Source organism: Nyctereutes procyonoides, unplaced genomic scaffold, assembly GCF_905146905.1.
Source record: "Nyctereutes procyonoides isolate TBG_1078 unplaced genomic scaffold, NYPRO_anot_genome, whole genome shotgun sequence".
Classification (NCBI taxonomy): Eukaryota; Metazoa; Chordata; class Mammalia; order Carnivora; family Canidae; genus Nyctereutes; species Nyctereutes procyonoides.
The window spans coordinates 51137999-51253769 of NW_026575131.1; the positions used below are offsets into that span (position 1 = coordinate 51137999).

The window sequence follows — 115771 nt, forward strand, 5'->3', positions numbered from 1 at the left end:
CCATAGGTCCCTCCCTGCAGAAGCTGCCTCAGATCCCACAAGTCTGTGCTTGTTCAATTGCAAAGACAGCTCCATGTGACCCCCTGGCGGGAAGGAAGATTCACAGTGGGGGGTCCCGGTAGGGTGAGGGGCGGCTATACCTCGCCCCAGGAATGGCAGATATCCACCTCTCCCTAAGGCACTGCCCTGCTTTGAAGTAGGGCCAGACTCCCTCATTTAATGGGGGCATATGCAAACATTTGGAATTGGGGCTAGGGCACCCATCTGGGGACCTGAGTCAGAAGAGTGCTGGGGGTGGAGATGGGACTTTTTTGTTGTTGTTGTTTTTTAGATTAAGAGTTTGGGGGAAATTGAGAACTGTGTTTTGGAATCTGTGTCAAGGGTTTGGGGATGAGGCCAGGACATCCAATTCTGGAATTTGGGTGGAGAAATGAGGGTTTGGGATAAGGCTGGGAACCCCACTTTGTAATCTGGTGTGAAGTTGGAGGTGGGAAGAGGATTCTTTATTTAGAGACCTGAAGGGAAGGCCTAGGATGAAGCTGGTACCTTCCATTGTGTGGCTAAGCCACCAGGGTAAAGTAAGTGGGTGAAAATTTGGCGTCCTGCTGGGACCCCATTTGGAGGTCTGGGTGAGATAGAAAAGATTCGGCATAAAGCTGAAGGTTTTAATTCCAGGGCCTAGATAGAGGTTGAAGGTTTGAACGAGGCTAAGATCCCCTTTGAGGGAGCCTGTTAGGAGGAAAGGGTTTGGGGTAATTCTGGGACCTCGAATTCTAAGGCTGGGAGGGAGTGACCCTCTTCCTCCACGGTGGGGTGAGGCAAGAAGGGCCCCGCTCGCGGCCCAGGGCTCCAGCCCTAGCCGGCCAATCAGCACTCAGCACAAACTTTCCCAACTCCCTCACCAGCTGTCAGCCCCCCCCACCCCCCAGCGAGCCCCGCCCGGCCGGGCGCTGGAGCGCAGGGCGAGGCCAGGGCGGGGTCTCTTGCAGTCTCCAGCCGATCGCGGAGCGGGCCGCGGCGAGGGAGCGCACGGAGCCTGAGGAGTCGCCGCGCCCCGTAGACGCCCCGGCTGGTCCCCGCCTTGCGTGCGGGCCCCGCCGGGATGGGGAGTCGCCGAGGCCTGGGCCAGCCGCGGGCCGGCCTCTGCTTCGTCCTGGCTTCGCTGCAGCTTCTGCTCCGGACGCAGGCCGGTGAGCCCGAGAGGAGGAGATAGGAATAGAACCCGAAGCGCAGGACCTAGCGAGGTCCCCAAAGATGGGGTGGAGCCAGGAATGGGGGGCGTGCAAGGGGGGCGTGCGTGTCGCGCGTGGCTGGGGTGCTGTGTTCGGGCGCGCAGAGCGGACTCTGGGCGATTTGTGGGTGTGACAGCTTGGGGGGGGTACGGGGGAAACGTGTGACCTCGTTTTACTGGTGCGTGCGTCGGAATGAATGCAATTTATAGGTGTGTGCGCGTAGCAACGCGTGTAAGGCCGTTTGAAGTGAAATTGTGCGTAGGAAATTGTGTGTGGGAGTTGACGCTTATTGTATGCATCTGTGTGATGGGTGATCCCTGGCCAAGTGTGTGATTGTGAGTTGTGGGTGTGTCTGTGTGGGGCCGATTTAGAGAGTAATCGTGCGTTCCGCGTGTGATTGCCTTTGGGTGAGCCGATGAGGGGCTCGGTTGTGACTTGAGGGTGTAAATGGTGGCCCATGAGGACGTGAGGGGGTGTTGCTGCGGGTGACGGTGTGTGGGACGAGTGTGGGAGGGGGCTGGTCAGGGATTCAGAGTTTCCTTTGCATCCCCTCCCTAATGGCTTCATCCTCTTCTTCCTCTCCCTCCTCTGCCTCCAACTGGCGCTCCCGCAGCTCCCCGGCCCCCACCCCCTCCCCCTCCCCTCCCCCACCCCGCGCTCCCCAGAGCCGCGATCAGCACCATGGACAGGGCTCGGGAGGGCCGCGGTGAGGGGCGAGGTGGGGCGGGGCGCGGGGCGGGGCGGGGCGGAGCGCGGGCGGGGGCGGAAGTGGAACTGGCTCCCCCGCCCCCCCCCCGCTGAGCGCGCCGCGGGTGTTTTTCCTGAGGAATTTCTCAGGGGCCTCAAGGGGTCCCGGGGGCCGCCGGACGAGTGAGTCAGCGCTGACGCACGCCCAGCTGCGCGCTTCTGGCTGGACGCCGCGCTCCGCCCCACGAGGCTCGGGGTTGGGGGCGCCCAGGGGTTTGGGAAGGTCGTGGTCCCTCAAGTGGCATCCCTGGGCTGAGAGAGGCTGGGCTAGGCCCTTCTGGAAATCCTGCCTAATGTGAACTCGGCCCCCACCCCCCAGCACACACACGCACGCACACATCCCATCCTGCACTTTCTCACTTTCTCTGGAGTCCAGGGAGGTGCTGCTCACGTGGATTATCCCAAATTGGCCCTTGTCCCATTCCCATGCTCACACATCCACACAGTCGTGCAATCTCAGGCATCCATTCAGAATATAAGGCCTCTGGGACACCAGGAATGTTAAACACCGGTGCCCACGCCCCGGGCAACCCCAGCAGCCACCCGCCACAGGGTCACAGCCTTTGTCACCCTCCTACGCCTTCTAGCTCTTGCGCCTGCTTCCACTGGTATTCACACAACAGGGCCAGCATTCACAACCAATCACCTACCGGCGGACTTGGCCATACTCCCAGGTATAGCCACACACACACCCCCATCTGGAGTCTGACCTATTACAGTCACAGACTCACCTGCATCCCCTGCAGGACCCTGAGCTCATAGGCAGGCCCCCGACTCAGGTGGACACCCAGCCACACATCAAACAACGCACCTAGTCTCACCATCGGAGGCCACAAACTTGGCACACACTGACATATCCACAAATCACATGCTCAGCCATTCCCTGGTCCATATAGAGTCACGCACATGCTTGCACCATCTCATGCATGCGTACAATAGCACACACACTCACACCTAGACTCTCCTGTATTTCTGGGGAGATCCCAACCATGTTGCAGCCTAGTCCCTGCCTGCCTCCCTCCATGTTCTAGACCTCATCCAACATCTCCCTGGGGCCCTGACCAGCACAGGGGAGAGTGTGGGGGAAGGTCAGCCTGGGTCTCTGACAGACCCCCACCCTCTGGCCCTGCAGGCAAGACTCAATGCCTCTTGTGTGTCTCCTTGTCACAAAGCCAGCCAAGAAAAGAAAGGGCAGTCAGTTACTGAAAGGTCATTACAGAAGAGATGCAAGACTGAAGCAGGAGACATTGGGGTTAGGTGCTGGGAAGGACTTTTTCAATGTGAATTGAAAATTGAGCAGCTGGTCAAGAGGACACCCTTCCCACAGCATGGAGACAGGGGTCTGGATGAAGGGAGAGCCAAACTGTATGGGGTCATGGATCTCAGCCCTCTACCGGGCCCCAGCCTGCAGGGGCAGGGGGGCAGCTGGGATGATCATTCCATGGAGGAGTGACCCTTGTGGTTGACAGAGCCTGGGAGTCCAGATCTTAGTCCCAAGGGACTGTAACCCAAATACCTCTTAATGACAGCCCAGCCAGAGAACAGGCAATTAGAGATGGGGCTGGTGGTGGCCGCAGAATTGGGGGGCGTGGATGAGGAGAGAGAGGGATGGGGCAAGTGATGCACACAGATATATACATGTGAAATACCAATAGAGAGAGAGAGAGAGAAAGAGAGAGAAAAAGAGAGCTAGGAAGTAAGAGAGTAAGAGAGAGAGAGAGAGAGACTGATTCAGAGTTGGATGCCGAGAGAGACCTGGAAAGACCAGCCGAGAAAGTGGGACAGAGATGAGGCAGGGAGGGGAAGAGAGGAAAGAACAGGCAGTTGGGAGTAAGAGTGAGCTGAGGCTGGAATAGGGGTCTGTAAGGTCTGGAGAATGAAGGGTCTGACCCAAGAGGTGCTGGGATGGGGGTCCCTCATCCAGACCCCTCTCTCCCCCAAGTCTGGCCCCCCAACCTGACTCCCAATGGTGAGGTCAGCAGAACCGCCCCAAGGGTGAGGTCATGGGCAGATTCTACAGAACTGGCTCCTGCCAAGTGCCTGGGTCAGGGGGTCAGTGGGACAGTCTGCTGGGGGGAAGGGAAGCAGGCAGGGGCTTTGAGCCCAGGGGAAGCCCCCGCCCTCCCCTGCCCAAGCCATGTGGTTCCACTTAGCATTGGCCTGCTGTATGGGGTGCGGCTGGTAGGATGGCCTGGATTAGGTTCTGGTTGGGCCAGACCAGTGCCTTCCTTTGCTGAGATGAGAGGGATAGGGTCCGAGGGAGGAGGTCAAGAGGTTATTAGAGAGAGGTGGTCATAAGGAGGGGGTCAGAAAGGGTGATAAAATGAGGGAGGTCACAGATCAGATGGAGGAGATTGGGACAGGCAGAGGAAGGAGGTCATGGGTGATGGTGATCAGGGAAGAGGTCAGAAGGAAGAAGTCAGGAGAGGTAGTGGTAAAAAGGAGCAGATCATGGGTGATAATGGTCAGGGAGGAGGAGTTCAGAGGAAGTGGTGGTCAGAAGAGGAGGTTAGAGGGAGGAGGTGGGGGGAAACACACACACACACACACACACACACACACACACACACAAGGAACCCCTCCTCTCCAAGGGGATTTCCCCTGGCAGGGGGCTTCAGGCTGGGGAAGCAGCCCTAGTGAGTCCGTGCGGGGGAGAGTGCCGAGAAGGGGACAGTCTGGCTCTGGGGCTCAGGCCAGGAAGCCTTGATTCATCCCAAAAGTAGGTCAGCTTTTTTTTTCCTCACCAAAAAGCCAAGGAGAAAAAAAAATAAAACAGGAGTCAACAGGCTGATGAGGCTGGAACAGCTGTGAGGTGGTGAGGTGGGTGCGGGTCCCAGGCCTGCTCCTTCTCCCTGACCCACAAACACAGTGGGGGGCTGAATTCCCCAAATCTGAGCTATTCATTTGGAGTCCTAGGTTTTTTTTTTTAATGCCCTGCATCCCGGCCTCTCTCTACAGAAGACCCTGTGGATGTGCTAAAGGCCCTGGGCGTGCGAGGGGGCCAGGCTGGGGTCCTTGACGGGCCTGGCCTCTGTCCCCAGAGGGCCCCAGAGGGTGACCGGGCATTCAGGGTTGGCAAGGCGACCATACTTGGCATCCCCACATGGGAGCTCTTTCCAGGTAAGTCAGGGCAGGAGGGGTTGGAGGGGGTCATTCAGGGGGCATGGGTTACTGCTAGGCTATCTAAGCTGCTCCTTTCTCTTTGCCCCTTCAGATGGGCACTTTCCTGAGAACTTTTCTGTGCTGATCACCCTGCGGGGCCAGCCAGTCAACCAGTCTGTCCTTCTATCCATCTATGACGAGAGTGGTATTCGGCAGCTGGGCCTGGCTCTGGGGCCAGCCCTGGGTCTCCTAGGTGACTCCTTCAGCCCCCTCCCCCAGCAAGTCAACCTCATGGATGGCAGGTGAGTATAGGGAAAGTTGGGGTCCAGAGAGAAGTGGAGTGAGAAGCACCCCCCACTGAGACTGTCCCCTTGCAGGTGGCACCGTGTGGCAGTCAGTGTGGATGGCAGGATGGTGACTCTGGTAGCTGACTGTGAACCTCAGCCCCCCATATTGGGCCAGGGGCCACGATTCATTAGCGCAGCTGGACTCACTGTGTTGGGGACCCAGGACCTTGGGGAGGAGACTTTTGAGGTAGGGGTTCAGTGATAGTGGAAACTGAGGCAGGCGAGGGGAGGGAGTTTTGTCCACAGCCCTAATGTGGAGAAGAGATAGGAAAAGGGAGATGTCCAGCTTCAAATCTCGTGTCATGAAGCTGAGAAGACAGAGCGGCCTGCATCACTGTGCATCTTTGTGGTGTGTGAGATTGTAGAGCAACAAAACCATAATGCATGATGGCACATACTTGACTTGTGATGGGAGAATAAGTTGGGGACTCAGGACTTCACTGGTTGTTTCAATGGTGTGTGACTGTGTGTAGGTGGTTGTGATATTGGGTGCTGGCAAGGCATGGTGTTGTGTGGCTGGTGACAGATGTGTTTTTGGTGTGATAACTTTTACTCGTGAACGTGCTGTGTGTTGTTGTGATATGTGACCCCTCCAGTGGGCCAGGGCTCACATCCGTCTTATTCCCCTCCTTGTCCCCAAAGCTTTGGAGAGCACCTGGCACATATTAGGTGTCACCATGTATCTGAGAGGAAAGGAATCAATGTGCCTCTGATGGGCCAGATGTTGCGGGGTATGGTTTGTGATTGTGATTTGGTGTTGACAATGATAGAATCTCCTCCTCTCAATTTTCAGGGGCAGAGGGATTGCTGGGGCTGTGGTGGGGCCACTGCCTCCTTATACTTAGGGTGCTCTGGGTAGAGAAATACCAAGCCTTGGTGCTTGGAATGGGGTGTCAGAGTCAGCCTGTGGCTCCCTTCCCTGACCCCCATCCTCTCCCCAGGGAGATGTTCAGGAGTTGCTGATAAGCCCAGATCCTCAGGCTGCCTTCCAGGCCTGTGAGAGGTACCTTCCTGGCTGTGACAACCTGGATCCTATAGCCACAGGGGTGAGTGAGGGGCTTGTCCTGAAGTCACAGGCTGGCTGAGTCATTGCTGGCTCCAGGTCTCAGGAATGAGTGAATTCTGACCCCTATTCATGATACCAAGTGACTCTTGCCCTCAAAAATATCTTAGGCATGGGACACCTGGGTAGCTCAGTGGTTGAGCATCTGCCTTGGGCTCAGGGCGTGGCCCTGGGGTCCTGGGATGGAGTCTGATATTGGGCTTCCCTCAGGGACCCTGCTTCTCCCTCTGCCTGTGTCTCTGCTTCTCTCTCTGGGTCTCTAATGAATAAATAAATAAAATCTTAAAAAAAAAAAAGACTCATCCTAGGCATGAGTGACCTTGACTTAGGTCACATAACTGAGTGACTCCTAGATCCAGATCATATAATTGACCTTGGGTCACAGGGCTGAGTGAGCCCTGGCTTCAAAACATAGGACTGATAGGCATTGTGCCAGCAAGGTCCCAGATGACTGAGCAATGAGGCCTTCATCATGGGGCTCTGGACCTGATGGGGATCCTCTTCCCAGGTCCCCCAAAGTGAGCCAGAAACTCCTCCCCCTCGACGGAAGGGGAAGGGAAAAGGAAAGAAAAAAGGGCGAGGCCGTAAGGGGAAGGGCAGGAAGAAGAAGAATAAGGAAAGTTTGACACCAAGTCCACCTCCTGGGTCCCTGGAGAACCAGGTAAGGGATCTGCAGCCACTCACCTCTGCTCTTTGCCTGACCTCTGGTCTCTGATTCCCACTGACTGCTGGTGCCTTATCCAAGTTTTCTGCCCTTGGTCTCCAATCCCTGACCTTTGACTTCTCTCAGCTGACTGATAACTATGTGTGTGTAGGGGGGTGGAGGCTGGTTGTGTCTTATGAGTTTTCCCATCTCTGCTCCCCAAACATCCAGTTTTGGGAGCTGGAAGAAGGGGGTACACCCAGAAGAGTACCTTATTATTAGGGGGCTCTTGATTAGGGCTACTGTTTAAGAGCAGCCATGAGCTTCGATGAATAATGGGTTCATTAGTTAGAGTGTCATTGCTTGGGGTTGACTCATTGGGGTCATTGATGAGGATTATTCATTGGGAGAGTCTAATTAGGGGGCAGTATTTGGGTTCCATGACAGAGATTGCTGGTTGGGAGGTCATTTTAGGGAGATATTGATTGAAGTCAATGTTTGGGAGGTTCCTAGGTGGAAGTCATTGTCGGAAGTCATTGATAGAGACCTGTGTTGGTGTTACTGGTGTCACTGGTCTAGGTTTAATGGTGGGAGGTCATTGCTGGGGATCATTACTTGGGAAGGCATATCATCAGTGGGGGACCACTGATTAGAAGGTATTAGTGGCATCACCAACGGAATCACCTGTTGAAGGAATGACTTTCAGGGAGTCATGGATGAGATCATTGGTTTGGTAGTCCCTGATGGGTTAAAAGTTGGAAAGTCATTGATGGGTCATTGATTAGTGAAATTACAACTTGGTAGGGGGGTCACTAGTTGGGCTCACTCACAGGTGTTCATTGTTGGAGGATCACAGATTCGGGGAATGATTGATTAAGGGGTCACTGGTGGGGCTTATTAGTTGAGAGGCCACTAGCTAGTGCTTATTGTGGAGGAGATCGCTAGTTGGGGTCATTGGTTGGGGAGGTCACTGGATGGGAAAATAACTGGTTCGAATCATTGACTAGGGGGCCACTGATGGGTCACTGATTATGGGAATGACTGCTGGGATGTCAGTGAAGGTCTGCAGCAGGGACAGGAACATCAGGTCTAGGATCAGTCCAATAAAGATAAAAGGAGGAGGCAGATTCTGCTCCCCGCACCCAGGAATGCCTAGTCTGGAGGGGAACAAAGGAGGATTCCCAAAAACATCAAAGGGGTGTAAAGTAGGGGGCTGGCCAGTGGAGGCAAATGTGTGCTGACTGGACCAGAACAGCCAGCAGGGGGAGGCCTCTTGTGTGGAAGAAGAGCAAGGCTGGGCCAGGTCTGGGAGTCCTCCAAGGCAATGATGTGAGTTATTAGTTGGGGAGGTTATTGTTTAAGTCCCTTAGTGGGGATCATTAGTGAGGGGTTATTGATGGGCGTCATTAATTGGAGTTACTGGAGTTACTAATGGGTCACTGGTTGTAGGAATAATAGGAGGTCATTAATAGGGATCATTAGCCTGTGGGTCACTGGGTAGGCATCCTTGGTACGGGCCATTGGCTGAGGTCCCTGGTTGGAGGAGAGTCACTGGCTGCACTACATCTGTTCTCAGCATTAGTGGAAAGAAAGAAATGATCACTCAGGCCCAGAAAAAGAATCCCTCCCCAACTCCTTCCTCAGCCCCAGCTCCTCACCTGGGCCTCTACCACCCTCTTTGTGCCCTTGACCAAATTCTTCTGCAGCTGTCCAAGCCTCTCTGATTATAGCCTGGCTGGCTGAGCACTGAGCTCTGCCTTGGGAGAAGACACATGGGATAGGCTTCCAGGAGTCTGGCCCTGAGTACTGGATCTTGACTGTAATCACTGGGCTCTGGAGCCAGCCCCCCTTTGCCTTCCAGGTATCCCAGACCTGGCCCAGCCTTGCTCTTCTTCCACACAAGAGGCCTCCCCCTGCTGGCTGTTCTGGTCCAGTCAGCACACATTTGCCTCCACTGGCCAGCCCCCTACTTCACACCCCTTTGATGTTTTTGGGAATCCTCCTTTGTTCCCTTCCCCAGACTAGGCATTCCTGGGTGAGGGGGTGCAGAGCCTGCCTCTTCCTTTTATCTTTATTGGACTGATCCTAGACCTGATGTTCCTGTCCCTGCTGCAGACCTTCACTGACATCCCTAATACAGAGACACCAGCTTCAACTCTGCCTCCGACTTCTACACCTTTGGTCATCACCACCACTGTGACCATTGGCCTCAATGCCACCATGCTAGAGGTCAGTGGGAAGTGAACGGGTCTGGAAGAGAAAGTCCTGGGGCAATGGTGGTGGCAGACAATGAGGAGTCCAGGTGCAAACTTTGGTCTGTCCCAATGTCCTCAGGGGGGCCTGGATCCTGACAATGGAACCAAACTAAGGACCCTGAAGACTAAGTTAGCCAAAGAGGACCAAGAAGGAGATGGCCCCACCATGGGCCCCGACTTCCGGGCAGCAGAACAGCCATCACAGACACAGTTCCAAATCTTTCCTGTAAGCCTCAGGGTTTGGGTTGTGTGTGTGTGTGGGGGGTGGTGGTGGTGGATAGGGGATGGCAGAGACTCCTGCCTGGAGCCACATACTGCATTTTCTCTTTTGCCTTCTCTTTAATCTTGCCTAGAATGACTTCCCACCACCACACTGCAGTCGACAAATATTAGCATGATGCTAATGTGACAGGAACTGTGTTAATGGATGGCTCTGTGGGTAGGATGGTGCCTTTGGCTTTTAGTCCAAGCATGATAAGAAGTCACCTGAAGCAGAGCATGATCTGACTTGGAGCTTTAAAAGCTCCTTCTGGCTGCTGAACAGCATATAGACTGTAGGGGGAGCCAGAGGGGCAGCAGGGAAACCAGTAGTCTCTGCAGCAATGGCCTGGTGACCTGGATGAGGGTGGTGGTGGTGGGGATTGGGAGAAGTGGACAGATTTGGACCATACTCTATTTTGGTTTTGCTACTGGAGATGGAGAAAGATGCAAGGATGACTTGGTAGATGCATGGTGGCAACTGTGAGTAAAATGGAGAAGCCTAAAGGAAGACCACGTGGAAAGTCTTAGGATCTCATTTTGGATGTGCTAAATTAGCAACCCCTGCTTGGCATCCAAGTGGAGATGTCAAGTGGGGGATTGGTTGGATGCTTCTGGAGTTCAAGGGACATGGTCTAGGCTGGAGATAAAGACTTGGAAATCATCAGCAGAGTGATGCTGCCCTGAGCCAAGGGATTGGATAAGATTTCTTAGGAAAACAGTGCAGACAGGGAAGGGGCTCAGGTTCTAGCCTTGGTGTTGGGCAGGGGAGGAGGGGAATAATCATAGCCAACTTAGCCTGAATGCTTGTTATGTGCTGACCATTGTTTTAATTTATTCTTCCTCCTGTGGGATATATATAATTCATCTACTGACTCTGCCAATGAGGCCATGGGGGTTGAATAAGTTGCTCTCCATCACTCAGCTAGTGAGAGACAACTCTGGGAGTAGGAAACCATAGCATTCTCCAAAGTCCACACTCTTCTCCTTGATCATGGCCAGGACTCATTTCTCTTTTCTCTTCATTTCCCGGCCCCCAGGGTGGTGGAGAGAAAGGAGCAAAAGGAGAGCCGGCAGTGATTGAACAGGTGAGAGGTCTGGGGCTAGGAGAAGGTAGAGGGGTTTGGGCCAGGACGAGGGTCACACTCATTTCTCTCTCAGGGACAGAAGTTTGAGGGACCTCCAGGAGCTCCAGGACCCCGAGTAAGTCATGGCTGCATTCCCCTCTTTCCTTCTCTTCTACTTGGAGTGTTTGAGCCCCTGGGGTGGAGGGTTGGGGTATAATGTTGCCATATCATTAAAAGATTATTGCATGCTTGAAGCTCAAAGGATGAATCAAAATAAGAGTTGGGGTGTAAAGTGTGTGTGTGTGGGGGATCCCTGGGTGGCGCAGCGGTTTAGCGCCTGCCTTTGGCCCGGGGCGCGATCCTGGAGACCCGGGATCGAATCCCACATCGGGCTCCTGGTGCATGGAGCCTGCTTCTCCCTCTCCCTGTGTCTCTGCCTCTCTCTCTCTCTGTGTGTGTGTGTGACTATCATAAAAAAAAAAGTGTGGGGGGGGTCGATGTGGGTAAGTATAGTATTGAGGGGCCAGGTATGGCTCAGTGATGGATAAGGAGGTCTGCATGGGGTCAGGGTCAGTGGTGGATTAAAAGTCAACTTGGATCAAGCTTTGCACTTCTTATGACCTCTATTCCTCTGTCCCCAACAGGGGGTGGTTGGCCCCTCAGGCCCTCCTGGCCCCCCAGGATTCCCTGGAGACCCTGGTCTGCCGGTAAGAAACTCCCTCTGGGTTATATCCTTCTGGGGAAGTGAGGTTTCAGGCTATGAAGCTGAAGTTGGGAACTTGTATGCCTGAACATGGATCTGAGAGGCAGGGACTGAGGACATCATGCTGAAGCTGACATTGACCTCATCCGTTCACCTGTCTCCCCTCTTCTTTCTCTGGGGGCCTTCCCTTGCTTTTCTCTTTCATCTGTCTCCTATCCCTGAGTACCTTTCATCTCTATCTTCCTCCCTATGTCTCCGTATCTTTCCCCTCCATTTCTCTCATCTCTGTCTCTGTCCACCTCTCTACCTCCATCCCTGTCTGTGTCTCTCCTTCTCTCAGGGTCCTGCTGGCCTCCCAGGAATGCCTGGCATCGATGGGATCCGGGGTCTACCAGGGACTGTGATCATGATGCCGGTAAGAGGGAGATAGGGTGGCACATCCTTGGGGGGTGTACTCCCGACCCAGGAGGGGGCCTCTACTTGGGCTCCCCTCATGATTAGCTGTTCCCTAGTTCCAGTTTGCAAGCAGCTCCCTCAAAGGACCTCCAGTCTCCTTCCAGCAAGCCCAGGCTCAGGCAGTACTGCAACAGGCTCAGGTGAGTGGAGGATAATCAGGGACCAACAAGGGATAATGGGAGGTCATTGAGAGAGTAACAGAGGGGCAGCCCCGGTGGCACAGTGGTTTAGCACTGCCTGCAGCCCAGGGTGTGATCCTGGAGACCTGGGATCAAGTCCCATGTTGGGCTCCCTGCGTGGAGCCTGCTTCTCCCTCTGCCTCTCTCTCTCTCTCTGCCTCTCATGAATAAATAAATAAAATCTTAAAAAAAAAAAGAGAGAGAGAGAGAGTACAGGGGTGGAGGATAATGAAGGCTGGTCAGGAGGCAGGTGGATGTTTGTCTCCTGAAGATGCCTTTTGGGAGCGTGTTGGGGTTTTGTGCAAGACCTGAAGTTCTGTTCCCCTCCATCTTTCCAGCTGTCTATGAAAGGTCCCCCTGGTCCAGTAGGGCTCACTGGGCGCCCAGGCCCTGTGGTGAGTAAGGAGTCTGTATGGGGGAGGGGGATGCATCAGTGGAGGAAGGAACCTTCTTCTAACTACAGTACCTTATCTCTCTTCCCCAAGGGTCTCCCTGGGTATCCGGGTCAGAAAGGAGAGATGGGAGACATAGGGCCACAGGTGAGATTGGTGGCAATGGGGAGAGGACTGGATGGGAAGGGTCTTTTCCCAGAGCCACGGAATAAAGTGCTATTTGAGGACAATGACAAAGAGGCTGAGAAGACCTTTGCAATTACTGCCCTCCTGAGAGAATGATTTAAAATAGGACCTTCCTGGGCGCCTGGGTGGGTCAGTCTCTTAAGCATCTGCCTTTGGCTCAGGTCAAGATCCCTGGGTCCTGGGATTGAGTTCTGGATCGGGGCTTTCTGCTCAGCGGGGAGTCTGCTTCTCCTTCTGCCCCTCCCTCCCCTGCTGATGCTCACGCTCTCTCTCTCTCAAATAAATAAATAAATAAATAAATAAATAAATAAATAAATAAATATCTTTAAAATAAAATATGACAAGTCCTTCTTCTTTCTTATTCTTCATTTCTTCCTCCTTTTTTTTCTTTTCTAGGGTCCCCGAGGCCTTCAGGGACCTCTTGGGCCTCCTGGCCGGGAGGGAAAGATGGTGAGTAACTTGTAGGTATTTAGATCATCCCTCCTCCATCCCTCAGCCCCCAATAGGAGCCTCAGCTCCATGCCCCCAGGTCTGCTGGTGTCATTAGTGGGATAAGGGCATGGAGGATGAAGAATGGCAGCTCTACTGAGTGTGTCACAAAGGTATCTGGCCAGGTCACAGAGTCAAGGAGGACTTTCTAGATGGAATGATGCTAGAACTGAGATCTGAGGTATAACCGGGTAAACAGGAAAGGAAGGGTATTCCAAGTAGAGGAAACAGTATGTGAAGAAGAAAAGACAGAGGCAGCTCAGGTGGCTCAGCAGTTTAGCGCCGCCTTCAGCCCCGGGCATGATCCTGGAGACCCAGGATCGAGTCCCACATAGGGCTCCCTGCATGGAGCCTGCTTCTCCCTCTGCCTGTGTCTCTGCCTCTCTCTCTCTCTCTTTCTGTGTCTCTCATGAATAAATAAAATCTTAAAAAAAAAAAAAAGACTGGATCACTGAGGGAGGTGATGAACCAGATAACTCCAGATGGTTTTAAATGCAATGAGGAACACAGAACTGGACATTTAATGGAGACTGAAGATTTTAATTTTTGTGATGGTGGTGACATGGACTAGAGCAGAAAGCCTGGAGATAAAAAATAATGGACAGGTTTGAGATATATTGGAGAGGTTAAACTGGTACACAGAGAATCCCCCAGTATTCTTCATGAGGAAAGTACTCAACAAATAGTAACAGGTGGGGATCCCTGGGTGGCTCAGCAGTTTAGTGTCTGCCTTTGGCCCGGGGTGTGATCCTGGAGTCCCAGGGTCGAGTTCCACATGGGGCTCCCTGTATGGAGCCTGCTTCTCCCTCTGCCTATGTCTCTGCCTGTGTCTCTGCCCCCGCCCCCCGTGTCTCTCAGGAATGAATAAAATAAAATCTGAAAAACAAAAAACAAACAGTAACAGATTATCCTGATAATCTCCCTGATAGGGCCGCTCTGGAGCAGATGGGGCTCGGGGCCTTCCAGGGGACACAGGACCTAAGGTAGGTGATAAGATCAGGGTTGGGACTTGGAGAAATTATCAGGTCCAGGATTCGGGGTTCAGGTGGTGTCTCTTTGTGCAGGGTGATCGGGGCTTTGATGGCCTGCCAGGGCTGCCTGGTGAGAAGGGCCAAAGGGTGAGTGTGTGAGGGCCCCCCCACTTATCAAGCCCCCTGATATTCACGGCTCCCTCTCCACCCCCCAGTATCAGAGCCTCCATACCTGTGTGTGAGCTCTCATCCCTTATGTCTCATTTCCTTTCCTGGGGGGCTAGTTTCTATCCCCCACATTTCTGCTCTGAACTCCCCTCTATTCCTAACTCCAGGGTGACTTTGGCCATGTGGGACAACCTGGCCCCCCAGGAGAGGATGGTAAGAAGGTAAGTTTGAGGAAAGAGAATGGTCTAGAAGCTAGAAAGTCAGAATGAGAGTCAGAGAGGAATAGAGTATTCAAGGGACAGGATGAGAGGCGAGGGTCTGTGCTGGAGGGTCAGGAGCCTCCGTGGGGTTCTAAAAGATAGATTGAGGGCTGGGAGCTAGTACCAGAGTTAGTAGGTGAGACTCAGGATTGCAGGTCCAGGATCAGGATCAGGGGCCTGGACTGAATCACGTGTGCTCAGTCTATTGGTTACTGCCTCAAGCACTGACTCTGGGATCCCTTGGAAGTGCCTGGCTAGATGAGCAAAGTTGGTTTTCTGAGTGTTTTCTCTCCCTACTCACCAAGTGATGAACGCTTTCCCACAGGGAGCAGAAGGACCTCCGGGGCCCACTGGCCAAGCTGGGGAGCCAGTGAGTATCAGGGACCTCTGGCCCCCTTGCTTGGCACAAGGGAAGGAGTCACGATTGAGGGGGCCTCAGAGGAGTGATGCTGGAATAATGCTCCTACCTCCTTGCAGGGCCCCCGAGGACTGATCGGCCCTAGAGGCTCCCCTGGTCCCCTGGGACGCCCGGTGAGAATGTCACTATCTGTCCACATCCCTGCTTGTCCTCTTCTCACCACTGTCCCCTCTGCGTGTCCATTCCTGTTACCTGGTTTCTCTGCCCACTCATCTTTCCACCTGTGCCTCTCAGTGTCTCAGACTTAGGCTCCTGTGTGGTATCTGCCCGGGTCTCACACCCTCTCCTCCCCCAGGGTGTAGTTGGAATTGATGGTGCTCCAGGAGCCAAAGGAAATGTGGTATGTGTTCTGCCTTTTGACCTTAAACACTTTCTGATGCCCTGACCCCATGATCATCCATCCATATCCCTGTCCACTCCTATGACCGTCATTTCAGCTTCACTGACACTTCAACACTGTAATCCCTTCTAGCTTCACAGCACCCCCACTTTCTCCCCAGGGTCCTCCAGGAGAACCAGGCCCTCCAGGACAGCAGGGAAATCCTGGGTCCCAGGTTTGAGCCACCATTTTCAATAATTGGGGGGTGGCAGTTGTCAGCCGAGGTCATAGGCCACCACTGAGCTTCCCACTTCCCAGCTCACTACCAATTTCTCATGCCTTCCTCCCCCTCCCCCACCTTTTTTTAAAAGAGAGAGAGAGAGAGCAAGCAGGCTAGGGGCAGAAGGAGAGAGAGAGAGAATCTTAAATAGGCTCCATGCTCAACGCAGAGTCCAATGCAGGACTCAATCTCATGACCTGAGATCATGACCTGCTGAAATCAAGAGTCAGATGCTTAACCAACTGAGCCACCCAGGCGTTCCACCTTCACCGTCTCTTTTTTTATATCCCCAGGGACTCCCTGGCCCTCAGGGACCTATTGGCACTCCTGGGGAGAAGGTAAGTGACAGCCCTACCTCCCACCATCCTCTCCCGTCTTCTTCCTTCAACTCTGTCTGCAGGAAAAGCCTCCCACCAGGGCCCTTTTATTAGATCTGGATAATGATAAATTGCAGCATTCTTTAAACAAGCCCAGAATCTTAAAAAAGTATCATTGTTGGGGAAGGGTTGGTTGGGAGAAACAGAAATCCATAAAAGCTAGATCACAGAAGGGGATATCCTCAGGATTTAGGGGAACTCACAGCTGCTAGTCATCAGAAATATTGGCAAGACCTATGGGCCAGGAAAGCCCTTTCTTTGGGGCCCTGTGGTGTCATCTTTGTTCCATCTCCCCCAGTATACAGGCTTCTTTTTGCATATGTCTTAGTCTGGTCTCACCCCGAAGTTCTATTTCTACATGATTTTGTGCTGCTTTAATCAGAATTTCAGCTCCCAGCCCTTCTTGACTTTATAGTTTCTTTACCCAAATCCATCTGAACATAGTTTCTATAAAGTGAGATGTTACCCCCAAATTTCAGAAGAAAATCTGATTGGCTTAGTTGGAACAAGGTACCCACTTCTGGACCTGTCAACTATTCGTAGAACATAGGGCGTCACCCCATGCCTGCCTTCGCCCACCTCTCTTCAGATGAAGACAGAGCCGCTTCTAAAGAAAGGATGTGGCTGGGGAGTCCCCCACACACTGTTTTTTACCTCCCTTGTCTCAACTCTCCCAGAGATGGAGGATTTCTGAGGTTCAGAGAGGGAAGGGGGCTTGCCCAGGGTCACACAGCAAGCCTGGGCAGAGCTAGGAAATTTCCTAGCCTGTGGGGTTTGCTGACTCTGTGACCCCAGTAGCTGCGTGTCTGAGTAAGGCTGTTCCTGCTGGTTTGCCAGACTCTGAGACCCTCATCTCCCCCTGCTGTTCATCTTCTTTCAGGGTCCCCCTGGAAACCCAGGAATTCCAGGCGTCCCAGGATCTGATGGCCCTCCGGTGAGAACTGGGTGCCAGGCAGAAGGGAGAGGCTTGGGAATTTGGATGGCAAATCTTGGTCTCTGACAACTTCTTTCTCCAGGGTCACCCAGGCCATGAGGGCCCCACAGGAGAGAAAGGGGCCCAGGTGAGTGGCCTGGGAAGAGGCTGGATTGGGGTTGAGGGTTGGTGGGCAGGGCTCATGGGGAGAGAGATGAGAGCACTGGAAACATTAAGGGGGAAAGAACAGGATGGCACTGATCTTATCTCCATCTCAGGGTCCAACAGGGTCAGCAGGACCCCGGGCTATCCTGGACCTCGGGGTGTGAAGGTACGTGATACCTGGGACCTGCAGGTAGGGATGAGTCATTGGCATTGACTCCAAGGAACCAGCTTTGTGAGATATGTGTGCATGTGTGGTGAGAGGTATTAATCTGCCAGGAGAGGTGTGGTGGGTGTGGGGTTTCAATCTGAGTGACAATATATAGAGGTGTGTGCATTACCTGGAGCTCAACAGCCAGAGGGAAGAAATATTGCAGTGTAGTTGTCACCTTGTGGTTGAGAATGGTTAGGCGGCCTATCAGAAGGCTGGACCTATTTCACTGTAAATAGGTCAACACACCATAGTGAAACAAACAGCTGGATTTTTTTTTTTTAAGATTTTATTTATTTATTCATGAGAGTCAGACACACACACACACAGAGAGAGAGAGAGAGAGAGAGAGAGAAAGGCAGAGACACAGGAGAGGGAGAAGCAGGCTCCATGCAAGGAGCCTGATGTGGGACTCAATCCCAGGACCCCAGGATCACGCCTTGGGCTGAAGGCGGCACTAAACCATTGAGTCACCCGGGCTGGCCAAGCAGCTGGATTTTAACTCAAGCGCAGAGCCTTGGGGTCCTCAAGCATAGAATTGCTGGGCTAGGTCAAGGGCTATACTGTTGACCACGGTCGGGGACATTGGAGTTCACGTGTATATGAGTCCAGTTACACCGAAGCCAAGTATGGTACCTGTGGTCTAAGAGTTTGGTGGTAGCCAAGAGGCAGCTCATCACATTTTTGCATTGTAGGCAAGCTCAGTTACACTGTGACTGAGGAGGTGGCTCTATTGTAGTTGGCCACAGAGCCCTATGGGTGGCCAGTCTCGGAGTTAACGTTGTAACCGGGCAAAGTTACCTATAGTTAAAGTCTACGTTGTAACTGAGTCTGGGTTAGCCAGGGTCAGAGAATCCCGGTAGCCTAAGCTTGGTTACACTGTGGTCAAGTGAATCCCCCTGTGGTTGCAGACAGTCATGCTGTTCTCAAAACACAGTTGTGTTGTATCCAAGTGCAGTTTCATTATAGTCTCTGAGCTCAGTCACATTGTGTCTCTCTGTGGCTAGAGACAATCATGCTATTGTCAAAACACGGTGGTGTTGCTTCCAAGTGCAATTTCATTATAGTCCCTGAGCTCACATTGTAGCCGTGCAGTTTTCACTGCAACCCAAGCCCAGGGTTTGGGCACCTGGGCTTGAACTGAGCAGCCTCGCTGTAGCTAAGCACAGACTCGCCTTGTTGCCAGGCACAGAGTCGCATTGTAGCCAGCACAATGGGGAACATTCCTTTGCCTTTAGAATGAGACTGGGGCCTGGAATGTTCATCCTCTCTCCCCTGCCAGAAGAAACTGTGGACACAGTGTCCCCGGGAGATTGGAATCAATTACTCGGAAATTTGGCCTTCCTTGCACACCCCCACACAGATGACCTTGGGAGGTTGCCAGTGGGAAGAGGGGTGGAGAGGAGCAGCCTCTTGCACACCACACTAGCAGGCTTTGGGGAAAGGTCATTTCCTCTGAGGCTGCCCCCTTCCACTCCTGTCCAGTATCCTTTGGGGACTGTCCTGACTGTTCTGGGGGAGAGGACTGAGGTGGAGGGCCCTTCTTAAGGAGGGGAGAGACTTGAGATATTTTTTTTCAGGGAACCTCTGGCAACCGGGGCCTCCAGGGGGAGAAAGGAGAGCAGGTGAGAAGGGAGGTTCTTGGGTGGGAGGAACCCTAATAATGGGACTCTCAGTTGTGTCCCTTCCCTGAAACCCTGACCTCTGACCTCTACACTCTCTCTTACCCAGGGAGAGGATGGCTTTCCTGGCTTCAAGGGCGATGGGGGGCCTAAAGGAGATCGGGTAAGATGACTTCCAGATGAGGGATCTAGTGGTTCTGGGGAGCTTGGGAAGACAGTGAGGGTGGTGGTGCCAGGGCTAAGACAGGGGGCTGGAGGGAGCAGGAGTGACACAGGATCTGACTCCTCCTTTCTATTCCAGGGGCACCCCGGACCCCCCGGACCCCGGGGAGAGGATGGTCCAGAAGGGCTGAAGGGACAGGAGGGGCTGGCTGGCGAGGAGGGGCCCCCAGGCTCAGCTGGGGAGAAGGTGAATGGACCTTGGTCACCCTCTCCAGTCTCCTCTCCAGCTTTCTGTCCTGCAGCCAAGATGTTCCCTGGCCCTTTGCCTTTTGCCCTTGGCTCTTTTATCTCCAACCTCAGGAGGCTGCTACCACACTTCCCATCTCCAGTTCCTTAACTCAGCATTACAGAGTAATTTCATGCATGGTATCCCCATAACCACCACAGGCAACAGGCATTTTTATCCACATTTTATAGACAAGGAAACTGAAATTTGGAAGAGAGTAGAATAAAATGAATTGCCCAAAGACATGCCCCTAGCAGGCGGGAGCCAAGACTTGAACTCATGTTTCTCTGAATCTCGCCCTGTTGCACCGTCACCATGCCTCAGCCATCCTGCCCTTTTCTGACCTTCATATTGCAATCTCCGACCTTTGTCCCATAATTTCTCTGCAGGGCAAGCTTGGGGTGCCAGGTCTCCCGGGTTACCCAGGACGTCCAGGCCCTAAGGTAAGAAGCCAGGGGTTGAGGGTGGGCAAAGAAGCATTCAGAGATTGATTAACATCTAGAGGGCCGGCCTGTGGTCTAGGGGAGTGAGCTGTCCACCGCCTGGGTCACTAAGAGACAGCATAAGACGTGAGCTTTGGTACCAGACTTGAGTTCAAATACCCATTCCTTATCTTTTGAGTGACCTCTAGCAAGTCTCTTGAGCCCACTTGCTTCACTGTAAAATGGTGATACCAGTTGTCTTTACCTTATCATTTTGATTATAATAATATATATAATATATATATAATATATATAATTAATGTCGATAATTTTGATAATAAAACTATAGGATCCTTCTTATTTGATGTGATGGAGGCTGGTTCAAAGCAAGCCAGTAAGGAAGAGAATCACACACACACAAAATACATATCTGACATATCTTGAATTATAACCTACAATAAAATGTGCTTATATAAAAATGTACATTGGTTTGCCAATTTTTTTGATGGATGAGGCTGCTGATTAGACATATCTTTCTGCCTAAACCACACCCACATTACATCACTGAAGATTTATAGTTTGGGTTTATATAAAGTGGAACAGAAACTTAGGCACTTTGGAAGAAATCTGAGTGCAGAATGCTTCCAGAGTTCCACACTTTTGTCATCTCCATCTGGCATCTTGTGCATGCCTCATTTGACAGCAACTTTTTTTAGTGATTTCCCTTTTTATTGAGCCTTTTCCATTTAACTTAGATTTGATAGACGTCTCTCCTTTTCCCTTCTGCGTTCCGTCGGTTGTTGTAAACTTTCATGAAGTCACGTGACTCCAATAGCAAGGGCAACTGACATAAACAGATTTGGGAATAAACTCAAGGCACCATACCTAAGAATAGAAGGCAACGGATCGGAGCAGGAGTTCACGAGAGTTAGAGCAAAGCCTCTTAGCCAAGACCAGTCCGTGTCTTTTGGGCGTCGTGTAATACATAACAGAAGGCATGGTGTGTTGGTTAAGTTGACGTTGGTATCTTAGCCAGCGTCAGTCAGTATCTTAGCTCAGTTATAACAAAAATACTCTAGACAGGGTGGCTTAGACAACAGAAATTTATTTTCTCACAGTTTTGGATGCTGGAAGTCTGAGATCAGAGCATTAGCATGGTTGGATTCTGGTGAGGATTCTCTGGTTTGCAGACAGCTGTATTCTCTCTGTGTCCTCACATGGCGGGGTGTGGGGGGGAGAGGGGGACAGAGAGAGGGAGAGGGGGAGAGAGAGAGACAGGAATAGGGAGACAGGAACAGGGAGGGAGGGAGGGAAGGAGAGAGAGAGACTAGATCTCTCTCTTTTTTTAAAGATTGTATTTATTTATTCACGAGAGACACACAGAGAGAGGCAGAGACACAGTCGGAGGGAGAAGCAGGCTCCCCACAGGGACCCTGATGTGGGACTCAATCCCAGGACCCTGGGATCATGACCTGAGCCAAAGGCAAACCACTGAGCCACCCAGGCCCCCCCCTCCCCCAGTCTTCTCTTCTTATAAAGGCACTGCTCTCCTTCATGAGGGCTCTGCTATTATGACCTACTTACCTCCCAAATGTCCCATCTCAAATACTGTTCTTCCACATAGGGCTTCAACATATGAAAAATTTAAAAAAAATTTTAAATTTATTCCTGAGAGACACAGAGAGAGGCAGAGACACAGGCAGAGGGAGAAGCAGGCTCCGTTCAGGTAGCCCGATGTGGGACTTGATCCCAGGACCCCGGGATCACACCCTGAGCCAAAGGCAGATGCTCGATCACTGAGCCACTCAGGTGCCCCGACATAGGAATTTGAGAGAACTCAGACATTCAGTCCATAGCAGTCAGTAATAATCAGCCTGAACAATGATGGCTAGCATGTCATAAACACTTACTATGTGCCACACACCACGTAAAATACTTTCTATACATTATCCCATCTGATCCCAGGCCCAAGACCTTGTGAGGGAGGTATTGTTGGTATTCCCAGGCTACAAATAAGGCAAGCGATGCTCAGAGAGGGTAAGCCGTTTCTCTAGGGCCACATAGCTGGTGTAGTGGTAGGTCTGGGATTCAAAATATGAGGGGTGGGAGAGGACGGCAGAGCCTGTGATGTCTTCCACTCGGTGGAGGGAGGATGCCTCCAAGATGAGCAGGATAGCATGGACTGGAGTTAGTTAACAAAATATCAAGTAAGCACCAACTATGTACCGGGTTGAGGGGAATAAGACCAGAGCACCGGGATGCCTGGGTGGCTCAGAGGTTTAGCGCCTGCCTTTGGCCCAGGGCGTGATCCAGGAGTCCCGGGATCGAGTCCCACATCGGGTTCCCTGCATGGAGCCTGCTTCTCCCTCTGCCTCTCTCTATCTCTGTGTCTCTCATGAATAAATAAATAAAATATTAAAAAAGAAAAAAGAAAAAAAGACCAGAGCACCATAGCCTAGCAGAGAAAACAGACTTGGATAAGTAAGCAAATGAACACAGTCATTTCAATATAAATATTTTGGGAAAAAATAAATAAATATTTTGGGAAAACAAAGCAGGTCAATGTGATAGACAGAGGGTGACTTGAAGGATACGATAGTCAGGGTGATATCAGACCTCCCTAAGGAGTTGACATCTAAGTGAGCACTGGGTGTTATGCTATATGTTGGCAAATCGAACTCCAGTAAAAAATATACAAAAAAATATAAATGAGATCCAAATGATGAGGAATAGCTGCCTCTGTGGGGTCCTGAGAGAAGAGCAGTTTAGGCAAAGGAAGCACCAGTGCAAAGGTCCTGAGGCAGGAGTGGACCAGGGTGCCCAAGTAGCATTGAGGGGCCCGTGTGGCTGGAGTGGAGTGAGCAAGGGCTGAAGGTGGGGAAAGAGGAAGGCAGAGGGCTGTCTTGGAGGAGGAAGGAGCTGGAGGAATCAAAGAGGCTTCTTCTGGAAAAGACAGAGTGGCTGAAGGGTGGGGGTCAATTTTGCTTACCACGCACTCCTCACCCCTGTTTTTTCTCTCTGATTCTCTCAACTCAGGGCTCTACTGGCTTTCCCGGGCCCCTGGGACCATTAGGAGAAAAAGGGAAACGGGTGAGTTGTGATCCAGGGGTCAGGGGAGAGGGTAGGGCTTGTGTGTGGGGAATGATTTGTGGATCTCTACAGGACGGTGGGGAGGCCCTGGGGTGGCTGTATCTAAGCCTGGAAACACTTGTCTGCATGCATATTCCCACATGTGGGTGACCCCAGCTGGCTTGATTCCGTGTGTGTCTGTGTGTACAAGTGTGCGTGTGCCTCAGTGTTGGTCAGATGGGGTCTGGCTGTGGCCACCTGTGGGCCTGTGGCAAACAGGGACATAAGCCTGTGTGTGTGTGTGTGTGTGTGTGTGTGTGTGTGTGTGTGTGTGTAACTACGGACGTAAAATGTGTGTGAGGGGTGTGTCTGCATGTGTGAAAGCGTATGGATATACACACGTGCATGCATGACTACACTGAGTGTGTTCGCGTGCGTGCTGTGTGTGCACGGTAGCTGTGTAAATGGACACTGTGTATAGGCAAGGAGTCTCTGTATACTGCTGTGTTTATAAGGACCGTGGCCTCCTATGCATCCACGCGTGTCTGTTTACATTGAGCATGCACGTGTGCAAGGGACAGATTGCACGATGAGCTCTGGCTGTCTACTGAGTCTGCAGGTCACCCAACGTATTTTGGGTCTGTGCCTGGATGCATTTGTGTGTGTCATGTCTTTGCATTGTCACTTTCTTCTGCTTGCCCCTCACCTGATTTATTTTCCAGGGGAAGGCAGGGCAGCCAGGCCTGGAAGGAGAGCGGGGACCACCAGTAAGGAGATGGCTTCCCGGTTCTGCTGGGCCTGGGGGGGTGGCAGGGCTGGAAGGAGGGACTGCAGGAGGAGAGGCCGTGGGGAGGTCGTGAGTGAGCAGGGCAGAGGGTTTGGGTTATGTCGGTGTCTCTGGTTGGGCAAGGAGGACTCACAGAGGGAGGGGCCCGGAGGACTCAGGCTCATCTCTTAGGTTCCCCCACCCTCTTGATTCTAATCTTTGCTTCTTTTCTACTCAGGGCTCCCGTGGAGAGAGGGGGCAGCCGGGTGCCACCGGGCAGCCAGGCCCCAAGGTATGGGCTGGGTGAGTGGTCAGGCCCCTGGCCCAGGCTCCCCAAGGGCCTTTGGAAGCCCTCCCAGTGGGGTTCGTCCTGCAGCCTGAATCTCCTCTGCTATGTCCTAGGGCGATGTGGGCCAGGATGGGGCCGCTGGGATCCCTGGAGAAAAGGTGAGTGTGTGGGTTTCTGGATGGGAGACAAACTAAGGACGTAGGGAGGAGGCCTTATGATGAGGTGGAAGGAATGCAGCCTCTAAAGTCAGGAGCTGTGAGTTCCAGTCCCAGCGCGGCTACTTGCCTGCTGTGTGACCTCTCTGGGCCTCGGCTTCCCTCTCTGTAAAATGGAATAACCACAGTCCCCACTGTGAAGGGCTGCAGTGACACATGAAATGATGACTGTGTGTGGTGTGTCTGGCCCCCTGCCTGGTGTGCAGAAAGCACTCAATATGCTCAGTATGTTTGTCCTTATGTGGGGCTCAGGGGGCCAGGCAGGACGGGTGAGGCCATGGCTTCTGGTTCCATTTCAGGGCCTCCCAGGTCTGCAAGGCCCTCCTGGATTTCCTGGGCCAAAGGGTCCCCCTGTAAGTGAGCACACCCTGGTTGGGGCTGGCCTGGGGGGAAGCCGGGGAGTGAGGAGACTCCTGGGTCATGCTTCGTCTCTCTCCTACCTTGTTCCCCAGGGCCCCCAGGGGAAGGATGGGCGTCCTGGGCACCCTGGCCAGAGAGGAGAATTGGTGAGTGGCCTCTTGACTTCTGACCCCTGACCCCATTAGGCTCTCTTGTTCTTCCTTCTGTGTGACACCCCTTTCAATTTTTCTCCCCAGGGCTTCCAAGGCCAGACAGGCCCCCCTGGACCAGCTGGCGTCGTGGGTCCTCAGGTCAGAATGGGCCCCACAGGTCTTCCCAGTTTTGTACCAGTTGGGAGATATTCAGGGGAAGTGCATATCAGACAATCCCCCACGCCCCTGACCATTCAAGATAAGCTTCTGTCCTCTTCAGGGAAAGACAGGAGAAGCAGGACCTCTGGGTGAGAGAGGCCCCCCGGGCCCTCCTGGACCTCCTGGTGAACAAGGTCTTCCGGGCCTGGAAGGCAGAGAGGGCATCAAGGTGAGACCCTGCCCCCTAGGAAATCTCAGCTGAGTGGACCCAAAGGTTCCTCAATGGCCTCAAGCCACCCCAAGGCTCAGAATCAGCCTCATGGTGGAGGGGGCCCAGAGTCACAGACTAGGGGGCAGCACCCTCTCTCTGGAGCCTGACCTTCCTCCTCTGCACCCCTGCAGGGGGACCTGGGACCACCGGGACCCCTTGGGAAGGAAGGACCACCTGGACCCAGGGGCTTCCCCGGCCCCCAAGGAGCCCCTGGGGACCCAGTGAGTATCCTTTGGAGCCCTTCCCAACTATACCTGGCTGGGCTGCGAGGCAGAGAAGGAGGAGGAGGGACATGGTGGTGGCAACCTGGGTGGGGGAAGCCATGAAAGTAAAGGAATGACAGTCAGAGGGACCTGGAGGAGATAGACTCTTGACCCTCAGTGCCCAGGAAGAAGGGGGCAACTGTGACCCCCCCAGAAGGAAGACAGTACCTGGGCACAGCCTTGGATATCTCTTGACTGAATCATCTCTTCCCTCAGGGGCCTATTGGTTTAAAGGGTGACAAAGGCCCCCTGGGCCCTGTTGGAGCCAATGTAAGTATAACCCCATCTACTGGGAAGGGAGGTGCCTTGGGCCATCTGGGATGCAGGGCATTGCCATGATTAAGTCCACTATTTTGAGTGTCAAACAGGCCTGGGTCACACCCATGACCTGTTTTCTCATCTGTGACATGGCCCCATCCATGAGATGATCCATTTGATACTTCCCTGCATGTCAGACATCAACATATAAAAGCCTCCTTGCTCCTGGAGCTTATGTTTTAGTTTGGGAAATAAGAAATCAGTGGTGATGAATAGCACAGAAAAGGGGAGAGTAGGGAGAGAGAGCAGCTGAAATGAGCTGATCAAGGAAGGCCTCCTGAGAAGGTGAGACCTCAGGGAGGTGAGGAGGAGCCATGTGGGTATATAGGGGGAGAGTGTTCCAGGCAGAGGGAATAGCATGTGCAAAGGTCCTGGGGCTGGAGTATGCATGGCATGTTGGAGGAAACAGGAGGCCTATGTGGCTGGAAGGAAGTGAGTGAGAGGGTGAGTGGGAGGCAGAGAGGGCAGGAGGTAATGGGGCAGGTCATGCAGGGCCCGTGGGCTACCAGGAGGATTGCCCATTTCCATGGAGGGCTGTGAGCAGAGGGACATGTGTGCCCTCTCAGGTGTCCCCCTGGCCACTGTGGAGAAGGGAAGAAAGTGGATATGACACCAGTAACTCCCTAACTCAGTGCCTGGAGGCTTGAAAACCCTCCATCAATGAGAACTATTTTTTTTTTGCTGTTTTTCCTGACCTTTCACCCCTGTTTTCAGGGCTCCCCAGGGGAGCGGGGTCCAGTGGGCCCAGCAGGAGGCATCGGGCTTCCTGGCCAAAGTGGAGGCCAAGGCCCTGTTGGCCCTGCAGGCGAGAAGGGGTCCCCGGTAAGTGCCTGCCCATGACATACATTCCTCAAGCATCCTCAGGACCCCACATACCAGGACCTCACCTCTGCCCTGGCCCCTGACATCCCCTCTTCCCATCAGGGTGAACGTGGCCCCCTGGCCCCACAGGGAAAGATGGGATCCCAGGGCCCCTGGGGCTTCGGGGACCCCCTGGAGCTGTTGGGCCTTCTGGCGAGGATGGGGACAAGGTGAGTGTTCGTGGAGAGGGAGGGGCTCTGGGGCTCAGGGTAGGGAGAGGCTGAGTTGGTCCTCCCTCATCCTGTCTCTTCTGCAGGGGGAGGTGGGTGCCCCTGGTAACAAAGGGAGCAAAGGTGATAAAGGGGATGCGGTGAGTGTGGGGCCCCAGTGAGGGAGGTGGTCCTGGGGGGAAGGCAGAGGGATGTGAAGGACGGTGGGGGGCAGGGTAGCCGGGGCCCCAAGAGAATGGGGAGGGTGCTGAGGTGGTTCCCCTCATCTCCCTTTCCTTGGTGGCCATCATTCTCCCTGTGACTCTGCATGGCTCTGGGGCATCACATCCCCCGCTTCCCTCAAGGACTTCAGCCACAGTGTCTAGCCATCCGGGAGCCAGCTCTACCCCTGGGTCCTGGGGGGACTCCTGGGGGAAAGTTCTGATGAGCCAAGCTTAGGATGATGTCTGTGTCTGATCCCATTGGTTGGTGGCTAGGAAGACAGAACAGCAACAGCTGCTTCCCGGTGGGAGGCGTGGGAGGCAGTGATTGTCATCTTGAGTGCCCTCCAAATCTTGAATTTAAGGTGTTTTTTGGCTATGCTCCCTCCCCCAGGGCCCACCTGGACCGACTGGTGTACGGGGTCCTGTGGGACACCCAGGCTCCCCGGTGAGTGCTCCTGGCTTTGCGACCATCCCCTGGATCCCAGATGGGAAGGGACAGTATCCTCCACCATGACCCAGACCCAACTCAACCCCAACCCCGATCTACCCCTCCATGCTGACATCTGACAGGAACTCACCTCAGAATCTGAGTCAATCCCAATCTCAGCCTGAATCCTGAAGGCCCTCACCGTCCCAGTCTTAACCCTACTCATGACCTTAACCTCAATCCCAACTCAAACTTTGTATTCAAAACTGAACCTTGACCCTGTCCTACCCCAACTCTGACCCCCCCTCCAATGCTAACCCCAGACCTGAACTCAAACTTGAATCTGACCTTGGTCCCAACCTCAAATTCAATCCTAAATTCTATCTCAACCCCATCTGAACCCTGCTCATGACCTTGACCTCAACTCACCACCCAATGCCCATCTCACCATCCAATGCCCATATGACAACTTTGACTCAACCTTTGACTTAATTCCTGAACTCTGACCCTTAACCCGTACCCCCGATGCCAAGTCAAACCCTGACCCTTTCTAAACTTAACCCCAACACTGACTGTAATCATTAACCTCCAAACCTTGACCCAGACCCTAACTGTGTCCTGCTTCTGTCCTTCTTCCAGGGAGCAGATGGGGCTCAGGGGCGCAGGGGACCACCAGGCCTCTTTGGGCAGAAAGGAGATGATGGAGTGAGAGGCTTTGTTGGGGTGATTGGCCCCCCTGGCCTACAGGTGAGTGTCTGAGTTTGGGGGTGTGGCCTCTTCCCCTGTACACTGTGCTCCAATCTTTCATCTTTGTTCCATAGGGGCTGCCAGGCCCTCCTGGAGAGAAAGGGGAGGTCGGAGATGTAGGGTCCATGGTATGCACAATGTGGGGAAGGTGGGAGGGGGAAGGGGATAGCAGGTGGTGGCCATTAAATCAATTTGGGGGGGCGGTGTCACAGGACACATTGTCATTTTAAGATGATGCTGGTCACTAGCATTAAGGATGGTAATGGTGGTTAGTGGTGACTTGGGGAGTCATGAGGTCACTGGATGCTATTCTGACTGTCCCTGCAGGGTCCCCATGGAGCTCCAGGGCCTAGGGGTCCCCATGGCCCCAGTGGACCAGAGGTGAGGACTCAGTGGGCAGTAGGGCAGGATGCTGAGAGGTGGGCACCTCCATTTCCCAAAAAGGGGCTGTTGGGATCTCATGGTCCCACATCTACCCCTTACTTCTCTCCAGGGCCCTCCAGGGCTGCCTGGGGGAGTTGGTCAGCCGGGTGCTGTAGGCGAGAAGGTGAGAGATAAAGGGCAGGGGGCTGCCAGTCCTGCTTGGGGGTGGCTGTTCTGGGGAGCTCCTCCCTGCCTTTCACAATCTGACCTCTCCTGTCCTTACTTTGCCTCCTACAGGGTGAGCCAGGGGAGGCTGGAGACCCAGGACCCCCAGGAACCCCAGGCATCCCTGTGAGTGACTGTCCTGTGCCTATGTACCCATCTCAGGGAACCCCTGACCCTTGGGCATCTCGGGGTGCTTTGACCTCTGGGCAGGCCTGAGTCAGTCGCTGACCCAGGACCTATGGGTATCCCCAGTTATCTTGATGACAGCCCTGGAAGGTCTCAGATAGGGGCTGCTACATAGAGTTCCTCAGGTGGTACATACAGGAGGGTGTGGGGCTGAGGGTACAGGTTGGGGGATGGGGGCTCAGGCCCAAACCATGAACCTGAGTTGGGGATTAAACTTCCCAGAGGGATCCTCTTTTCTACTTCACTCCAGTGTGGCATGTGGGCTAGACCAACCTTGGTCATGATCTCTAAGCAACTGGACCATCCTGGCCCCTGACTCCGATAAGTCCTAGATCCCTTTGACCTCTGAACCCTTGGACAGTCTAGGCTATTCTGATCCCAGGATTCCTGAGTCCAGGGATGCTAACCCTTGACCTTTGAAGAGTCCAGGCTGTTCTGACCTCTGTCCTCTGTTTCTGCAAAGGGGCCCAAGGGAGAAATTGGTGAAAAGGGAGACTCAGGCCCATCTGGGGCTGCTGGACCCCCAGGCAAGAAAGGTCCCCCTGGAGAGGATGGAGCCAAAGGGAATGTGGTGAGTCTCAGGAGAAGTGAAGGTAGAGATCGTGGAGGGGCACTTGTGTTCACTTGAACCTGCTCCCCAACTTCTAGCCGGGGGTTCCTCCTCCAATGTGGTGACTCCCTGAGCAACTCAGAACATGGCTGAATAATGAATATATGAATGGTTGTATGTCACTCTATGGGGTGAAACTTGCTTCCACATGGAATCATTCTGAAAATGTTGGAACAGTTGAGATTGATGCCCAGAGTTGGGGCTGATGTGGGATTTGGCATTAGGGTGGAGGTTGAGACCTCCCACCATCGCCGTGGGGCTTGGGGTCGGGTGAGAGAGCAGTGGGGAGCTTCAGGGTCTGTGGGACCTCAGTTTGGATCTGACCTCTTTTCTGAGGGTCAGTCCTCTTTGTGAGTCCTGAGCTGGGGGTGGTGGTGGCTGGAGGACAAAGTGAGGTGATGTGTGTAATGTTCTCAGCTCAGCACCTACACACATTAGACTCTAGAATGTTCACTCTACCAGGGCAGGGATTTTGTGTTTTGTTCACTAGCATATCCTCAGCAGCCCAAGCTGTGCCCGGGTTCAGTTTATCTGTCAAATAAATGAATGAATGTCCAATAATTAAGAAAGGGGATTATTCCTCATTGTGTCTTCTAGGGCCCCACTGGGCTCCCAGGAGATCTAGGACCCCCTGGAGACCCTGGAGTTTCGGTGAGTGTGAGCCCCTTCTTCCCCCACTCATGAGTCCCACATATTCCTAATTCTGTCCCCATCTCCCCACCTCCACAGACTTGGGCAAGGTCAGTGAGGCAAATAATTTTCATGTTTCCCCACGTTTCACCCTCAAATTCTTAAGTGCCTCCATGACTCCTCTACAGGGTATCGACGGCTCCCCAGGAGAGAAGGGAGACCCTGGTGATGTTGGGGGACCGGTGAGTGGGGGAGCAGAGGACGTGGTGCTGGCAGAGGGGGTTGGGGTGGGTGAGTGGGTGAACTGGGGTGAACTGGGGAGCCAGAGAAGTAGGTTGATGAGGTGCCCAGGGCCCCGAGTTAGATGCACTTCCTTTGCCTTTCTGGGGCTTCGCCATGAACGTGGGCAGCTTCAGGGAAGAGGGAGGAGAAGGCCGGTGTTGGGGTGGTGTCTGGGGAAGGCTGTCTTTGGATCAGAGGCATCCTGAAACACAGTCATGCTCGACCAATGTGAGCTAATACTATCCTGGTGCTGTCACATATCCCTAGGGTCCACCTGGGGCTTCTGGGGAACCTGGCCCCCCTGGGCCTCCTGGCAAGAGGGTAAGTGAGACCTGCCTCCTGGCTGTCCTGGCTCCATCCTTTCCCCACCCATCTCCACAGGCCCCCATTTACCCCCATAGGCCCTCCTCACTCCCACAAGCCCCCCAACCCCCATAGGCCCTCCTAACTCCCACAAGTCCCCCTTGCCTTAATAGCCCCCTACCAACACATACTCTTTCCTTCCTCAGGGTCCTTCAGGTCGTGTGGGTCGAGAAGGCAGAGAAGGGGAGAAAGGAGCCAAGGTGAGTATCCCCTGCCTGGGGAGGGGGTCCCTACACTAACCCTCAGCCAGCAGTTGGGCCATCAGAATGGCTGCCCCAATTCCCTCCCCTTCCCTGCTGGTTCTTGACTTGGAGGTCAGGAGGAAGGTACCTTCTGACTCCTTCTGTTCTTCCCTTGCCTTGGTCTGTCAGGGGGAGCCAGGTCCTGACGGACCCCCAGGGATGACAGGCCCAGTGGGGGCTCGAGGGCCCCCTGGACGTGTGGGGCCTGAGGGTCTTCGAGGGATCCCCGGACCTGTGGTGAGTGGGGTGGGGACAGGGATGGGGTGGGGTGGGATCAGGCCCTCCCTGTGTGCTCCTACCTCGTGTTTTCTCATCACAATCTGGAACGGCTGACCCTGGGGTCGGGGGTGGTGTGGGGCCATCCATACTGAGTTCTGGCCCAGGGCAGCACCCTCATGCTCTGCATCATCCTAGGGTGAACCAGGCCTCCTGGGTCCTCCTGGACAGATGGGCCCTCCTGGACCCCTGGTAAGAGACCTCTTTGTCCCTGATGTCCTGGTACTGAGAACCACGCTGGGCATCCAGCGATCCTTTAGTGACCCTTCACTGACTATCCATCTGACTGTCCACCCTGACCATCTATACTAACCATCTCTTCTGACCACTTACCTTGATGGTCTACATTGATCACCCACACTGACCCTCCATCTTGGTGGTCTACATTGACCAACCACACTGACCCTCCATCATGGTGGTTTATACTCACTACAATGATCTTCCATCTTGACAGGCCAAACTGACCATCTATCTTGCTAGTCTACACTGACCCCCCACACTGATCCTGACCACTGACCATTCATATTGACCATGCTCCAATGCCTTCATTATCCCTTGTCACCCCTCCTCTCTCCTGACCATCCCCATGAACACATCCCTGGTAGTCCCCCTTTGAAATCTGGATAATTTCTCATCTGACCATCCCCCAATCACCCACATGAACCTTGAGATGTCATTTTTGAGGCTCACTAACTGAGCCTCCCCCTCCTTCCAGGGGCCCTCTGGCCTTCCAGGATTGAAGGGAGATGCTGGCCTCAAGGGGGAAAAGGTAAGGATACATCTTTCCACTCTTCTCCCCTAATTACTTCCATTTTCTCCACCTTTACCTCCCTCCCTGGCCAGAGGGCTGGGGCTGGGAGGTTGGGTGCCCTCTGCTCCCACACTCATTCCCCCAAGACTCTAGAAGAAAAGTCCCCAGCATCTCTCCCTCCTCCCACCATATTTCTTTCCCCATATGTGCCTCTCTTGTCCTCCAGGGCCACATTGGATTAATTGGCCTCATCGGTCCCCCTGGGGAAGCTGGTGAGAAAGGGGATCAGGGGTTGCCAGGTGTGCAGGGCCCCCCTGGCCCCAAGGGAGAACCCGTGAGTTCTATCCCAAGTGGGAAGAATGTGTTCAGAGGGAGGGGTGGGAAGGGAGGCAGAATTGGGGCTTATTTAGAGACTATGTGAGTTTGGTTCTAGAAGCCTGGGTCTAGGATGGTAAGGGCTGTGTCTGGGGATAATGGGGGGCTCTATCTGGGGATTTGCAGGTTGGAGGCTAGGTCTGTGGCTTGTTCTTTTGAGGAGACTAGAGGCTTGTCTGGGGGATGTGCCTGGATTATAGGGGTGAACACTATGAGTGATGACCTTGGTGTCCTTTCTTCAGGGTCCTCCTGGTCCCATTGGCTCTCTGGGCCACCCTGGGCCCCCAGGCGTCGCGGTGAGTAAGAGTGGTTTGTGGGGTGGGGTCACCGTGGTGGACCAGCTGGGACTCCAGCCCTCCCTGTCTGTACCCCACAGGGTCCTCTAGGACAGAAAGGCTCCAAGGGGTCCCCGGTGAGTATACGCTATCCCTTGGGCTCCCACATCCCGGGTTCCTGCCCCCTTCTACTCACCCTCAATACCTTTGCATTCTGTTCATTGACTCATTCAATCACGTATTCAGCGGATATTTATTCAACACCTACTGTTGTATTTTATCAAATCGAAGATGCCATCAATTGTTAAGATGCGCCATTATTTTAGAAACTACTATGAAAGAAAGCAGTTTTGACAAGGAAACTATAATATGCCAAAGATGTTAAGATGTTGATTTCGGAGATGTTAAAATATGGAAAGGAAATGTGCGTTTTATACTTGGTGCTTAACGTGGCGTGTCCCTCCCCCAGCGCTGTGCGTGTGAGTGTGTGTGGGTGGGTGTGAATGTGCTGTGAGGGTGTGAGGGTGTGTGTATGTGTGGGCAGGAAGGGGTCTCCATGGACAGTGTTCACTCCCAAGTGACTTCTCCCTACAGGGATCCTTTGGTCCCCGTGGTGACACTGGCCCCCCTGGTCCCCCTGGCCCTCCGGTAAGTTCCCCCAGAGAGTATGTTGGGGTGTCCCATTGGGTCCCCCAGTGCCCAGAACTGGGTGGGGCAGACAGGAGGTGTTCAGGGCATGCAGGTGGGGAGGGAGGTGCCTTGAAAGCTGAAGGAGGATCTGGGTTGGGGGTTTAGGGGGACATCCATCGAGGCTCTGACTGGGTCTCATCTTGCTTGGCTCTGTCTCCCCCACCATCTCTCTCTATGTCTTCCATCACTCTTGGCCTTTCCCCGTCTCTATTTCAAATACTTGTTCCACTGTTTTGTCTTTGTTTCTCTCTCTCTCTCTCTCTCTCTCTCTCTCTCTCTCTCTCTCTGCTTTCTTTGCCTCACCTTGTGGATCTCTCATCATGTTACTACTTGGACTTTTCCCCATCTCCGGCTCTTTCTGTCTCTCCTCCTGTGTGTGTCTCTCTGTCTGCCTCTCTATGTCCCCCGCCCCTTCGCATACCTCTCTCTCCCCTTTCTTATCCCTCCGCACCCCGGTGTCTCTCTCACCTCTGCTTGTCTCTCTTCCTGTCTCTTCCTCCCGCATCTCTGCTCTCCTCTCCTCCATCCCCACCCCTGCTCAGGGTCCCCCAGCTGAGCTGCATGGGCTGCGCAGGCGCCGGCGCTCTCTCCCAGGCCCAGGGGCGCTCGAGGCCCTGGAGGGCGGCATGGAGGAGGTGTTGGCCTCACTCACATCGCTGAGCTTTGAGCTGGAGCAGATGCGGCGCCCTCCGGGCACCGCTGAGCGCCCAGGCCTCGTGTGCAGTGAGCTGTACCGCAATCACCCACACTTGCCTGATGGTGAGGTCCCTCTCTGGTGGGGGCGGGCAGGAAGCCCTGGGGTCCCATCCTCGCTCACTCACCCACACCTGGCTCTGTGGCAGGGGAGTACTGGATTGACCCCAACCAGGGCTGTGCGAGGGATGCGCTCAGGGTTTTCTGCAACTTCACCGCAGGAGGAGAGACCTGTCTCTACCCGGACAAGAAGTTTGAGACAGTGAGTGCCTGGAGGAGTGGGGGAGAAATTGGGCTCCGGAAACCATCCCAAACCCCCCACCCCACCCCCTGCCTCCCCTGCCTGCCCAGTGCACACACCAGGCTCTGTCTGGGGCCTTACCCTTCCTTCAACCAAGCACCTGCTATATGCCAAGTCCTGTAAAGGGCTGGGACTACAGCAGAGAATCAAAAAATAAGACAAAACAAACCTCTGCTTTTATGAAGCTCACTTTCTATGAGGAAAGATTGACACACACACACAAAATCTAGTAAAGAAAGCAGAAATGATGTCAAACCTTTAAACAGGGCGTATGTGTGCCAAGCTGTTCCCAGCGCTTAGCTGCATTAACGCTCAGTCCCAGGCACCTGGTGCAGCGGTTCTGCCATTTTCCACCAGCAAGGGAAACTGAGGCACAGAGATGTGATGGGACTATCCAAGGCGGGTTGGCTCCAGAAGCCCAGCCATTAACCTCCCATCTGCCTGCTTCCTGACCTGCTGTCCCATAGGCCCTCAGACACACTGCCCTCTAAGCTGTGGCATGCGGAGGGGAGGGGTGAGACCACCTAGTACCCCAGGAACACTGGGGTTCTCCAACAGGGAGCCCCAAGCCTAGCAGCCTCCCACACCAAGCACCAGGCTCAACAGTGGAGGGCATGGGATGAGCCGCACCCACTCTAGAAGCCTGGGTTGGGGTACAGATGTCTCCTCAGTGTTTTTCATCTGTAAAATGGGGCTCAGGAAAGCATCTGCCCCAGGATGGTTGTACATTTGAGGTGCCGATGCACTTGTCAGGAGCACTGATAAAACACGATGCGTGGTGCTGTGTTGAGGCCTCTGCCGCCTGTAAGATCTGTAGCCAGCACGGAGCCTGAGGAAATGCATGGTGATGTCCTTGTTGCTTATTGCTATTTTTGACTGGTCAGAGCTCTGGCTTAGTGGGAGCTCAACATCCCCCACCTCCGACGGGAATTTAGACTCACCCAGACCCCCCAGTCATGTAGGACTTGCCCTCTGAGCAGTTGCTTGTGGTACCTGAGGCCTGAGCTTCTCTCACCAGCTCACCTTCCTCCTGCTCAGAGGTGCTGGAGAGGGGGAGGGAGGAATGATCCAGGTTTGGGTTCCTCAGACACAGACCCTGAGACAAGCATCTGAGGGCAAGTCATTTATTTAGGTGGAGATCTCAGGTGGCATCAAGTGAGAAGGGTTGGAGGGGGCAGCCAATAAAGATGAAAATGTCACTATTGTGCACTAGGGGCTCAGTCCCCCCGCCAGGGACTTCCGGGAGACAGTGGGAGACAGTGGTTGGCCCACCCAGAGGGAGAGGGAGCCGGGCCAACTCTTGTCGGTCATTGGTTGAGGGCTGCCCTACGGACCAGCCAAGCTCACTTCCCTGGCCACGGAACAGTCTTTCTTGGGTAAACAGTCGTGTGGGGAGGTAAATGTAGGAAAGACCTAGCTGGCACCGAGGGCATCGTCTACACTGACAACCCCCTCCCATCCCCAGGTAAAAATGGCCTCCTGGTCCAGGGAAAAGCCAGGAAACTGGTATAGCACATTCCGAAGAGGGAAGAAGGTGAGTTGCTAGAGACCAAGGTGGGGGGTGGGGGGTAGTATGAAAACTGGTAGGAAACTGGTGCAGGGGGAGTTGGAGGAGGGGCTCTGAAGGGTGAAAGGAACAAGAGACTCACCTCTGCCTTCATGGTGATTGCAGGCTAGGAGGAGGGGGTGGCAGGTTGGGGGTGGGCAGCCTCAGATGTGTGATGGAGGCACAGGGTATGGTGGAAATCCAGAGGCAGTGCTGAAAGTACCAGCTGAAGCCAAAAAAAAAAAAAAAAAGTTGAGTTAGTAAGTTAGGGAGGACAGGGAAAAGTGTTCAGGCAGAGGGAAGAGCATACACGGAGGCCAAGAGTTAAAAGAGGGTCTGGTGAATTTAAAGAAAAAGCCACTTGCTCTGCTCTAGAAAAAGTGAAGGAGAATGTGCTAAGAAAGGACGCCAGGGGGTGGGTGTGCCTGGGTGGCTCAGTGGTTGAGCATCTGCCTTCGGCTCAGGTGATCCTGGGTTCCTGGGATCGAGTCTTACATCGGGATCCCTGCAGGGATCCTGGAGACCTGGGATCGAGTCCCACGTCGGGCTCCCGGTGCATGGAGCCTGCTTCTCCCTCTGCCTGTGTCTCTGCCTTGCCTCTCTCTATCTCTGTGTGTGACTATCATAAATAAATAAATAAATAATTTTAAAAAATTTAAAAAAAAAGGATCCCTGCAGGGAGCCTGCTTCTCCCTCTGCCTGTGTCTCTGCCTCTTGCTCTGTGTCTCTGAATAAATAAATAAAATCTTTTTTAAAAAAGAAAGGAGGCGGGATCCCTGGGATGCGCAGCGGTTTGGCGCCTGCCTTTGGCCCGGGGCGCGATCCTGGAGACCCGGGATCGAATCCCACGTCGGGCTCCCGGTGCATGGAGCCTGCTTCTCCCTCTGCCTGTGTCTCTGCCCCCCTCTCTCTCTCTCTCTCTCTCTCTCTCTCTCTCTCTGTGACTATCATAAATAAAAAAAAAATTAAAAAAAAAGAAAGGAGGCTGGGGAGGTGGGTTCAGTTGGGATTTATTTATGAAACTTGTATGTATATGCTAAGCACTGGGAATGTAGCAGCTGGTAAAACACAGCGCCTGACTTCGTGAAGTTGATATTCTACTAGGAACAAAACCAAGGAAACAGGAAGACAAAAACCAAAGAAACAAAGCTGTAATATAGTGTGGGGGTATCTTGGTTTGGGTTCCCCCAAAACAGACCCTTCGACAAAGACTCAGTTGCGATTTCTTTATCTGGGAGGTGATTCCAGAAAACGTCATTTGGGGAACGTGGAAATGACGCAGAGAAGAGAAGGAAGCCAGAAGGGGTGTATTACCCAGCCAGTTATCTCAAGCCCAGGATATGTTAATAATATATTTTATTTGACCCAGTACATCTAAAATAGTGTCATATCAAAATAAGGATTACTGAGGCATTTTAAATTTCTTCGCTACGAGTTCTGCAGAGTCTGAAGCATATTTTACATTTATAGCACATCGTAATTTAGATACTAAATTTCATTGGAAGTTCTCAATCCATACTTAGCTTTCATAAAATTGCAGTGGAAAAAAGAAGATTCACGTACTCCAGTTGTTTCACACCTGAGTTTTCTGATACCTGGATTAAGGCTCAATGATTCGTTAGGAGTTAAATAAAGTAGAAAAAAAATAATAATTAGGTAAAAATCTTAAACAATTAATTAAGAATTTAAGAAGGTTCCATCTCATTGGCTGCATTTCAAGTGCTCAGGGGCCACGTGGGCCTAGGGGCTCGCAAAGGGAACCGTGGATGCTGGATGGCTGGTGGGGCCAGGGGTTGGAGATCCTGGGACGTGGGCTCCTCAGAGAGATTCAGGGTGAATGGGGCACCCTCACTTCCTGCTTTGTCTCCCCCCACCCCACCCCCAGTTCTCCTATGTGGACGCCGATGGGTCCCCAGTGAGTGTGGTACAGATGACCTTCCTGAAGTTGCTGAGTGCCACAGCCCACCAGAGCTTCACCTACACCTGCCAGAACTCTGCCGCCTGGCTGGACGAAGCTGCGGGTGACCACGGCCGTTCTGTGCGCTTCCTTGGGGCCAACGGGGAGGAGCTGTCTTTCAACCAGATGACAGCGGCCACCATCACCGTCCCCTATGATGGCTGCCGGGTAAGGGCAAGGGCAGGGGCTGGCCAGAGTGGGGAGAGGCCTCGGCTGCCCTCCTAACACCCCACTCTGTCTTCCCACATCAGCTCCGGAAGGGACAGACGAAGACCCTCTTGGAGGTCAGCTCTTCCCGAGTGGGGTTTCTGCCTCTGTGGGACATGGCGGCTGCCGACTTTGGCCAGACGAACCAGAAGTTTGGGTTTGAACTGGGCCCTGTCTGCTTTAGCAGCTGAGAGTCTCGGGGTGGGAGGGACAATGAGGGAGCCCCAGACGGGGCACTTTTGGTGCTGAGGCTTTGAAGCCATCATATTTATCGTCTCCTGTGACTGTGGAGCCAGGGGAGAATCTGCTCCTCATGGTCAAGCAATATTCCTTCTCCATTCCAGGGGGCTGGGGGCGGCCCTCCCCTGGCCCAAGAGTCTGGCCTCCCCTTCACTGCACCGCAGCTGACATACTGTAGTCTGGCTCTTTGTCCCCTCCATGCCCAGCCAACCCTCAACTCACCACCACTGGTGCCCCATGCAATGAACTTCTAACTCAGCTGACGAGTGCCCCCCACACCTGCCCACCCCCCATGCCCCAGGCAGTGCTCTCAACACCCTGTGGTGCTACCCTTTTCAATAGTTAAGCACTGGATGTCTCCTGATCCCAGGCTGGGACCCCTTCACTCATTCCTGTTTTCAGGTGGGTTCACAGTGAAGAAACTGAAGTCAGACTACAGAGGGAAGTAGGACTTCCCTGGACTGAGCTGTGTGCTCCTTCAGCTGCCTCAGCCCAGCTCTGAATACTGCCCCCCACCCATATCTCCCCAAATGCACCTTGCCATGCCAGGTGGGATGGGGAGTCAAGGTAGTGGGGGTGAATCAGGATCCTAATGGTGCTGCCCTATTTATACCTGGGTCTGGATTAAAAGGGAAAATCCCCTCTGTTGTATATTTAATCTGCTTCCTCCTTAGGGAAGTCTGGGATATGATGAGAGAGATTCTAGCATGATCCCCACCGCTCCAGGGCCATAGGGCATATTTGGCATCTCAAGTCTGAGAATAAACCAGTGAACTGTGTCCCTGTGTCTTTCATCTAGTGCTGGCTATATCTTTCATAAGGTCAGGCTCTTATCTCACCTGAGGTATCTGCCGTGACCTGTCTTATTGTACCTTTTGGTAGAGGTGACTTTGGGAGGTAGGGGCATCCAATTATGATACTCTCTGGAGACGTTGGGTCTGTTTACCAGTTCAGGCCCTTAGAAGAAAAGTCAAAAATCACCAGATCTCTAAGAGAGATCTTAAATGCTTACACCACGAAAAAAGAAATGGTAACTATGTGATGTGATGCAAGTGTTAGCTAATGCTATGGTGGTAATCATTTTACGATATATAAGTGTATCAAGTCAACAGGTTGTATGTCTTAGACTTACACAATATCATATGTCAATTCTATGTCAATAAAGCTGAAAAAAATTATGAACCTATTAGGAAGACCTCAAACTTTAAAAAGAAAGAGGGAGGGAGAGAGGGAGGGAAAAGAAGAGGGAGAGACAATAGCTAGATCTTCACGTTGACCTTGATTTGTCCTAGAGTTATTGGCTGAGCTGAGGGTGAGGGAATAGATCAAGAGGTGACATGGGATGTGATTTGGGTTTGCGATAACATGACTAGAGGTCAGACTTCTGAGTGGCAGGTCAAGGGATGAGTTGGAGATAGAGAGAATTGTGTTAGAAGGGGAGCCTTGAGGTAAGCTGGATGTTGGGGGGTAGGGGCAGGGTGAGTTATGTTGAGAATGGATTGAAGATGAGTCAAATTGGAGGTTGGTTTGGAGTGAGTTGAGTTTGAGGTTGTGTATTAATGATGGGATCCACTGAGTTGGAGATTGGGCAATCAGTGGATTGAGGTCAGAGTTTGGACTTAGATGTTGGATTGACATGAATGAGGGTTGATTTGGGAAGGAGGATGAATGGAGTAGAGGTAAGTAGGGGTTGCTGTGAATGGGGATTGGGGATTGGCAGTTTGGTAAGTCAAGATAGCATCAGTTAGGAGAGTTGGGTTTGAGGTAGCTTGAATTGGGGGTTAGATATTGGGTTGAGGGTTTTTAAAAATAGATTTATTGAGATGTAATTCACTTACCATATAATTCACCCATTTAAAGTATGCAATTAAATGGTTTTCACAGACTTGTGGCACCATCACCACAATCAATTTCAGAACATTTTCATCACCTCAAAGAGAAATCCCATATCCATTAGCAGTCACTTTCCATTTCCCCCAAACCTCTCAGTGGTAGGCAACCACTAATCTTGCTGTCTCTATGTATTTGCCTATTCTGGACATTTTGTATAAGTGGAATCATATAATGTGTGGCCGTTTGGATCTGGATGCTCTCACTTAGCATAATGGTTCAAGGTTCATGTTGCAGCATGCATCAGTACTTCATTCCTGTTTATTGTTGAATAATATTCCTTTGGATATATCACTTTTGTTTATCCATTCGTCTGTTGATGGACATTGCAGAATTGAGTTAAGGATTGACAGAGGGCTGGTATGAGTTGAGTTGGGTCAGGTTGGGATTGAGTAGTTATAGGTTTCAGGTTGGGGTAAATTGTCTCCCCAAAAGCCAGGGCTTACCTTACTACCTCTGCCACCAGGTCCCATAAGGCCATCTGAGTGCTTGTCCTGGATTCCCTCATGCATTCAATCAACATTACTCATGAAGGAGGCAGAGAATAGATAAACATATAGCTATGTAGTGTGATTTTAGGAAAAAAAATCAAACAAGTTGCAGAGTGATGGAGTGGTGGATATTTGAAATAAGATCATCAGGAGAGATCTCACTGAAGAGTTAATATTTGAGCAGAGAGAGCCAAAGGATGAAAGGAAAAGCCATGTGAAATTTGAGGAGGTATTACCCACACAGTGAAGAATCCAGAAACTCTAAAATACCAATGATGACTCTTGAGGGGATGGTGTTTCCCTTGGTTACCTCTTCTCCTGAATTGTTGCTTTTGCTGATTTTTTTCACACTGTTCTATCAATCCAAATGTACACCCAGGCCTGCTTCCTATTTTGTTCCTCTCCCAAACATCCTTTACTCAACACATATGGTAACACCAATGCTATGTGTTGTTTTCCTCTTCCAGAGCACTCCTAATTGAGAACACATTTCCCAGCTTCCCTTGCAGTTAGGTTGGGGCACGCGCCTGGGTCTTGGCCAGTGGGATGTGGGTAACCATAAGATCTTCTGCTTGATCCTCTGAGCTCTTTCAGTCTGTAATGACTTTGGAGATCACGTCTGTAAGATGGGAGTGTCTTACATGGAACTAGAAAGAGGCCAACTTCTCTGAGCTACTGCTTGGAGGAATGCTGCAAGGAGACTTCCATCAAACAAATAACTTTATTGTGTTAAGCCCTTGAGATGTTGAAGGGTTGCTTGTTACTGCAGCTATTATTAATTATCCTGACTAATACAGTGAATGAGTCCAATTTTTACTGAAGGTCAGCATATAAGCATGTGTGCAAACCAGGAGGTCCCATTGCAGCAACGTCAACAAATTAGAATTTAATATTGACTATCCTTGTCCTTAAAAGTCCCCACCACTGTAAATTTGTCCCTGGTGGCGTGTGCTCCCCAAATCTGGATTTCACACAGTTCTGCTGTCCTCTGCCATATTTCCCTCCCTGGTACCTCTTTTTGCCTGCCCTCCTCACTCCCTTCCTCTAAGACTGTCTACACTTGGATCACATTTATCTCACTTTCTGTCAAAGAACCACTCACAACACAACATTTCTTGCAGACCAGATCATCATACCCACACAACCCATGATTAGTTCAACTAACACTGTTAATAACAATGACCACTGACTGAGCATCTATGTGCCAGGCTCTGTTCATCAAATTTTTCCCTGGATGAATTAATTTATTCTTCATCACAACCTTTGAGGAGGGTTCTGTTATTACCCTCATTTTGCAGGTAAGGGAACTGAAGAACAGAGGTAAAGTAACTTGCGCAGAGTCTAGAGCTAGAGATTTTGCTAAATAAGAAGCCATCTCCTTTAGGGGAATTTCTTCCATCATTAAAAAAAAATTTAGATCTTAGGGGTGCCTGGGTGCCTCAGTTGGTTAAGCATCTGACTCTTGATTTTGACTCAGGGTCATGAGATCGAGCCCCATGTTGGGCTCCACATTGGGCATGGAACCTGCTTAGGATCCTTTCTCTCCTTCTCCCTCTGCCCCTCCCCACCTGCTCTCTTTCTCTCTCTCTCCTAAATAAATAAATAAATAAATAAATAAATAAATAAATAAATAAAATTAGGGGCTCCTGGATAGCTCAGTCTTTTAAGCATCCTGAGCTCAGCTCATGATCCCAGGGTCCTGGGATCAAGCCCCACATTGGACTTCTCTGCCTCCCCACCACCATGCTCTCTCTCTCTCTCTTGCTCTCTCTCTCTGTTTCTATGTCTGAAATAAACAAAGAACATCTCAATTAATTAATTAGTTATATCTCATACACAGCTCACAGTTTCTTTTTTTTTTTTAAAGATTTTATTTACTCATGACACACACACACACACACACACACACACACACACACACAGAGGCAGAGACACAGGCATAGGGAGAAGGAGGCTCCTTACAGGGAGCCCAATGTGGGACTCAATCCCAGGACTCCAGGAACACACCCTGGGCCAAAGGGACACCCAGGCGTCCCAGCCCATGCTTTCTGAATGCAGGTCAGCTGGCTTCTGCTTTTGCAACTCCAGTCCTATCCTGGTGCAGGTATTTGGGAGGGGAGGATCAATTAATAGTGTAATGAATACTCTTTAAGTAGCTAAAAGCTGGTTAAAGCATTAGAATCTCAGCCTTGCTAAATTAAGGCAATTGACAAAGGTATAAGGAGGGAATTCTGGGCGTCACGCTCAGCTCCTTGTATTTACCCAGCATCTTCACCAGCACCCAGGCGGCTGCTGGGAAACCCCCCAGCTGATTTGCATATTCAGCGACCATAATTAATCACACCACTTGTGCTTCCTGAGCAATTACACCCTCTGTGTTCTGAACTGGGGCCGGGGCTGGGCAGCCAGTGTGGGAGCTGCCTATGGCTTCATACGTGTTTGTAGGAGGTGGGTGGAGTAGAGAATTTTACAAATACACACAACACCATTGGAGATACATCGACCAAGTGCCCACGGAATCAGACCCTCATCTTGTCACATCCCAGATCCATAGGCAGATTCAGAGAGGTAGGCCCATGTTACACACACCCATTTGTCTCCAGCCAGATCCAAACATGCTGACATTTATAGGAGGCCACACACACAGTTGCACACACCCAATTGTGCCTGGACACACACCCAAAGCCCCCCCACACACACACAGAATCATGTCCATAAACCCACACTCAGATGCATAGCCACACCTGAGACCTCTGTTGTCACACCCTGAACTACTGCATCTGGGGGTCTGGCACATGCTAGGCAGGCAGAGGGACACACAGCCCCACACAGAGAGACATGCCACCAACACATAAAGTACATGCACACGGTCAACTAAACTGACGTCATAGACATTTCTGAGATCCCTTCGCCCACACCACACATTCATCCATTCATTCAATCAACAAATATTTTTTTTAATTTATAATTATTTATTTGAGAGAGCGAGCAAGCAAGAGAGAGAGGAGCAGGAGGAGGGGCAGAAGGAGAGGGTGAAGCAGACTCCCCACTGAGCAGTGAGCCTGCATGGGGCTGGATCCTGGGACTCTGGGATCATGACCTGAGCCAAAGGCAGACACTCAAACGACAGAGCCCCCCAGGTGCCCCTCAACAAATATTTATTAAGCACCTACTTGTGCCAGGTACTGTTACAGTGTCTGGGGATCCAGCACTGAATAAAACAAGGATCCCTGCTCTCGTGGAGTTAACTCTCAAGTGGGGCTGACAGGCAGTAAGCAAATACATATGTGACATGTCAAATGGTGCTATGAAGAAAAATAAGGCAGAGAGGAAGACAAGAAGAGGTGTTCTTTGAGACAGGGTGGTCAGGGAAGGCTGTCTGGAGGAGGCATCCTTGAAGCAGAGGCTCATTCAAAGAGAGGGAGGGTACCACATGACTTTTCACGCAGCCAGACCTAGAGACACCGACAGCGAGGTACAGGTTCACAAACGGGCACAGGCCAGGCAAGCTTACAAGGGCCTGTCCCCATGAAAGCACATCTGTGCTCTGTGTCTAGAGAGCCCTGGACGCCAGAGTTTCCTTTTTAGAGGGCAGGTCTGTATCCTAAAGGGTCATTGGGCATACTGGGAAGATGAGGGAAGCTGAGCATAGAACCAGATTGATCTTGAGAGGCCATCCTGTCTCTTCCTTTATTTGAGAGAGCGAGCAAGCTCATCTTCCTTGATGCTGGCCTCATCTTTATACATGCTTCCCCCCCCCCAGTATATCTCTTATTTTATTTTATCTTATTATTTTTGTGGTAAAAAACATATAACAAAATTTACCATATTTATCACTTTTAAGTGTGCACTTCACTAGTATTAACTATATTCACATTGTTGTACAACAAATCTCTAAAACTATTTTTTGAGATTTATTTATTCATTTGAGAGAGAGAGAGAGAGCAGGTGCAGGGGCAGAGGGAGAGGGAGAGAGAATCTTAAGCAGACTCCCCATTGAGCAAGGAGCCTAACACGGGGCTTAACCTCATGACCTGAGCTGAAATCAAGCGTTCCATGCTCAACTGACTGAGCCACCCAGGCGCCCCCTCTAGAACTTTTGTATCTTGCAAAACTGTATCTCTGTCCTCAGTAAACCATTCCCCATTCCCCCTCTCCCAGTGCCTGGCACTGATCATCTGCTTTCTGTCTCTGTGAATTCAATTATTCTAGGCATCTCGTATAAGTAGAATTATACAGGGTTGTCTTTTGTGATTGGCTTATTTCACTGAGTATAATGTCCTCAAGCGTCATCCACTTCATAGTATGTGTCAGAGTTTCCCTCCCTTTATTTTTATTTTTTAATTTTAATTTATTTATGATAGTCACAGAGAGAGAGAGAGAGAGAGGCAGAGACACAGGCAGAGGGAGAAGCAGGCTCCATGCACCGGGAGCCCGACGTGGGATTCGATCCCGGGTCTCCAGGATCGCGCCCTGGGCCAAAGGCAGGCGTTAAACCGCTGCACCACCCAGGGATCCCAGTTTCCCTCCCTTTAAAGGCTGAATGCTATTCTTTTGTCTGGACATACCACATCTTATTTATCCATTCATCCATCAATAGACACTTGGATTGCTTCCAATTCTTGGCTACTGTAAATAATGCTGCTCTGAACACGGGTGTGCAAATATCTCTTATAGACCCTGCTTTCAATTCTTTTGGACCAATACTCAGAAGTGGGATTGCTGAATCGGGTATATTTCTCTTTAATAATTTGTGTGCACGGAGACATGCCATATAGGATAAAATGCACGGACCTTGAGTATTCTGTTTGAGTGTTGAGTTGTGACAAATGCCTACATGCCTGAAGTGAGATGTAGACTGCTTCCAGCACCCCAGAAGGTTCCTCATGTCCCTTCCCATGGCCCCTCCAAGACAGCACCTCTTCTTGGATATGTTTCTGGAGTTACAAAGCCGATGAACGAAATGTGGAAAGTGTGTGGAGGCCCTGTGGTAACATGGTTAGAGCCAAACCATGGTTAGGTCCAGCTTCTGCTCCTCCACTAGGGCAAGGGTGACTTTCACTGCTGTGAGCCACAGTCTCCATGGCTGTGATGGTGTGGTGAATAATGCACCTAAGCATCATGTTGTGTGAGGGCTAAATTACTTAAAATAGGTCACTTAGAACAATATCTGCCATGTGGGAAATGCTATAAAAGTGTTGCTGTTATAAGAAAATACACGTAGTGTGTGGGGGGTGCCTGGGTGGCTCAGTTGGCTAAGTATCTCTCTTGATTTCAGCTTAGGTCATGATCTCAGGGTGGTAAGATCGAGCCCCGTGTTGGGCTCTGCACTGGGCATGGAGCCTGCTTAAGATTTTCTCTTTTTCTCTCCCTCTGCCCCTCCCCCTGCTGCCTGTGTTTGTATGTGTGTGTGTACTTGCACATGCACATGTGCTCTCTCTCAAAAAAAAAAAGAAAGAAAAAATACATATAGTGAGAACTTTATAATAAACACGTGCCCACCGCCCAGCCTAAAAATGTCAATAAAATAAAATAAAATAAAATAAAATAAAATAAAAATAAAATGTTGTACACAGGGATCCCTGGGTGGCGCAGCGGTTTGGCGCCTGCCTTTGACCCAGGGCGTGATCCTGGAGACCCGGGATCGAATCCCACGTCGGGCTCCCGGTGCATGGAGCCTGCTTCTCCCTCTGCCTGTGTCTATGCCTCTCTCTCTCTCTGTGTGACTATCATAAATAAAATAAAAAAAATTAAAAAAAATGTTGTACACACATTTGATGCCCCTGTACACATTTCTGCTATTGTTTGTCTTTCATTTTCCTGCTATCGGTAAATAAATTAAAAAAAAAATTGGGACACCTGGGTGGCTCAGCAGTTGGGTGCCTGCCTTCGGCTCGGGTTGTGATCCTGGGATCCGGGATCGGGTCCTGCGTCGGGCTCCCTGTGAGGAGCCTGCTTCTCCCTCTGCCTGTATCTCTGCCTCTCTCAGTCTGTGTCTCTCATGAATAAATAAATAAATCTTAAAAAATTTTTTTTTAAATTTAAAATTGTGATAAAACATACCTCACATAAAATTTATTAGTTAGCCGTTTTTTAAAAGATTTTTATTTTTTTATTTGAGAGAGAGCGCAAGTGGGTGAAGGGGCAGAGGAAGAAGGAGAGCAGGGAGCCCAATGTGGGGCTCGATCCCAGGACCCTGAGATCACAATCTGAGTTGAAAGCAGATGCTTAGCCAACTGAGCCACCCAGGCGCCACCTCACCCCCACCCCAGTTAGCCATTTTTAAGTGTTGGGTTTGGTGGCATTGAATTCGTTCACACTGTTGCACAACCACGACCACCATCCATCTCTAGGGGCTTTGTCATTTTCCCAAACTGAGAGTCCATACCCATTACACACGATTCCCGATTGCTCTCTTCCCTGGAGTGTGGCAACTTCTGTCCTCGGAGTATTTCTCCGTGTTTACTGCATCCAGGGGGGCTGTATCCATGGATGATGCACAGACTTTGGCACGTTTTAAAACTATCTCTAACTGGTACAATATTGAACATGTTCTTTTGTAACTTGCTTTGCTAGCTCAGCCAGAGACTTCTGCGTCTTCTCCATGCAGACACAAGTATTTCTAGTCGTGTCTTTTTAAGTGCTTACCTCAGCATAGTTATCTGTTGTACTCATGAACTTTTAGGTGTTTTCCATTTTGTTCCATTCACACATCCTGGCATGGGCCTTTGTGCACATGGATAAACGTCTCTGGGGTGTATGAATAAATATGAGTGGAAATTCAGGGTTATGGGGAAGACACATCTTCAGCTGTCCTGGGTACAGTCTTCACGCTAGTTGGCCAAACTACACCATATCCCTTTCCACTCACCACTCTTCCAAGCCTCCAGGACTCCCTGTCAGGCCCCAAGTATTTCTGTCTGGCAGCTCTGGCCTCACTTGTCACCAGCCCTCAACAGAAGAGCTAGCTAGCCTCCTGTACTCTGCAGCCTCAGGGCCTTTGCATCTGCTCTTCTCTCTGCCAGCTGAGCCCTGCCAACTCTTACTCAGCTTTTTGGCTCCGACCTGCCCTACCCCCAGGCTAGATCAGGGCTCTCCAAACATGCTCCGAGAACTCTGCCCATCTGTGCATGCACTGAACTCTCAATTACTTGAGGGCAAAGGCTTTCTTGTTCATAGTCACAGATCCAGGGCAGGCTGAGCCTGGAGCGATTGCCTTGTCTCTACTTGTGGATGAATGGAGGAGTCTTGCATCTACTTTCAGGCAGGAGCCAGTGCTGCACAGAGACCTGAACTCCAATCCCAGCTCCACCACTTCCTAGCTGTGTGACCTCAGGCGAGTGGCTTAACCTCTCTGAGCCCTTCACTTTCCTCTCCTATGAAACCCCTCCCGGGGCTGCTGCAGGGGTTGAAGTGAGCCCCAGCCAGGTCTGGCTCAGGGTAGACCCTGCTTGGTAGGAGCTGCTGTGATTCTGAGCCAAGTTCCGGGCCTGTAACCTCGATTAGGGCCTTACTCCTTCCTGGCTTGGCAGGGCTGGAAGCGATGCTGGGTCTCCTTGTCCCGCCAACTCATCCCTCAATTCCCAGGCCGGTAATGGGAACCACATGTGCTGGATGCAGGCCCACCCGCCCTCCTCCCCCCGCCCCCCGCCCCCTCTTCCCCCCAGAGAGGCCTCCTTAGTCATCCTGTCCACCTCCCCCTTCCCACAACCTCATTCCCACGCTGCCCAGGCCTGGGCTTTGCGTGTCAGAGGGTGTCTGTGTCGTGCTGTGGGTCCCTGTGGGTCTCTGTGTGTGTGAGAACTGTGTGCCTGTACTGTGCAACTGTGTGTGTGACTGGGTCTGAACTGTAGGTCTCTGAGGGTTTCTTGTACAAACCCTGAGCCCCTTTTCGTGTCCATGTGTGCTTGTGTATGAACTGCTTGCCTCTTTTGGGTGACTGTCTTGTAGGTTTGTGATGCGTTCCTATAGGAACTATGTGCAGGTTTACAAATGTCCGCGTGGAACTGTGTGTTTGCGTTATGTTCATCTTTATGCCACTAAATTGTGGATTTATGGCAGTGCTGACATTGAACAATATGCCCATACTGGGGATCTGTGTGTGTGAACTGTGTGCCTGAATTGCGGGGTTTGTGTATTTTTTTGTGTTCGGAGTCTCTGCGTGTGTGAGGTCAAATGTATTCACGCGTGCCAGTTCTTGGATGATTATGGCTGGTTCACCTCTTACATCTTTCAACCATCTGTGTTTCTGTGAGCCCTTGAGCCTGGGTTGTGTGTATCTGGCTACATGTTGCATGTGGTTTTGTGTGCTGGTTCTGAGTAACACCATTCTGTCTGGGCCCGATGTTGTGCCAGAACCTGGTATGGTGTATGTGCCAGAACCTGGTATGACTGCGTGCCCATGTTGTGTGTGGGTGTGTGTCATTTTGCTCAAGGCCAGACAAATTCCTGTCCCCACAGCTGGGTCATTCAATGTGTATATATGTGTGTGCATGTGTGTGTGTGTGAAGCCTGGAAGGGAGGGAGTCCCAGTGGTGGCAGCAGTTCCACAGTGAGAAATGGCCAAGAGAAGGAAAGAATGCAGCTCAACAATGGAGATGGTCTGTGGGGAGGCCCCAGGACTGAGAGCTGAGCTCAGAAACCTCATCTGGGACATGGAAGGAGGGCTGAGCTCCACTCTGTGTGAGCACTCGGAGGTGCAGGATTGGGAGTCCGGGACCTGGAGGGCACTGGCATGATCCCCAAGAAGATGCATGGGCTTGAGAAGAGTAGAGGTGATGCTCGGCTCACCTGGGTGGGGCCAGGCCTTCTCGATGTGAACACCACAGGGTCTGGCCCAGGTACTCCTCTGCAACCACAGCATAAAGAACCTCATGTCTGGAGTCAGACATGAACCAAATTGTGCTCGTAGCTCTACTGTACATCCTGTCTGTGGCCTTTGTCCAGTGTTGTAAGCTCTCTGGACCTCAATTTCTCCATCGGAAAAATGGGACAAAAGCAGATGATGTCAGCGGCTTGGCCCATATCCCCTTGGCCCTGAGATGTTCCCATTCACACTTCTTCCAGCCTCAGGATTGTCTCAGTTCACCAACTGGCCAGGCCAGAAATGCCAAAGAGTGGGCATCCCTGGGAATGGCCCTCCCCCAGTGACATGCAGGACCTGGAGAACAAACATCCACCTCCCTCGGCCTCAGGTGGGCTAACTGTGAGGAGCAGGTTCTATCCTTTCTCCCAAGGGTCCCCAGCGGGACTGACTCTCAGTTGCCAATGTGGACTTGACGGGAAAGGGAAGATGCACAACGAATAGCCCAGTGTAACGCTTTGGAGATGAGAAACAGAGAAAGAGAATCCTGATGATATAACAGGACCCCTGGATCCAGCCATTCCTGAATTCAATTACCTTTGGATTTTTTTTTCCAGTTATGTGAGCTGATATTCTTTTGTTGTTGTTGTTGTTGTTGTTAAGACAGTTCTAATTGCCTTTCTGCCACTTGCTACCAAAAGACTTCTGAATGATATATAGAAGGATCTGCAAGAGCAAAGGCATGTGTAGACATGCGTGGCATAGATTCATTCACTCATTAAACTCCTTTTGGTCATCTCTGTGTTGGGCTCTATGCAGAATACGGGAAAACAAAGGCCTGGATGTTTCTTCCTCTGGCTAGATCCAGGAAGGGATCACAGGGGCCTAAAGCCAATGGCTGCCCAAGCACCAATTAGGAAAAGCCAATGGTGAGCTGGTGAGAGTTGGCAGGGACCCAGTGCTCCTCTGCCCTGCCTCCATACATTGTGGAGAGCAGGCTTTGCCCAGTGCTAGCCCCTGAGTCACCTGGTCCATCAGATTTGTTGCATGAGGTCCTTGGGAGGCTGATCTCTCTTCAGTTCTGATCACTACAGTAACCACGGAGGAAGGGAGACACCGTGCTCACCATAGCATTGATGATGGTGCTGACCTAGAAGCTGACAACAGTACAACCGAGACACTGAGTATGACCCTGATCACAGTGTGACCTAATCATAATTTTGACCATAGCACGGCCAGGTTACTGTCCAAACCAAGGTCAGAACAATGACCACAGATGACAGGACAGTGATCATGAATCTGAGCACATTAGAGCCAGGAAACTGACCATCACGCTGACCATAATACATCCAGGAATGGCCCACGGAGACCACAATACTGACCACTCTGCTGACCCCAGTAGAACCAGGGTGCTGAGGGCAGCACGGAGCCCACTTCAGTAGGATACTGACCACAGTGTGATCAGGACACAGACTGCTACTGACCACAGCTGTGGTTGTGACCACAGCATAGAACGTATTGGCCAGGGTCCAGTCAGAAAAACAAAGCTCACACCAGGTAGTTCAATCGCAAAATTTCAGACGAGGATTTAGCCACAGAGCTAAATCCACAGAGATGTTAGTTAAGCTTTAAGAGTAAAAGGAGGGATCCCTGGGTGGCGCAGCGGTTTGGCGCCTGCCTTTGGCCCAGGGCGCGATCCTGGAGACCACGGATCGAATCCCACATCGGGCTCCCGGTGCATGGAGCCTGCTTCTCCCTCTGCCTGTGTCTCTGCCTCTCTCTCTCTCTCTCTCTCTCTCTCTGTCTATCATGAATAAATAAAATTTAAAAAAAAAAAGAAAAAAAGAAGAGTAAAAGGAGATGAATGGACTCTACAGTGAGTAGCAAGCCACCATCTTTCCAAGAGCTGATGTAGCTGAAGGGCGGAAGCAGTTACCAGAGTCCAGAACCTGCCACCACCACCTGGTAGGAGCTGAACCACAGCGGGGACTCCCATCCCAGTGGGGCTGAGACCACAGAGACAGAACACAGAGATACCCAAAGTGGAGAGAGAGGGAGAAATACTCTGGCTTCTTCCCATTCTCTACTCCCCGCTCCCCACCCCAACCTCTCCTCAGGCCTCCTATTGGTTGAGCCTCGCTAGATGCAAGGGAGCCTGGGAAATGTAGTTTACAGGGGCCCCACCCCTGAAACAGAGCAGAGCTGAGGAAGGATGGGGAGTGTACCTAGCAGCGCACGACCAGTGTCGACCACATAACACAGGCCATGCTTGACCATCATAATGACCATCTCAGAGCACAGAGGATATTGTTCAGGGTCCTGAAATACAGCTCTCATAAAGGCATGACTCTGTGATAAATGGGCCTGGTGAGAGTTGGCAGGGACCCCCTGCCCTCAGAGTTGACCACAGCCCACACTCGAGCAAAAGCTTCTGGTTCACACCAACCAACATCCCTTTCCTAGTCTACACCTACCACAGGCTTGGTCTGAGGAGTCAGCAAAGGACCACATCCCATCTACCTGGGAAGAGGAGGTAGAGGGATGGATGAGATGCCCTCGCTGGCTCAGATTCGGTGTGTCCCACACCCCATGGCCAGTCTGCCCAACTCCATGCTTCACTGTGGTACTGCTCTCTGGGGATTGAGCACTGGCTGGGTGCTCTATTTGCTCAAGAGCCACAGATGTCTTCAGACACCACCATGAGGAAACAGGTCTCCCAAGAGAAGGAAAGCTCTTTGCCCAAGGTTGCATGGCCAAGAAATGACAGATCCAGGGTCAAACCCAGTTCTACTGGAAAATAAGCTCTTTTCTTGCTTTGACAAAACCTTCCATAACCTGTTACCTGCGTGGCATGCAGCAGGGTCAGAAAAATGCCAGGCCAACCCCCTATGCCCCCCAAGGATGGCTGATTCCTCTGTAACCTGATTTGCTTGCTCCCCCCACCCAAAAAGCCATTGAGGGGCTAAGGGCGGGAAGAGGACTGCAGAGACAGGGAGAAGCAGAGGAAGGCTGGAGACAGGGCAAGGACTTCTTAGGCAGAGGGCTTCTCGGTGGAGGCAGCGCTGTTAAGATTTTGATCTGGTCCCTCATCTTGGGCCTTTGAAACGGGAGTGGGAAACTCTCAGGTGTGGCGGGGAAGGGGAGATTGAGGAAGAAGGGCCTGGGGAATGGGGTGGGAGGGGAGAGCCAAAGCGAGACATCCCGTTTGGGAGCCAGGCCCACGCAACTGGTCGCTGGTCCATCCGCCTCCCGCCCCCATTTATGTCCCTCTTTGTTCCAACTCTGTCCCACCCCCGTGTCCCGGCGGGGACCCCCCCTTTCCTCGACGTCCCATTTCACAAGCTCTGCCTCAGTTTCTCTGTCGATTCTTGAGTTCCTTAAGGAGGGGGCCTCTCGATCTCTCTCCCTCGTTACCAGGCCTTCCTCCTACCCCCCTGGCCCCTCGATCCCCATCCCACCCCCATCTGCAACGTGGGAAAGGTCCTGCGAGGGGGAAATTTACCACCACGTGACGAACCCCTCCCCCATCTCCGTGAGCCACCCCCACGGGGCCTGGTCCCCAGCCCCCCATCCCCGGGCCGGCTCCTCCCCCTTCCCCGCCCCCAGACCCACGCGGGGTGGGCGCCCGCAGACGAGCTGGGGGCGGGGCGGGGGGCGGAGCCCGCAACAAAGACTCGGAGCGCGCGAGGGGGGCGGGGGCGGGGCGGAATCCCGGCCGCCGGCGAGGCGGGGGAGGCGGCGGCGAGGGTCGCCCCGGCCGGGCGGGGTCGCGCAAGGTGGCGGTCCCCGCGCCCAGGCGCCGCTCGGGCGGGCGGGGGGCCGGGACGCCGGGCGGGGGGCGCGTCATGTGGCCGCTCACGGTCCCGCCGCTGCTGCTGCTGCTGCTGCTGTGCTCAGGCCTCGCCGGACAGGTAGGGGCCCGGCGGGCAGGTGCAGGCGCCAAGGGCTCCAGGAGGGGCGAGGGTCCTAGAGGGTCCCTACAGAAACGCGATTGGGGGCTCCGCAAGCCCCCCCGGGGCTGAGAGGGGCGGGGGTCGCAGCGGGGGAGGGGCTGGGATGGCCACCCCGGCTTTGGGGAAAGGAAGGGGGGCTTCACATCCAGCCTCGAGCTGAGATGGCTGGGGGGCACAGTCCAGCCCCAGCTTCAGGGTTCTCAACCTGTCGGTGACCCGGAGCCCACCCCTGCCATCTCCCCGAAGCTGAGTGGGGTTGTGGGGGCAACTTCACGGGGCCTTGGGCTGTTGCTTACCCTTCGCTCCCCCATTCTGGCAGGAGGTGCCCCCATTCTGCAGCCCCTCTCTCCTCACCTGCACCCCGGGTGTGGGGAAGGGGGCGGGACTCACGTGTGAGTGACTCGTGGGGACGTGTGTGAGGTGCTGGAGGGGTGCTGGGTAAATGTGTGTGTCTGTGTCACGGCTGGGTGTGACAGAGTTTGTGCGCTTGGCTGTGCCTGAGTTGGGATGTGATGGGAGAGGGTGTCTGTCTGTACGTGAGGGACAGAGTCCGTGTGTGACAGTGGGAGGCTGTGGCTGGAGGGTTGATGTGACAGTGCGAGGCTTGTGAGCCTGCCACCTGGAGTTGTGTGTCTGTGTGACTGGTGGTGTGACAGCGAGCGAGGATTGTGTTAATCCTGGCGGTATTTGGGCAACTGAAGCTGGGTGTAGAAGTCTGTGCATAAAGAGCTGTGTGTGTCCCCGCGATTCTGTCCATCTGCCCCGGTGCTGCACACAATGTGTGTGACCAGGTGTGTGGCTGTGGGAGAGTTTGGGGTGACCGTGTGCTATTCTGTGCCTTTGAGCAAATCACTCCAAGAGGGAGGGTTGAAGAGCAGGAGCTGTGTGTGCAAACGTGTACATCCATGCATCTGTGTGTGTGTGTGAGTGTGTGTGTGTGTGTGTGTTGGTGCCTTGTACTCTCCATTCATGCTTTCACAGAAACACGTCTTCCTTCTCCTAGTAGCCCCATCTCTTGGGCAGGCTTAGGGGGCCTTGCAAAATGGGAATGGGTGTCCCAGTTTTCTTCAGCTGTTGGGAAACCTCTTTTCTCCTCCATCTTGGACGTCAGCGCCTCCTCAAGTTCTCAGATCCGTAGGAGCTCGGAGAGAAAGCTGGAATCTAAAATAATAATTATAATACAGCTAACATTTATTAAGTGCTTATTATGTGCTGGGCGCCGCTTCAAGCACGTGGTATGAAAGAAGGCATTTAACCCTGCTGGCACCTACTGGTGGGCGTTCTTGTTACCTTCATTTTACAGACAGAGAAACTGAGGCACGGAAAAGTTAAGTGGCTTGTCAGGCTCAGATAGCTCAGGAGTGGCAGAGCTGGGATTGAACAAAAGGCAGTCTAGTTCCTAAACCCACACACGTGTACCTTCTTGTTAAATAATCCACTTCACAGGTGTGGATCGTGCCTGTGTAGAAACTAGAAGAGTTTTTTTTTTTTTTTTTTTTTTTTTAGGTAAAAGCTCAGAGGAAAAACAGTCCTGGCACCTTCTCTTGCCCGGTCCAGAGAAGAAAGGAATCAGACCCTTCTAGGCACCCCAGGGGGCGTTGGGAGCCCTGGAGGTCACTTCTAAATAGGACCTCCAAGCCGTAGGGAGAGGTTGTGGGGTCCCATCCCTCCGTTCTCGTTTCCCCATCTCAGGACCCACATTCTGGCTGGGATGGGAAGTGTGCTCAGTACCTGGCATCAGAGCGCACACAGTAGATGCTCCATTGATCTATCAGCCAGAGAGAAGAGAGACCAAAAGTGCCTTAAGGTAGAGAGAATGCTGGCAAAAAAATGGACCGGGAGTGAAGGTAAATTTGGTTTCCCTGGGAATCACCACCTCGGGATTCTCCTCCCCCCTTGCTGGAACCTGGGGAACTCTAGATTTTTTGACCTGTTGCCACGATTGGCCGGTGGTGCAGAAGGCAGTGGAAGGTGCTGTTGGGGGTTGAGTTTAGAGACCCCTGGATGGAGAGGGAGCCGTGTGCGGGCGGCGCCAAGAGGGACTGCTTGGGGGCGGGGCTAAGCTGGGTTCGGAAGGCGGGGCTAAACGCTGGATGGGGCGGGGCTAAACTGGGGTAAATCAGTTGGGGCAGGTGGGGGCCTGCAACTGGCTGCAGTGCCTCCAGGGGGCCACCCTGGGTACTGCAGCGTCACAAACTGGTCTCTGCCCCTAGCGGCCCACCCAGCCTGGCGCCCCAGAGGAGGAAAGGCTCTGAAGAATGAATGCGTGTCCCCTCTCTACCCCCCCATCTCTTCCCAGAGCCCCCTTCTCAGACCCTGATGGGCCCTGGGCTCCACCAGGGGTCCCTGCTAGAAATCCTCCATTTGTCCTTTCCATCAATAGATGCGATTAAGCATTGGGATGATAGCCATGAACCAAGTTGTCAAATCCCTGCCCTCCTGGAACTGATCGTCTGACGGGAGAAACAGGCAGGAACTGAATAAATATATAATACAGTGTCAACAACGGAATGAATATATAATACAATGCAAGTGGTGTGAAGAATAAAAACACAGGATAAAGGGGATTAAAGAGTGATTGTGGTGGTGTGGGTGGCTATTTTAACAGGTGCGGTAAGAGACTTTGTCTCAAAGGAGGTGGTATTTGAGATGACCCCTGAAGGAGGTCAGAGAGGATGCCTTCTGAATATCCAGGGGAAGGGCATTCAAGGCAGAGGGAATAACAAGTGCAAAGGCCCCGAGGTGAGAAGATCTTGGTATATTTGAGGAGCAGCAAGGAGGCTGGTGTGTCTGGAGAGGAGTGAGGGGAGGGGAGGTTGGGGGGGAAATGAGGCCAGGTAAGCCAGGAGGGGCCAGACCAAGTGGGAACTTGTGGGCTATAGACAGGAGTTTGGATTTGACCCTGAGAACAGGAAGTGGCACTGGTCAGAGGAGTCATCCATCCATCCATCTACCTAAGGTCTGTGTCAGATGTTCTGGGTCTGGCCTGTGTGTGCCTTGGAGACCACCAGGTAGCTTTCCCTGTGGGAAATATGCCCACTTCCTGACTACTGAGAAGCCCTCCCTAAGATCTAGCTATAGATCTGGCTTAGCCACTCTCTGGATTGGAAGTCATCTCTTCCCTGGGGTCCCCTCAGGATGCGAGAGGAGGAGGAGTTCAGTTTGTACTGCATACCTCAGGGCCTTTGCACTTGCCATTCCCTCTTCCTGGCACACTGTTCCCTTCCTCTCCTTTTATTTAAATGACACCTCCTCCAAGAGACCCACCTTGACCAACCATCTAAAATAACCTCCCCACAGCCACTCTCTGAGTTCTTATTCTATTATTTTTCTTCATAGCCTGTCAGTACCTCTCCACAATTTGTTTATTCATTCATTGTCTGTCTCCCCCTAGAGTGGTAACTCATCGGGATCTAATGGGCTTTGTTGTATCTCTGGTGCCTACCAGATAGGCACACACAGAGCCTGGCACACAGTAGGTTCTTAACAAACATCTGTTAAAATAAAAACTTGACGGATCCCTGGGTGGCGCAGTGGTTTAGCACCTGCCTTTGGCCCAGGGCGCAATCCTGGAGACCCGGGATCGAATCCCACGTTGGGCTCCCGGTGCATGGAGCCTGCTTCTCCCTCTGCCTGTGTCTCTGCCTCTCTCTCTCTCTCTCTCTCTCTCTCTCTCTCTCTCTCGCTGTGTGCCTATCATTTAAAAAAAAAAAAACTTGAGGGGCACGTGGGTGGCTCAGTCAGTTAAGCTTCTGCCTTTGGCTCAGGTCATGATCCTGGGGTCCTGGGACAGAGCCCTGCATCTTGCTCCCTGCTCAGCGGGGAGTCTGCTTCTCCCTCTGCCCCTCACCCCATTCTCGCTCTCTCTCAAATAAAGACAATCTTAAAAATAAATAAATAAATAAATAAATAAATAAATAAATAAATAAATAAATAAATAAAAACTTGAATGAATGGCTGAATCTCCCTCCTCCTCCTACAGAGTCTCTTTGTTTATCAAACACTGAGACTCTTGTACTAAAGGGGGAGGGCGGTGAGGGACCAACTGTCCCCTTGGGCCATCCCCTACCCATTTCAAATCAACCACTGCTCTTGGATCAGAAGCATCAAGAAAACCCATCGTCTTCTTTTTTTTTTCTTTTATGATTTAAATTATTTATTCATGAGGGATAGAGGAGGGTGGGCAGAGACACAGGCAGAGGGAGAAGCAGGCACAACCTGAGCCAAAGGCAGACATTCAACCTCTGAGCCACCCAGGCTTCCCAATCCATCTTCTTCATCTGTGCCTCAAATTCCACCATTACAGGGCACCACAATTTGGGGTTAACACCCTGTTCTCCTGGGTTCCTTTAGAAAATGTTAATGTCCCAGGTGGAGGGAAGTAAAAGGAAGTCTTGAGGACTCTCTGGATAAGTGAATTGGACATTTTCTTCCTAGGGAAGGGGGGTTGGGGGGGTGGAATGTCAAGCCCCGGCTCCAGATGAAAGAGCTGGGGTGACACCTAGTGGTAAAATGAGGTTTGTGCAGAGATTGTGTGTGTCCCTGTGGCTCCGGTGAAGGTGCGGTCGCCAAAGGCGTGTCTGTGCCAGGGTAGGGCAACTGAGTCACTAGCCACAGGTGCAAAATTGAAGGGGATGCCAAAGAAAAAAGTCAGAAATCAAAATAAGTAATATTTTTAAAAAATCAAAATGAATGCAAAAATATCTGTGCTACGGGGGTGCCTGGGTGGTGCAGTCGGTTAAGCAGCTAAGCGTCTGCCTTTGGCTCAGGTCATGATGTTGGGGTCCTGGGAGGGAGCCCTGCATCAGACTCTGTGCTCAGTGGGAGTCTGCATCTCCCTCTCCCTCTGTCCGTCTCCTCCCCATCCCTACTTGTCCTCTCTGCTCTCTCTCTTAAATAAGTAAATAAAATCTTTAAAAAGTCTGTGATACAAAATATCAAAATTTTGATATTTTAAACAAACACAGGAACTCACCCTGCACTTGAATGACTCACATCACTTGCCTCACTACCCCTGGGCCTACAGGAGTTCATCTGTGGCATCGATGGGTGTGTGTGTGTGTGTATGTTTTAGAACCACAGACTTGGCATTGACCACGCTGGGCACAGGGACACGTTTGTGCCATAATCATGTTTGTGGGTATGTGTACACGGTGACTCTTGTCATATGGGTTGACCATGTGCCTGTGGATGGGTTTCTCATGAGCCTGGCATCTGGGATGGGCAATGACTTTTGTCCCCAGAGTTCAGCGTCAGTGCCCAGGAGGCAGTAAGTTGCTGTTTTCACTTATTCTTGCACTCGTGTGTTCATTTGGAAAGCTCTCATTGGGAGTCTTCTGTATTTTGAGCCTCACGCCAGACAGCAATGTCTGGGTGACGACGTGAGCTCTTCAGGGGTGGGATGGAAGATTTAACTTCTCGGAAGCTGAGTCTGGCTGTGCAGGAAGAAGGGAGTTGTGACAGAGCGAGAGAGTTGTTCCCACTTTTTGAGACCTCTTGTCTGAGAACACCGATGTCTTCCTGCCCAGCGGAGGGCTGGTGCATCTCACAGCTTCATCTATCCAGAGCTCAGCCACGCACCAAGGAGAAATCAGGAAGAGCTGAGAGGAGTCAGAGTAGAGTCTGTGAAGTCTACGTGCAGAAGCTTATTTGCCTTGCTTCTGGGAGCCCCTGGAGGCTCCCTCGGTGCCTTACTTTACACATAGTTCTAGCCACATGGGCAGCTAGCATCTCAGCCCTGTTTAGCAGATGAGTCAATAGGAAGTCACAGCGTGAAAAGAAAGAAACCAAAGGCAAAGTCAGTTGAAGCCACTGAATGAAATGGCAAATAGCTCCTCACCTTTGAGGCTCATGATAGGCACATGATAAACCAGATTCTTTCTTTTCCTAACGTCTCAAGTCATTTCTACATGAAAGACACCAAGCAAGCCACTGGGCACATGGAAGCGTGTGGCGCAGCCCACCATGGAGTAGTTCTCAGGACTAAGTGAGGGTGTGTGGGTCTGTGTGTGTTTAAATGAAGGTTTTTTTTTTTTTTAATGTGGCAAAATACACATAACAAAATTCACCATCTTAGCTATTTTTATTTTTTTTATAAATTTTATAAATAAGATTTTATTTATTTATTCATGAGAGACACAGAGAGAAAGGCAGAGACACAGGCAGAGGGAGAAGCAGGCTCCATGCAGGGAACCGGGTGCGGGACTCGATCCCAGGACCCCAGGATCGAGCCCTGAGCCGAAGGCAGACGTTCAACCACTGAGCCACCCGGGCACCCCCCATCTTAGCCATTTTTAAATGTACGATTCTCTAGTGTTAACTCCATTCACATTGTTCTGCAACCAAATCCATCCCCAAAACTCTGTTCATCTTGCAAAACTGATCTTCTATCTATTAAACAACCCCTCATTCCCTTCTTCTCCAGCCCCCGCGAACCCCTTCTGCTTTCTGTGTCTTTGATTTTGACTACTCTAGGTACCTCCTATAAGTGGAATCATGCAGTATTTGTCTTTTTGTGGCTCTTATTTCCCTCCACATTGTGCCCTCAACGCTCATCCCACGTTGTGGCAGGTGTTAGCATTTGCTTCCTCTTGAAGGCTGGATAGGATTCCATTGCATGGATGCACCACATTTTGTTTCTCCATCCTTCAGTAGACATTTGGGTTGCTTCCACCTTTTGGCTATTGTGAATGGTGCCGCTGTGAACAGGAGGTGTGGATATCTCTTTGGGACCTCACTTCTGACTCTTTCGGGTGTACACCCATAAGTGGGATTGCCGCCATACTACACCACTTTACATTCCCACCAACAGTGGGGCTCCAGTTTCTCTACATCCTCGCCAACGTTGATGTTACTACTTGACTTTTTGGCTTTAGCTCATCCCAGTGCATGTGATGTGATCTCTCACTATGGTTTTGATTTGCATTTCCTGAAGAGTTAGTGATGTTGGGCTTCTTTTCACGTGTTTATTGTTGTTCCTATATCTTCTTCGGAGACTTGTCGAGTGTTTTGTCCAGGTTTTTAGTCTGGTTGTTTGTTTTTCTGTTTAGTAAAAGATAAGAGAGTGAGGGGGGGGGCAGAGGGAGGAGAGAGAAGCTTACACAGGCTCTGTGCTGGGCACGGATGCAGGGCTTGATCCCACCACGCTGAGATCATGACCTGAGCTGAAATCAAGAGTTGGACACCTAATCCACTGAGCCACCCAAGAGCCCCTAAGTAAAAGTTTTTAAAGCCAGGAATGAGATCTGGTTGCATCTGGGTGAGGGCCAGAGCCTCTGGCTATAACATGGAAGACCCTGGAATCAGAGATTAAAGGGATAAAGCCAGAATCACGTTAGGAACTGACAAGGCATGAGGCAAATTGGTGGCAGCCAGAGGCCTAGCAGGACTAACATTTGGGGAATCGAAGGAGTGTACCTCTCATTGTCTGGGGTCTGAAGTCCTTGACCAAGACAACCATCTCCTTCCCAGTCTCCTCCTGGAATTCTGAACCAGACAGGAAAGTGGAGATGACAGGAGGGGCGTGGGGCCCCGAGACTTTTGGGGAGACAAAAGCGAGACGTGTTTCAACACCATTCCCAAACACTTGCTATCACCAAGCAAAATGCTGAAAGCAGGTGTAGGCTAGAAGATTAACGCCGTTTGTGTTCTGAGGCGTGCAAAGCTGCGTATGTGCGAACACAAATTCATGCCTTTCTTACGTGTGGATGAAAGAGGCCACGTGGCAAAGAACACTTAGTTTTGCTTGGCTTGTGTTTTGTTTTTGTTTTCTTTTTTGGTTTGTGGTTCTTAGCTTTTCTACCAGAAAGTCCTATCATTTTTACTTGCTGCACATCAAACAGGGATGGAACTTATACCTGAATTCATATATTTGAGTAAATTTTCTTCTTGACATAAAGCCTATCTAGAGAAAAGTGTGCAGATCATAAAGGGGCAGCTTGATAAATTGTCTCGAAGTGACATGGTGTTACCAGCACCAGGTAAAAAAAAAAACAAAAAAACTTTTCAAAAATCCAGAAGCCCCCCTCATACGCCTTCTAGTTTACACCTGCTCCCCAAGAGTTACTGCTAAGCTAATGCTCCCGAGTTCGGCCAGCTTTGTAATTTTTTTTTTCCAGTTTTGTCATTTAATGAAGTCATGAGGTATGTTGTTTTTGCAGCCCAGCTTGTTTTGCTTAACATTGTGTTTGTAAGATGCCACCATAATACTGCTTGGTGTTCGTTGCCTGTTTTCGTCATTTTATGGCATTCCATTATGTGGTTATACCATGATATATTTGTTCTACAGTTTCTGGGCATTTGGGTTGGTGAAGTTTGTGGCTGGCACAAACAGCGCTGATAGAAATATTCTGACACTGTCTTCAGCGAATGCTTGTTGGCATTTCTTTTGGGGACTGGTAAATACTGATTCATTGCATTGGATCATCACAGGTTTAGATTTCTCCAAGCCAAACTGGTCACAGTTTTATCGACCAAACAACATGCCACCTAGTTTTATGTATGTTTCTGCTTAAAATCACCTTATTCAATATACATTGTTGATTGATTAGCATCAAACTCATGGCCAAAAGCATTATAACTCACTCCTGAACGAAGCCTATTGACAAGATGTATTTTCTCCAAAGACATGTCACAGCCTGCTTGCACTTAGAAACACTTACACAGCACTTAGCACTGTGCTTGGGGGCCACTTAAAATAGTGAAATCACTAAAAAAAGCACACGAAAATGTGAAAACCTTGGCACTAAAAAGCCAGTGAAAAAGATGGTTGTGTACAATTCTCCTCCTAGGTATGTATATGCAGTTGAGTCTCATTATTTGCAGGTTCCATGTTGGCAAACTCGCCTACTCACTACAATTTATTTGTAACCCCAAAATCAATACTCATGGGGCCTTTGTGGTCATTTGTGGACGTACACGCAGTGGCAAAAAGTGGAGTCACCAACATGCTGAAACAAGAAGGCAGAGTATGGTCATGTTGGATTTCAGTTGGGAGTCTGTGCGTTGGTGACCCCATTTTTTTTCTGCCACTGCGTGCACGTCCACAAACAACCACAAAGGCCCCATGAGTATTGATTTTGGGGTTACAAATAAATTGTAGTGAGTAGGCGAGTTTGCCAATGTGGAACCCGCAGATAATGAGACTCAACTATATATACCTCGGAGAATTGCTGAGTTGTAGCAGAGGAATAAATTGAGCTTCAGGAGATACTCCCAGTCTTCCAAAGTTCCAGACTCTTCAATTTTTCCATGTACTCTTCCACCTGTAGTGTATGAGCATTCCAGCTGCTGCACATCATCACCAGCACTTGGTGTTGTCTTTCCTTTTCCCTTTAGATAGTGTGGTGGGTGTGTAGTGGTAGCATGTTTTGGATTTAATTTACCTTTCCTGATGATTGATATGAAATACTTTTTCACTTGTTTATCGATCACTCAGTGTTCCCTTTTGCGAAATGCACTATTATGCTGCCTGCCTTTTTCTTACTGATTTGTAGGAATGTGTGTGTGCCTGCGTATCCAGATTTTATATCTGTATCTGTATCTACCTACACACATCTTATATAGATTAAATAAGATATGAGTCCTCTGTTGGACGTAAGGATTGCAAATATCTTCTCCCATTCTGTGGCTTGTCTTTTCATTCTCTTAATGGAGTCTTTGATCAATAGAATGTCTTAATTTTAATGTAGCTCAAATAATATTTTTCCCCTTTAAGGTTAGTGCTTGTTAGTGTCCTGTTTTAGAAATCTTTGCCTACCCTCAGAGTAATGAAGATGTTCTTTTTTTTTTTTTTGAAGATGTTCTTCTATATTTTCTTTTAAAAGATTCATTGTTTACTTTTCACAATTAGATGTACAGTCCATCTGGAATTGATTTTTGCATAGGATATGAGGTAGGGATCAACATTTATTCTTTCCCCTGTGAATATAGGCCCACTTGACCCAGCACCATGTAGACTCTGGAGCCTGACTGTCCAGGACAGTATCCTGAGGGCCTTTGGAAAATTTAGCATCTCTGTGCCTCTGTTTCCTCATTTTAAAGATAGGAATTATAATCCTATCTACTGCTACTCAGTGATAGTCCGAGGGTTTAAGTGAGTTATTACATGTACATTGCTGCAAATGATACCTAGCGTGTATAAGTATTCAGTAAACCTTAACAACCATGGTTATTATTTCTGACAGTTGTCAGCTTTTTCCCTCTGGAGAATTTTCAGGCCAGGGAAAAAAAACATTTCTTTTCGTGGCTCCTGATTCTGGAGCATTCAGGTTGCTCTAACAGAATACCATTGACTGAGTGGCTCATAAACAACAGATATTGTATTTCTCACAGTTCTGGAGGCTGAAAAGCCTATGATCAAAGTGCTGGCAGGTTGGGTGTTTTCTCCCTGTGTTCTTATAGGGTGGAAGGGAGACGGAGCTCTCTGAGGTCTCTTTATAAGGATACTAATCCATTCCTGAGGGTGGAGCCACCCTCATGACCTAATCACCTCCCACAGACCTCATCTCCAAATACCATCATGCTGGGGATTAGGTTTCAACATAGGAGTTTGAGGGGGGCACACAAATATTCAGCCTAAGACACTCCCCAACACCATGCTTAGAGCGATGGTGGTGATGGAGAAGAAGGGATACTTTCTTGGGGCTCTTCGCTGGCTCAGTTGGAGGAGCGTGTGACTCTTGATCTCAGGGTCGTGAGTTTAAGCCCCACATTGGGTGTAGAGATTACTTACATAAATAAATATCAGGGCTCCTGGGTGGGACACTCAGTTAAGTCTTGGTTTCAGCTCAGGTCATGATCTCAGGGTCGTGAAATCCATCCCTGAGTTGGACTCCATGCTCAGCAGAGAATCTGCTTAAGACATTCTCTCTCCCTCTGCCCCTCCCCCATTCGTTCTCTAAAATAAATAAATGAATAAATAAATAAATTTATTAATTATATATATATTATATATATATATTTAAAGAAGGGATACTTTCTGGAGGCATTTTTGCATCAAGATCAGCGAGCATTGGGATGCCTGGGTGGCTCAGTGGTTGAGCCTCTGCCTTCAGCTCAAGACATGTTCCTGGGGTCCGGGATCAAGTCCCACGTCGGGCTCCTTGCGGGGAGCTTGCTTCTGCCTATGTCTCTGCCTATCTCTCTCTCTGTGTCCCTCATGAATAAATAATAAATAAAAATCTTAAAGATCAGCAGGCATTGGTGCTAGTTTGGATGGAATGGGAGAAGGAAGAGTAAGGGAGGCACAATCTGTAGTTTCTAAGGGTATATCTGGGCCAAGACCAGGGGGAGGCAAACAAGGAAACTGGGGCACAACATTTAAGGGCTCATTCTCACATCAGTGCAATTGCAGGGCACCTCAAGGGAGGGGGCTTGAAGGCAAAATTTAAGAATGCCGTGCTTAACAGTTTTATTGAGGTATAATTTACACACCATAAAATCTATCTGTTTAAGTGTGCAATTTGGTGACTTTTTAGTAAATTTGCAGAGTTGGCCAAACATCACCTCAATCCAGTTTGAGGACATTTCCATCACCCCCAGAAGATCCTTTATGCCAATTTGCAGTCTAGACCCACAGCCACCCCCAGTTACAGGCAATCACTAATCTAATTTCTGTCTCTGTTGGTTTGCCTTTTCTGGACATTTTGTGTAGATGGAGTCATACAAAATGTGTGGGTTTTTTTAAGGTTTTATTTATTTGAGAGACAAAGAGTGTGTGCACGAGCTGGGAGAAGGGCAAAGGGAGAAAAGAAGCTGACTCCCAGCTGAGGATGGAGCCCCACATGGGGCTCCATCCCAGGACCCTGGGATCATAACCTGACCTGGAGGCAGATACTTAACCAACTGAGCCACCCAGGCACTCCAAAATGTGGCCTTTTGTATCTGGTTTCTTTCACTTAGCAAAATATTCTCAAAGGTTCATCCATGTTGTAGCCTGTATCTGTAGTTTGTTCCTTTTTATTGCTGAATAACATTCCCATGTATGGATGTACCACAATTTATCCATTCACTAGTTGATGGGCATTTGGATGGTTTCATTCATGATGAAAAATGGTGGCAGGAATATTCACATACAAGTCTTTGAATGGACATATGCACTTATATCTCTTGGTCAGATGTGTTTGTTGGGTCTTATGGTAAGTTTCCGTTTGACTTCTTAAATATTTTATTTATTATTTATTATTTATTAATTTTAGGGAGAGAGTGTGAACAGGGGTAGGGAGCAGAGCGGGCAGGGGAGGGAGGGGTAAAGAATTTCAAGCCGACTCATGCTGAGTGCAGAGCTGGATGTAGGACTTTTATCTCATGACCCTGAGATCATAACCTGAGCTGAAACCAAAACTCAGATGCTCAGTGGACTGAGCCACCCAGATGCCCCTGTTTAATTTTTTAAGAAATGGCTAAATTGTTTCTCAAAGTGGTTGCAACATTTTATATTCCCACTAGCAATAGGTTCCCATTTCTCCACATCATCACCAGCACCATCTTTCTTTTTTTCTTTTTTCTTTTTTTTTTTTTTAGCACCATCTTTCTGACTGAAGTTGTTCTGGTGGGTGTCATGTGCTGTTAGTCCTGTGAAACAGAAGTGGGAATGTCCAAGAAGCAGATGAGCTGGTCTGAACTCCAGCTGGAGATCTGAGCTGTAGACATACCTTTGGGAGCCTCAGCCTCATTTTGTCAGTCAACTAACAACAATTTTTGAGCACCTACTATGTACCAAGTACCATTCTAAGCCCTGGGGTTTCAGCTTTGAAAAATGCAGCCATGTAGGTATCCTTGTGAAATTGAAGGTGTAGTGGAGGAGACAAACCATAGACCAATAAAAGTAATCTCTCTCTTTCTCCTTCTGCTCCTTCCCTCACCCACAGGCTCCCCCGCAAAATAAGTTCATAAATCTTAAAAAAAAAAAAAAAAGGAGTGTTCTGGGTAGAGTGGACAGCAATGCACAGCAACTACAAAGGTCCCAAGGTGGGAATGTGCCAGATAGAACCAAAACTTTGGGAGTGGGTGTGATGACCCAGGAACAGGTTGAGCCGAGTAGCGACCCAGGACAAAACCCGGTGAGATATAGACATTTAGGGAGAAGGCAGGAGACAGTGATGATGCAGCCAGAGAGGTGCAAGCGGAGCTAGGAAATGATACGTCGTCTCTGAAATCTAAAAAGAAATTACTTTCGAAAAAGAGGAAATGATCCATGAAGACTAACCTGTGAGATAACTAATGAGGGCTCATGTGAGGCCGTGGGATAGGCAAATTGGATGATCACTGCTGCCTTTTGGTGAGAGGAGTTTGGAAGCATTCAGGAGGCAGGGGGTGGTGAGGCAGTAGAGACAGCAAATGCAGGTGTGAGCGCAGACCATTCCTTGGAGGAGCCTGACTGGAAGGAGGAGGGCAGTTTCCCACAGCAACCAATGGTGAGGGAGTGAGAGAGTATCAGAGGGTTCCAAATTTTCTAAGCTCGGGGATCCTGGAGTGCAGTGATTTTGGAGTCTGAAATCAGGCAGACCTGGGTTAAAATCCTGAGCCCCTACTTACCAGCTGGGTCACCTTGACTTGGTCCCCTCTCCTCTCTGAGCCCAGTTTCCTCACCTGCAAATAGGGACGTTGCTGTCCTTTTCATGGGAGGTTGCAGCTGGTGCTCAGCCAGCACATTTGCAAAGTGTTCAGCACTTGTAAATGCAAGCTGTAGTACAAGGAGGCAAGGACACATCTCATTTTTTTTTAAAGCTTATCATCAGTCGCAAATAATAACAATGGCAGCTGCTATTTATGAAACGCTTAGCATGTCCCAGACACCCTGCAAAGTACTTTGCAAGCAAGTCACCCCTCCTCCCCGGCGCTCCCCCAGCTCACTATGCTCTAACTACACTGGCCTGTCCTTTGAACACTTATGTTCCTGCCCCAGGGCCTTTGCACTTGCTGTTCCCTTTGTCTGGAACTCTTCCCTCGTGTATCCAAATGGCTCCCTCCCTCCCTCACCTTCTTCAGGTCTCTGCCCAAATGTCACTGCCCAACCATCCTGAGTAAAGTTTACTCTCGGCCTTAGTCTGGATGCCCCTTCCTCCCCATAGCCTGTGTATTTTACCTCCCCCCCCCCACCTTGTCTGTCTTGCCCCATAGAATGTTCAGCCCCACAAAGGCAGGCATTTCTATCTGTTGTTAAAGGTGCGTTGCCCACGGTAGATGTTCCACATAGTAGATGTTCGATAAATCTTTCACTTGATTCTCCGGACACTCGAGCCCGTCACACATACTAGGTACACGGGTCCTCACAACCACCCACATTGCAGATGAGGAAACTGAGGCGGAGACGTCTTTGTCGGGGGTCACAGAGGGTGAGCACCTGCCTCTGGGTGTTGAGCTCCGAGAAGGGGCAGCGCAAGCCCCCCCCCCCCCCACCGCGGCGTTCAGCGCCCTCCCTCGCGACCCTCGGCGCGCGGCCACTGCCCGGGAAAGGCCTGAGTCATCGCCGCCTCCAGACGGCGGCGGCCGCGGGCTGCGGGCGGCGGCGGCGGCGGGGGCCCGGGCGGCGGCGCGAGGTGACGCGGGGACGCCGGGAGGGGGCGTGAGTGCAGGGAAAACAGAGGAAATCCAACCCCGCCGGGCGCTCCTCCCGCCGCCCCGCCGCCCCCGCGGCCGGCTGGTGCGTGGGCGGGTGGGCGCCTCTGCACGCCCCCTCCGCGCGAGGGGCGGCCCCGAGTCCCGCGGCCCCGGGCAGGCCCGAGGGCCGGGTCCCCCCGCCCCCGCCCCCGCCCCAAGTTCGAGTAGTGAGCGGAGGCCCGCCCGGGACTAGTCCGCGAGAGGCTGCGCTCCTCCGTCTCGGCCGCCCCGCGTTACGATGCGCCCCTCGGTGTCCTGGGAAGTCCCCCCGCTGCCGGGTGACACCCCCACCTCCACCACTGCCGCACCGTCCTCCGAGCGGCCGGTCTCCTGGCTCTGGACCCGCCACTCTGGGCTTCCCTGGTCCCGAAACCACCGAGGGGGCCCCAGAGCGGCACCGGGGAAGCCCCTTCCCGCGGGGCGAGGCGGCCCTGGGTGCCCCGGCTGCGGGGCGCGCACGAGGGTGGCCCCGCGGCTCCCGACGCCTGCGCCCCCGGACTCGAGAGCGGGGTCGGGGTCCTGGCCGTAGAGGGTGGGGACGTGCCGGCTTCGGGGGCCCGCGCGCGCGCGGCGGCGGCGGCGGCGGCTGAGCCCGGGGGGCGTGGGGTGCGGAGCGCGCAGGGCTCGGAAAGGGGCTGCCCGCGGAGCGTGGCCCGGGAGCGCCTGGGGGGCGGGAGCGCCGCCGGGGGGCGGGGCCGGGAATGCCGCGGCGGTGGGGGTGGGGCAGGTGGGGGACGCCGCGCAGGGCGCCCCCGCTGGGGGGCCGGGGTCGCGGCGGGGCGGCGGCGGGGCCGCGGGGGGGCGGTCTGGGCGCCCCCCGCCTCCGCCGGGCTCCGGGCCGGAGCGTGACGTCACGGCGGCTGGAAGTGCCCGGCGCGGAGGCGCGGGAGGGGGTGGGGGGCCGAGCCGGCGCTTTATAAGCGGAGCCCGCCAGGCGCGCCGAGCCGCAGCCCGCGCCCGCGAGCCCCCCGGCCGGCCCCGGCCCCGGCCCCGGCCCCCAGCTCGCGCTCGCGCCCCCGGGGCGGCTGGGCGGCGAGGGACGGAGCGCCAGGCGGCGGCCGGAGCAGGACGCGGCGGGCGGCCGCGGGGCATGAGGCGGGGGCGCGATGTCGGTGCCGCTGCTCAAGATCGGGGCGGTGCTGAGCACCATGGCCATGGTCACCAACTGGATGTCGCAGACGCTGCCCTCGCTCGTGGGGCTCAACGGCACCGTGTCCCGCGCGGGCGCCTCCGAGAAAATCGTGAGTGGCCGCGGCGCGGGGGGCGCTCCCGGGGGGCGTGGTGCCGGCGCCGCCGCAGCCCCCGGGGGCCCCCGCCCCCCTCGCCTCCCTGGGCGCCCGGCCGGGGGGCGCCCTCCCGGGGCTGGGGCCGGACGCGGGGGAGCCCCGGGACCCCGACCCCCCCCCCCGGCGCCCTTTATTCTCCGGATCATTGCTGCTTCTCGTTATTAGGGAGCAGGGTCCGAGTGGCAACAATGTGCTAGGCTCGCTCGCTCCCCGCGCAGGCGGCAAGGGCTGCGCAACGGCGCCGAGCCCCGCGGAGTGGGGCGGAGCGCAGGTGGACTGGGGGGCCCGGGCGGACCTTGCCTCTGAAGCCGGGAGCCACGGGGTCTCCGAGCGTCTCCACCTTAAGGATCGCTGACTGTCCGTGTAGCTCTGAGTCGTCCCGTCTCCCTCTCTGTCTGTTTCTGTCGCTGTCTATTCTTTCGCCTCTGGTTTGCTTCTGTCTCTCCCTGTCTCTGTCTCGATCTCTGTTGCATTGTCTCTGACTTTGTATCTCTTTTGGTCTTTTTCTCTCCCCTGCACCCACCCTGCCCCCTTCCCCCCCCCCCCCCCAGCCCCAGCAGCTCCTTCCCGGTTACCTGCTTCACCATGTGCTGAATATTTATTCCCAGAACTCGCCCTCTCTCTAGGAGGCAGATGAGTCTCAAGACTGGGACAGGGGCGAGGGCTGGCGCTGCCCCCAGAAATACAGGATTGCCCCTTGCCTCATCCCATCCTATCCTCCTCTATCACCTTCATCCTCCAGCTTTCGTGGCCTCAGAGCTTTTTTTTGGTGGGGAGGAGGGGTGCGGGAAGACTCAATGGTGATCAGTAATGGTGTTCCTGGTGTCCTGGGGAGAGAGAAGAAGGCAGCCTCCACTGCAAACTTCCCTCGGTCTCCTCCAGATCCGGCTCTCCCCTCCCATCTTTCCCCCTCTTCAATCGGTTTGCGGGACTCCTCCCAATAGGTGGAACTGGGATGCACGGAGCTCCCTCTCCTGCTCAGTGTTTCCCTAACTTCACCAGCTCCCCTGTTCAGCCCCCAGTGGCCACCACACCACTTTCTTTCTCCTTGCTAAGAGGAAAAGAAGTCTTTGCTCCCAAGGGTTGAAGGCAAGGGGGGGGGGCATGCACTGTGCCCAGGCTTTGTCCATCCCCTCGGGGGGAGATGGTATTGGGCTTGGCACTGGTGAGAGCTTTCAGTCCAAATTCTAAGACTTGAAGCTAATGTGTGAAACAGTGTCTTTCTGTGTGTCTGTCACATTGAGTGATATTATTCGAGTATATCCTGGTGTGTCTGTCTAGGCATGAGTTTTGGTGTGTGAGTGGGGTTGGGTGTGAATTGAGGGAGAAAGTTTATGAGCTTTGCCAGCAGAAGGGTCCAAGTGTGTCTTCCTGTATGTGAAGGTGTGTCCCAGAATGCGTGTGTCCCTGAGTGAGTGTGTCTGGGTGTGGATGTGTCCAAGTGCATATCTGCAGTTCTATGTCCCTGCCTGTGGGTTTGTGTGTGTTCCATGAGTTTGTACACATGAGTCTGTGACAGGCTTCTTGCTCTTGCCTTCTGAGGGGGAAGAGAGATGATGTCTCATTGGAATCAGAAGCCAGATTCCCCTCCCCCCCCACAGAGTGCGGGTTTGTGTAAAAGTGTGCATGTAATATGTATAACATATGGTGTGTGGGGAAGGTGTACTACATAAATGTGGAAGAGTGTGTCTCTGAGTTATGATTTTGTGTGCACATGTGTCTGTGCTAATATGTATATGTGTGTTTTGTGTGTGTATAAGTATAGACATGTATGTCCTTAGAAGCCTGTGCCTATGTGTATATCTGTGAATGGTATGCGTGTGGGTGGATTCCTGCATGAATCATGTGTTTTCTGTAAGTGTGTGTGCATGGATGTGTACCCAAACAGAACTGCTCTTTTTTTTTAAGATTTTATTTATTTATTAGAGACAGAGTGAGAGAGAGAGAGAGAGGGAGGGGGAGAAGCAGGCTCCATGTAGGGAGCCCAACGTGGGACTCTATTTCAGGTCTCCAGGATCACACCCTGGGCTGAAGGCGACGACGCTAAATCGCTAAGCCACCGGGGCTGCCCCAGAACTGCTCTTCATTCCGATCCATCTATAGCTAATAGGACCACAGCCCAATACTTCCACGAAATTACCTCCTGAAAGCTAGTATTTCTCCCACCCCTGAGCCCCACCCCATCCTTTAGTCTCACTAAGCCTTGCACAAAGACTCTGTGGAGTGAGATGCCAGGATTTAGGACTTGGGGGAGGGGGACTGTCACAGGAGAGTGCTCTAGAAAGGGTCTTGGGAGTCTGGTAGACCAAGGTCAGAATCTGGTCTCCCACATCTTGCTCTATGACCTGCTCTTGACTCTGGGTGCCAGTGAGTTCACCAATCTGAGCTCTGGTTTCCTCGTATATAAAAAGAGAATTATAATTCCTAAGTCCCAGAATTGTTGTGGGTAACAGAGATCTATAGTTCAGCTTCCCACCTATCCACCCTTCCATCTGTTTCTCCACCATCCATCCATCCCTTTATCCTCCCATCCATCTCTCCATCCACCTCTTCATCCATCTGTCTCTTCAGCCAGCCATTATCTGTCATCTGTCTCTCCATCCCTCCCTCTTTTCATGTATCTGCTTATCCTTCTATCTATCCATCATCCAGCCATCTCTTTGTCTATCCTCAATATCCATCCTTCTATCCATTTTGTTTATTCAGCAAAACTATTTATTGCCGCCTCTATGTCAAGCATGTTTATGCCTAAAAGCTCCAACTCAGTGCCTGACATAGTAGATGCTCAGTTAGCAATAGGAGTTTAAGTCATACATATCTGGGTTTGAATTCTGGCCCTGCACTTTACTAGCAATATGCCCTTGGGGAAATTATTTAATCTCTCAGCTTCAATATCCTCATTAGTCAAGGAGAATTTAGAGTCCCCATTAGACCACAGGATCCATGAGGAACCACAGAGGACATCTGTGTTTTGCTCACTACTGAACCCTAAGTCCTGATGCACTAATAATAGGTCTACGATAAATATTTGTCAAGTGACTGAACAGTAATCACATTTTCATAAGGATTCATGGATTCCACCTTCATATGGAAACAAATGGCTGGGAGTATAGTAGTGTTCAGTAAGGAGGAGTCGCTTTGTTTGCCATGGTAGTCAATCACATAGAAGACACAGAGTAAATATTTGTCAAGTGTCTAAGTCAAGAATCCACTTTCCTGGGGTGCCCCGCTGGCTCAGTAGGTGGAAAATGCGACTCTTGATCTCAGGGTTGCGAGTTCAAGCCCCACATTGGGTGCAGAGATTACTTAAAAATAAAATCTTAAAAAAAAAAGAACCTTGGGGTACCTGGGTGGCTCAGTTGGTTAAGCGTCTGCCTTCGGCTCAGGTCATGGTCCCAGAGTCTTGGGATTGAGTCCCACATCTGGCTCTTTGCTCAGTGGGGCACCTGCTTCTCCCTCTCCCACTCTCCCTGCTTGTGTTCTCTCTATCAAATAAATAAATAAAATCTTTAAAAAAAAAAAAGAATCCATGTTCCTAAGGATTGGGGAAAACAAATGGAAGTTACTAGGCACATCCGAGGTGCTCAGTAAGGATTTGTAGAAAAGTGTAGAGCACCAACATGAGTTAACTGAGCAGTTCAGGGATTCTCAGTCATGAGGAAGAAGATTGGATGCTGGTGTTTGACTTAATAAAAGGCCTCAGTGGTGAGGTGGAGGTGAGCTCAGATCCTCTGGCTATTCTTGTCTCAGACTTCCCCCTCCCCAATTTGATCTGGAGAAACAGCTTAGCATTCTAAGAGATTCTAAGAGTGGTGTTACAGGTCATCACTGGAAAGGAATGGGGAGGAAGCTTCCACCATTACTACCTTTGGCCAACTCTCAGCCATAAACCATCCCTGTGGGATGGGAGCCTTCCGCGGAATGGCTCCTCATCTGGGAGTCATAAATCCAGAACCAGACTAAGGGCTGTCAGCCCCTTGCCGGCAGCTGCCGTCATTACAGCACCTGAAGAGAGTTACCTGCATCTTATATGTTATACCCTTGCCCATCTGTTCACCCTTCCTTAAGGGCTGGAAAGAGGAAGGGGAAATGAACAAGAGGTATTCTGTTGGGGGAGGACCCTTTTCCTCATGGAGGAATAGGGGAAGGGCCTAACCAGCTATCCACAAAGGGCTCCTTGAGGACTTCCTGCAGAGAATGAAAACTCAAATTCCATGTCTTTTCTTGACAGTTTCCTGGGGGAAAAGGCTCCAGATACTCGATATCAGTCAAGAGAGGTCAAGGTACACTGTGATAACAAGCAGCCTCATAGCTCGGTGGTTTAATGCAACACAGGTCCACTTCTCCCTTGCATTGTATGTCCATTGTTGGCTGGAGAACTTTGTCCATAGGAGTAATTCAGGGACCCAGGATGATGGAGGCTCTGTGGTGACATGATCATTGGAACAGAAAAAGGAAGGCAGATCCTCCATCAGTTCCTAAAGCTGTACCCTGGAGTGTTACTTTGGTCACATTTCATTGGTTAACATAAGTCACATGACATGCCTAACCTCAAAGAGGGTGAGAAGTGTGGTCCTTCCATGACCTGAACAGACAGCAGTGGCAAGATGTTTGCGAACAGCCCTAAACAGCACCCCACTCTGCTGATTCCCCCGCCTCTTATCCTAAGCAACAAGAATTCTCTTAGAGGGTATCTCCATTCATTCACTCATTTATTAACAAATGCTTATTCAGCATATACTATGTTCTAGGCACTATTTTAGGTGCCAGGGATATAACAATGAACAAAAAAGATAGTCTTGCCCTCAGGGAGCTGACATTCTAGAGCAGGGATGGGGAGAAATAAGTAACTATATAGACAAATCTATAATATTTTAGATGCTAATGCATCTACTATGAAGAAGCATAGAGCAGTATAAGGGGAGTGGAGAGTGATGGGATTATTTTTGATTGAGTGGCCCCTCTGAGCAGGTGACATTTGAGCAGAAATCTGAAGGAAGTAAGCTTTTGCCTACCTCACTTGAACTCATATTTAAAGGAAGAGAGTTACAAGTAGAGGCAAGGGCAAGTTCAAAGGCCCTGAGTTAGGAATATGTCCAAAATATTGGAGAAACAGTGAGGAAACTGTGGCTGAAGCAGAGTGCACAAAGGGTGGAAAGCAGTTGGAGATGAGGGCAAGAGGTGGCAAGGGAGTTGCATCATGCTCAGGGATGGGGGAACCTCAACCTCATAGGGATTTTAGATTTAACTTGTGACCCCTCATGCTTTCTATTTCTCCTTGCACTTTAAGCCTTCTAATATGCTCTGCATAGTCAACTTATTTATCTTACTGCCTGATTCACCCCTACTATAATGTTAGCTCCACAAGGGCAAGGATTTTTAAAAAGTTATATTGACTGACTAGTACTTAGTATAGGGCCTAGCAATAGTAAGTGTTCAATAAATACTTGTTAAGTAGATAAATGGAATTCCAGGGAGGGTTCTGAGCAAGGGGAGGAACAGGACTTTGTTCAGGTGTTCAGCTTCCCTCTGGCTCCTGTGAGGAGGGCAGACTATGGGGATGAGAGTGGGAACTAGAAGACTAGTGAGGAGGCCACTGCACTGATCCAGGTGAGTGATGATGGGGGTTGGACCAAGGTAGGGGCCAAAGGGGTGGAGAAAGTAGGCATATTGTGAAGTTGACACCCACCTACCATATTTACCTGCTCCTAAATTGTGGGCATCCATCTTCTGTTCAAACACTTAAAAGTGTGAGGAAACATTATTGAACATCTACTTTGTACTGGGAAGGGTCCTGGGCCATGGGATGTAGAGATGAATAACATCCCTGACTTCAATCAGATTGCAGTCTCATTAACAGTACTTGTGACACAACACGGTATGCATGGTAATAAGGATATTTCTGGAGTGTTATGGGGGTGCAGGGGAGGGCATCTAAACCAGCCAGGGTCCAGAGGAGGTTTCTTGGAGGTGGTGGCCCTCAAACTGAGTCTAACCATCGAGAAGGAATTCGCCAGGTGAAGACAGAGCGAGAAGGAACAGCATGAACAAAGGCTCAGAAGCAAGGGGCATCATGGTGAGTAGAGAGAGAAAGCAGTTTAGAGTTCCTGGAGATTTATGTGCCATGTTGGGGGGAGCGTAGAAGTGGCCTGCATAGCCAGAAGGGTCCATGTCATAAAGGGATTTGGACACTTCGTTCTTAGTATCAAAGGATGGGAGATTTGGAGAGGTTTGGAGCAGGAAAGAAATATAAAGTTTCCTATTACATTTTTAAAGTATTTTTAAGATTTTATTTATTTATTCATAAGAGACAGAGAGTGAAGCAGAGATATAGGCAGAGGGAGAAGCAGGCTCCTCGCAGAGAGCCTGATGTGGGACTCGATCCCCCGACCCAGGATCACACCCTGAGCCAAAGGCAGACACTCAACCACTGAGCCACTGAGGCACCCTGCCTGTTGCATTTTTAAAGAAAAGGTTTATTTATTTATTTTAGAGAAAGAGAGCACAAGTGGGAGGGGCAGAGGCAGAGGGAGAGAGAATCTCAAGCAGACTTTGCACTGAGTGTAGAGCCTGACGTGGGGTTCGATCTCATGACCCTGCCCCGAGATCACAACCTGAGCTGAAACCAAGAGTTGGCCCTCAACTGACTGCACCACCCAGGCGCCTCTGCCTGTTGCATTTTTAAAGAGACCTCTAATTGATAGAAAATCCTTCTAGATTGTGAGTATGAAATTTGCCTCTCTGAGCTTTTGCCTACTCCTCTTGAACCAAATCTGAACTCCTTACCCCAGTTCAACTCATAAAACCTCACTCTCTTTATCCACAAAATGGGGATAATGGTGGAATGTTCCATATAACATTGTGCCTAGCAGTGTACCTGACATATAGGAAGGTGCCTAGAAAGGTCAGCTATTGTAATTATTATTGCTATTATTATTATTGCAAGACTCTACCTGCCTGAGTCTCTCAGGTCTTGGACCACTCTTCCATCTTTTTTCTTGTTTCTGCCTCTGGAACTTTGTATATGCTGTGCCATCCTTTGGGAACTTCCTCTAGCCTGCTCCTTCTCACCACTTAGGTCCCAACACAAATGTTACCTCCTCAGAGAGATCTCCTTTAACCACTCCAGCTAAAATATCCCCACACTGTTATTTGGACCTGTTCTATTTCTGCCCAGCACTCATAATTATCTGAAATCATCTTGGTAATTGTTTGCCACCAACAGAATAGAAGTGCCGTGCAAGCACTTTGTCTCTTTTTGTTTATTACTGGGATCTTCTCCTTTAGGGTAGTAGGTATGTCCTGAATGGTCTCAGTTCTTTCTGACCGCATGAGATTACTGCCCCTTCTTCCTCCTAATGACACCTGTGAACTTTGATGAGAATTTCTGTGATTCCCCAGGCTTTTTCTGTGAATCAGAAGTGTGTTTCTTTTCTTTTTGATTTTTTAAAGATTTATTTACTTATTTTGAGAGAGAGAGGGAGAGAGAGAGAGCTAGTGGTGCAGAGGAAGAATCTTTTTTAAAAAAATATTTTATTTATTTATTAGAGAGACAGCATGAGCAAGGGAGAGGGGCAGAAAGAGAGGGGGAAGCACCTCCCTGCAGAACAGGAACCCAACATGGGGCTTGATCCCAGGACCCAGGACCTGGAGATCATGACCTGAGCTGAAGTCAGACACTTAACTGACTGAGCTACCCAGGTGCCCTGAGGAAGAGAGAATCTTGAGTAGACTCCCCATCGAGCATGAAGCCCAATGTGGGGCTTGATCTCACGACCCTGAGATCATGACCTTAGCTGAAATCAAGAGTTGGATGCTTAACCAACTGAGCCACCCAGAAGCATATATTTCTTAAAGCTTCTTTTCATGTGTCCTTGTTTTCCAATATTTTTCTGTGTGAATGGATGTCTGACGAGTGTGCACTTTGCCAACCTCCCACATCAAGGTATGGAGTAGTCTAGCTACCAGAGAGCAGAGTCATTCCCAACCAGCAATCACTGAATCCATCTATATACTGAGTCCTGTGCTGAGGACTGGGAAAAGAGCAATGAACAAACTGTCTCTTCCCTCTTAAAGCTTCATAGGGAGACAGTCAATGTGGAATTGTGTAAATTGCTATATAATCACAGTTTAGTAAGGGTCATGAAGGGGGAGCTATGGAGACATGAAAGCAGGTAATTGGGCAAGTGTGATCAGAGAAGGCTTTTCTGAGGAGGTGACATTTGCCCTGAGACATGACGGTTGAGAAAGAGTTGGGCAGAGACAGCTGATAAGGTGGAGGGTGAGAGGCCAAGAGAACAAAGTGTGTAATAGTGTTGGGGTGAGACAGCAAGTGGTGTGTCTGAGGAGCTGGTGAGCTAGGTTGTAGCCTGAACATGTCGGTGTTCCTGACCACCATCCCAGACCCAGTGCACCCCACATTTGATGCCAACATAAGAGATGGCTTGAGGTGCAGCCTTTGCCTACGTTTCAGCACCATGGACAGCCACCAAGGGAAGGTGGTCTAGGCCTTGGGGCCACTTGAGTGAGGCTAAAATTGTCTTCTTCCTCTTCCAGAGGGAAGCCCTGGTTTCTGCTCTTGGTGTCTTTCATGCCCCCAGTATCCTTCTCCCCTCTGACTCTGGATGGCTGTCGCCTCTTTGTGAAGCACCAGTGGGGAGCAGCCACAAAGCTGAGCAAGGAAGAAAAGCAGCCATCTAGGGGAGGCCCAGGTGCTTTCAGAGAGTTTGATGTGAGGTTGGGTCTGTCTGTGTGTGGGCGTGAAGAGGCTGCCACTGGGAGACCCTGGGGGGTTGGGCGTTGGAGGGCAGGCTGGTTCCCAATCTTGCCTCTGTGTGTCTCACCCTTGATGCTTCACAGTATTAAACTCTTGTCTTTTGAGTCTCTTTCTGTCCTTCTCTTTCTTGTATCTTTGTCATTAACTATATTCCCCTCCCTCTGTTTTAACTGTGTAATTACAACACATGGGTGATTTTCAGTGTTTGTTGAGTGAATGTTGATGCTTGTCTCTATCTGCCTGTGTCTGCTTCTCTTCATCATACTCTTTTCTTTCTCTGTTTCTGTCTCCAAGTCCTCTCTATGTCTCTGTCTTTGTTTCTGTGTGTCTCTGTCATCTCTGTCTCTTGGTGTCTCTATATCTATTCCATCTCCAGCTCTAGGTCTATGTCTGCCTTTCTACCTCTCTCTCTCTCTCTCTCTCTCTCTCTCCTCTCTTGGGATCCTATTTCTATGTCACCATAGTTGCTGTATCATAGTCCAGGACGCTGAGGGGGGGGTGAGGGACAGAGGAGACTTCTCAGATCTGAGAGGGCTCTTGAGACAACAGGACAGAGCCAGAAGTCTGTTGGCAGGATTCAGTGAATGGGACAGGATGAGCCAGACCAGAGCGAGCTCTTGAAGGCCCTAGAGGGGGCCTGGGTAGTCTGTACCTCCAGGGTGCCAGAAATTGGAGCCAAGCTTTGAGGGGAGCCCAGGAGGAGGTGGAGGTTGGGGCTCAAACTCCCGGTGAGCCCCTTTCCTCCCCTACCCATTCCTATTCCGCTGCTGCCACCTAGGAGAGCCTCCCTCTAGGACCCAGCCATCAGGCCCCAATGCTGGCTCCAAGATGGAACAGCTGTCTGGGCTGCAGCTGCAAAAGCTCATTTTGAACAAGGGAGATGATTGCAGGGGTGATTGGGGGAGGGAGAGACAAGGGGAGGATAGCAAGGGCCAAAGAGGAATCAGGCTTGATTGTTGCTGCTGCTGCTGCTGCAGTGGGTAGTTTGTCCAGGAGATGAGGAGACCAGGTGAGGCAGGAAAAGGCAGAGGGAGGTCTGTCTGCCTAGCTGTAGTCCATCTGTCCCCACTTCTGGTCTCCCGGTTGTGAAGTTTCTCCTTCTGTCTCTGGCAGTCTCTCCCTCTTCCTGCATTTCAGGGACTGCATCCCGACTCTGCTGACGTTGCTTGACCTCCCTGTTGCCTACCTTCTTCCTTCCTGCCTATTTTCTGGTCCGCCTGTATCTCTCTGTCTCTCTTCCTGCCACTCTGCCTAGATCTCTGCATCTCTCTGAGCCTCCCTGCCTGTCCCTCGGTGCTGCTGTCATTGCCAGAAGCATGGCTAGGGTTCAAGCAGCCCTTTGGATTGCTCTTTCTTTTCTTGTCATTTCTGCAATACTCAGGGGCTGGAGATAAATAGAGACCGCAAATTCCCAGGAAATGATGGGATCGTGTCCTTCAATAAAGGGATATTTACAAAGATATCTCAATTAGGACTAATTAATTAAATGAGCCACTTCCTCTGCCCTCTCCCCCACCCTATGGTCCTGCAGCCTCCTGGGAGAGAACCAGCCAATGAGTAGATGGCAGAGTCTGGTGCTCAGGCAGTGTCTCAATGTTTAATTTATAACAGCCTTCTCCCTGCTGCCCCATCAATCCATCCGGAAGGGCAAGGTGGCCACAGGCATATAGACTCAGGGGCAGAGGCTGGAGACCGTCAGCCCCCAGAGCTTGCCGGGGCATGTGTGTGTCTGTTGGAGACTGCCCCACACGTCAAGGTGTGACATAGTATGTTTGAATGTGTCAGGGCATGTCTTTATGGCCCGCATGCCCCTTTGTATAAAAAGGATCTGATGGCTGCAGGGCATGTCTGAGCCCATGGATATGTTGGAGCAAGTCCGAGTGTGTCTCTCATATGGAAATGTCTGAGCGCAGCACGCCTGAATGTGTCAGGGTGCAACAGGACATGTGGAACACAAAGAGGATGTGGCACGTGACGGGACCTGTCATAGCATGGCTGTGCTATGGAGGTCTGCACTGGCAGGCTAGGCATCTGTCCTCAAGGGCATGGCAAGATATGTCTTGCAGACCTCCCTGGCAGGAACAGTGGAGGGATGACAATATCTATAGCTTCCAGGAAGAGCTAGTCAGGCAGCCCTGCAGCTACACACTCTAAATTTCCCCAGCCCCTTCAGCACTGATGAATCAGAAGGGTTGAGTTCCTTCCCTTGATGTACTATTTACTCCCTTGTCCTCTGTAGCTTCTCTTCCCCAGTGCATAGCTTCCAGATCCCCAGTTCCCTCATTGTTGTGGTCCTACTCGTTCCCTTAGGATTACTTCTCAACCTCACCTCCACCTGCCCCTTCTCGCCCCACACAGAGGAGTTATCAATGCAAAGGGAAAATGTTGCTTCTCAAGTTTTATTTTCTAGCTCCAAAGCCCTCAGTATAATGCTCAGCCTGGGACTGGGGCCCCCAGTGTTAGGACCAAAAGGATGATTCCATCTTCACAGAAAGGTTTGATGATGCAATCCTCAGTGTAATGCCCAAAGAGGTAATGCAGCCTACAGTATAGTGACAAGTCTGTTGATGCAGCCCTCAGTGTGCCACCCTGATGAGTGAGTGATACAGTCTTCCGTACAATGACAAATCTGAAGATGGAGGCTTTTGTGCGATGGCAGGGTAGTGTTGGGGCCATAAACATATCTCAACAGGCACCGGTTGGGACACTTGGTGCAGTCAGAGAGAAGAGGAGTTTGCTCATTATGGTGAGTGCATTCTTTGGCTATTCCAGGAGGCCAGGATTCCCCAAGCCTGCTGGCTGAGGCTGGCTCCATTAGCCCTTATAAGTGCCATGTGACCTCAGCAGGACACCAGGCTTATTAGTAAAGCATAAATTCTGCAAGAATATTTCTGGACTGACTGCAATGCTAATGAGTTAGTCCTGAGAGTGCAGCTGACAGAATGTACACAGATGTCAGTTCCTACTGAGAGAAGTGTGGGAATGTTCATGGATACGGGTAGACACAAATGGACATAGAGAATTATATACATGGAAGGGCGTGAGTTTTCTTTTTTAAAATTTTAATTCCAGTCTATTTACTGTTTCACCTGGTGTTCTTGAATGGACACAGATCTGTGGCATGTTTGTGGCTGCCGGGTAGACGTGCATGTGGGATCACACAGAAGGCCATGGGTATTTATAGGGAGGTGTTCACCTGTGCTATAGAGCAATGGAGGGACACGAATGATCAAGGAGAAGGCAAATAGACACAAATATATCTGGTGCACAGATATAAAGAGTGGTTATGCAGATTGACTTGTGGGCTCATAATTGTGCACAGAGAATATGGGACTAGAACGTTTATGAGCATTTCAGAGTGAAGAGAATGTTCATGGCCATGGGCAACAGTGCAAGATGACATATACTTGCACTTGTCCACTGATACACACCAGCATTTGCCTGGATTTCCACAAATGTGCACCTCTATACTTGGCTACTCACAGATGTCTCCAGATGTCCCATAAGTGTCCAGAGCATAGATGCTCACAGGTACCTATAGATAAACACAGATGTCCACACAGTCATAGAACTTTTGGGTACCCCAATATCCACATGTTACTATTTTGGGACATGAATGACCAAGCCCCTCCCTCCCCCCAGTTCCCTGGACTCCTGGCTAAGTGAGATCTCAAACTCAATAGGAGTGGCTTTGGAACCCCCAGGTCCTTTTTGGATGAACAGGGAAGGGAAATCCAGTCACAAGGGCACCTGGGTGACCTGGCAATGCCATCCAGGAATACAGTGTCCTGAGCCCAGCCTTACTCATCAGACTGTCTTGGCTGAGATTCTTTCCTGTTGATGCCCCCCTCCCATCAGAGCTAATTACGGTGGCCAGTGCTGGCAAATGGCTTAGAGTACCTGGTACAAGGAAGAACCCAGTGAATGTTAGGGACCATAATTATCAGTGAGTAGAATCATTATTCTACTATGGAATATTATGAATATTCTCCTTGAAATGCAGAATGCCTTGTTCTTTGTGTCTAGTTTTCCAGCCTTTTCTCTCATCCCCACCCCCCCCATTTTGTCCTACCTGGCGCCCACCGAAGTGTCCCTCCGGCCTTCTAGCTTCATCTGTTTCTCTCCTGCTCTCACTTGAGAGAGTCAGTCCTTGAAAGCCATGGTTTCCTTTCTCATTGGTTGGCTCTTGCCTGACATCCTCTTTGTTCTCATCTGCCTCTAAGCATCACTGTCTGGTCTGTCTGCCTGGGGATGGGTGGGTGTCAGAGAATGTGTTTGGAATAGAAAGCCCCCTGAAAGGGCCTGGTTTAAGAGGAGCTTTAGATAAGGAATGCAGGGAATCTCACAAAACCTAGTATCTGGGGCTCCAGGACCTTGGAAAGTCATCGCTCACAGACTCATTTCGATTCCGTAACAAATACTTATTCCACACCTACTATGCACCATGTAGACAAGACAGACAAGGCTTGCTTTCATGGAGCTGGCATTTTATTGGGAAGAGGCCAGTAAGAGCGAGGAATTATAATTCTGTAATAGTGCTGTTCAGAGGGTTAAACCAGGGCAAGCGATGGTGGCAGAGGCGGGGCTCCTTTGAAGCCAGGAGGGAAGCCCCTCACTCTCCCCCATCCCTTTTCACTCTGGGCACCCCTCAGTCCAGCATCCTCTGACCCCTGGGCACCATCAGCTCCACAGCCCCACACCTTTTAATTGCCTTGACTTTCATGTTCCAACTCCATCTCCCTGGACTGGAAAATTTGCCTCTTTCAATGTGTATCAGGAATCTACTTGTCCAGTTTGCTGAGACTGGACAACTCTGGGTCCTGGAACATGTGTTGTGGAAGTCTCTTTCTCAGTAGGGATTTACAGGTAGGATCCTTCTCTTGGAAGGGGCCCTGGGAGGGGAGGCAATGATAGGCACCCATCATTTATTCTCTCATTCATTCACTTACTAGACAAACTGAGTGCCCAGAGTCCCAGGTGCTGTTGTAGGTGCTGAGACACAGCTGTGAATACAATGGATCTGTTCATCTTGTGATGTGTATTTTATGCTGGATGCACAACAAATGTGTAAGCAAATAAATAAATTAAAAAGGTTTTTTATTTATTCATTTGAGAGAGTGAGTGAGCGAGAGCATGAGGAAGGGGGAGGGACAGAGGAAGAGAGAGAAGCAGACTCCCCTTTGAGCAGGGAGCCCAACATGGGAAGGAGGGTTGATCCCAGGACCCTAAGACCATGACCAGAGCCCAAGGCAGATATTTAACTGAGCCACTCAGGTAGCCCTAAAATTTTATTTTATTTTTAAACATTTTAATTATTTGAGAGAGAGAGGGAACCAGAACAAGCAGGGGGAGCAGCAAGCAGAGGGAGAGGGAGAAGCAGGCTTCCCGCTGAGCAGGGAGCCTGATGTGGGGCTCTATCCCAGGACCCTGGGATCACTACCTGAGGAGAAGGCACATGCTTAACTGACTGAGCCACCCAGGTGCCCCAACAGGTTCATTTTAGTTAGATAAACACTGTAAAGACAGCAAGGAGACATGAAAGGAAGTAACCAGGAGATTTGTTTTGTCAGGACATCTGGGTAATATCTCTGGGGAGGTGACTTTTTTCCCATTTTTATTGAGATGTAATTGGCATATAATGTTTTGTAAGTTTAAGGTGAACAATGATTTGATACACATATCTATTTGAAATGATTACCACAGCAGGGGTAGTTAACACCTCCATCACATAATTGCCTGTGTATGTGTGTGTGTGTTGACAACTAGAGATCTACTCTCCTAGCAGCTTGTAAGTATATGATACATTATTGTTAATTATAGTCACCACGCTCTACATTAGATCCCCAGAAGTTATTCATCTTATAATTGGAATTTTAGGGAGGTGACCTTTGAGCAGAGACCTGACAGATGAGAGGGAGTTGGCCATGGAAAAAGTGAGAGAAACATTTTGGGAGAGGGAACCACAGTGCAAATGCCTTGACATGGGAATGAGCTTGATGCCTTCTGGAAAGACAGGGCCTGGGTGCCTTGAGAGAAGGAAGGGCTGAGGTTGTATAGGTCAGCAGGGGATACTGCACGCAGGGTCTCACAAGCCAAAGAGAGATGTTGGTTTTTATTCTAAGTTCAATGAGAAGCTGCTGGACAAGTTGCAGTGGGGAAGAGTGCCATGATCTGACTCACGTTGTTTAAAGATCCCTCTAATTTCCATGTTAGGGAATGGGTTTCAGGGAGTGAGGGTGGAAGCAGGGACATGAGGGAGGAGGTAACTGCAATAGTCCAAGCAAAAGCCAGTGATGGCTGGGCCAGGATAAAAGCATCAGAATGGTGAGCAGTGGGCAGATTTGGCACATGTCTTCAGTACAGCCACCAGGAGTTGCTGATAGATCATATGTGAGGGGTGAGAAAAAGGAACATAGGAATGAGATGGTAGCTGGAGAGAAACATGATGCCTAAGGAGAATTTTTCTTTCTTTCTTTCTTTCTTTCTTTCTTTCTTTCTTTCTTTCTTTCTTTCTTTCTCTTTCTTTTCTTTCAGATTTTATTTATTTTAGAGAGAGAGAGAGAGAGAAAAAAAAGCATGAGCAGGGGGACAGGCAGAGGGAGAGGGAGAAGCAGACTCCTCTCTGAGTGGGGATCCTGACATGGGGCTTCATCCCAGGACACCAGGATCATGACCTGAGCTGAAGGCAGAAGTTTAACTGACTGAGCCACCCAGGTGCCCCCTAAGGAGAATTTCTAAAAGAAGGGGGACCAGAGCAGACCAGATGATAGCTGGGTCACCCTGCCTCTTAATAGCCAGGAAGAGATAATGTTCTGCACCCTCTTCTGTGCTCTGTGGAAAGCCAGTGTCTCCCCAAGATATCCCCCCTCCCAAGGGGACCTATATTCTTTTGGTCATCCCTTGTCTTCGACTTCCTGCTTCTGCTGAATTATTATTCTCCATTTGACATCTTGTGCCCTTTGGTGTCTGCCTTGACCTTTACATAGGCTGAGAGCTCAGTCTTCAAAGTGATGGAAATGCCAGGGCAAGACACTTAAACTTCATCCTAAAAGCACTGAGGCCATTTTTCCATTCATGGATTTATTCAACAAGTACTTCTGAGAACCTACTATGTACATCACAGGAGAGAAGATGGTGAACCGGGCAGAGTACATGGGTCATCCTTCAAAACGAGGAGACAGGTAATGATCAAATATTCACAAATAAATATAAATGGCAAGTGTGATAACAGCTCAGGAAAAGATCCTTGGTGTTACAGGAGCTTCTAATAAGGGGATTTGATCTAATTTAAGGTTGAGGAAGAAAGAGCTGGGATCTGAAGCTAAGACCAAACAGTGCTCTGGGCAGAGGGACCTAATTATGCAAAGGCCCTGGGGTAAGAGAAAGTGTGGACAGTATGACAGATTAAAGAAGACCTTGGAGGGGAAAGACTGTGTGGGCACACATTGATAAGCTTAGTCTATTGTCTGCCTACAGCTAAGGTCATGATCTCAAGGTCCTGGGATCAAGCCCCATGTCAGACTTCTTGCTCAGTGGGGAGTCTGCTTTTCCTTCTCCCTCCGTTCCTCCCCCCTCTCATGCTCTCTGTATCAAATAAATCAATAAAATCTTTAAAAAAAAGGAAAGGCAAGCCAGAGTGGCTCAGTGGTTGAGTGTTTGCCTTCAGCTCAGGGCGTGATCCCAGGATCTGGGATCTGAGTCCCACATCGGGCTCTCTGCAAGGAGCCTTCTTCTCCCTCTGCCTATGTATGTCTCTCTCTGTCTCTCTCTTTGTCTCTCATGAATAAATAAATAAATAAATAAATATTTTAAAAAAGAAAAGGAAAGGAAAGACTGTGGGATGAAAGCAGAGGTAAATAAAGGGTAGACCTGCATGACTTTAAGGTTGTGTTAAAGTTTTGTTTGAAAAAAAAAAAGTTTTGTCTGTATCCTAAGAGTAAAGGGAATTTACTAATGAGGTTTCAGCTTGGATGATGTTTTGATCAGATGTGCATTGTGAAAGTTCCCTAAGGTTCTCACGTGTAGAGTGCGCTGGCAAGAGAAAAGGCCAATCAAGGTAGACCAGATAGACTTTCTGAATTATGAGAGTAGATAATTTGAACTCAACTGTATCATTGAGTGGTGATAAAGATGGAGAACCAGGGTGCCTGGGTTGCTGTATGTTGAGTATCTGATTCTTGATTTCAGCTCAGGTCATGATCTTGTGGTCATGGGATTGAGCTTCACATTGGGCTTCATGTTCAGCATGGAGTCTGCTTGAGATTCTCTCTCCTTCTCCCCATCCCAAATAAATAAATTAATTAAAAACAAAACAGATGGAGAACCATGGATGAACACAAAAATGTTGAGGTGTTAAAGTCAATGAGACATGGTGAGGGAGTGGAAATGGGAGTGAGGATAATGCCTGGGCATCTGAACCACTGACTTGGCAGCAGTGGGAGAGGGAGATGCTGTGAAGATGATGAGAACTAGGTTCAAGAGAGGAAGGAGATCTTGCATTTCATTTTGAGTGTGTTGGGATTGAGATGCTTTTGAAACAGCCAAGTGGGGGGCAGGTCAAAGAGTCACCTATATATTTGGGTTTGAAGTTCTGAGGACATTTACTCATGCAGGTGGTGATGGAAGCTTTGGCAAGGGGAAGTGCTTCTCAACTGGGAAATGATTTCACACCCAGGAGACATTTGGCAATATCTGGAGACATTTTATTGTCACAACTGGGAGGGGGTAGTCCTGGTGTCTAGTGGGTGGAAACTGCTAAACATCCTACAGGGTTCAGAATTGTTATCCAGCCAAAATATCACTAGTGCTGAGATTGAGAATCCCTGGTTTAGAGTAACATTTAATGGTTAGGTGGAAGAAGATGAAAAGGAGATGCGTTGAGGTAGGAAGGAACCATGCAAACGTGTGTCATAGTGTCCAAGGGAAGAAATATATCAAGAAAGAGAGAACATTCTACATAGTCAAATCCTGCTAAGAGATCAAGAAAGACAACAGGCTAAAAAGGGTCCATTGGATTTAGAAACATGGAGGCCATTGGTGGACTTTGCTGTGTTGGTGGTATGATAGGGTCAGAAACTAGATAGACATGATGGAGAAGGCAGTTAGTATAGATAACTAGGAAGAGGAGAGAAGTGGGAGACAGATGGCAGGAGGTATCAAGTGAGGCATTTGGGTTTTTTAATAGAGGAGACTTGAGTTCATTTAAAAACTAATGAGAAAGTTCTGCCTGCGAAGGAGTTGAATATGCAACACAAAGACAGGATATTGATTGTATAAGACTCCCAAGAAGGGGAAAAAGGACCAAAACAAGAACAGCTGCATGAACCTTAAGATGAAAGGTACCTCCTCCACTGTAACTGGGAGTAAGGACCAGGATGGGGAAGAAGTTTGTACACGATGACAGGAGAAGAGAGATTCCATTTGATGGCTCTCATGTCCCCTGGGAAATCAGAGAATAGAGAATGGCTAGAGCCTTTCTGCTTAGTTCAAGTGGCCTGGTGACAGTGTGCTGGACTTGCCCGGGCTATGCAGCAATGAAGAAAGCCTTCTTTAAAGTCCCCTCCTGAACTCTTGGTCTGATGTTTGACCTCTGAGTCTAGAGAGAGCTCAGATGGGGTGGAGGGAGATGTCCAACTCCAGTATTTATGAGATAAGACTTGTGATGGATTCTTGAAAAGTCCCCCATTCTTGAGGATTAATGCCATTTGTAATAGCCCATCAAGAAAGCCTTGTAATAATCCTTGAAAAAGACCCATAAAATCTACTTTGATGAATTTCAGGTAATGGCATTGGAAAATAAAGTCCCCCTACCCTGGTTAATCCTGGGACACCACAATCAGCTGCAATGGAAATTCATCCCAGAGGCCTGAGCTCCAGGGGGCAGCTCACCATGAATGGGGAGATGCTCAGGAGGTGGACACTTCAGCTATTAGATATCTCAGCAGATTATGAAGATCAAGCTCAGGCAGGGTGGACCCAGCTGAGATAGACCAGGCTCAACTCAGGTTCCAAGACTAGGGATTAGCTCAAGTCCAGGGACAGAACAGGGATTCACCCCTGAGGTCTTAAGACACTCCATGGTGGACTCTGAGACAGATGAGGGTCAGGCCCAAACCCTAGATAGACAAAGGCTGAACTTGAGTCCAGGGATAGACCAAAGATAAGCCTGGTCCCAGGAGACCAGGAACAAATCCAAGTCCTGAGTGCATCAGGGCTACAGTGGAAGCCTGAGATAGACAAGGCCAACCCCACATCTTGGGATAGACCAGAGCATAGCGCCTGACGACAGAAACATAAAATAGGCTTCTCTTGGGGGAGTTGAGGGACAGCAGGTTTGCCTTCTGGGGATCTCCCTACTTGTTGAGACACTTCCCTCAAACTGGTGAGTACCTCTGTGATTAATGTCCATTGCAAATGACATGGCATGTTCTAGGACTAATGAGGAGAAGTGAATTGTATTTTCCACTATAAGGTCATCCTAGGATCTGAGTTTGAGCCAGCACAGGCCCATGAGCCTGGAGACATGCTCAGCAGAGCTGACAGCTTGGGAATGCCCAGGGTGGCTGACCCTCCCTCCATGGTGGCTTGTGACCACTCTGATGCAGACTGGAGCAACACCTACATTCCACACAGGCACATAACACACAGGGGCTCACATATTCACACTGCAGTGCATGCACGCGCGCGCGCGCGCACACACACACACATACACACATGGCACCAACCACACCTATGCCTCAAGCACACAGCAACATGCTTGGCACAGACATACACAGTGACACAGCAGTCACACACAGATCCTTATACACATGTGCATAGACCGTATCACGGTCTCACACACTATCAGCCAACCAAGGCAGCACACTCAGACACAGCCTCCCACATGATGACACTTCCATATTTGTGACAGTGGCATGATTCAAGGGGGAGTGGTGCGCTCTGAGAACAGCGCCCTCTGGAGGTGTGCCGTGCAGTGCCTTGCCTTTCACATTCATAGTTTCCCCCACATAGTTTTGCACACTCTTACTCATCCCTGTTTTCTATATGCAGATGTGTAATTTCATACACTCACTGATGCTCACCCACTTAGGCTTATAAATGCCTATGCACAGTTGTGGGTTCTTGGCCACACACAGACGTGCCACACATCCATCTCACTCTTTAAATGAGCTCATGCCGTTGACAGGGGTCTCTGCCTTGTGTGGTCACTTGGGGACCCCAGCTGACAGAGGCTTCTCATCAACACACGCTTCCACGATTGCTGAGACAAGAATGTGGCAAATCACTCACTGGCTCTTAAAGCTGTCACTGGGAAGTCACTAACAGTCACATGGCATTGGCTAAAGGGAGTCACAGGGCCAAACCGGGGAAGCACAGCTCTCTCATGCACCCAAGAGAGAAGAAATGGAAAAGTTGTGAACAGTTGTGTTGGCTGCCACAGTTTCTTACACATTCAGAGAGTAACACACTCACACATGCAGCTTCACACATGCATGCTTGACCTCCTCTTTTATGGACCAGTCTTTATGACCCGTCCCTCTCCTTGGGACCAGGCGGGGGGCCACCCATGCCCTCCCAGTGGTTTGCTTGCAGAGCCACTTTGCCTCCTGGCATATCTGAGGGGCCTCCCCCTCCCTCCTGAGCCGGGGGTCCCAGGGTAATGAGTTTCCAAGCTGGAGCTGAGAAAACAGCGCAGACACCTTCTCTGCCCCCGGAGTGGGTGGTATTTTTCCACAGACACTGGGGAAGAATAATAATAGGCATTGGGAGATCTCTGTATTGGCTGAGAACCTTCCCCATCTCGCCAGCTGCAGCTTGGAAGGGGAGCCCGGAGGGAAGAAGGCAAATCCAGAGAGACCCTCATTCTCCCCACCGGCATGTCCTCCCAACACCACAGGAGACCCTCTCCTTCCCCTTATGGTCCACCCACTCCTCCTTTCAACTACTTAAATATTCCAAGGCAGGAAGCTCATGAATATTTATAGGGGCCTGGCAGTGAGAGAGATAAAAAAAAAAAAAACATTTGGAATTTATGAACCAAGATCCGTCTATAAATAACAGGCCTGTGGCTGATGGGGTTCTTCCCTCACCCACCACATTCCTTCAAGTTCAGTTCCAACCCTGTCCAAGCCTCCCGGAGCTACCCCCCACACACACACGTGTGCACACACACACAGACACACATGCACGCATGCACACAGCTTGGCTGTGGTTGCACAAATTCCCATCCTCCAGTGCAGTGTCACACACACATAGCGAGTATACAGACATGTGTTTGCACCTGCCTGTGGTCTGGCCCACTGCTTCCCTTCCACACACAGAAATGCACATGCAAAATCTGCTTCAGCATGTCCAGGCAGCCTCCTATGCCACGTTCAGGCAGATGCAACCACTCGGGCTCGGACCAGCATACACCGCACAGTCACATGCAATCTCACATGTCTGTGGTCCCAGTGCATGGGCCCATTCCCTGACCCATGACTTTGCTCTGGGCCTTGCTTTCCTCATCTGTGTAAGGGGAATGCTTATAGGGTATTTGCGCAGAATTTTAACAAAGCAATACCAAGTACCTGTTGTGTGTAAGATACCGTTGTAGGTGCTGGCAATATACCGATTTACAAAAATAGGTAAAAATCCCTGCCTGGAGTCCTGGAGGGAAGAATGATAATACATAAAATCAGTGCACAAATGGTGTAGGTGTGTCAGAAGTTGGTAAGGAAGAGATGGGGTGGTAGTGCTGAGACACTTGTAGTTTTGACTGGGGTGGGAGCCATCAAGGAGGGGCTCTGGAAGCAATGACATTTAAGTGAAGATTTGAAGGAGGTGGAAGGACATTCCAGGCAGGGGGAATAGCCAGAGCCAAGACTCGATATACAGGAAGCAGGCTTGAGGTGGCGGAAGGAACAGGGAGGAGATCGCATGGCTGGAGCAGAGTGAGGAAGGGGGAAAGAGGGAGGGGGTAGGGCCGAGAGATAATGGGGCAAATCACCCAGTGGGCTGTGGTGAGGATTTTATCCAGGGAAGGTGGGAGCCGTGGAGGGTTCTGAACAGAGGAAGAACATGGCCTGAGGTGCTCACTGGCGCCCTCTGGGTGCTGTGGGGCCAGGGTGGCAGCAGGGGCACCAGGGCAGAGGCATCTTCACCAGGGAGATAACTGTTGAGATGGGGAGAAGTGAGTAGATTTCTGATGGTAAATCTGTACGAGAAAGAGGCGATGAAAGCTGGCTCCAAGTGAATGCATTCAAGGATTCATTCTTCAATATCAGAAGTGTTTATTGAGCACATACTATGTGCTGGGCACTGTTCTAGTTTGAGAACACAGCGATGAACAAAGCGATCAACATCCCTGCCCTCAGGGAACCGACAGTACCGTGGGGAGAGACAAATATGAAACAAGATACATTTGAGCGCACGATCAAGGGGTAGTGCCCTCTTATGTGGAAACCGCAGCAGAGAGAGCCTTGGAGGGTGATGGGGGCTGCACGTGGAGACTGGTTGGACTGGGCAAAACCGGGATGTATTTTGAAGCCAGAACTGCTCTCAGGATTGGCAGGCGGTTTGCATACGTAGGTGGAAGTGCCAGAACTTGGTGCCTGGGTGTGAACATGAGCTTTGAAGGGACACCCACATAGATACCCTTAGGTTGACTGTTCATCGTTTCCCCCCTGCTTAGGTTGGGTTCCTGAGAAGCAGTACCTGAGTAGATTCGGAGCATGTGGTTACTTATGAATGGAGGGTAAGGGAAGCGGGAGCGGGGAGGGGATGAGGTCTCAGGTGAGCTCCAGGCTTGGCTTGCTCCACGGGGGTGGAGGTCTCTCTGGAACGTAACTTGTGCTGCAGAGGGGTGGGCTTTTGGACCACTGTGTCAATCCTGTTTTGGCTGCTCCTGGGGCTGGGGGCTGCCTCTCGGACCTCTCCAGAGTGTAGTGATTCCCAAAACCAAGGACAGGTCTCCAGGAAAGGTCCCAGGTGCTAGCTGTGAGCTCCCACTCTCAGCATCTGTGGGGTGGGTGTGCCCAGTGAGGAGATCTGGGCAGAGACCCAAGAGCATCTCCTATACCCCCAGGCTCCACTGAACAGGGTCACAGGAGCACCAGGCATTTATGCCAATCATAGCGCGGATGTCTGACACCAGAACCTGTTCTCAGTGCTCTCGGGATAAAAATCAGGCCAACTTGGCACCAGGGCTCCCCTGACACAGCTGAGGTCCTTTCTGGATTCATTAACTGCCGGAGACTCAGCCCTCTGCTTCCCAGACTTATCTGGGAATTGCAGATAGGAACTGAGAGGAAGACACACTGCCCTGGAACAGGGCACTTAATTCTCCCGTGGTCCTATGGAAAGACACTGCTATGGTATCCATTTTGCAGACGCTGAAACGCATGCGCAGAGAAGTTAAATCACTTGCCCAAAGTCACACAGCTAGAAAGTAGAGGAGCCAGGATTTAAACTCAAGTTTTTAGGCTCCGGGGTCTATGTGCTTCCAAGCCACACTCAACTGCTTTAGACTCCATGAGTCCTTCAAAACCCAGAGCCCTGGTATCCACCCTGAGAAGGAAGGGGAAGAAGAGAGGTGAGCCTAAGAGTGTGGACACAGTGCGGGAGAAAGAGGTCCCATAGAGGACTCGGAGTGTGCAGGAGGCATTTGTTAATCTGTTCATTCATTCATGCCCTAATGAGACCTACCTACCTGTCCGGCATGTGCTGGTATTGGGGCCATGGTGGGAAAGTAGACCCAGCCTGCCCTTGTGGAGCTTACGGCCTAATAGGGCACACGGATGCCCACCCAGGCAAAGAAAGGTATAAGATATAAATAAATAAGAGTGGGAAGGGGTAGGGAACTCCACACTGGGAGACACGCCACAGGAGGGGTCCTAGATCTATCTGCAGGGATAGGAAGCTTCCTGGAGGTGGTGATGTTTACTCTCAGCCCTGAAGGATACACAGAATTTGGAGAGTCTTGGGGGAGCTGGCTGGAGGGCAGCAGAGTAGAAACACCAGCCTCTGTATAGCCCCACAGACCTGCGTTTGTAATTCCGGCCCCACCACTTAATATATAAAGAAGCAGCATTGTAAAAAACAGTGTACATTTACTGAGCACTATGTACCAGGATCACACCCGGAGCCGAAGGCAGACACTCAACTGCCGAGCCACCCAGGCTTCCCAAGGAGGTGACTTTCAAACTTAGCTCTTAACTATGCACAAGAAGGATCTAGTGTTATCGTTATACCATCAGACTTAATTGTGGGCCATGAAATGGGACAGTTGACCTGAGCAAACACTCTGTAAATTTGTAGCTTGGTGGTCAAGACAACTCTAGGGAGAGGCAGTGTGAGGCCACAGTCCTGGGGGCTGGTCACTTACCTGGTGTCCCTTAGATCTGTTCCTTGCCCTTTGTTCTCTTGTATCCTAGAGCAGTTGACCCCTGAAAACTACATCTCCCAAGTTCCCTTGCTCCCTGGCTTCCTGGTGGGTTCAGCCAATGGGAGGCTGTGGTGGCGGTTGGAGGTGGGAGGAAGAGAAAGCCAAAGGATTTCTCCCCTGTTTCTTTGCTGTAGGCTGTGGCCTTGGCTGCTCCCTGCCTCCAGCTCCCCGTCAGGGGGCCATGATTCCTGCTTGGTGGTCCTGGTCCCGGGCTCTGGAACACCCCTCCTCCCTTTGCCCTGCCAGCCCTGAAGCTTCCTGCATTTACTATTCTTTTGATCATCCACTTCCCCCACTTCCCTCTTTCAGCCTTTCTGGCTCATCAGTATCACACTTGCCATATTAATTCCCTCCGTGGAAGCATCTAGCGTGGCCTCTGTTCCCCTCTGTTCCATATCAGGCTCTGTCATTCGACTTTCCCTCCCTCACCTTCAGTGTATGGCACCCCGACACCACACAGTTTGTGCAGTGAAGGGCAAGTACTGTCAGCGGCTCACCTTACCCAGTTCTTAGTCTGTATGGTTCACAGCTCTGCGCATGGGCACTCATTTACTTCCATGACAGCACTGTTTCACAGATGGGGAAACCGAGGCACAGTGAGGTTCAAGTCACTCGCCCAAGGTCACGTGGCTAGGAGGTCCCTTGCATACACAACGTGCATGCACAGTTCCTGGCACACAGGCAGTGCTTGCCAAGCCTGGGGACCGTAATAATCATTACATGTGGGGCTGGTGTCTGGTTAGTACCAACGCTGGAAGTGATGCTGCAGTGCCACCTGGGATGGACACCACAATGCATGCTGATCGAAGGCTCTTCTGGGACCTGCCACCTGGCAGAGCAATCTTCAGGCTCCTGCTGGCTCCCGTCCCAGACCTAGAGGAAGAGGGGCAAAGGGCCTATCTCTGGCAGCGTTGGCTGGGAGCAGCTGCTCAATGCTTAGCTGGGATCGATTTCCCTTCAAGTGGCCCATTCTCGCTAACAAAGGGCTCCGGTGACCCCGGTGGCTGTCACTGCCCCCTCCCCTCTGAGAGGAGGACGTGTCTCATGGCTGGAGCTGTTTTCTGTCTTTGAGATTCATTTCTTTGAAAGCTCTGGGAAACTCACAAGGATGGGCCAAGTTGGCCCTCAGGTGTGCTCATCTGGTGGATTTCTCTGCCTCTCTGTCTTGCTCTGGCCAGTCCATCCTCCATGACGTTCCTGACCAGATCCTTCCCTACTCACATGACTGTTGGCTGAACTGTGTCCACCCCCCCAAACTCTCTCTCCTCTGCCCCCCTGTCTCCTATGGCTGCTGTCATTGACTGAGCTCCACTGGACGCTAGAGGGCAGGGGGTCCTGGGAGGCGAGGGCTGCGGGGGGTCAGCCTCCCAGAGCACAGAGAGGACAGAGGAATGGGGAGGGAGGATCTGGACAGACCAGCAGAACACCCAGCTCATCTCCCACCTCCCAATTTGAGATTTGGCACCTCACCGAAAAACTTTCGAGTGTGCCACCTCTCTTCCTACCAGAATGGAACTGACATGAGGGCAGGGGTCCTCGTCTGTCTCATTTGCTGCTGAGTCTCTAGGGCCTAAAGCGCGCCCACCACATCGTAGGTGCTCAGTAAATATTTGTGGGCTGCACAGTTCTCTCCCCTCCAGGTCTTTGCCCATGTTGCTCCCTCTGCCTAAAATCCTCTCACTCACCCTCCTGACTCCTGCCCAGTCATCCAGTCTGTTTAGCTATGGCTTCTTCCAGAAGGCTATCCCCGAGCCCTCAAAACCAGGATCCGTAGCCAGCCTCTGCGTATGGCGCTGTGTACTGCCCCCGACATGGCACTGGTCATACTGTTCTATAATTGCCTCTTTGCTTGACTTTCAAACATTAGCTCACTTAACCCTTAAAACACCCACATTGTCATCACCCTACTTCCCTTTGAGAGAGAGGCAGACTGAGGCTCTGAGAGGGTGAGTCACTTGCCCAGGGTAACACAGAGCCAGGATTTAAATGCAGACAGCACTGGCTGCCTCTTTGTGTTTCTGTCAGCACCTATCTGCTTATTTTTATTCCATAATCAATTTTAATGCACTCCCTTGTGTATTACGTTGCCTGTGTTAAGCCATTTCAATATATTACCAACGATCTCAATAACATCACTACTGTTCTTAGCTCCATGTTACAACTGGGGAAACGGAGGCTTGGGGTGGCCCAGTCACTTGCCCAAGGGCACAGAGCAGAGCTGGAATTTGAACTCAGGTGACTGGCTCCAAAGTCAAAGCCCTCAGTGACCATGCTCTGTGGCCTCACCTCGGCTGGAGGAACCGAAGGCCTTTGAGAGTCACTTCCTGGGCTGTTTGTCAAAGATGCAGCCAAATGACAAAAGGGTTGAACCCCACATTAGCTTGCTGCCCTCCAGGGCATACACGGAGCTGGAGATCATAGAAGTAGGTTTTCGGGCAGTGCTGGCAGCTGGCTGTCCTTGTGAGTTATTAGCTAGCAGGTTGGTCCCCTGTCCCCTCCTTTTTTTTTCCCCCGTCCCCTCCTGACCACACTATCCAGCCTTCAAGGTTTCCTCCCTCTACACCCCCCCCCCAACCTGGGATCCTCACAGCAAACACTTCCATTTTGTGCAGGGGCATCCCTGCCTATAGGCATGAAATGCCTCAGCCGGCCACGGAAGATAAATTTCCCCCATGACGACCTTTTCCACGCGCAGACGGATTGATTTCAGAAATCCATCCCCAGCCAATATGCCCAGCCCCAGCCCCCACCGCGGGCGCTGATGGCTGCAAATTTATGCCCAGTCCAGAAATTGAATTCCTGTAAGTCGAGGGAAGTGTCGGAAAAGCTCACCCAGGTTCATTTTTACCTCTGACAAACTTCAGGCGAGAGATTAAAACCGGGCCAGTGTCTTCCAGCAGCGGGGACCATGGTGGCGGGGAAATGACCTCGACGGGGACATTTTTCTCATGTCCCTGCTTTCAGCCCAGCCTGCCAGGGCTGAGAAATAAAAAGCAGCCAGACCCACAGGTCTGCATGGTTAAAGGGAATTCCCGTTTTTGACCTGCTAATGTTAGTAGAGGGGCACACTCTGTGTACCCAAAGGCAGGTCTCCAGGTCCCCATGGCAAATATTGAGCCATTCAGAGGGACGGGAAATAAAGCATCGAATTCATCTCCATCACCAGCTAGGCTCCTGCACCAGCTCCTGAGGCCAGCTCAGTCTCTGCAACGTTGTGAGGTTCTAATTAAGCTTCCTTGGGCTGTGACAGACAGGACATCAAAGGGTGGATGATTCCAGGGCCCCAAACCCCCACCCTGCCCCTGCCAGCAGCCCAAAGGCCTGGGAGGGAGAAGCTGAGAAACCAAGTGACAGCTCTGAGAAGGAAGAAACCCATCTTGCTAGAAAGATCTCTCTCACTTGCCTTGAAAAATGAGATGTCTGATGCAAATGTAGCTGCTTCTCTTTGGTACAAAACCCCCTAAATATTAAAGAAATGAATCCTTGATGTCTACAAAGAAAGGATCAAAAAGGAGCCCTTCTGAAAAGAGAAGAGCTTTTATTTCACTGTGAACTTTTCTAGATCTAGCCTCTGGCAGGGATGCCTACAGAACACGGGGTGTAGGAGAATAAAGAAAGAAATGATTGCCATTCATGTATTCATTCACTTAGGAAGTGTCTCTGAAGCAGCTACTGTGTGCCAGGCATCGGGCAGTGTGCCAGGGGAGAAATTAAGACCTGGTTCCTGTCCTTCAAAGCCAGTGGGGCAAGTGCAAAGTCCTTGACCACTAGCGCTCAAAACCGTCAAGGTCCTGAGAAACAAGGGAAGACTGAGAAGCTATCACGACCAGAGGAGATGAAGAAGACGTGAGGACTAAGTGCAATGTGGGATTCTGGGTGGGACTCTGGTCCAGCTGGGGGAATCCGAATATGGCAGAAATGTAGTCGTAGCGGAGCACCAATGCTGGTTTCTTCATTGTGACAGGTGTATCATGGGTGTGCAGGATGTTACCAACAGGGGAAATCGGGTGGAGGGTATATGGGAGGTCTCTGCTATCTTCACCACTTTTCAATAAAGCTAAATTTTTTTTAAAAAAAGATTTTACTTATTTATTTATGAGAGACACGCAGAGAGAGAGAGAGACAGAGACACAGGCAGAGGGAAAAGCAGGCTCCATGGGCAGCCCCAGTGGCACAGCGGTTTAGCACCGCCTGCAGCCCGGGGTGTGATCCTGGAGACCCGGGATCGGGTCCCACGTCGGGCTCCCTGCATGGAGCCTGCTTCTCCCTCTGCCTGTGTCTCTGTCTCTGTCTCTCTCTCTGAATAAATAAATAAATAAATCTTTAAAAAAAAAAAAACAAACAAACAAAGAAGCAGGCTCCGTGCAGGGAGCCCGACGTGGGACTCGATCCTGGGTCTCCAGCATCAGGCCCTGGGCTGAAGGCGATGCTAAACCGCTGAGCTACCTGGGCTGCCCTGTAAAGCTAAAATTATTCCAACATTAAAAAATATATATTTTGTTTTTATTTTGTTTTTTATTTTTATTATTTTTTTTATTTTATGATAGTCACACACAGAGAGAGAGAGAGAGGCAGAGACACAGGCAGAGGGAGAAGCAGGCTCCATGCACCGGGAGCCCGACGTGGGACTCAATCCCGGGTCTCCAGGATCGCGCCCTGGGCCAAAGGCAGGCACCAAACCACCGCGCCACCCAGGGATCCCTATATTTTGTTTTTAAAAAGTCAGCAAGGGACATGGAACAATTCTAGAACATCACTGGTTCCGTGAGTTACTATGAAGGTCCTACTGACTGAGCACACACTGTGTACCTGGCACTGCAGCTGACTCTTGATAAGTGCTAACTCCTCATCCTGATGACAGCTGTGCAAAGCCTGGCTATTACGATCACATCTTTTAGGCGAGAAAGCAGAGAGATTAAGAAAGGCACAGAGGAGTTAAGCTGCTTGCCCCAGGTCACACAGGAAGGAACAGGTCAGAATTTGGACTGCATCCAGCCTGTGCTGTTGAACTGTACAGCTGCCTGTTTGTGCACATGTATTTATTGAGCAGCTACTGTTCCCTTCAGGGTCTGACTAAAGAAACATCTCTTTGAGGGATTGTAGGGATTTTTAAAAAAGATTTATTTATTTATTTATTTATTTATTTATTTATTTATTTATTCGTGAGAGACACACAGAGAGAGAGGCAGAGACACAGGCAGAGGGAGAAGCAGGCTCCATGCAGGGAGCCCGACGTGGGACTTGATCCCCGGACCCTGGGATCATGACCTGAGCCAAAGGCAGATGCTCAACCACTGAGCCACCCAGGTTCCCCCAAAGGAGAGTTTTGATCTCTTTTTTTTTTTTACAAATGACAGAGGCCAAGTGATCTGCTTAGGAACTCACAAAAAGATAGCTGCATATCCAGGACTTGAACATTTATTTTGGCTCAACCACATAGGGTTCTTATGAGGATTGGTGAGAAATTAGCTGCAAAGCACCCAGAATAGGGCCTGGCTCACAGGATGTGTGCCATCAATTTGAGCTTTTACTGATGATGATGCTATTATTAATTATTATTATTACTACTGCCACTTTCGTGATGCTGAAGGACCTCTCTTTGCATGAAACTGCCATATCCTATGGTCACAGGACTCTGTGGTGTGTGTGTGTGTGCATGTCTTGGGGGGAGAGGCACTACTAAAAATCCTAAAATCAATTTAGGGCATTGAAACCAGAGCACCCCACTCTGCTGAGGCCTGAGCAGGTTTCCCCCATGTGAAGAGGAGGGCGAGTGTCGGAGCACAGACAAAAGTCCAGCGACAGAAACGGAACTAAAATAACTGTGGGGTGGAGACAGGCAAGTGGGGAAGCTGAGGATTCAGTCAGGCTCGTTCGGGCAGGACGAGTGACTGGCTCTATATGGAAGGCACCTGGAGCCACGAAGGGTTCCAGGGGGAAGTGACATGTCACAAGCCAGCTCTGGCCTCTCTGGGGAGAATGGATCAGAGGCGAGGCCAAGCTTCCATGGAAAGGAGAAAGACTCTTCTCCCCTGAGCAAGGATCTGAGAGTCTGACAGGCCAGGGTCCAAATCCCGGCTTGGATACTTATCTGCTCTGTGAATTTGAACAACTGACTTCTCCTCTGTGTGCCTCAATTTTTCCATCTTTAAAATGGGGCTAGTGTGAGGGACCTGGGTGGCTCAGTCAGTGAAGCGTCTGCCTTCGGCTCAGGTCACGATTCCAGGACCCTGGTATTGAGCCCCACATCGGGCTCCCTGCTCAGTGGGGAGTCTGCTTCTCCGTCTGCCCCTCACCCACTCATGCTCTCTTTTTTTTTTTTTTTTCGCTCTCTCTCTCTCTCTCAAGTAAATAAATAAAATCATAAAAAAAGTAGAATGGAGCTAGCGCTAGTACCTACCTCACTGCGTGAGCGGAGGCTACAAGGACTTCACATTTGTAAAGCAGCTTAGAAGAGTGGCTTAGGCTGTTCGGGTTGTATAACACAAGTAGTATAGATGGACGGGCTGAAGCAACCACAGTTATTTCTCACAGTCCTGGAGGCTGGGGAGTCTATCAAAGTGCAGGCGGATTCTGTGTCTGACGAGAGCCAGATTCTGGCTCATAGGCAGCGTCCTCTCCCTGTGTCATCATGTGGCGGGAGGGACGAGGAAGTCCTCTCGGGTCTCTAATCAGGGCACCACCTTCAAACACCATCACATGGCCCGTTGGGCTTCAACATATGGGTTTTGGGAAGACAGAAGCATTCAGTCCATAGCAAAGGGCAAACTCTACAAGTTGTTAAATAAAATATGAAGCCTCCGTGGGCGTGCTTGGTGCCTCCTCCCCTCCATCCATTCTGTGAATTTAAATCCCAGCTCTCTGCCAGCAGCACCCAAATGCACATCTCAGGCCAGACTCTTGATTTCTATTCTTCCCCACTCTGCCCACCTACCCCCACTCCATCTTCCCCTTCCCCCGCCTTCAGCCTTCTCCAGCTGAGTAAAAGCACCCCCACCCACCCACCCTATTCCTCATCTCTCGCCTTTCCTTCCACCAATGTCTGGCCCCAGGCAAATCCTGTGAGCTCTGACTCGTCTGTCCCAATTACACCTACCCTGGGGGAGGACCTCATCATGGCTCACCTGGACAGCTGTGCAGTGAGCAGTAAGTTCAAAGGCCCTGGGGTGATAAAGAGCTCATGAGTCATTGAGGATCTGATAGGAGTCCCGGGAGACTTAGCAGGCTTGGGAGAGAGTTTATTTCCTCCCAGAAAGATCTCTTTATATAGGGTGTTCCTGAGTGTTAGGGGTGGGGGTGGTGGGGACTTGCACTTTCTCAAGACAAGTTTGTCTAATGATTGGCATGACCCTTGTATGAGAATGTATAGCCTTGATGCAAACCCTTGCCCATAAACCCTACTTTTAGAGCTGTCTGCAGGGATTCGTGATGGTTCCAACACAGTATGGGCCACACTTGGAGGGAATGGACTGAGTTTGTAAATATTTGTACAAGGCAAACCTTCTCCACACCTTTCTTGGACTTGAGTGATGGAGGTCAGGGAAACTGAGAGACCTGTGTCTCTGCCTGCATTTCCCAAGAAAGTCTGTGTCATCGATTATTGGTCCATATTGGCATTGTGATGGCAGAGACTAAGATATCCCGGGACATAAGTATTGGCTTTGACTGGAGGTCAAGGATGCTGGGGATCTTCTGTCAAGGCGTGGGCTGTTCCACAGCGTAAGAGGTTGTGTTGTGCTGCCAGTCTGCATAGCCACTTGGGGCAAAATGGGAGGGAATGAATGAATGAATGAATGAATGGGCTCACAGTCGCCCCCAGCCACAGGCTCTCGCAGGCAAAGCCCCAACTCCTTAGGCTGCAGAGGCCCCGTCCTCCATCTTGACATCCGTGAGCTGATGTTGTCTTTAAGACCTGTCAAGTTTATCACTCAGGGGGCATTTGCCCAATATCTCGAAGTCTGACAGGAGCAGCCTGCTATTATCTCAAGCCCTCCAGAGGGACGCAGCCCCTGTCACGGCTCAGATGTGGCAGACAGGCATGTCTCTGATTATTCATCATGGCCCTTCTGCCATCCTGGCAGTCAGGGAGAAGCCACGGCCACTTCTCAGCTTGCTGGGTGCCTGTCTCCAGCCTGATATCACACAATCCCTGATCCTCCTTAGGATGACGGAAGTTAGTTCGGTGGCAGAAGGGGAAACACATGGTGGATCTCTGTCCCATTGGCCATCCACTGTCTAGTCATTCAACAAAGATTCAGCATGCCAGGCCCAGGGGATGTGGTTGATGAGCAAAGCAGACAGACCTCCCCACCCCCATATGGGGGCAGAGGCAGGCTTTGAGCCACTAGTCACACCCGTGAGGTCCTAGTGGCCATTGTGATCAGCCCCTGAAAGAGTGCTGGGAAGGCATGACATGGAGGTGTGGACTGTGGAGCCAGATGCCCTGTGTTCAAAGCCCCAAGACCATATTAGAGACTGTGAAGCTCTCGGAAAGACACTTGAATCCTCTGCCCTAGTTTCTTCTCTTATCAAAGGCCCAAATGACAGTGCCTGCCAATCACCTACTTACAAAGTGCTTAGAACAATGCTTGACATAGAGGAAGAAATGGAAGTATCAGGGAAGGCCTTGGGAGGTGGGTAACAAGGGGGCATCGAGGCTACTTTTGGAAGAGACATCTGCACGAGAGCCCCAGAAATGGGGAGAGTTAGCCCGGCCATGAGATGGGGCAGGAGTGTTGATGGCAGAGGGTCCAGCCTGTGCAAAGGCCCAGAGGTGGTCAAAGCAGGGTGTTCCAGGAAGACCAGAGGATGGACCAGAGACAATGGCCAGCGCTGTAGACTTGTTGATTGTTGGCCAAGATGAGACAGGACTCCTCCCTGGCAAATTGTATTCAGGAGATATTCTGGGACAGGAAGCCCACTGAGCCACATGGGGATGAGGATGGAGCGAGCCTCTCTGCCCATCTTCTGCAGGGCTCACTCCTCTCCAACATGGGCCTTTGGGGACTGTCCATCATCTGTGGCCTCAGCCGCAGCTCTACCGGATTCTCATCGGTTCTTCCAGATTGTCTCAGTTCAAGACCTGCATCAAGCTCAGACCATTTTGACTTCAGAAAGTTAGGGAATTTGCTTTAGAGTCATGAAGGTAGTAGTAGTAGTAATAATAATAATAATAGCAGCAAACACATAGTCCTACATGATGATGACTGTTGTAGATGCTCGCCCATAGAGAGCATTAACTCATTCAAGTTTCCCAGCTGCCCTGTGAGGTAGGTACCAAGATCCTGTCCATTTTCCAGATGAGGAAGTGGAGATGAAGTAACTTGCCCGGGTCAGACAACAAGCGAGTGGCCAAGGCAGGACAAAAACCCAGGCCGCCTGGCCCCCAGACTCTGCTCCTAACACCTGCCTCTACTCTACCATCTGAGTAGGGGTAATAAACATCCAAAGGGAATGAGTTGTTTCTGTCATAAGAAACATTATTTTTTTTAAGATTTTATTTATTTTAAGAGACAGAGAAAACATGCATGCAGAAGCAGGATGGAGGGGCAGAGGGAGAGGGAATAGCAGACTCCCTGCTGACTCGGGGCTCGATCCAAGGACTCCAGGATCATGACCTGAGCCAAAGGCAGACGCTTAACTGACTGAGCCACCCAGGTGCCCCTGTCATAAGTTTTTTAAATTGAAAAAAAAAATACAATGTTATATTAGCTTCAGGTGTACAACACAGTGATTTGATAACTCTATACCTTGTGCAGTGCTCACGATGAGAAGTGTAGTCACCATCTGTCCCCGTACGACGCTGTTACAATAGATCGAGCACATTCCCTATGCCGTGCTTTTCATTCCTGTGACTTATTTATTTTGTAACTGGAAGTTTGTGGCTCTGAATCCCCTTCACCTGTTTTGCCCACACCTTTCTTCTCCCCCCTGCCCCCAGTGTAAGGAATGTTGTCGGGAAAGATGCTGGTGACATCAGAGGGACTCCTTTTTGGGAGGATCGTGGGAGAGATCCTTGCCTGTTCTTGGTACCGAAAATAGTTAAGCTTGCTCCTGAGCATCTGCTGTGCTTTTGTTTCAGGACACTGGGAACCGCATAAATGACCAGCTTTTCCTTTTTGAGTTGGCTGCTAAGGAACTTGGAGCCAAATTTATGGCCTGACCATATGCTGGTTGCTCGGGTTTTAAAGGGATGAGTTTTTTTCTTAGCCTAATTTCTGGCTCTGTCTATGTCCCTACTTTTCCTTTCCTTGTCTCCCTTGCAAAAAAAGAAAAAAAAATTAAAGGCTTGAAAAAAAAATCTTTTCAGGACCAATACATGTTCATTGTAGGAAACTTAAAAGATAAAACCAATCGGAAGAGGACAAGAAGAATCCCCGCTAAACTCCAGTTTTCATGACTGCATACTATTCCCTCCTGTGTATGAGCCTTAAGTTTTTGTGGGTTGTTTTGTTTTGTTTTGTTTTTTGAGCCTTAAGTTTTGAAATCAAGCCCTCCCCTGCCACTGTCAAACAACTGGAGGGAGAAAATTCGAGGGGTCCAATTGGAAACAGTGCTTTAATGAGCATCTTCGTAGCCATCGTGTGCTTGTCCACACAAGCTAAATTCTTCCACTGGGGTTGGCTGGGTTAAATGCAAATGCAGAAACCCGGATTGGCAGACTGCCCTCCCAAAACATCGAATTCCTACTCCCCTGTCTCACTGGAGCGACCGTGTGGTAGTTTACATATCCTTGTAAACCGCTCGGAGTCCTCTGCAACAAGGCAGGGTACAAATAAATATATAAGCCCCAAGCTACTTGTGCCTCTTGATTCAATTACCCGGCCTCAAATGCAATAATACCCTTGTCTTATTAAGAGGCAGCCGCTTGCTCTCTCTCTGTTGGCTCACCTCCCTGATAGCCAGTGCTCCACGGATGGCTGGCCCGGGATCCTGTGGCAGCTCCTCCTCCCCGGGAAGAAGAACCAGGAATTGTTTTTGAACCAAGATGTGGGTGGCAGGGCTGTAGGCTGAGATGATGATCCTGGGAGTGACAGCGAGAAAAATTTTTCCTGCGTGTCAGTCCTGGACCTGTTACGGGGACTGCTTGCTTAATTGGGGCAGCATCCTCAACGAAAGTATTTGGAGAAAAAAAAAAATTTCCCAGCCAGAAAAGACGATTTGAGAAACAGCTACTTGAGCACATAGCTTACCCGCTTAGAGCCCATTAGCAGGAATATTAAGCTCAGAACCAGCGAGCAGCTCAGCCAAGAGAGCAGCTGGCTTCTCCGGTACATTTGCCACATCTGAGGTGAGACCGTCCACCTGATTGGAGGCTTCTGTACCTGGACAGTTCCTGGGCTCTCACACCTGCTGTTACAAGCATTTTCCTTGGGATAGGCCAATGCTCTATGCCTGGGACTCTGACCTCCAAGAGTTCATGACCGAGGTTCCAAGCTAAACCCGGTCTGAGAGAGCTGGCATTGGCACCCTCAAACAGTGAGCCTTCCAGGACGTTCCAGTGGTTCCCGGGGACGCGAACTTGACTGCGTATTTGAACCTGAACCTGCCAGGCGAAACTCTGGATCCCTGCTGTGCTGAGAGTTGGCAGCCAAGCCCCAGGCATTTAATTACACTGCTGCAGAGAACACTTCAGCGAGGTGCGTCCAACGCAGACAATTATTTTAGGAAAGCCGTGGAGGCCTTCTCTCCTTGCCACTTAAATCTTGCTTCTCTTTTACAATTCAATATTTCGTATGTTGAAAGAAAATGGCTTGTTTGCTTCAAAGGACACACTAGGAATTGTAGAAAGGAGATGTTAATTATGTTGAACCGGGCTGCATTGTCTCTGCACAAATGAGACTCTTCGGGGAGTATGGGGCGGGGGTTCTGTCCAAGTTGCTTGGGGATCAGAGCCAGGGGAACACGGATGGGGGTGCTTAGGCTCCAGTTCTCTCTTTTGTTGTGTTTTAAAGAGTCAGATTTGTCATGAAAGGAGACACAGGTAGTTTCACATTCTCCTGGAACCAAGGTGGAAGGCGTTCTTGGGCCACCCTTCTTGCCTTAGGTCGGACTCCCTCAGAAGCAGAGCTGGTGGGGAGGGGTTGAGTGCAAGTATTTGCTGGGGAGGTGATGCCACCAGGAACCAGTAGGGGAAGTGGAGGACTCCATGCGGGCGGAGCACAGGTCCCAGTGGGCTCCCCTGGAAAGCTGCATGTGGCACCCCCCGCAGAGCTCTCCTACTGGAGAGTTGAGAGGGCTACCGAGACCTCGCACCTCACACCTCGCACGAACTTCTGTGTGGCGCTGTCGAGGACTGCAAAGGGTGGGGAACTTCTGCTGCCTGCCCCGTGCGAAGGCGGGGGGGCTTTGATGGCCAGAGGAAGCCTTTGGCAAAGGGGGGACCCCAGATGCTTCTGCAGTGAAGTCCTGGGGAGGCATGAGTGTTGGCTCTACCTGAATCATACCTGCCTGCACGAAAGGCCGGGAAGGTGAGTGACTCCACTGCTCCGCGGAGGAGACGTGGATGGGGGTAAGGGGGGAATCCCCCAACTCCAAAAGGGTGTACATAAGGCACAAAGACTAATTACAATCATTTCAGATGGCGTTTATGAATGGTTGGGTTGTCTTATAAATCAGTGGAGGAGTCAAGCTCATCTGTACAATTATATCACTCGCTCACATTACAATAAGCTTTAAAAAAAAAAGACTTTATTGAGTGGGAGAGGAAAAAGGTGGGCTAATCGCTGGCATCTCCAGGATTGCTCGTAACTCACAGCCTGGCTTATCTCTGCTACGGCTCATGGGAACAGCTTCTGCGGGGCGATCAGTTAACAGCTGTCCAAATGAACAATTATTGTGGGGCTTTGTTTCTCTGTAAAACACTTGGGTTTTATCAGAGTTTCTTCCAGGTATGTAGGAACGCATCCTGGTTAGGACCAGAATCTTCCGTTTCCCACCTCTACTGCCACCACCCATCCCTGTTCACCTCATCTGCCCCCCCCCCGCCCCTTTTCTACCCTTGCTCCCCAGTCTGTCCCTCCCCTCTGACAGCCACCAGGGGGTGCCTGTGAGCACTTGGGTCTCCTGACCTCCATCGTTCCCCATTCTCTGTGGCTCCCACTTCACCCAGGAAAAACTAAAGTCTTCCCTACAGCCCACAGGTCTTGAACATGCTGTGCTGCCCCCTCCCTGCCCTCATTTCCCCCCAACCCCTTGTCACCATTCTCACTCTGTTCCAGCCATGCCAGCCTTATCCATGTTTCCCTGAACAAACTGGGCATGCTACTGCCTCAGGGCCTTTGCACCTGCTTTTATCGCTGCCTGGAACATCCTTCCTCAGATATCTGCATGGCTAATCCTTCGCCCCCTTCAGGTCTTGACTCAAATGACACATTCGTGGAGGCTTTCCCAGGCCACCCTAAAATTGCAACCCCGAACAACAGCAACACCCCCCCCCATTATTCCTTCCCTATATTACTTTTTTCTATGACACTCATCACCCTTTAGATACCTGGCATTTACTTGTCTATCCCTGTCTTTGTCTAACATAAGCTCCTAGAAGAGCTTTTGTGTTTTCGCATTTTGTTTACTGCTGTGTTTTCAATATTCAGAATACAGCCTGACACACACTAGGAGCTTACCAAATATTTGCTGAACAAAGGAAATCATCCTTCCCTGATAAAAACAAAAAGATTGGGACTTGTGACAAAGTCCAGTGTGTTCTGGGGAAGCTCAAGGGGGCCTGATCTAGGAGCCCACCGTGTTCCATCCCGTGATTACCCAATGCTTTTTGAGCAATGTTTCTCAAATATTTCTAGATATCGATTGGGTTTGTGCTGTCAAGTGTCCCCTCCCCTATCCCCTTCTCCTGGCTCACTCGTCCTTCAAGTTCAACATAAGCATCCCTTTGTGGGGTACCTCCTCTGAAATCCCCAGCCTGAGAAAGATCCCCTGTTACTCCTTGCAATTTCTTTGGAGCATTCACTGAAGTAAACAGTTCTAGAAGTATCAGTGGGGTTACATGCTTGATGTCTCCTCTATCCATGGGCAGCAGCCAGATGTTTTCTTCACTTCTCTCTTCCCAGCCCTCTCCCAGACCCTATACCAGGCATAGAAGGGGCACTCACTACATATTTCCTAAGTGTAGAAAGTTTTGGAGTTCCTTGATGCCCATTAGCATTTCAAGGGCTCTGATAAGTCCTGCATCAAAGGGACTTGTTTCATGCTACAATGCATACATTTATTTGATCATTGAGCATGCCTGGAATGATTGCCAGTGTTCCAAGGAGCATGGCTTGAGAGAAACTGCCATGATTGATCCCTGAATTATCTAAGCATCATAAGCTGACATGAAGTTTAATTTAGGAGTCTGCAGTGATGCTTTTCTATTCAATGGCCTGGAAGTCTCTGTGAGGATTCGGTCACCCTTTGGCCATTAACTTACTGGGGCATATCCAGAGTCCATGTTTCCCAGTGGGCTGGGAAAGCAGAGAGGGAGGTCCCGGTTTGGGGATCGGTACGAGTGGGTCTGTGCCCCGCTGAGGCAGAGCCAGTGTTGTGTGTATGCGAACTTGTGTGAGAGAATGAATTCCTGTCTCGCGGAAGGGTTCGAATCCCTCAATTTTTTGCCATGTTCCTTAACCCGCCCCACACCTCAGTCTCATCATCTGTAAAATGGGTTTCCTTGAGGAGCGCTTGAGATCACATGCATCAGGCATTCGGCACATGGTCCAGCACATTCCAGGGCACCCGTCATTTCCCTGGGTCCCCTTTCTCCCTCAGCATGGGCAGAGTGAATCCCCCATTAGGTTCCTGCTCTCTGACCCCTGACTTCCCCACAGACCCTCTTCCAAAGCCCGGAGGAAGGCTGGCAGCTGTATACCTCGGCCCAGGCCCCCGACGGGAAATGCATCTGCACGGCTGTGATCCCTGCACAGAGCACCTGCTCCCGCGATGGCCGGAGCCGGGAGCTGCGGCAGCTGATGGAGAAGGTAAGGACCTGCCAGGTTCCCCGGGAAGTCCGTGAAAATCTCCCAGTTCCCACCCTGTCTTTGCCCCCGCCCCCCAGGTCATCTGGGGCCAGATCTAGCCAGGCAGACTGTTCAGAGCTAGTGGATAACCCAGCTCCCCTCCAAGGAGATATTTTAGCCAACATCTGTTCAATGGGTCTTTGGAGAAGCTGAGCGCTGTGTAGGGACGGGGGAGGCAGCATCTGAGTCTCCTGTGTGTGATCTCTGGCCCCAACCGTGCACATCCCACTCAGCTCTTTAACTTGCCAGACTCACCTGCTGAGAAAAATGTCCTGTGTCCCTTGGAGAGGGGTCTCACCTTCCAACCCCAGACACATACAAGATTCCATCCCCTTCTGATTATGGTTGATATGAAACAGTCCCCATTCAGAACATCCCTGAGGATGTTTTGATGCCCTTTATAGACTGATTGCTGTCCCTTGACACTATCCAGCTGAACTGCTCATTAGCTCCGATGTCAGTGTTGAAAGGGACCAGCTACCTCCCATCATCATCCCATAGAGGAGGAAGCTGAGGAAATGGTAGAGAACAAAAGAGATCCTAGTCAGCACCGGGGTCTCCCACCCACCCACGAACTCTGCAGGATCCTGCCCCGCCCACCAGAACTGCTTTGCCCACTAGTTTGGCACATCCACGTGGTGTCCCCTGATTGCTTTGTGGCATCCAGGATGGGTATTGGGCTGTTGAGTTTCTGAGAACTTCCAGATGTCATGTGAACAGGGTGCAGGAAAACTTGTGTGTTTCTGCAAGCACCTAGTGTTGTCTCTGAGTTTACCTTGACGGGTAGAGCTCACCTTTGTCAAGTGAAATTCACCTGAGGCAGGTGGAGGTGGGAGCCAGGGGGTCCTCGTTCTGGGTTAGGAGAGGCTAGGGCGACGGAATAGGCTAGTTCATTCATGTAGCTGAGAAGTACTCCCTGGGCATCTAGTTTAGGTCAGTGCTGGGCACTGGTGATTTTGCTGTGGACGAGCCTGACACTGGGTCTTTCTTGACCATGATGATCCCCCCTGAAGGAGGCAGATGAATAAGAATGTTCTGGGCAGTAGTTGTAGCTAGGAAGGAAATAACCACGTGAGGGAGACAGGATGAAGGGTTACTGGAGGCAGGGTGGTCAGAGGAGGCCACTCTGAGCAGGTGACACTAGGGTTGAGGCCTGAAGGATGCAAGGGAGCCAGCATGGCAAGACAAAGAGAACAATGCTCCCTGTAGAGGAATCGGCAGGTGGAATGGCCCCGGGAACAGTGCTCCTGGGAGAGGGATTGGCAGGTGGAACGGCCTCGAGAATAGTGCTCCCTGTAGAGGGATCGGCAGGTGGGAGTGCCCCCAGGAGGAAAGGAGCTTTGAGTCTGTGCAAGGAAAGGGGGCTGGTGGTCCCAGTGGATGAGCATGGAGGCAAGGCAGGTGAGGAGGCAGGACCGACCTGCAGGCCTGCAGGGGAAGGTGATCCGGTCTTCCTTTTGAAAAGCTCCCTCTGGCTGCTGTGTGAAGGATGGACTGTGGGGGGCGAGGGTGTAAGCGTGGAGACCAGGGAGGAAGGGGAGAGAGAGGGGAGAGGTGGTAGTGGCCACACCAGGCCGGAGCAGACGGATGCACTGGGCATGTCATCAGGAGGCTGCCAGTCAGATCAGGGGAGCAGGTTGGTGGGGTGTTGGCCTCTGGCTTCACCAGCCTCGTCTGTGGCATCTTAGGGGCTGGGGAGGGCAGGGGTCTGGCTCTCCCTAACCCTCCCGAGCTCCTAGGTCCAGAACGTCTCCCAGTCCATGGAGGTCCTTGAGTTGCGGACGTACCGTGACCTCCAGTACGTGCGCAGCATGGAGACACTCATGCGAAGCCTGGACGCACGACTCCGGGCGGCTGATGGGTCCCTCTCAGCAAAGAGCTTCCAGGTGGGTCGTTCTGGGTCAGGTCAGGGGCCAAGGGAAGAACTGGGATCAGCGACCGTTAGTTCTGAGAGTGGGGTCGTGGTGTCTGGGAAGGACCAAGGGAGGCTGGGATCCAGGGTCGAGTGTGGACCAAATGTCAAGGGCCAGGTGTGCATCAAAGATGAGGGGTGGGTCAAAGGTTAGGGCCAGGCCTGGGTCAGAGGTCAGGGGTTAGGATCAGTGAGAGTTCCATCTCGGTGGGCAGGAACTGAAGGACAGGATGTCGGAGCTGTTGCCCTTGAGCTCAGTCCTGGAGCAGTACAAGGCGGACGCGCGCACCATCGTGCGCCTGCGGGAGGAGGTGAGGAATCTCTCCAGCAGCCTTGCAGCCATCCAGGAGGAGATGGGCGCCTACGGGTACGAGGACCTGCAGCAGCGGGTGATGGCCCTGGAGGCCCGGCTCCATGCCTGCGCCCAGAAGCTGGGTATGCTTTGACCCTTGACTTTGACCCCTGACCTCCACACCCAACCTTCATACCACCGCTGTGCCCAGAAGCTGCACATGGCTTTGACCTCTAACGTCTAAACTTTGACCTTTGACTTAATACCCCAGGCCTAAAATAGACCCCCAAACTGGAAATGGCCCTGACCCTTGACTCCCGGCCCCCTTACCTTCAACCTAACTCCATCTTGGGACCAGATTTCTGGATCCTCCCTCACGCCTGGTCCCAGCTCTTCCCAGTTTGATCATACCATCATCCTTGCCTGTCTCCCTCGGGCTCTTCCCATCCTCCGTCCTTATTATCTACCCTGTTCCTGCCTCCCAGGCTGCGGGAAGCTGACTGGGGTCAGTAACCCCATCACCATTCGGGCCATGGGGTCCCGCTTTGGCTCCTGGATGACCGACACGATGGCCCCCAGTGCGGATAGCCGGGTGAGTGACCATGCCCACCCCAGGAGTCAGGCAGCCTGTGGCTGCCCACGTGCCCAGCAATTCCACACTAATGCTTCTCTTGTAGCCTGAAGTGTCCCAGGATCCCCAGGGCCCTTGGCCCTCCCCTCGACTGTCTAGTAACCACCAGGTGATCAAGGACCTTCCAGCCCTGAGAATCACCATGTCAGTTGTTGACCTTTGGACTTCCAGTGGCCTCCATGGTCACGACTGCCCATCACCTCAGACCCACAGGAACCAGCCACTAACTGCCCAGTGACTATCCTCCTGGCTGATATTGGTCATTGGGTGGCCCCTGAGTGTCACAGATTAGAGGTAGTAAGTAGCCACTGTCTCACTAGCATCACAGGCCTCCCAGGGATTATAGTGGTTCAACCAAGTGGTTAAGAGCTTAGGTTTGGGAATCAGGCTTGGATTTGCATCCTGCTGCCACCAAATTCTCAGCTAGAAAATCTCGGGCAGTTCCTTAATGTAGCCAGAGTCTCGATCTCCTTATCTTCAAAGTGGTCGTGACGGTGTTGGCATGCAAGCTTTTAAGATGCTTAGCCCAATAATCAGCAGGGGTGAGGGAACTCACCCATGCTGACTTGGCGACGGGAGGCGATGATGGCAGAGGAGATGCTGCTGGCAGGCTGGGTCATCTTGTGGCTACAGGGGTGAATTCAAGTGACCTCGTCACACAAGTGCTGGCCAGTAACCGCTAACCATGCTATCTCCAGTGACTGCTGAATTCCCGGGCCCCGTGGCGATTTCCCTTGATCCTTAGGTAGCAAGTGTCTGTTTTAAGACCAATGGTGTTCCCCGACCAAACGATCCCATTCCTGGGACTATGACCGGTCCTGAACGGTCACCGGGCATCCCATGACTGACTAACGGCCGCTTAGCGACCGCGGACCCCTAACAGCCACGGGTGATTCCTGCGTGGTTGCTGGGGCCCTTGGGTGGCCGGCGGCGGCTCCGCAGCGACAGCAGCTCTCTCGTAGGTCTGGTACATGGATGGCTATTACAAGGGCCGGCGGGTCCTGGAGTTCCGCACTCTGGGAGACTTCATCAAAGGCCAGAACTTTATCCAGCACCTGCTGCCCCAGCCGTGGGCGGGCACAGGCCACGTGGTGTACAACGGCTCCCTGTTCTACAACAAGTATCAGAGCAACGTGGTGGTCAAGTACCACTTCCGCTCACGCTCCGTGCTGGTGCAGAGGAGCCTCCCCGGGGCCGGCTACAACAACACCTTCCCCTACTCCTGGGGCGGCTTCTCGGACATGGACTTCATGGTGGACGAGAGCGGGCTCTGGGCCGTGTACACCACCAACCAGAACGCGGGCAACATCGTGGTCAGCCGGCTGGACCCGCACACGCTCGAGGTCGTGCGGTCCTGGGACACCGGCTACCCCAAGCGCAGCGCCGGCGAGGCCTTCATGATCTGCGGCGTGCTCTACGTGACCAACTCCCACCTGGCCGGGGCCAAGGTCTACTTCGCCTACTTCACCAACACGTCCAGTTACGAGTACACGGACGTGCCCTTCCACAACCAGTACTCCCACATCTCCATGCTGGATTACAACCCCCGGGAGCGGGCCCTCTACACTTGGAACAACGGCCACCAGGTGCTGTACAACGTCACCCTCTTCCACGTCATCAGCACCGCCGGGGACCCCTAGGGGTGCCCCGCAAGGCCCGGGGCCGGCGCCCTTCTGCTCCACCCACGTCCCTTTCTCTCTCTCCGGGGCCCTCTCTTCTCCCCTCTCCTGTACGTTGTTTTCTCTCCCCTCCTTTCCGCCGGGCTTTCCTTCTCTGCCTCTGTATTTCTCATTAGTGCGTTCTCTCTCTCTGTGTCTTTTCTCCTTTGTTGGGTCTCTGGTTTTGATACTTCACTCTTTCTGCCTTTTTATTGCTGACCTTCTTGTCTCTTTTCATGGATCAGACTCTCCGGTCCTTTCCCTGAGGCCTCTGTCTCTCTCTTCCCTCCTCCACCTCCCTCCTCGCTTCCCACCCAGCCCCCAGCCCCTCTCTCAAAGCCCCCTCCCCTCCCTTCAAGGAGTTGAGTGCATGGATCGGTTTCTTTTCTTTTTTTTATTTACACTCTTTCTTTCCAGGTTGCTGGAATAAACGGGACCTTTGACATTTGAGGCTTTGGTTGCTCTGTGTGTCTCAGGGGGGCAGAGGAGGCAAGGTGGAGGCTATGTGTGAGCCTGGAGACCCATCCCAGCTGGGCCCCCTTTGACCCAGGCAGACAAGCCCAGCCTGAGGGCCTGGTGGGCAAGCCCTCTGGGAAGACAGGCGAGGGGACCCACTCCGAAGTTGTTTTGTCTGAAAACAATCTGTCTAAAGGCAATTTGATCCAAACAACCGAGAATTCTCTCACAAAGATGACAACCAGGCCTCGAATGAATATTCCCCATCACTGGTTTTTCACTCGTTGATCACACCGGTGCATCGCTGAGCCATCTGGCAACTTTTTAAATTTTTTTTTTTTTAAACAATTTGGCTGCTTTTAAGAATCTGGGTATGAGAGAGTAGGACATGGCATTTTTCCTTTTCTTTTTGCTTTGTAATTTCAAAATACTTTTAGATGAGTCACACCTGTTCTGAGTTCACTACTAAAAAGGTAAAAACAACCTGAAGGTGCGCTGGGTGGCTTCAGCTGAACACACCCACACCCCACACCTGGAGCCCCTTCACCTGGAAGGGACTTGGGTAGAGACCAGAGCTCCTGGAGGAGGAAGGAGAAGCAAAGCTAGGGAGCACGGGAGGCAGGAAGGCATGTGGGAGAGCCAGGAAGAGATCGAAGGAGGGGCCAGTTCCCTAGGAGCCTCAATGATGTGGCTATGGTGGGGAGTGGGGGGCAGAGAAGAGGAACAGGGGAGGGCTTTATTTTAGCCAGATCCCTGGTGGCCAAGGTGAGACAGACTGCAGGAGTGAGGAGAGTCATCCCTGGGGCCAGTGGTTGGCAACAAGGGGAGTGCGGACTCCCACCTACACGTTCGCTCCACCACAAGGACCCCACTGAATCTGGAGAGGGATCTTACTACGTAAAGAGCCCCACAGGCCTGGATGCCACCCCACTGAGACCATGTAGTTAGCAAGACCTGCTCTTCTGGGAGCTACCCTCCCCCGCCCATCTCTAATTAATGGCCTCTCTGATTAAATCATCTCCGGGAACTCGGGACACAGGGGCCATACTGCAAATGAAACCAATGAATAATAAATGGGACTGCCTAATGCACTCATTTGAAACCAATTTTTAAAGAAATTTTCAAGAAAAGCAATTAATTTCCATTTAAATTAACAAGTTTGACATTGAAAAAGAACCGATTCCGGGATAGGCCCATGGAGGCACTTTGTACCTAGTTAAAAAAAAAAAAAAAAAAAAAAAAACAAAGAATGGGCACCTGGGTGGTTCAGTGGTTGAGCGTCTGCCTCTGGCTCAGGTCAGGATTCCAGGGTCCTGGGATCCAGTCCTGCATCAGGCTCCCTGCAGGTAGCCTGCTTCTCCTTCAGCCTATCTGTCTGTCTCAGGAATTAAAAGAAAGAAAAAAAAAAAAAAAAAAAAACCAGGGACAGGGTTGGGACACTTAGGACCTCTGCACCCCAGCCCTCCTATATGTATTTATTTGCAGACAAATCTCCCAGTGAGCACAGTGGGGGTGGGCAGTAGTTCATTGGTCTCTCCTACCCCCAGTGGAAGGTTGGGGACCGAGGGCTGCCGAGTTCCAGTCTTTGTCCAAAACACACACAGACCTGGAGACCCGCACAGAACGCAGGGCTGGGTGTGGGTGTGCCTGTCACATCTGCACACCGTCCTCCTACAGATGCCCAGAGCACTTGGCATCACACCACCCACCCCCTCTCTCACACACAGAGGCAGGCCCAGAGCTCCTTACAGGTTTGCATTTGTGGCTTTTGTCTCAACCAAAGATTGGCAGGAGGAACAGCCCCCCCTTCCTCCGGGATTCCTCTGTGCCTCGGGCTGCCTGCTGCCACCTCTGACTTCCCCCCCTTGTGGACGCTGTGCCTGGTGACACCGGGGAAGCTTTGCAGCCCATCTTATCCTTGGTAGAGCCTGCGGTACCCCAAGTTAATAAGGGGACCCAGTCCAGCCCTGCCGCATGGCCACAGGCCTGAGCTGGTGCGTGTGGCAGAGGAGTGGAACCCCCCCTCCCCCCTCCCTGCAGCCCTGGCGCCAGGGCATTCTGGGCTGGGAAACACGAGGCCAAAAGGACTGGAGGGAAGACTGCACCGCTGTCACCGTCCAGAAGGTCTGGGATTTATGACCCCGCCTCCAGGCAAGAGGCAGCGGGTGGGAATGCGGAGCAGGTGAGGGAAGCCACAGCTACTTAACCATGAATCACCCCGACGCTGAGTGGCCTCGGAGGCATGTTTATCTAACAGCGACATTCTTTTGTGTTTGGGTTCTGGCCGCTGCACAGCTAGATGAAGGGGGTGGCCACACCCAGTCAGGGGGACTCCTCGTGTCACACAGGACACACACCGAGGGATAACCAGTCACACAGCTGCCCGTGCACGCACACACACACACACATGCACACACGCACGCACGCACAGATGCC

The 115771-nt window shown here is 51.1% G+C and overlaps 2 protein-coding genes across 3 annotated transcripts; both read left to right on the top strand.

Annotated features, from left to right (window-relative positions):
- The first annotated feature begins 978 nt into the window (after positions 1-978).
- On the top strand, positions 979-38930 carry COL5A3 (collagen type V alpha 3 chain). The gene is given in 69 exon segments (XM_055343200.1): positions 979-1190; positions 4938-5099; positions 5194-5383; positions 5459-5615; positions 6370-6474; positions 7000-7152; positions 9250-9363; positions 9469-9615; positions 10688-10735; positions 10809-10850; positions 11359-11421; positions 11758-11832; positions 11930-12013; positions 12391-12447; positions 12538-12591; positions 13027-13080; positions 14049-14102; positions 14184-14237; positions 14426-14479; positions 14844-14888; positions 14996-15049; positions 15232-15276; positions 15437-15490; positions 15829-15873; positions 16793-16846; positions 16929-16973; positions 17104-17122; positions 17125-17156; positions 18779-18823; positions 18930-18983; positions 19122-19229; positions 19658-19711; positions 22727-22780; positions 23482-23526; positions 23764-23817; positions 23928-23972; positions 24329-24382; positions 24482-24535; positions 24626-24679; positions 24801-24908; positions 25082-25171; positions 25430-25483; positions 26246-26353; positions 26456-26462; positions 26465-26562; positions 26649-26702; positions 27157-27210; positions 27832-27939; positions 28014-28067; positions 28267-28320; positions 28433-28486; positions 28600-28653; positions 29177-29284; positions 29921-29974; positions 30142-30195; positions 30503-30556; positions 30745-30798; positions 30970-31077; positions 31255-31308; positions 31832-31885; positions 32094-32201; positions 32485-32538; positions 32619-32654; positions 33112-33165; positions 33750-33966; positions 34050-34162; positions 35667-35735; positions 37633-37872; positions 37956-38930. Coding segments are annotated over 69 exon segments (5244 nt in total). The 5' UTR covers positions 979-1102; the 3' UTR covers positions 38103-38930.
- A 14156-nt stretch (positions 38931-53086) lies between these two features.
- Positions 53087-113329, top strand: OLFM2 (olfactomedin 2). Of its 2 annotated transcripts, none has more exons than XM_055344853.1 (6): positions 53087-53246; positions 108198-108347; positions 110126-110272; positions 110514-110733; positions 111076-111182; positions 112184-113329. In XM_055344853.1, exons 1-6 carry the CDS (start codon positions 53181-53183, stop codon positions 112859-112861), a joined length of 1368 nt encoding a protein of 455 aa, XP_055200828.1. In that variant the 5' UTR covers positions 53087-53180; the 3' UTR covers positions 112862-113329. The 2 variants fall into 2 exon arrangements, with proteins under 2 accessions (XP_055200828.1, XP_055200827.1); XM_055344852.1 differs by lacking the exon at positions 53087-53246 and adding an exon at positions 68952-69130.
- The last annotated feature ends 2442 nt before the right edge of the window (positions 113330-115771 follow it).

Excerpts from the sequence above, each read along its gene's own strand:
- OLFM2 (XM_055344852.1), top strand. The coding sequence starts at position 68,996 with ATGTCGGTGCCGCTGCTCAAGATCGGGGCGGTGCTGAGCACCATGGCC. Across the intron at positions 108,348-110,125 it reads TGCGGCAGCTGATGGAGAAG|GTCCAGAACGTCTCCCAGTC; the intron begins GTAAGGACCTGC and ends CCGAGCTCCTAG. Across the intron at positions 110,734-111,075 it reads TGCCTGCGCCCAGAAGCTGG|GCTGCGGGAAGCTGACTGGG; the intron begins GTATGCTTTGAC and ends CCTGCCTCCCAG.